General features: G+C 36.4%; 3 protein-coding genes across 3 annotated transcripts; 1 reads left to right on the top strand and 2 right to left on the bottom strand.

Moving 5' to 3' along the window:
* Positions 1–21,567: 21,567 nt before the first annotated feature.
* LOC120073466 lies at positions 21,568–22,558 on the bottom strand. Its single transcript, XM_039026314.1, has 2 exons — positions 22,230–22,558; positions 21,568–21,640 (listed from the first exon to the last, which is right to left on the bottom strand). Exons 1-2 carry the CDS (start codon positions 22,556–22,558, stop codon positions 21,568–21,570), a joined length of 402 nt encoding a protein of 133 aa, XP_038882242.1.
* A 10,256-nt stretch (positions 22,559–32,814) lies between these two features.
* Positions 32,815–35,841, bottom strand: LOC120074360 (WEB family protein At3g51220). The gene is made up of 2 exons (XM_039027456.1): positions 35,593–35,841; positions 32,815–33,528 (listed from the first exon to the last, which is right to left on the bottom strand). The coding sequence occupies exons 1-2, from the start codon at positions 35,740–35,742 to the stop codon at positions 32,989–32,991; spliced, it is 690 nt and encodes a 229-aa protein (XP_038883384.1). The 5' UTR covers positions 35,743–35,841; the 3' UTR covers positions 32,815–32,988.
* A 33,673-nt stretch (positions 35,842–69,514) lies between these two features.
* Positions 69,515–132,884, top strand: LOC120073351 (transformation/transcription domain-associated protein-like). The gene is made up of 35 exons (XM_039026145.1): positions 69,515–69,900; positions 70,223–70,941; positions 71,627–71,752; positions 71,853–71,938; positions 72,028–72,136; positions 73,027–73,122; positions 73,216–73,278; positions 73,374–73,433; positions 73,550–73,618; positions 76,587–76,668; positions 76,993–77,045; positions 77,127–77,225; positions 77,318–78,550; positions 91,590–92,585; positions 92,654–92,989; positions 93,967–94,225; positions 94,797–95,019; positions 95,140–95,527; positions 96,198–96,347; positions 96,425–96,646; positions 96,716–96,937; positions 122,087–122,740; positions 123,095–123,355; positions 123,441–123,788; positions 124,817–125,229; positions 125,306–125,735; positions 125,929–127,227; positions 127,639–127,899; positions 127,979–128,269; positions 128,349–128,822; positions 129,638–130,069; positions 130,953–131,231; positions 131,364–131,915; positions 132,004–132,210; positions 132,537–132,884. Exons 1-35 carry the CDS (start codon positions 69,843–69,845, stop codon positions 132,654–132,656), a joined length of 11,670 nt encoding a protein of 3,889 aa, XP_038882073.1. The 5' UTR covers positions 69,515–69,842; the 3' UTR covers positions 132,657–132,884.
* The last annotated feature ends 11,295 nt before the right edge of the window (positions 132,885–144,179 follow it).

Raw genomic sequence — 144,179 nt, 5'->3', positions numbered from 1 at the left:
CAAATCCTAAGTTAAAACCCTCCGAGGGGATAGCCATCGTTAAATGACTAGCGAGGCCGACATAAAGACGACAAGCAAGCGCAACATAGGAATCTCACGGTCCAAACCAACAGAAGAGATCGTAGGATATGTTGACACATATCCTTCACCCACTCACTATGAACTACTTCCCCCATTCACTTTGATTTTGACCTCATGACAAACACTTTTTGAAAGAAGCAGTCGAGGTATAGTTGACACGAAGTTTTGCACGGATCTCACGGTGGGAATTTTCTAGGGACGTAAGAATTGAAATCAATATATTGTATATTTTATTTTCCATTGAACAACTTCTCCTCATTCAGCTTGATATTGATTCACGAAACACTTTTCAAATAGAGCAGTCGAGGTATAATCGACATGAAGTACCATATGAACCTCACGATGTGAACATCTTGAGAAGTGAAAATTAAAATCAAAACATCATATTTGATTTTATGGTGAACCACTTCCCCTATTCACCAAAATCTTGATTCATGTAAACACCTTCCGAATGGAGCAGCCGAGGTATAATCGATACAAAGTGAAATATGAATTTCAATCATGAACTCTTAGGGACGTGAGAGCTAAAAATAATCATATCATATATGTTTATTAATCTCCCACTGAAGCGTTCTAGCATATCATATACGTTATTTATTTTCACTGAAGTGTTCTAATAGCATATCATATATGTTATTAAACTCCCACTGAAGTATTCTAAATTTTAAACGAGGTATACATTTCCTTAGGCTTGTTCCGGCTAATTAAACAACCTAAGTCTAGGTATTTATCCAAGTATAACATTTATATTTGGATTTAACTTAAAATGTCTAGGTGATAAACCAGTTTTAAAACCTCAGATCGCTCACGTATTGCTCATAAAATAAGTAAACAACGCTCAATAATTCGACCATAATCCCCAGATAGGAGGTGTTTCGTAAACGGTCAACTTAAATCCCCCCAGCCTTAGACAAGATTATATATGGTTGAGTTTGTAACCCTAGTTTTACAAGTTTAACGACCTATTTTAACTATTAAAACAAGCGGTTAACCTACGTGAGCATGCAGTTGTTCTTTGTTTTGGATTTTAAATGTCTAACCCAATTTTATAACAACTTACAAAATTTTAGATATGCTAAACATCCACAACATACATCAAAGGCATTTAATATTTAATATAACACTTATATTAAATAAAACTAACCCTAAACGTGCATACTATATATTATAACACTTTATAACATACTTTCAATGCATGTAACATATTTCCTATGGTGGGATTTTAAATCTACATGGCATACTTTATGCACATATAAGATTTATTCAATTATAACATACATCAAATGTATAAACAATTAAATTCATACTAATATGGTTTTAGTTTTGACATTTTCAAGCAAACAAAGGCCTAATTACTACAAAATTCAACAAGAATTGGCTCCAAAATGCTTTTGGACTGCTCAAACTGCCCCAAACCGAACCCAAACAGCTTGGACCGAACTAGTATTTATTGAACCAGACCAGCCAAAAACCATTTGAGGCTGAACTGGACAATAACTGAAGAAAACCGGTCGAACCGGCTCAAACTCACTCGCTCGTTCGTCAAACCGAATCAAAACTCGCTGCTCGACAGTTGGCTGGTTCAAACTCGCTGCTCAGTCGATTCAACTCGCTGCTCGATTACTTCAACTTGCTACTCGACGCTCGTTGAAACTTGATCCTCAATGGAATATGAGCAGCATTGCAACGCTCGCTGCCTAGACAGAAGCTCAGCTTCAGTTTTCTGCAACTCGGCCTTCTTCACTTCTTTATTCAATTTCAACTATAATGACTCCAAATAAATTACAAACTCTTGAGTACACATATAAGCTCATCAATCAAGAGCCAATTACAAATTTAACAAAAAAATCAAGGAGAATATAAATGCCAAATCTCAGAAAACCATATCAGTGCATCATTTTCATATATCTCATGAAAAAACACCCACAAGCCAAAATTAAACCAAATTGAATGCTTAAATGATGCTCTGATACCAATTGTTAGAGTTAGAAAACACATAGCGGAAGTAAAACAGATCATTAAATATTCTAATTCATTAATTTTGGCTTTTAAATTAAGCATGCTCATACACTAATAAGAGGGTTTCATAACAACCTTTCAAGAAACATTTGAATCTCGATTCTAGCTGCAAATCTCCTCCAAATCTGCTTGTGAACCACCTCAAGGCCTTCTTTACTATCCTCTCGATGCCTTAGATTGAGTTGTAAAACTCAAAATAAGCTTAGATTAAGGGAATTTGGAGAAGAAGTCACTGCATCACCATGGTAGAAGACCTTTTTCAATTTCAAGTTTTTCCGCAAAAACTTATCAGTTGCATGCCCGAATTCCACTTCAATCTTCTCTATTTATTGCAAGACTATCATGCAAAAAGGATTACTGCATGAATTGTAACTCATGCTTTGGAAATTTTGACTCAAAATAATGGTGGAGAATGTGTGAGCTACTAAGTTGAAAGTGGAGAAATCCCACTTTTGAGATTTTCCATTTTCCATTTTTTCAGTTTTGTTTGATTTTCTCAATTGATTTCCAAAACACTCCCAATTTTTGAGAAAAAAATTCGTAGAATTCTTATTAATTTTACCAAAATTAATTATTCAATAAATATTAAGGAATCTTTTAATTTTCTAATAAAATTAAATTAATAATTAATTAATTAAACAATTTAATTAATTCTAATTAATTCAATATCAAATATTAAATTAATTTAACACTAATTCCACTATCATGAATCCCTATTCATGAATTTAATATTTAAATCATAATTAAACATTAATTGATTCTCCAATTTCATTTAATTCCAAAATTAAACGTGTAATTATATCACATATAATTACTAATTCCCTTAATTCTAATTTGAACGTTTCAAATTAATGTATCACGTTACTCTAAGGCTAATCCATTTGTGAGCTAGTAGGGGGACCTTGTGGACCTACAGATCATGGGCTCCAACAATCCGAGATTAATTGGCTAAACTCTTTACACCAAATTAACCCCCATTCGTTAACTACTAGGTCACTCCACTAAAGCCCAGACTTGCACTCCTCTCACTATAGACATATTTTGTCCAGTCAATATAACCATTATTAGAAAGTTAACCCTTTATAGGTTGTTTGTAATAACGGCTGGGTCAAATAGTTGTTTTACCCCCAAGATTACCTCTTGTTCGTTAAGTCCCATTGATCCTCTAATGAACAATTGGTTTGTGATTCGATCAACAAACCGAGTCCCTCTCGGGCCAATGAGAGGGTGGGACCCCTTGTTCAAGACCCAAAGTCAACACCTAAGGGAATAACCTCTCTACTATCTCTAAAGTGGGTAGGAGTGAATTCCATCTTACATCCTATGTCCCCAGCTATCTACCTGATCTTACCCCTGAAATGGAGGTTTATTGAGTTAGCGTTGTTGAGTCAATCCTTATCTATGCAAATCTAAGGATAATCCTGAATAAACAGAAGTTCATAGTTAGTTAAGGATTAAGGTTAAGTTACCTAGGTCATCGCTTTGAAATAGTCAGTCTTAAACAGTAAACAACGTTATAAAGTAAGAGTGACTTATTTCGTAGTCCGATCTTGTACAAACTCATTGCACAGGAATCCCCCACTCCTCATGTCATGATATATACGAATCAGGATCACTTTGTATGTAGCACTTTACAATTCCTTGTAACAACTACAGAGAGGGCCACATTCAATAGTGTTACCAGAATAAGGCACCTAACCTTATTCATATACTATAGATCATTTTGACTATTTATTTGAACCTGATCCACTTTTACATCTCCACATAAAGTTCAAGTACTCATGTAATAGTCATGGATCTTTTAGTTTATTAGATTTATTTCTAAAATGAAATAAGTCATTCATATATTCTATAACAACTTATTGAATTTTCAGAATAAGTTTTATTGTTTAAAAACCACGAGTTTTACGACATAAAACCCAACATGTAAAACATTTAAGATAATTTCAGTCTTAGAAGGAGCCGAAGTCATTGCTATAGAGAAGGGATTCTCGGTCTTAGAGGGAGTCTAAGACTTCATTCTCAATAAGGATTTCTCCATCTTAGGGAGGACCTAAGATTCGTTAGTGAAGGGAGTTCACTGAGTCACAAGGAAGATAATCAAGCCAAGAGGAGTCTTACATATTATCGGAAGCTGAAGTATTCTACACTAATATTAACACACTTAGGGGGAGCCTAAGTACAATTGAGAGATAGTCTCATATCTAGAGGGAACCTAGGTGACTTGTGAGTTGGGCTCTATGTGAGCCACTATAGTATTTGTTGAATTAAAAATAAGTACTACGTTGTAATTGCTTGACTCTTTAATATTAGTGGATTATCTTTCCTGGGCACTCTGCCCCCGAGACATAGGTGGTTTATCGCCAAACTGGGTTACCAACTTTTGTGTGTCTTTACTTTTTTTCTTGTTGTTAATATTTGGTTGTTACAATGTTTGCAGTGATTTCTGTTTAACATTCGTATTTTGAGTTACAAGTGATCGTGTCGATTTTTCAATTTGTATCAGAGAGGGACACCTTTATCTCAAGTACTTCGACCATGGACGGAATTAAAGAAAGTGGCTCTACACCACTCGTCCCTCTGTTATAGATGGAACAAACTATTCATACTGAAAAGCTCAAATAACTGCCTTTCTGAACGCAATTGATAGCAAAATTTGGAAGGCTACAGTTACTAGTTGGTCTCATCCAACCACCAAACCTAATCATGGAAAGGAAATCTTGAAACCTGAATTGTAGTGGTCTGGAGCTGAAGATGAAGCATCATTAGGGAGTTTTTTAGCATTAAATACCATATTTACTGGTGTTGATCGCAACATAGTCAGATTGACAATATGTGCGTCTCTGCAAAGAAGGTTTAGGATATCTTATCCGTTGCACATGAAGGAACTTCAGAAGTTAAAATGTCTAGGCTACAGTCGTTGAATTTCAAGTTCGAGAATCTTAAAATGCACGATGATGAGTCAAGTACTGAATTTAATGTTTGGTTACTGGACATTACAAATGAGTCGTTTGCTCTGTGAGAGAAAATTTAAAAAGAAAGACTAGTTCGGAAGGTGCTTGCGTCTTTACCTAAAACAAATTGATATGAAAATTACTACTATTGAGGAATCTCAAGACATAACATCTTTGAAAGTGGATGAACTATTTGACTCCTTGCTCACTTTTGAGATGTCTTTAAATGGTAAACCTGAGAAGAAGAACAAGGGAATTACATTGCAAACTTCAGTTGAAGAAGATCATGATGATCATGATAGAAAGTCTGAAGATTCCCTTGTTGAATCTATTTCATTGCTTTTGAAGTGATTCAATCGTGTTCTTCAATGATTTGCAAAGAGGTCTGAGAATTTTAATCCTCAAAGTAATAAACATGGCAGCTCTCTTCCTTCCAAACAATCCAGGAGTCAAGGCAGCAAGAAAAAAGCAGATAAGTAAAATTCTTGTAATATTAAAAAAGAAAATTCCTTCAAATGTAAAGAGTGTGAAGGCTATGATCATTTTCAAACTGAATGTCCTAACTTCCTGAAGAAGCAAAGTAAAAGTTATGTTTTAACCCTATTTGATGATGTGTATGAAGATAGTAGTGACTCAAAAGAGGATGTCAAAGCACTTGTCAGTAACATCTCATCTGACACCTCATCATGTAAGATTTTTGAATATGATGTGTATTTAGAAAATACTAACGACACTGCCAAACAAGTTTCTTTTGATCCTTCTTTTGAAGCTCCCTTTAACAAATGACAAGATGATCTAAAAGTTCTTGTTGCGCAAAAAGAAAGAATTGAGACCTTGATGGCTGACAATGACAAATTTATGTCTATTATTGCAGCTTTGAAGTAAGAACTTACTCAAGTTAGAGCTGAAAAGGATTCGGTTTGTAAAAATTTCAGAATGTTGAACAATGGTACTAAGTCTCTATAGAAAATATTGACAAAGGAAAGATAGATGGTGATAATTCTGGGCTAGGTTTTTTAGAAAGTGAAAGTCAGCGTACTGAACAGTCTCATTTAAAGGGAAGCAAATGAATGAGTTTGTCAGAGTTCATAATCCATAGTCTTATGACTTTATAGGTACATCCTCCAACAATTCAACGTGAGAAGTTAATCGAACTTACAGACCAAGATGGATTTGTCACTTTTGTAGAAGATTGAGCCACAAACGTCCATTTTCCTATTCATTACTGAAAGTATTTCACAAGTCCATAAGCTCAGTCAAGGATCCTCACTTGTCTCGAAATCGATATCAAAGAGAGCCAAAATTAAAAATAGGTTTGGAGAGTGAAGACTGTTAAGAATCAATGCAATGTTGTACTGACATCCCTTAGATCTTCTACAAAAGAAGATTGGTATTTTGATAGTAGAAGTTCTAGACACATGATTAGGGAAAAGTACTACTTGTCTGACCTCAAATCTGTCAGCTCCGAAAGGTCATGTTTGGAGATGGGGCTTCTGGTAGATCATTGGGAAAGGAAAACTTAACTACCCAGGTCTTCCATCTGTGAATGATGTAATGCTTGTTGAAGGGCTCACTACCATCATATTAGCATCAGTCAGCTATGTGATTAAGGTCTGAACGTGAGTTTTACAAAAGACTAGTGTGTTATCAAAGACAATGTTAAAGCTCTTGTTATGATAGTTACGCATTTATCTAATAATTTCTATCTGCAGAATCCTAACAATGCTTCGCAGATTTGTCATCTCTCATGACAAGATGAAGCAAGCATATGGCATAAACCCCTAGGCCACATGAGCATAAAGATGATTCAAAAGGCATTAGCCAAAAATGCTATATCTAGTTTTCCATCTTTACTTTCTTCAACTGGAATTATTTGGTGATTGTCAATTAGGTAAAGAAACTCATATTCCACATAAACAGATATCTCACTCTAGTTCAACACGTATCCTGGAACTTCTCCACCTAGACCTTATGGGTTCTATGCAACCACAAAGTCTAGGAGGTAAATGATATATTTTAGTTGTTGATGACTTCTTCAAATACACTTAGGTACGCTTTCTCCAGGAAAAGTTAGATGCATTTACTGTTTTTCAAGCTATTTGCCTTCAAATACAACATGAGAAATATCTAAATGTGATACGAATTAGGAGTAAACATGGTAGGGAGTTTGAAAATTCTTAATTTGTTGTCTTTTGTAATTCAACTAAGATTTGTCATAAATTTTCTACACCAATCACTCCCTAGCAAAATGGGATTGTGGAAAGGAAAAATCGGACTCTTCAAAAGATGGCTCGAGCAATGTTGCATGCTAAACATTTTCCATTTAACTTTTGGGCAGAAACTCTAAACACAGCATGTCATATTCACAATAGAGTTGTTTTACGGCCAGCTAACTCGAGCACAATTTATGAAATATAAAAAGGGAGAAAACCATGTTGGGGTTGATGTCCTAATGTCTCGTGTCCTGTAGTTTGTAAACAGTTTGTACGAACGCTTGTATTATTAATATATGATATTTACTTCATATCTTGTATTTTTGCTCGGTTGCTTGTTTTATTTGCTTTACCACAAACCAATAAACATAAAATCCCTGGTTATCTGTATGTGACTCAAGCATGTATGTGGTGACATACAAGTGGATCATATCTTGCGTGATAACCAAAATGCTCTGTATATATGGATATTGGAGGGAAAACCTATCCTGGTAACGCTACGAATGCGGCCCGCTTTGTGGAATGGTCACAAGTGTTGTGACTTATCACAGATAGTTTGATCCTGATCATTCGTGTTGGGGACATACGAGCGAAGGCGTCCTATACAAAGAGTTGTATAAGACATGACCACGAAGTGTTAACGTCTCATTATATAACACCGTTCATGGTAGAGACTTCACTTCACTAGGATGACCATAGGTAACATGACCTCAATCCTGAGTGAGTTGGGAACTCCTACCATTGAAGGCGGTCCTTTGATTTGTATGGGTGCAAGTGGCCAGGTCGCCGATTCAAATTTACCATTTTGGGGTTTCATCTGATTTAGAAGCTGGGAACTCAGCTACACAAGATGGAATTCACTCCTTCCCCAAGGCAGGGGTAAGTAGATAGATAGCTCCCTTAAGGGCTGATTCCGGGGCTTGAACGATGTGGCGCCACACACCTTTTCTTGGCCCGAGAGGTGTTCATATATAGTTGGACTATGTTATATTGTTCATTAGAGGAATCAGTGGTACTTAAGGAGTGAGATGTAACTATATGGGCATAACGATAATTTGGCTCAACTGTACTTACGAGTATCTATGAAGGGTCATCGTACTCATGATTGGTTATATCCGATGAACACATAAATATATCTGTGGTAAGAAGAGTTCAACTGTTGATCTTTAGTGGAATGCCTGACAGTTAACGGATGGTGGATCTCGTGGCTAAAGAGTTTAGTCAGCTATTCACATACCTTTGAAGCTTCAAGCCACAGGTCCATTAGGTTCCCTAGGTACCTTGGATAAAGTCGAGAACCAAAATTTGGATTAATTTGAAATATTCAAATTGACAAGAGGAAGTTCTATTATATATGATATAATTAGACTGGTTAATTATATATGATATAATTAGATAAATGTATGAGATACATTATTTTGGAGGAAATTAGATATAAATATGATTTATATCAAGTAGAGGAGAAAATACTTTAGTAGATATGTGATATCAGACTATAGGTTAAAAATATAATATGATAATATTTATTATTAATTAATTAGTTAATTATATGATAATTAAGCCAATTTTCACGTTTGGGCTTGGGTTAGTGGGCAACGTCGGTTATTGTAACCGATGAGTTAAAATGAAAATGGTTTTCATTTTGATCAGTCGTCCAAAGAATTCTTAAGAGCGCATGCTGGAGAATAGAGAACGATCGCTTAAGAAAAACGAAAGCATATACGATAGTCGCCTCTCCGCCTAAACGATCGTCTACCGTGCGCCTAAACGATCGCACATTATTTCCTACACGATCGGATAGCTTCTCTAAACGATCAAATAGTGTGCCAATTTTACTAAACGATCGTGTACCTTTTCCTAAACAATCGTTCAGTAAATCCTATACGATCATGTAGCTCCTCCTAAATGATAAGTATTTTTTCTATACGATAGCGACTTTTTCCCTCCCACTTGCTTATCACCTACACGATTTGTGTTTCCTCTTTCTTCTACCAAATTCACCAAAGCCCACCCTTTGTGTTTTCACTCCGAGAATACCCGAGGCTCTTTAGTGGTGATGTCGTCCCCGCGGCGATCGTGTTCATGCATTTGTTCATGTTGCTTTTGTTGATGTTGCTGCTGGCCGTTGGTAGATCGTGTGGAGGTTTCCGCTGCGTTGGAGTTCCAAAGTGTGTAGACCATCTTCAACTGGTATGGAACTCTTTCCCTTGATATTTTCTTGTTCTTAGCATGCCGATAATTAAGTTTGTTTGCATAACTGTATGTGTTGAATGTATAATATGTATTTCGGTCACTATGAGATCGGAGCGATCCGAACGTGCTCATGTAACTCTTAGATATTAGATCCTTCAAACCAAATGTTAAATATTTCCATATCTTCAGCAGTACGTGCTACATCTAGGTTGATAGAGAAGCCAGACAAAAATGGGATTGCAAATCAGATGAAGGCATATTTATTGGATATTCCACAAATAGTCGAGCATATCGTGACTACAATAAATGAACTCGTTGTGTGATGGAATCTATTATTGTTGTGATTGATGATATTGCAGATCCATCAAGTTCCTCAACTGTGGAATAAGAAGATTCCAATGTAGTCTCACTTGTCAACATAGATGTCCCTAATATCGCTTCTGACATGTCATTTGACATAAATTCTGAAATCCCCATTGATGATAACGAATCAACTTCTGAAAAGGTTGAAATAAGTAACAAGTAACAAGCATCCATCCAATAGAATTCGTAAAAATCATCCCCCTAGCAACATCATTGGTAATCTTGCAGAAGGCGTGACTATAGGAAGAAAGATAAAAATTGATTATCTAAAGATGATCGTTAATATTTGCTTCACCTCTCCTGTTGAACCAAGAAATGTCAAAAAAGCTCGTGAGAATGAATGTTGGGTTAGTGCTATACAAGAAAAGCTTAAACAATTTGTGAGAAATAATGTCTGGACTCTTGTCCCTCGGCTAGAATCAGTTAATTTTTAACCTATAGTATTTATGAATCTCATTCAAATAAATAATATTTGAATCTTATCCAAATATTTATCTCACATATGTTATATAATTTTAATTATAAATTATATTTATAATTGACTATATATACTATATGTATCTGTTGGGGTTGATGCCCCAAATCTCGTGAGTCCTATAGTTTGTAATTGTAATATACAAACAATTTATTTATTTAATAAAATATGAGATGTTTTATTCGATATTTAATAGCATTAACCTATAGACCAATAAACTAACATCCAAGGTTATCATCTGTAGCTTAAACATGTATGTAGAGACATACAAATAGATCAAGTTTGAGTGATAACCTAAATGGTCTGTAGTAGATGGATAAGGTTGGGTATCTTATCTCATTACGAGTATGGCCCACTTTGTAGATATTTCAATTGTTGCAAAGTGTTACAAATGATCTGATCTTGATCATTCATGTAGAGACATGTAAGTAGGGTATTCTATACAAAGGAGTTTGTATAAGACCGACCACGAAATGACTAGTCTCATTATATAACGCCGTTCATAATAGAGACTTACATTTCGCCAGGATGACCATAAGTGATATTACCTGAATCCTAAGTTAGTTGTAAACTCCTGCCTATGTCAACATAGGCAGGATGACCATAGGTGACATGACCTGAATCCTAAGTTAGTTGTGACATGATCATGTTTGAGTGATAACCCAAATGGTCTGTAGTAGATGGATAAGGTTGAGTACCCTATCTTACTACAAATATCGCCTCCTTTGTAGATGTTACAATTGTTAAAAAGTGCCACAAATGATCTGATCTTGATCATTCATGTAGAGACATGTAAGCGGGGGTATTCAATACAAAGGAGTTTTTATAAGACCGGACCACAAAATCACTAGTCTCATTATATAACGTCGTTCATAATAGAGACTTACATTTCGCCAAGATCACCATAGGTGACATGACCCGAATCCTAAGTTAGTTGTGAACTCCTGCCTATGAAGGCGATCATTTGATTTGTATGGGTGAGAGTGGCCAGATCGCCGACTCAATAAGCCTACCATTTTGGGGATTTGTCTGATTAGGAGTTGGGAACATTATAATATGTGATATAATTAAATTATTTATATATGTGATATAATTAATATAATATATTTAATATATTATAATATAAAGTTTATTTGAGAGGAAATAAATATTTGAATATGATTCAAATATTAATTATATAGATTGGATTCATATAATTAAATTTAGTATAAATGTGATTTACATTAAATACCACAAATGATTGAGAGAATTAAAAAACTATAGCCTATATTATATTTGATACAATATAAAATTATAGGTTATGTGTTATATTTTGATATATCATATAGTTACATACATATAATAAGTTAGTTATTATTATTATTATTATTATTATTATTATTATATATATAATTTAAATTTATTTTAAATTCAAATTCCAAATTAAAGGGAGTAACTCCCCTTAATTCTCTCAATCAACGAAATGGGAGGGGGATTTTGTTTTTTCACGTAGAAGTTTTTCTTTTTCGGTTGTGCCATCTTCTTTTTTACATAGAAGAAAAAACTAAAGAAAGAGAGAAGGCTTCTGTAACTTTTTCTCCCAGAAAAATATTCCGCTCGTTCACAAATTCTCTCCCTCTTCCAAAATTGCAAAGCCCTCTTGCTATTCTCACCTTATCCCAAAGGAGAATACAGAGAATTACCTCTTGGTGGTGGTCATTCTAATTTTTTTGATCGTGATCAATTTGGAGAAGGGAATTTTGTGAAGTTTGTGATCTTCAAAGATATGATTTTTTTCTCCCTCTTTCCTTTTCAATGCATGCGGTAAATTTTAGTATTAATGCATAATTTTTCTGTATGATTTTTGTAAAATTTGTATTTTGTGGAAAATTTGAGAATTTGGTTGATCCCTACTTCCACTACGGAACTTCACAGTTCCTTCAGTATCAATATACATTATATTTTATATTAAGCATATTAATATAATTAATACCTTTAGTTTCCTTGAATAATTTGAACAATTCAAATTATTCCAAAAATAATTATTCCTTATTTTATCTTTAGTGAGCTAGTAAGGGAACCTTATGAACCTATAGATTAGAAACTTCAATGATACAAAATTAATAAATTAAACTATTTAATTAAATTAGTCAATATTCATTAACTGCAAATCACTCCACTAAAGACCCACAATTCCATTCTTCACACTGTAGATATATTTCTATATCCATGAATATAACCAATCGACAGTAAGTCAACCCTTCACAAATTGCTCGTAACTATAGCTGGGTCTAATTACTATTTTACTCTTAGTTACATCTAACTCTTTAAATATCACTGATCCCTCTAATGAACAAACAGTTTATAGTCCAACCATAAACTAATCCCTCTCGGGCTAGTGAGAGGATGAGACCTCACTGTTCAAGACCAGAATCAGCTATTAAGGGAAAAATTCATCTACTTACCCTCAAGACGAGAATAAGTGAATTCTATCATGTGTAGTTATAATCCCAACTCCCTATTCGGACAAATCCCCAAAATGATAGGCTTATTGAGTCGGCAAATCTGGCCATTCTCACCCATACAGATCAAAGGATTGCCCTCATAGGCAAGAGTTCATGACTTACTCAAGATTAAGGTCGAGTTATTTATGGTTATCCTAGTGAAATGTTCGGGGCTATTTTGGGCACTGAGTTAAGATATAATGTCTGGAGTTCATATGTTAGTGTTTGGGGTGCAAAGTTATTTGGTTTGAACTCAGATGTCTGTATTTGAGGTGCCGAGTTGAGTTAATATGTTTAGAGTATCTGGTGCAATTTTTTAAACTCTATATAATCTGCTTTTATGATAACTATTTTTGTCTTAAAACTTTTTTAATCAATAATTCTACCAATCTTTGTGTTGAATAAAATATGGATTGCAATTTTTGTTCTTTTAATTTATAAAGTTTTTCTTTCTTTCTTTTCTTTTCTTTTTTTTTCTTTTTTTTTTTTTTTGTTTGGTAGTGAACAACAATTGCCCCACTATATTTCTTGCAGGAATGTAGGTAAATAAAATGAGAAACCAAAGAGAAATCAAAACTTTTGATTCTTAATTTTTATCTAATAATTTCGTCATTATCTTCTTCTTTTTCTTCTTCTTCCTATTGTAGCTCTGTATTTTTACTTTGTTATAATTTTTTTTTATTTAATCTCCCTCATCATCTTAGCAATTAATGGAGTGCCACTACATTTCTTCAATAATTTCACTTTCAGTTCCTCCAAATTTGGAGAATCATCAGATAACAATTTCCAATTTGCCAGAAAATGTTCTAGGAAAAAGTCTACATTTTATGGCTTATTTTTTTTTTGTTATTTGTTGCATATTATTTAACTACATACATAATTTTTCAAATATTATCAATACTCATTTAATATGTGAATTCAATTAAATAAAAATATATTTTAGAAATTTATGTGTATAAATATTATACTTAATATAGACAAAATATTATTGTTTATATAATCAACAACCCTACAACATACTTTAACAGTCATTGGTCTTATAGTAGTCGAAAGTAGTTGTCGAAGTTGATTATTAAAGATGATTTTTGTTGGAGCTTGTAGTTGGAGGTTGTTGTCGAAACCTCAAGTTGGTCACATGAAGGTGCTATTAGAGCTGGTAACCGGAGTTTGTCGTCAGAGGTAGTCTTTGGTGCCCAAAGTTGGTCGTCAAAGTTGGTTGCGTGAAGGTGGTCTTCGAAGTTGATCAACGAAGATGATTTTTGCCGGAGTTTGTAGTCGGAGGTGGTTGTTGAAGCTCAAAGTTGGTCGCATGAAGGTGGTATTGGAACTAGTTGTTGGAGTTTGTAGTCAAAGGTGGTTGTCGGAGCCTATGAAGGTGGTTGTAAGAGTTTGTTGTTGGAGGTGGTTGTTGTAGCCCAAAATTGGTCGTTGTAGTTGGTTGCGTGAAGGTGGTCGTCGGAGTTAGGTCACCGAAGTTGTCATTGGAGGTGGTTGCTGAAGCCCTAAATTGGTCGTCGAAGTTGTCATTAGAGATGCTTATCAGAGCGTGGAGTTGGTTGCTAAAGTGTGGCAGTGATAGTCGTTGACAGTGACCGATGTGTAGAGCCATTGAAAACATTGGGAGAAGAGAGAGTTGGGATGAGCTGGTAAAATATACCAACTTAACACCACTAATATTTAAAGTTGGTGGGCCAAACATTGAGTTCGTATATTATACCAACTCAACTCAACTCATGTTGGTGAGCTAAACATCCCCTTGATCTCTTCAAGTGAAGGCGTTATAAAGAGAGGATAACCATTTTGCGGTCCAATCTTATACATACTCTTTACATAGGATACCTCCACTCACATGTCTCCACATGGACGATTAGGATCACATTGTTTGTTATACTTTAAGAATATTGTAACAATTACAAAGTGGTTCGCATCCGTATTGTCACCAGAATAAGGTACTCAACTTTATCCATATTCAACAGACCATTTAGATAATTACAAAAGCATGACCCATTTGTACATCAACAACATACATGTTTAAGTGACATAAAATAATCTTGGATCTTAGTTTATTGATTTAGGTTAATTCAATCTAAATGTCGAATAAAATAACATCTTATTTTATTAAATAAATAATTTGTGTACAAATAATTTACGAACTACGAAACCCACGAGATTTAGGGCATCAACCCCAACACAAGGAAGTTTAATTGTGTTTTAATTTCAAATTTCCATTTGAATTTGAATTATTAGCAATTGCTTTGTGACATATTTTCTCAAAAAACCGTGGGTTCTTGTCTTGCTCAACCGTCCCTCTTCAAGATTAGTGAGATTTCTTATTATGGGAAGTTCATTCTAATGGTGAGCACCAGACAAGCAACACATACCTCGGACAATAAGATGGTGAGGATAAAATAAAAGGTTAAAAGAAAATTGCATGTTAAGAAGGATGATCCCCCATCAATCACAAACAAATATGGAGTTCAATTTCGAGGATTTCTAGCTTCGCATAAAGAATTTGGGGATCCTCCATCTCTGGCTAAACGAAGTTGTTCTAGTGTCAAACTTACTATTTAGGTGAAAGGGAAGGAAAAGGTTAGTTCCTCAACTCTAACAATGACTGATCTTGTAAGATCCAGGGTAGAAATTTATCCCAATAAAGAAAAATACATTTTGACTTACTCTTCAAGACCCATCCATTAATACATTGTCTTGCCTATAAATCCTAAAGATATTGTCGAATCATCTACTAATGTTCAAACAGAAGTTAGGGTTCCTGAGAGCAGGGTAGTTGCTAATGATAATCCAGCTTCTGTTTCTAGTAATGTTGAGTCAAATTTATTTGAATCCGGTGTGATTGTGGAAGAAAATATCGGTTTTCCTGAATCTACTTTGATAGAAAAAGAAGGTAGTCTTATGGTGGATGAAAACGCCTTAAATGAATTTGTTGATAAAGTAGTCTCTGAAACTATTGTTTCTATATCCACACTTTATATGACTAGTGTTTCTAAAAATGTTGTTGATGATATGAATGTTGAATGATGTGTTCTTAATGAATCTATGCAACCTAGTGCAAAGGGTGTTTATGCTTCTCTTGGGACAATCATTATGACTGAACCAAGAATTCTGAATGATGATCCTGTTGGTGGTACGATGGCTACTAGAAATGACGATAATTTGAATGATGTGGTCTTGTTTGATATTGAACCTGAAACTAGTTAACAGAAATATGAGAAAGCCCCTAACTCTGCAAATGTTTCTGATGAAGATATTGTTGATAATACTCACCTAGCTAAGCTTCACTCAAAGAGAACTGAAGATGTTGAAGGTGATGTTGATGCTTCTCCTGGGACATCATAAAATGTTTCTAAAAAGTCTCCTTCTGAGGAGGATTCCAACTGGGGCTTATGAAACAGCTCTGATAATGAAGACACTGGAAATGTGTTGGAAAACAGAAACAAGCAGCAGAAGAAAATAGGATCATTAAGCATTCTAATTCCATAATTTTGACATTAAAATAAGCATGTTCATAGGGTAATAAGATGGTTTCAAGAAACATATACCTTTAAAGAATTCCTCTTCGATCTAAGCTGCTCCTCACGTATTCTCAGCTCCAAATCTTTAGTAAACCACCAAGAGATCTTCTCTACTATTCTCAGCCTTGAATTTGAGTGGTGGAACTCATAATTGAGCTGAAGTTGTGAAGGAATTGGAGTGGGTTTTTAGGTGAAGAAGAATCCCTGCTGCAGAAACCATTTTCCCGTACATTCCCTTCCATCTTCCTGATTCAGAGAGTTTTATCCTTCCACTTCATACAAGCACTGAAGTGCAGTCCCATTGACACTTCAATAGCATGAGAATAATGGGTTAGGCGCGTTCCTTAAAGAGAAACACCTCCTTACTTCACCTAAATTATGGAAAAATCCACTACTTAAGTTCAAAATTCCAATTTCCATTTTCAATATTTAATTTGAACTAATTCAAAATTAATTAAAATCAAAACTAATATTTCAATTTCTGAAATTGAACTAAAAATGAAAATAATTTTTATTTTTATTAATTAAACAAATTTAATTGATTAAATAGTAATTTGATATAATATATTAAATTAAACACACACCTAATTTTAAATATTATAAACTCTCCAATTTCGTTTAATTTCGATAAATTAAACATTAACTAATTATATCAAATATAATTATACAAATCCTAATTTGAATTTGAACTATGCAAAATCAAACCCTAAATTCAATTGACCATTTCAAATTGAAATTCAATTTAAACACTTCAAATTGATATCATTCCAAATTCATTCAATTTACTAATTCAAGGTGTTCATGATTTATGAGCTTGTAGAGGGACCTTATGGACCTACAGATCATGAGCTCCAACAATTTGAGATTAATTGGCTAAAACATTTTAGACCGAATTAATCAATATTCATTAACTACCGAGTCACACAACTATAGCTCGATAGTTGCACTCTCCTGATTGTAGATATATTTGTGTCCACATGATTTAACCATAATTAGTAAGTCGACCATTCATAGGTTGTTCGTAATAATGGTTGGGTCAAATGTTGTTTTACCCTCAAAATTACATCTTGCTCCTTAAGTTCTACTGATCCTCTAATAAACAATTGGTTTGTGATCCAATCACTAAACTGGATCCCTCTCAAGCCAATGAGAGGGTGCCTTGTAAAAGACCTGAATTCAGCACTTAAGAGAACAACCTTTCTCCTATGCCTCAATTGGGTAGGTGTAAATTCCGTCTTGCACCCTATGTCCTTAGCTATCTACCCGGTCTAACCCCTAAAATGGGAGACTTGTTGAGTCGGCGCTGTGAGCCAACCCTCACCTATGAAAATCTAAGGATAATCCCAAATAAACAGGAGTTCATAGTTAGCTCAGGATTAAGATCGAGTTACCTGGGTCATCTAAGCGAAATAGTCAGTCTTAAATAGTAACAACGTTATAAAGTAAGAGTGACTTATTTCTTGGTCCGGTCTTTCGCAAACTCATTGCATAGGATGCCCCCACTCCTCATGTCAATACATGAACGAATCAGGATCACTTCGTTTGTAACACCTTACAACAAATTGTAACAACTACAGAACAGGCCGCATCCGATAGTATTACCAAAATAAGGCACCCAACCTTATTCATATATTATAGATCATTTAGACTATTTACTCGAACCTGATCCACTCTTATGTCTCCACATAAAGTTCGAGTACTGTCATGGATCTTTTAGTTTATTGGATTTATTTTTAAAACGAAATAAGCAAATCATATATTCAATACAACTTTATTGAATCAAACTTCAATAACAACTTTATTGATTTACGGAATGAGTTTATTGTTTGCAAACCTCGAGTTTTAGGACATAAAACCCAACAAACTTCCACTTGGACTACAACTCCAGTGATAACATGTATATAAATACATTGAGTTTTTTAGTTTTAAAGATAAATACAAAAAACTAGGGCATCACATACCCATGGTTTGCCTTTAGGTATCACACATCCAGAAGGAAATCAGACATGAGGATTTCCATGAGCAACTAAAGGATCGTTCCAAATTTCATTCGATATTGAATATACACAATTACAATACAAGAAATGGAAACTTACAGGTTATGCAACAACTAGAAATTACAGCATGCTGACAGATAATCAAGGGATAGAGTGTCATACCTTTAAACTCTTTCGATCACGAACGCTCGATTAGTCTTCAAGACAAAAATACACGAACGCTTGAACACAACAACTGATACAACACGAGCACAACGAACACGAACTCAATGAACGGCCTCCAAAACTCGAACTCAATCGAGTTGAGTGAGGACACCACCACAATGGTTACCTTGATATTCTCGGTGTGAGAATCCATGAGTTGTGGGCTCTGTATGAACTTGGTTAGAGGAAGAGACTGAAGGGACAACATTGAGCGAGTGGGAGATGAGAAGTGTCTATCGTATAGACAAATACTCAATCGTGTAGAAGATGCAACCTATCATATAGACAATTCCCTACGATCGTTTAACTACGACTAGCAGAGTGAACTATCATATAGTAACACTCCACGATCGTTTAGTCTCTCTATCAGCTATCGTAGTGAAACAATTTCACTTGATAGTCTTTCCGTGAGTTTCTTTCCGAATCAAGTAACTCTAAAAAAAAGGAAAACATGTTTCCTTTTATCTCACGGTTACCATAACCACCAATAACCTTCCACCTATAGTTTTAATATTTCATCACATGAAACATATAAACCATAGTTCTTTTTCTATTTTATGGTACTTAATATAAATCACATTTACATTAATCCTCCACTTGATATATCTCATACATCACACCAATTATATCATATATAATTGAATATCCTCTTGTCAATTTGAACATTTCAAATCAACCCCAAAAACTTATTCTCAACTTGAATCCATTGAGCTACCAAGGGGACCTTATGGACCTGTAGCTTGAAGTTCCAATGGTATGTGAATAAATGACTAAACTCTTTAGTCACGGGATGCACCATCTGTTAGCTGTCAGACACTCCCCTAAAGATCGACAGTTGTACCCTTCTTACTACATATATATTTTGTGTCCATATCAACCAATCAACAGTGCGATAACCCTTCACAAATCGCTCGTAAGTACAGCTGGGCCAATTTACCGTTATGCCCCTATAGTTACATCTAACTCCTTAAGTACCACTGATTCCTCTAATGAAAATAAGTCATAGTTCTACTATGACTGACTCCTCTCTTCCAAAGAGAAGCTGTGACCACTAAGTTTAAGACTCGGAATCAGCCCTTAAATGAGCAATCTATATACTTACCCTTGCTTCAGAAAATGAGTGAATTTCATCTTGTGTAATTGAGTTCCCAGCTCCCAAATCAGACAAATCTTCAAAGGTAGGCTTGTTGAGATGGCAATCTGGCCACTCTCACCCATACTAATCAAAGGACCACCCTCAAAGGCAGGAGTTCCCAAAACACTCAGGATTAAGGTCATGTCACCTATGGTCGTTTAGGTGAGAAGTAAGTCTCAAGTATCAACGGCGTTATATAAAGAGACTAGTCATCTCATGGTCTGGTCTTATACAAACTCTTTGTATAGGACACCCTCACTCGTATGTCTCCACATGAATGGTCAGGATCAACCATCTGTAGTAGTTCACAACACTTGTAAACCTCTACAAAGCAGGCTGTATCCATACTGTCACCAGGATCAGGTATCCCTCCTTAATCCTTGTACTACTGACCTTTTTAGGTTATCATTTAAGGCATAATCCACTTGCATATCTCATATACATGCTTAAGTTTTCATACAATAACCATGGAGCTTTGTTTATTGGATAGGAGTAAATGCAAAATAAAATAACTCTTATTTTATTCATAACAATGTGTACAGTTTACAAACTACAAGACTTTGGGAGAATTCGGACACCAATCCCAACATACCCATCCTTAGGTATCACATACCCATGGGTTTTTCTCCCACTTGCCCTAGGTTCTACAACCCGTAGTCCTAGTCTCACTAGGTGATTCTCAAACACTTTAGTTGAGAAGATCTCTGTAAACATATTAGTATACAGCAGACTTCGATTCAAAATAATATAGGGAATGCATCTTACTTCCACAACTTCTTGTTTCTTGATACTGTCACCAAGACTTGATGACTTAAGTTTCCACTAAACGAAAATGATGGCTAGACTATCATACATTCCTCCTATTACATCGAGGTACCCTCAATGCTTTGAGTAAGATGCATCTGACCTGTCCAAACAACTTTTGTTACAGTGTCAGCTTTAATCAATAACTCTTTATTGATATACACTTTGCTTTTTATGTAAACTAAATAATACATGGTGATCTCCTAAACTTTTCTAAAAAAAAATTAGCATTTTTCAACACAAACATTTGATTTTCTTTTACATGAAAAGTGTACTACTTTTGGATTGCCTACAAATAGACATACCATCTGAATGACATTCCAATAATTAAGGGTTCAACACTAACACATGTGTCGATCTATTGCAAATTTTTGAACTATGTAAACATTTTTTTACATATCATAAACAACTTTTATGAGTTCTCCATATCTCATATGGAGTTTCAGAAACACCTTAAAATGGAATAATGTTTAAAACGATTAAGGAAACTAGGTATAGAGAATTGTCACTAGATTTCATGTTCTATCAAAATAGCCTTGGAAATCTCTAATTCTCTGTTCTCTCTACTTTGATCTAATCAAAGTGGTTTGCTTATTTTACCTAACAAGTTTTAATCATCTTGAACCTTTCAAATGTTCTAAACTTACAACTTAGGTAAATATAATTGTACTTTATAATAACTACTGAAATATTCAAACCCTTTCTTATGCTTTAACATTCACCAGACTATAAAGATTTGAATGTATAAGTTTTTAAGGGTTCTTTGGTTCTTTTAATCATCTTCTCTTCAAGATAAGACACACATAGAGTTAAAGGATTTGCCTTCTAACTTATTTAGATGACTACTTTTAATCGTCTTAATCTCATTAAGACACTATGTGACAATAATCTTAGTTACCAAAGATAAGTACTAAAATACATCTTTTGCCTTATTATTTTTCAGCCGTTTTAAATATCTAAATATTTGAAATGGCCTTGAACTTCGGTTGGTTTTAACATAAGTTTCTTTATAGTTGAATAAATATAAAATATAACTTTTGCTAATGAACATTTCATTTATAACAAAAGATTATATACAGCATGTCCTTTACAAAAGATAAAAAAATGTTTATTACATTAATAAACGTAACCGGATTCATCTTTTGTCAACAACTCCAAAATCTCCCACTGGTCTTTCTGAGATTTTCTCCTATGTTCACAACCTGGAGCATTATCTCATTACAAGCAATCCTCAAGAACTAGTTTCCTTGTTTTGCTTTTTCCGCTTTTTCTCTGCAAGGTATTATGGGCAGCTTCTCTTCCAGTATCTGTCCTCGTTGCAGTAGAAATATTTTTCTTTGTCTGCAGTTTTGGTCTTGCCTTTACGGCTAGTAGAAGTTTTCTTTTTCCCTTTCCTCTTATTCTTCTTCAAAGGAATACTCTTATTCTTAGAAGAAGAAACAACATCAGGCTTTTAAGAGGACGATTCTCTTTTCTCAGCAGCGGCAACATTTACCTCCGCTTCTTGTTCTTTTGTTCTTAAAATGGGTTGAAAAGCCTATAGCTCATTGAGAAGTGTGGTCAAGTTATATTCTATCTTGTTCATTAATGCATTAATGCGAAATTGCAAGAAACTCTTTGGAAGAGACTCTAAAATAAAATTGACATGACTCCTCTCATCTACGAAAGCTCTATTTACCTCTGCCACATTGAAATAGACCATCATGTCTAAGACATATTTTCTAACAGAGGTCCCTTCTTTCATACAACAGTTGTAAACGTATTTGATAGTATCATACCTCAGGGAGAAGGACGGTTGTCCAAACATCCCACGCAGAGACTCCATAATCTCTTTGGAAGTACTCATGCTTTCATGTTTCTTAGCCAAGACATCAGATATGTTGGCAAGAATGTAGACACGGGCTTTCTCATTCACCTTTGTCCATCTATCATATGCATCCCGAACAATTCGATTTGCATTTGAGGTTGGGATGAGAGGACATTCCTTTGTCAAAACGAACTTTAAATCGTCTATCACTAGTATTGTATTCAAACTTGATTTCCATGTAGCATAATTGTCCCCAGTTAATGAATTTGAAGCCAATAATTGTACTAATAAACTAGTCATTCTGAAAATATAAATAAATTATTTGTTAGTGAATTAGTTTTAAATCCATTCATGTTTCAGCAAAGTAATAATGTACCCAAATTTTCATTATTTTTGCAACGATATTATAGTGAGTCAGAATAAGTGCTACTGAGGGGCAGTCAAATACTCATTCACTAATGCAAGACATTCTTGACTAAATACTATCTCCATAATAATTCATATTCTAATAGTCATTTAACTACCATTTTTTTGTCAGAACTTACTAATACTTTAGTAATTCTGTAAGTGTAACCCTCCATTTTCAGACCTCAGAGGTCGGCCCCAATGATGCTACCGAATTGGAAAGTCAAGGTTAGAAAACAACCTAAGAAATCCTATCCATTTCTGGAGTTTGAGTTGTTCTGAATCCTATGTTACAACCCTCGGAGGGGATAGCCGTCGTTAAACAACTAGCAAGGCCAACATAAAGATGACAAGCAGGCACAACATAGGAATCTCATGGTCCAAACAAATGAAAGAGACCACAGGACACGTTGACATATATCCTTCACCCACTTACTATGAACTATTTTCCTCATTCACCTTGATCTTGACCCATACAAACACTTTTCGAATGGAGCAGTCGAGGTATAACTGACACGAAGCATTGTATGGATCTCACGGTATGAACTTTCCAGGGACGTGAGAGTTGAAATCAATATATCATATATTTGATTTTACATTGAACAACTTCTCTTCATGCACCTTGATCTTTATCCCATGCACACACTTTCCGAATGGAGCAGTCGAGGTATAATTGACACGAAGTATTGCACAGATCTCATGGTGTGAACATCTTAGGACATGAGATTTAAAATCAAAACATCACTTTGGATTTTACTATGAACAAATTTTCCTATTCACCTAAACCTTGATTCATGCCAACACTTTCCGAATAGAGCAGTTGAGATATAATCGACACGAAGCGAAACATGAATCTCGATTGTGAACTCTTAGGGATGTGAGAGCTAAAAATAGCATATAGTATATGTTATTAATCTCTCACTGAAGCATTCGAAAAATTCCTACTAAAGTATTCTAATAACATATCATATATGCTATTAAACTCCCACTGAAGTGTCCTAACATTTGTTTGGGTATATCTTTACTTAGGTTTGTTCTGACTAATTAAATAACCTAAGTCTAGGTGTTTATCCAATTATAACGTTTATATTTGGATTATCCTATGATGTTTAGGTGATAAACCAGTTTTAAAACCTCACACCACTCACATATTGCTCATAAATCTGGTTAACAACACTCAATTATTCGACCATAATCCCCAGGTAAGAGGTGTTTCGTAGACCGTCAACTTAAATACCTTCAGCCTAGATAGGATTATATACTGGTTGAGTTTATAACCCAAGTTTTATAAAATAACAACATATTTTAACTATTAAAACAAGTGGTTAACCTACGTGAGTATGCGGCTTATCTTTGTTATGGATTTTAAATGTCTAACCCAATTTTATAACAACTTGTAAAACTTTAGACATGCTAGGTGATAACGGGCAGAAATACACGTTATCATAGTGCTAAGTTATTAAACAATGTTGGATTGCGTTGATGAAAAATGATAAATTGCATCCATTAAGCATAAAATCTATAATATTACAGTCGCGTGCATCAGCGCATTAGAATTATTGATTTTTGTATTTTTTTTTTTTGTTTAGAATATGCGATTAACACATTGTACAGATTGCGATCATAGGAATTCATCGGTCGAGTGCAACTTTACCTCAAGACTTTGCGTTGATCGCGCTCACAAATATTCACCCAAGAAGAATCATCGTAACATGGTGGACGCATCCGAACGAAAGGACAATTAAGATCGATGGGATAGAAAGCTGACAGCAGTCGGGTCCAAATTAAGTTGACAGCCGATAATGGTCAAAAAGTACATCCAGCTTTATCGGTGACAATTATCCGGCGCATCAGTCAGGAATTAAAGTTGTCCCATATGTACAACCAAGAAAGAGAAGCTGCCTTTTACCTTTTGATGCCCTATAAATACCAAGTGCATTCTTCAGAGAATGGGTTAAGCAGTTGATTAGTTCACCATTTTTAGTTCACGCCTCTGTCCATAGTTTTCTTTCACCTTTTTAAGGCGGACGCGAGGAAGAAATTGTGCCGGTAGATCATTCCGGCAAGCTTAGGAGAGCACCGGAAGCTACTAAGACGGAGAGAGGGCCGACTCCTGCGGAAGTGTGAATATCTTTAGTTCAGAATTGAGATTCCAATGTAAAAAGCCTCGGTCAGCAAGGAATTGCTACCAGGCTCTCTACTTAACTTTCCATAGCATTTTTGTACTTAACTATAATATATAAGAATGGAATTTCTTTCTCTATACTATTTCCACCTCTGTGATTCAAGCATAGTAGCACAAAATTAGTTGAATGGGTTGAGAAAACATTTAGCTAGCACAACGAGGGAATCTTCATTCTTTGTGATTATCTTGTTTAGTATCTTCATTCGTCTATTAGAGATACTCGGGAGGTAGTCTAAGGATAGGATCTAGACTTGGAAGGTCAGGTTAAATCTAGGTTGGAAGAATCAGAATTAGAACACATAATGGAGAGATAGTGCTTGGCATGAACATTATTTATTATCAATGCATTTCATGCATCTTAGCAATAAGATATGATTGTATGCGGTCACCTTGCTTTCATGCATTTTGCATCAACGCATAGGACAAGAGTAGAGACTTAGGAATAAGCTCTATGGACATTTTGCATGCAACACTTGCGTCCTAGATTTAGGAGCATCGCATTTACATTGAAAAATGACTTGCTGTGCATGGTAGTAATATGGTCGCATAGTCTGACGCATTACTTAATAAAGCTAGCTAAAGATCTTCTCAACCCGTTCATCGCATACTCATTGCATCTATCAATGCAACTTTATTTTTCAGATCTACCGCATTTATTTTATTTCTTTTTATCAACACAACAACAAACCAACCACCTTATTTATTTATCTTGTGATTGACCCTGGACTTACCAGGAAACTCAGGGGAATTTACACTTGAATTCCATTGGGGAAACTTGAGTGCACGACGTAACCCATCAACGCATTTCATCCATATTTCCATTCAATAAAATAACGCATCACTAGGCATCCATAACATACATCAAATATCTCATAATATAACACTTATATTAAACATTTGAAACCCTAAACATTCATACTATATATTATAACACGTTATAACATACTTTCAATGCATGTAACATGCTTCCTATGGTGGGATTTTAAATCTACATGGCATACTTTATGCACATACAAGATTTATTTAATTATAACATACATCACATGCATAAATAATTAAATACATACTGATATGGTTTTAGTTTTGGCATTTTCAAGCAAACAAAAGCCTAATTATTATAAAATTCGGCAAAAAACGGCTCCAAAACACTTCTAGATTGCTTAAACCGCCTTGAACTGGACCCAAACCTCTCAAACTGAATCTCCAATGCTCAAAATTGGACTGAACTGGGCAAAAAACCATCGAGTACCATCAAGCATCGAGTATGAGCAAGTATGCCAATGAGCATCGAGTATGTCTTTGAGCATCGAGTATGCCATCGAGCATCGAGTATGAGCATGAAGTATGTCATCGTGCATTGAGCATAACATCGAGCATCAAGTATGCCATCTAGCATCGAGTGTTTTACAAAATACCATCAAGTACCATCAAATATGACATCGAGCACAATCAAGAGCCAATTACAAGAATTACAACATAATTGAAGAAAAAACAATGCCACAACTCAGAAAAACCATATCAGTTCATCATTTTCATACAACTTATAAAAAAACACCCACCAAACCAAAATTAAACCGAATTGAATGCTTAAATGATGCTCTGATACCAATTTTTGGAAAACAAAAACAAGCTGAAGAAGAAAACAGGATCATTAAGCATTCTAATTCCTTAATTTTGACATTAAAATAAGTATGTTCATAGGGTAATAAGATGGTTTCAAGAAACACATACCTTTGAAGAATTCCCCTCCGATACAAGCTGATCCTCACGTATTCTCAGCTCCAAATCTTCAGTGAACCACTAAGAGATCTTCTCTACTATTCTCAGCCTTGAATTTGAGTGGTGGAACTCACAATTGAGTTGAATTTGTGAAGGAATTGGAGTGGGTTTTTAGGTGAAGAAGAATCCCTGCTGCAGAAACCATTTTCCTACAGCATTCCCTTCCATCTTCCTGATTCAGAGAGTTTTATCCTTCCACTTCATCCAAGCACTGAAGTGCAGTCATATTGATACTTCAATTGCATGAAAATAAGGGGCTAGGACCTTAAGGAGAAACACCTCCTTACTCCACCTATATTGTGGAAAAATCCACTTCTTAAGTTCAAAATTCCAATTTCCATTTTCAATGTTTAATTTTAATTAATTCAAAATTAATTAAAATCTAAACTAATATTTCAATTTCTGAGATTGAAATAAAAATGAAAATTAATTTTGATATTTATTAAGTAAACAAATTTAATTAATTAAATAGTAATTTAATATCAAATATTAAATTAATCACACACCTAATTTTAAACATGAATCCTATTCATGTAATTAATATTTAAATCAATATTTAAAAATTATAAACTCTCCAATTTCATTTAATTTTGATAAATTAAACGTTAATTAATTATATAAATATAATTATACAATCCCTAATTTGAATTTGAACTATTCAAATTCAAACCCTAAATTCAATTTGAACACTTCAAATTGATATCATTCCAAATTCATTCAATTTACTAATTCAAGGTATTCATGTTTCATGAGCTAGTAGAGGGACCTTAAGGACCTACAGATCATGAGCTCCAACGATTTGAGAATAATTAACTAAAATTCTTTAGACCGAATTAATAAATATTTGTTAACTACCGAGTCATACCACTATAGCTCGATAGTTGCACTCTCCTCACTGTAGATATATTTGTCTCCACTTGTTTTAACCATAATTAGTAAGTCAACCCTTCATAGGTTGTTCGTAATAACGATTGGGTCAAATGTTGTTCTACCCCCAAAATTACGTCTTGCTCCTTAAGTTCCACTGATCCTCTAATGAACAATTAGTTTGTGATCCAATTACTAAACCGAATCCCTCTCGGGCCAATGAGAAGGTGGGACTCCTTGTTCAAGACCCGGATTCAGCACTTAAGAGAACAACCTTTCTTCTATCCCTTAATTGGGTAGGTGTAAATTCCGTCTTGCACTCTATATCCCCAGCTATCTACCCGGTCTTACCCCTAAAATGGGAGACTTATTGAGTTGGCGTTGTTGAGCCAACCCTCACCTATGCAAATCTAAGGATAATCTCGAATAAACAAGATTTCATAGTTATCTTAGGATTATGATCGAGTTACCTAGGTCATCTAAGCGAAATAGTCAGTCTTAAACAGTAAACAGCGTTATAAAGTAAGAGTGACTTATTTCTTGGTCCGATCTTACTCAAACTCATTGCATAGAACGCCCTCACTCCTCATGTTAATGCATGAACAAATCAGGATCACTTCGTTTGTAGCACTTTACAACAAATTGTAACAACTACAGAGCGGGTCGCATTCGATAGTGTTACAGGAATAAGGCACCCAATCTTATTCATATACTATAGATCATTTAGACTATTTACTCGAACCTGATCCACACTTATGTCTCCACATAAAGTTTAAGTACTCATGTAATAGTCATGGATTTTTTAGTTTATTGGATATATTTCTAAAACGAAATAAGTAATTCATATATTCAATACAACTTTATTGAATTAAACTTCAATAACAACTTTATTGATTTACAGAATGAGTTTATTGTTTGCAAACCACGATTTTTAAGACATAAAATCCAACAAAATGTTCATGTCACTCATGCTACAATAATAAGCAAAGGAAAACAAACTACCAGTTCAAAATGTTTCCCCTGTACCCTTGGATGGAGTTTTTTTCCATATTGAAAAGGTACTGTTTTGTGGAAGTATGTGGTGAAGAGAAACATTATGGATGTAAAGGAGTTGTTGAAGCACACTCAGGAATGTCTTGATCTCATGGAGTTGCTTGTTGTGCAGGTTTAAAAAGGTTTGTGTTGAATTTAGGGCCTTATTATCCCCAACTTATTCGAGAACTTATTTTGAATTTGACCTCAGAATTTGTTGATTCTGCCAGTCCAGATTTCTAGAATGTTCATAATAGATGAGATCTGTTTGTCATATCTTCTGCCTTAATCAACCAGTTACTAAATAGAAATATGCCTGAAAACATGACAGAACAACGTCCATCCTTGAGGAACTTAATTGAGTTAACGGATGGTACCTATTCTTCATGACTTAGAAAGAGACAGTTGCTTACTATCGTGCTAAGAGTGAAGTATGTTATTCTCCATAAGATTGGAATCTCAAACTAGTGTCACTCATCTCATAATTCAAGTCTTTCTATATCTCTTGCTACTTTGATTTACCAAAAGAGGGACTCAAGCTCAATTTAACTATGGAGTGTTTGTTTTGAATTACATAAAGTGCCATATTAGGTTAAAACCCTTTCGTTTACCCATATGTTACCCTCGATTAATCTATGGCCTTTTATTATCTCAGGAAACTGACTTGATTACCTCTACTGAACCTATTTGTTCTCCTTCTAGTCTTTTCTCTATTCATCCCAAGCTCCTGCAAAGTCATCAAATGCCTGACGTTGACACCACAACCATAACTCTACATCTCGATGGCCCCAGCCAAACCTCAATTGAATCTTTGTTTGGCCGTCATATTCTTTACCTGCCATCAAATGAGTCTCGTGACATTGATACCATTATGCAGAAACATCAGGAACATAAGACTAAAATTGATGAAGTGTTGCAAGTGATGCGAGTAGTTTTATCCATAACTAGTGGGGGTTATTCCTCTTAAAGGCAAAATTGATTTTTTTTTTTTTTTTTTTAAGCCAGAAAGAAGGAGACAATGGAGGGAGCTGGAGACATAGACCTGGAGGTGTTTGGCTCTAGGTTTGGTAGTCTGGTTGATTGATTATGATTAGGTTGTGTTTGGCTGGTTGAGTGGCTTTGTTTGTTTGTTTTCTGTTATAAAGACTTTTGCACTTTCGATTCTTATTGTTTGATTAGACTTTATTTTTTACAACTCGTTTTGCTGATTGGTCGTTGCATGATTATTCTGCCTTAAAAAATCTCAACCAAAGAGGGAGCTTGTTGGAGATTTTTTTTTATTGGTTCTATATTTTTTTCTAAGGTAGCTTGTGATGATTCTTATTGTTGTCTCAAATGAAGTCTTAACATCTGTCTCAGACAATACTATTTCCTACAGAATATTTTTCTTTTCTAATTTGGAAATTATAGGCGAAATATTTCTCTTTCCTACTTTGGAAGATCTCGGCATATGTTTATTGTTCGATATTTTCCTTATTTATGGCGCAGCTTATTTTGACTAAAGGAATAAAAAATTTTGGAATTTCTTTTCTTAATTGACCACGGTGTTTAAAATGAGAATAATAGCTTTCATTTAGGGCTGCCACATTTAATCATCGTGAGTGAGTGTTTTTATTCTTAGTGGTCGAAGTATGCAACATTGTGTTTTAATCGTTCCTCACTATATTCCGCTATGCAAGTTCATTAACTGATAAGTGTAAAATATTGAAGATCATTTCAGTCTTAGGGGGAGCCTAAGACATTGCTATAGAGAAGGGATTCTCGACCTTAAAGGGAGCCTAAGACTTCATTCTCGAGAAGGATTTCTCCATCTTAGAGAGGACCTAAGATTCGTTAGTGAAGGAGTTAACTGAATCACAAGGAAGACAATCAAGTGGAGAGGAGCCTCACACATTGTCAGAAGTCGAAGTGTTTAATATTAATATTAACACACTTAGAGGGAGCCTAAATACAATTGAAAGGGAATCTCACATCTAGAGCAAGTCTAAGGGACTTGTGAGTTGGGCTCTATGTGAGTCACTGTAGTAGTCGTTCAATTACAGATGAGTATTATGTTGTAATTATTTGACTCTTTAATATTAGTGGATTATCTTTCCTGGGTATTCTGCCCCCTAAACGTAGGTGGTTTATCACTAAAATGGGTTACTAACTCCTATGTGCCTTTACTTGTTTTCCTGTTGTTAGTATTTTGTTGCTACAGTGCTTGTAAGTGCTTTCCATTTAATATTCGTATTTTGAGTGACGAGTCATCCGATCGGTTTTTCAATTGAAGATTGACAATCTTGCCTTAATAGGCAATTGACCTTGTATCCATATATACAACAATTAATTAATGAAATAATCATCTTCTCTGCCTATCTTCCGATTGTTAGTTTTTGTAGTTTACTTATATATATAAACTCTACTATATGTGAGGTTGGGATCAGTCTCAAACTTCAAAATTGATAGTAAAAATTCATGCTAGTTGAGTTATATGTTTGCTTACTAATTGATATCATTTCACCCAATATAAGTTAACAAATAACATCTATCCACATAAAAAGAAACTTGATGTCAATAACATATTATTAAACAAGTCGTAAGCTAAGTCTGAGTTATTGATTGGATGTAATAATAATTTGTCATTTGTCTGAGTATAGTTCAATGGATAAAACATTAACTATCATCTTAAAAAATAATTGTAATTATCCACCTCATAGTTGTTAACCCAAAAGAAGTGGGGGGAATGTTAATAAATATATTATATTTTCATCAATATAATATTTGCCTTTTTTCCTTTAAAAAATGGTTGTTTAAATATTGTACATCTATAAAAATTCATTTTGTCATCATCGACATTATCATCAATATATTTTCACATTTTCATGAATTCAAAAAACAGCACGAGAGTTGAGTCAACTTTTTCAGTATATCGTAAAAAAATCGATGAAACACGAAAAAAAAAAAGTAATAAAATGTCATAATATGAATAATAAACATTATAACTTGTGTTCAAATAACAATCATAGAATATTACTTATTTACTGATTTAAATATTTTTTTTATTTTATGCTTTTATAATTTTGTGTCATCATGACAGAAATCATATCTGGTTGCGAATCCCTTTTCGGCTTGCTAGAGGCGGAAGTAGAGTTATCAAACAAGGGGTTCTCCTTGATGACAACCCCGCCTTGTGGGGACTCCGTCATTTTTCTCAGGATGTTATGCGCGATGAGGGAGCTTTGCTCTTGCTCTTGCATAACTTCCCTTGAGCGACTGTGGGTGACAGGTCCTGTGTAAGAGTTGTTTGTGAAGGAAGCTCTGAATGCAATCTTCTTTGGTGCCATTTGTCTTGTTTAGATGTTGAGATAGAGATGCGAGGTAGAGAGGTCCCATTGGGCGTGCCAATTTGTTTGCACGAGGTTTCCTAAGAAACGTATTTCGTGGAGTTGAACTTAAGTTGGTGTTGGTGTTGGTATTGATTTGATGCTATGTGGTTCGATATCTAGTACTTAATCCTCTGATTCTCTCTCGATTGAATGAATGTGCTTGACTTGAAGAAGAAAAACACCGAACGTTCTTGAAGTAGAAGTTTTGAAAGAGTCTATGTCTTCAAGGATTTTCTGTCTTCTAGTCTTGGGTATCTTTGAATGTAGAATTGCTTACCTCTGCAAATGAGAAGAGCTACTCTATTTATAGGGTTCTCAGGTGGGCTTCATGCATTTGGGTTTAGTTGACCCATGGGTCTGGCTCTTGGGCCCAATTAGTTAGATTTGGGTTTGGTTGATCCATGAGTATGACTCTTGGGCCCAATTAGTTGGATTTTGTTTGATTTGACATCTGGGTCAAATTCAACCTATTTTTGGGTTTAGAGACTTTAATCCAAATAATAATAATATATTAAACTGGACCAAGTTACTTTTATCCAATTCAACGGTCATGATGAAACCGACATCATCGAAATTTGTCTTCAACTTCAATTTGAGACACATGTCAACTCCTAATTGGTCACAAATTTAATATTTTAGAATTTCATCATTAATTTAGTAAACAACGTGACAATTTGTGGTTGGTCCAAAATTTCTCCTTCAACAATGTCATAATATGAATAATAAACATTTTAACTTGTTCAAATAACAATCATAGAATATTACTTATTTACTGATTTAAATATTTTTTTTTTCGATTTGCTTTTATAACTTTTTTAGAAAATATCTATCGTCATTGACATTTTCTTTATATTTTCGTAAAATCGAGGCATCATGATTTTATACCTTTGATGGGATGGGTGATGTAAAGGCATCAAACCTAATCGAGAAAGTTCAAAGTTTTTTATTCAATAAGCGAAAACTTACACACAATACACAAGTGCAAAATCTTAAGCATGCAAAATCCAAGATTAAAAATACATGCAAAAACCAGTTTGAATTTGCACGCAGATTAATCATCTAATTGCCGAAATCAAAATTACTCTTACACAAAATCACACTTCTTGATAATTTCCCTTCTTTTTAGCGAAAAGCCATCCAACCAAAGGAACCAAACTCTTTTTCTTCGACCTTTTAACTGAAGAAGCCGGAGGCGATAACGATGGTTTTTGGGCCAATAATACTTCCTCCTTCTTACTAACGATGATTCGGTCCAATTCAGTAGCAAATTTCACGCTTCTTTTATTCTCCAATATTATACCATTATTATTATTATTATTTGTTTCTTCCCCATTATTATTTTTGCTGCTTTCTTTTTCATTCTCTACGAATTTGAGATCTTCGTCAACCTCGGGATGGATTGTCATGGCTAGTGAAAGCTGATGATGATCGTCGCGGCAGTGCGGTTTTTGGTGTTCTATTGACTTCAGTTTTTCGAGCTCTTGTTTGGTCCGCTCGAGCTCGTCCGTGAGAGATTGAAGGCAGAAGGCTAATACCCCGTTCTCTTCTTTCGCTTTCTCTAGGCTTTCCTTTGTTCCTTCTAGCTCCGCAGTTAAGACACCTACTCTAGTTTGTGATTGTCCTCTTTCTGACATCTGATAAAATAACTAAATTTTACTCTTTTTTTTTAAGAAAGAAATAACTAAATTTTACTAAATCATATGATATGACTGGATTAAATATATAATGTTTAGTGTATGGTATTTTTGTGTTGACGGTTTTTTCGCTCCTAAATTTTCACCTATTTATTAAGAAGTATGTGAATTCTAAGTTATGTACAAGGGTTGATATTGGTTTTCTTTTTTCTTTTTTAATAAGGGGTTCAATTGAAAAACAACAAATTATTAAGGACTAAAGCATATATTTAGCTAATATAACCTTCACAATTTGGATTGTTTCTAATTATAATGAATATATTGATGTCATGCTCGTACACTTGCAAAACTTTATCTCATAAATTTAAGGTTTTTTTCCTTAAATTTTTATGAGAATTAACAATTGATCAACTTTGATTTGTAACGGCTTAGTTTTTTTTTATAATTGGATAATAAACCATATTTTATAATTACATATTGTGTGTGCAGTGTAGTTTTATGTGTCGGCAACTTATCCCCTCATTTTGATGCTAATTTTTATCTTTTTACTTTAGGAACTATTTAATTTTTAAACATTGAGCTTATAAACATATTTTCATCTATAAATTTATTTATTTATTGTGTAATATTTTGAACCACAAAACAAAAATTTTAAAATCAAAATACATAGTATATATATATATATATATATATTAGAATCTGATTAAAAAATCAAATGTTTATATTTAAAAAAAAAAAAAAAAATCTTAGGGTAATGAAATTTAAGAGAAGACAAAGCCTGAATTTAAAAGGAGAAATTAAAATAAAGTTGTTAAGTTATATATTGGTCGGGTATAATTGTATGAATGATGAGTGGGGGAAGAAAGACGAGTTTGAAGTAATAAAAAAGATATATATTACAGAATTCAACTAATTATAATGAATCCAAGTTATACCTTCCTAGTAAAAGTGTAGGAGCTAATTGAGAGCTCTTTTGAAAAACAAGACTAGAGTTGTATATCAATCACTAACAAAGAAAAATGAATCCAAATTATACCACTCTCTTAACTTATTTTTACTCAATTTCAAAGAAAGAAAGAGAACTTACTTTTACCCATAAAAATGACTAACATCAATTATCATCCTTCCTTCCAAAAAATGAAATGAAACTCAACATTTCCATATTGTATATAATTAAAGTACAAAAAAAAAAAAATAATAATAAAAAAATAAAATAAAAAAACTTTCAAGTTTCATTATGATACCAAACAAAATTTTCAAGTTTCATTGTGACATCAAACAAATTTCAGCAATCTAAACTATAACTTATATGGATTGAAATATCATAAAAGTTCAAATTCCCCACCTCCAAAAAATCAGATTAAACAATTAAAAAAAAAAACATAAACACTATTTTTTCTTTTGACAATATGTGGATGAGAGGATTGGACCTTTGTATTCAAAATTAATAATACAAATATTATGTCAATCGAATTATATTCAATTATTTAATTTTCTTAAAAACTAATTCAATGTTTTAATAATAGAATATCGGATGGTCATATAATTTAATTAGTTACCTAACAAAACTAATCTATGAAATATATAGGGAGGTGCAGTCTTTCTCCCCATTTCTCTACCCACAAAAAAAATAATAATAAAAAAATATAAAAAAATAACATTTTCTTAAATATTAAAAAAAAAATTGTTCCATTGCAATTTTTTCATTTATGTTGCAAGGCTGCATAATAATATATAGGTGTGGCCACCCAAATTTTTTCCGTAATAATAAGAGTAGTAGTAAAAAAGAAAAATTATTTCAAATAATAAAACTTTTAAAAATATTTAAAAGATATAACAAACTTTTAAAACTATAATGATAGACGCTCTATCAATGTCTATAAATATCATTGATTGACACTAATAGAACGACTATCATTGATAGTTTTAAAATTTTATGTCATTGATAAACATGAATAAAATCTAGTATCTATCTTGATAATTATAAAATTTTATTATATTTTATAAATATTTTGATTCATTTTTCTATTTTTAAAAATAACCCGAACTATATAATATACATACTTCCTTAATTTTGTTGGCATAAATTTCTCCAACTAGAACTCTCTCTCCAAACAACATGACTGCCTCCTTGACGGACTTGAACGGCGCTCTAGTGTCAATCTCCGCTCTACCCCTCACAATCAGCCGCCCGCCGCCGTCTTCTCCATCCATGCTCGCTGCAAGCGCCGCCACTGAAGGCAAACCTCTCCGGGAGGGAAAAATTATCTTAATTATATTATCCGGGTTGGAGAGAATTTGTAAAAAAAATGAGTGTGAAAAGATGGATGGGATAAGTGGGGGTTTTTAAAGGGGTTGGATTGAAGTTTGGAGTACTGGTGGGCTGAAAATGGAGGAGGTTAATGAAATTGATTAGTGAGATGTTCGTTTTGTTTACTTCGCGTCCACTTCACTAGAATTTTGTTGGATTGAAGTTGACAACGGGGTGGTTAACCCATCTTAATTCCGTTAGTTCTAGCGGGTTGTGTCTTAAGATTATGACTGGCCTCCACGCCCACCTTTTCTCGGCCCCACCCACCACGTAATTTTTCTTTTTTTTGTTTTAATTTTCGAAAAAAATACACCTTCATCCTGAATTTTAAGTTTAGTCTTGTATTTAATCTTAATATTTTAAAATGTTAATTATATTTTTAGAATTTTGAGTTTTGAATTTAATTTTTGTTTAGTTGATAAGTTTCAAAATATATTCTATATTTTTATTCTTAAGTTTTAATAATTATTTCTGTATTTAATTTTAATTTTCAATTAACTAATTTAAAATGATTATGATGCGAACAATTTAATAGGGATGAAAATTAATGACTAATTTAATTATTTTAAATTAGTAAATAAACTTTAAAATTAATTATAGAATATGAGTATTCAATGAAATATCATAGTTGAAAGAGTAAATCTTGAAGTCCTATAGTCCAAATTGAAACGGAGTAAAAATGTAATGATTTGAAACAAGTACCAAATATAAATTAAATTCAGGATTCAATAAAAAAAAAATAACATTTTGAAACCGAATGAATGAAAATTAAACCCAATTTTTTAGGTCAATAATTAAATGTATCACAACATTTTTATAGAATTGCAAATTTAACGAAATCTATCAGTGATAGATTTGCTATTAGTGATCGGCTCTAGATACTGGATTTAAACATTGCTAGATTTGTAAATTTTTTGTATTGTGCTATATATGCCAATACTTTGTACATATATTCGCAATTGACCCTATATTAAAAGGGCTAAGAGGAAAAAAATTGATTTACTTTTTTGCGCGTTTTATTCGAGTTATATAAATCCACCCATGTTCAAGCTTCTAATTCTCATAAATTTCATTAAATTTAAAATAAGAGGATAATCAAATTGAAAAAAAAAATTAACGTTTCTTATTACAAAACTAAAAATATAAAAAATATTTTTACATAATTTTTTTAATCAAAAACCTCATTTTATTCAACCACTTGGACAACAAAAAGAGTTTACATCCAATACTATAGAGCAAAACCAAGAAAAATATTAGGAAAATGTTCCTCCCAAACACCCCTATGATCTATTCTTTATTGATTTGGCTACAATAACAGCTAGATTATTACACCTTTGAGGAGCAAAGAGGAATTTAATATACTCAAAATCCCTAATGAACATCAAAATTTTATCAATACAATTGTTGATTTCTCCATCCGCTTCCAGTTTTCCATGATCAAATCAATGATTTGAAGATAATCAGATTTAAATATGATTTGAGGAATACAAAAAGACAAAATCCATCTTAGTCCTTCTCTTATCCCAGTTAGGGGGTGTTTGGCATTAGGGGGTTTGGCATTTGAAGCCAAACCCATGTGTTGCTTGGAATAAAATTCTCGGGAATAAGAGATAAAACTCATGGGTTTGGAATATATTTTTAATGAATGTTGTAGGTCTAGAAAAAATTTTCCTTCAACTTCTACACTTAAAGATTCACAAATAGCGAAATTCAAGGATAATTTCTCTTGATTTATTGTATATTCACATAGAGGTAGGGATGCCACTTTTACACACTAACCCTCATTTAGAGCAAAAGAATAAAGAAGAATAAATGAAAAGAAAAATACAGATGGCACAATCCTAACGGGAGAAAGGGAATAAAATTAAAACAAATTCATAACCGATTATGGTTTTGGCCTAGCTCTCTGGTGAATATTTTTATATCCCTTGTGGCACACTTGATGTGGATTCTTTGTGAGCTGGCAGCATTTGACTCTTTTGACGTGCTCCAGGTTGGCATTGTTTATCTCCCTAATATCCCCCCTCAAACTAGAGGGCAGTTCAAGAACTCCAAGTTTGGATTGAAGGCAGTAGAATTGAGTGTGATTCAACAATTTTGTTAGACACTCCACTATTTGATTGCCCGTGGGAACATATCGTACTTCTGCTACTCCTTTAATAACTTGATCTCGAACGAAGTGGACATTAATTTCAATATGTTTCGTTCAGACATGAAAAACTAGATTGGCAGCAAGTGCCCCGACACTTATGTTATCACACTAGATGATGAGTCTCACGGCAGATTTCTGTTGGGTTTTAGCAAAATATTAGAAATTCAGTTTGTCCCACATCGGTTAAATTGAAGAATGGGGATGAGCTCCAAGCCTATAAAAAGAGCCTATGCATTTAGTTTCAAGTCGTCCCAATTAGAAACACTTTAAGCTTGGGTGTGCTTGCTCTAGTTAAATTCTCTTTATGTATTCTCTAGTTTGAGAGTGGGAAAAGGGTGTGAGTAGTATAAAAGCTTTGAGAGAGTGCTCTTGTAATTGGGATCGGGAGAGAGAATTGTTTTGTGTGATTGTAATAAATTTTCACATAGTGGATTTCTTTCTGATGGGTCGTGGTTTTTCTCCAAATTGGGAGTTCTCCTCATAAATTCTTGTGTTTCCAATTTTATTGCTTTCTTTTAATTTCTTTGTTATTTTTCTGCTTATTCATGCAGTGAAAGTGGGGGGGTTTTCCCAACAAGTGGTATCAGAGCGTCAGATTCGTAGTTTCTTGAATGTCTTAGTATGCTCTATGGTTGCAGCTTTATCTGACCTTCCACATTATAAAATAATTCTTGAAACAGGCTGAGGTGTTTGTGAATAGTGTAAGTTGTTCATTATTTATTGTTTTGCTAGGAAAAGAAGCAGATATGTCAAAATTTATGAGTTTAGTAAAGATTGATGTGAAGAAATTTGATGGAATGATCAACTTCGGCTTGTGGAAAGTGCAAGTCAATGATGTGCTGATAGAAGCTGGGTTACATAAGGCCTTGGACGGAAGACCAAGCTCTGGAGCTTCTAAAGAGTTAAGCAGTGATGGTGGTCAAGGAGAGTCCAACGGTGATTCCAGTAAAGGTTCTAAGACATCCAGCATGAGCGATGAAGATTGGGAGGAGATGGATTTGAGAGCTTCAAGTGCAATCAGGCTAAAAATATTCTTACAAATGTGCATGGAATTACAAAAGCCAAAGAGCTTTGGGAGAAGCTAGAAGTAACGTATCAAGCAAAAAACATCTCAAATCGTTTGTGCCTGAAGGATCAGTTTCACACCTTGCGAATGGTGGAAGGTACAAAAATATCAGATCACCTGGCTATTCTCAATGGCATTGTTTCTGAGATGGAGGCGATGAGAGTGAAGATAGAAAATTAAGATAAGGCACCCCAACTCCTCTGGTCACTTCCTCCTTCTCATGAATACATGAAACCAATTTTAATGTACGAGAAGAAAACTTTAGTTAGCGTTTGTTGAGTTTGCTAGTAAACTTTTGTTTGAGGAAAGAAGACTGAATAGTGAAAGGCGTACTTCACAAGAGGATTCAGTACTAGTAGCCAACAAGTGGATGAAGAAGAAATAGTTCATGCATAAAAAGGATTGTAGGGAATGTGAACAGTCTGGACACATGAAAAAGGATTGTCCTAACAGAGCAAGTTCATCAAAAAGCTCTGAGTCAGATACTAATGTTGTCTCCATCATCACGGAAGATGACAATCTCTTCCATTGAAGCAAGGCAATATTTATCCTCGTGCTGTATCTGTTTTACCATGATAGAGGATGTGATGTTAGCGGTTCCAAAAGTTTTCACATGAGCATTGACTTGGCGGATATGCAAGGTGTGTGGTGGAAGTTATATTGATGTTTGAAGGATTTTCAGGTATTCCATGTGATCTACTTTTTATGGTGGAGTAGGTTATAATTCCATGATATGAGAATTATGGTTGTCAGTGAAAACAATGGATGTTCCATAAGCTGTAGATTCTTCAAATATCTTACTAAGGTGGAATTTGTTTGGTTTTGGAAAAATATTAGAAGTGTAGTTTGTCCCATATCGGTAAAATTGAAGAATGAGGATGGGCTTCAAGCCTATAAATGGAGCCTATACCTCTAGTTTCAAGTCATCCCAGTTAGAAACACTTTAAGCTTAGGTGTGTTAACTCTAGTTAAATTCTCTTTATGTATTTTCTAGTTTGATAATGGGAAAGGGGTGTAAGTAGTATAAAAGTTTTGAGAGAGTGCTCTTGTAATTGGGATCGGGAGAGAGAATTGTTTTGTGCGATTGTAACAATTTTTCACATAGTGGATTTCTTTTTTATGGGTCGTGGTTTTTCTTCAAGTTGGGAGTTCTCCATGTAAATTCTTATGTTTCCAGTTTTATTGCTTTCTTTGAATTTCTCAGTTATTTTTCTACTTATTCGTGGGCGGTTTTTCTCAATACGTGGTATCAGAGTGTTAGGTTCATAGTTTCTTGAATGCCTTAGTATGCTCTGTGGTTGCAACTTTTTCTGACCTTCCACATTAGAAAATAATTCTTGAAACAGGCTGAAGTGTTTATGAATAGTGTGAGTTGTTCACTATATGTTGTTTTGCTAGGAAAAGAAGTAGATCTGTCAAACTTCATGAGTTCGATAATGTTTAATGTGGAGAAATTTGATGGAAGGATCAACTTCGACTTGTGGCAAGTGCAAGTCAAAGATGTGCTAATAAAAACTGGGTTACACAAGACCTTGAAGGGAAGACCAAGCTTTGGTGCTTCTAAAGAGTTAAATGGTGATGGTGGTCCAGGAGAGTCCAGCGGTGGTTCTAGTAAAGTTTCTAAGACATTCAGCATGAGCGATGAAGATTGGGAGGAGATGGATTTGAGAGCTGCAAGTGCAATCAGGCTAAACTTGGCTAAGAATGTTCTTGCAAATGTGCATGGAATTACAACAGCTAAAGAGCTTTGGGAGAAGCTTGAAGCAATGTATCAAGTAAAAAGCATTTCAAATCGGTTGTGCCTGAAAGAGAAGTTTCACACCTTGCGAATGGTGGAAGGTACAAAAATATCAGATCATCTGGCTGTTCTTAATGGCATTGTTTTTTAGCTGGAGGTGATGAGAATGAAGATCGATGATGAAGATAAATCAGTCCAACTCATCTGGTCACTTTCTCTTTCTTATGAATACATGAAACCAATCTTTATATATGTGAAGGAAACTTTAGTGTTTGCTGAGGTTGCTAGTAAACTTATGTCTAAGGAAAGAAGACTGAATAGTGACAGACATACTTCACAAGAGGATTCAGTACTGGTAGCCAACAAGTGGATGAAGAAGAAAAAGTTCATGCATAAAAATGTTTGTTGGGAATGTGGACAGTTTGGACACATGAAAAAGGTTTGTCATAACAGAGCAGTTTCCTAAAAAAAACTCTGAGTCGGATGCTAATGTTGTCTTTGTCATCACGGAAGATGACAATCTCTTCCATTGAAGCAAAGTAATATTCATCCTTGTGGTATATCTGCTTTACCATTATAGAGAATGTGATGTTATCAGTTCCACAAGTTTGCACGCGGGCATTGACTTAGCGGATATGCAAGGTGTGTAGTGGAAGTTATGTCGATGTTTGAAGGACTTCCAGGTGAACAAAGTAGGTGGAAGTTGCATCATAAATATCAGTAAGGTTTATCGACATGTAACGGATAAGGAAAATCTTGGGATGTGGTATTCCATGTGATCTACTTTTTATGGTAGAGTAGGTTATAATTCCATGATATGAGAATTATGGTTGTCAGTGAAGATATTGGATGTTTCAGAAGCTGCAGATTTTTCAATTATCTCGCGAAGGTGGAATTTGTTGGGTTTTGGCAAAATATTAAAAGTGCAGTTTATCCCACATCGGTTAAATTGGAGAATGGGGATGGGCTCCAAGCCATAAAAGGAGCCTATGCCTCTAGTTTCAAGTCGTCCCAGTTAGAAATACTTTAAGCTTGCCTCTGCTAACTCTAGTTAAATTCTTTTTTTGTATTTTCTAGTTTGATAGTGGGAAAAGAGTGTGAGTAGTATAAAAGCTTTGAGAGAGTGCTCTTTTTGTTGGGATCCGGAGAGAGAATTGTTCTGTGTGATTGTAACAAATTTTCACATAGTGGATTTCTTTATGATAGGCCATGGTTTTTCTCCAAGGTTGGGGTTCTCCACGTAAATTCTTGTGTTTCCCGTTTTATTGCTCTACGGTAAAAGTGGGAGGTTTTTCCCAACAATTTCAACCCATTTCACCAAGTAACTATTGAATCCACATGATTTCTGAGGTAGCATGGGCAAGAGCTCTATATTCTGACTCTGTACTGGCTTTTTGTTTCTTGGAGGACCACGATACTAAGTTATTACCCCCAAATGCACAATAGGAAGAAACCGATTTCTTGTCGTCGATGTTGGAGGCCCAATCTACATCTGAATAGACAGAGACATGTAAGTCTGAACTGGGTTGAAATAGACTTCTAAAATTGTTAGTGTCACTTACATAGCGAAGAACATGTTTCGTAGCTTGCCAATGAATGTCAGTCGGGTGTTGTAGAAACCGACTGAATTGATTGATGACATAGGCAATATCAAGGCATATGTGGTTAAGATCCTGCAATTCCCCAATTATACTTTGATAGATGAATGGATCATTGAGTGGTTCACCTTCTGATTTTGAGAATCGTCTGCCTTGAACACAGGAAGAGGTTGTGGGTTTCGCATCAATCCTATTCACTTTGAATAGAAGGTCATACACATATTTAGACTGATTAACCAGAAACCCAGAGGCAAGGTAATGCACTTGGAAGCCTAAGAAGTAGTGAAGCCTTCCTAAATCCTTTAGAGTAAAGTGGTTGTCGAGAGCTATGACTAACCGATTGATTAAGTTGAGACCAATGTTCGTTATTATGACATCATACACATATACAAGTAGGAAGGTTACCAACGTGCTGAAGCGAAATATGAAGAGGGATGTACCTGACCTGGAATGAGTGAAACCCCGATTTATTAAAGCCATTCGTAAAGTGTTGTTCCAAGCCCGTGGAGCTTGTTTTAGTCTGTAGATTGTGATAATGGGCAGAAATGCACAATATTACAGTGCAAAGTTATAAAACAATGCAGGATTGCGATGATAAAAATATACAACATTGCGTCCAAAAGCATTAAGTTCACAACATTGCGATCGCATGCATCCATGGCATTAAAACAGTTAACTTATGTATTTTTGTGCAGAAAATGCGTTGATGCAAGGCGGAAATGCGATCCAAAGAAATTAACGTCCAAGCGCATTAAGAGATTGCGTTAACGCAAGGTTATGCGATCATTTGCGCTCGCAAATATCTGCTCAAGAAGGTTGCCGCATAGAGCCGGCGCATCATGGTGGGCGCATTTAAGTGAAAAGCGTAATAAGTCATGATGGGACAGAAAACTGAAGACGGTCGATTTCGAATTAATTTGACCAGACGTTAACGACCTACTGTAGTAAGTACATTCAACTTTTTGGTGACAAATATTCGGCGCATCAGACTGAGAATTAATGTCATCCCATTAGTGCAATCATAAGAGAGAAGAAGCCTTTCACCCCGAAGCTCTATATATACTGAAAGCCACCTTCAATGAAGGAGTTCGTTCAGTTCGATAATTTTCTCCATAGATTGAAGTAGACTTATTCATAGTTTTATTATACTTAGAAGGCGGAACGAAAGAAGGGAAGAGACGCCAGAAGATCGCTCTAATCAGCTCAAGAGAGAACTCAGGAGGCGTGGAAAAATAGAGAGAGGGCCGACTCTTGCGAGAGCAAGATTATCTTTTTAGCGGAGTAGAGAAGAACGGTGTAAAAGCCTTGGGGAGCAAGAAATTGCTACCAGGCTCTTTATTCTTATTTCACATTATCATTCTGTATTTCGATTATATATCTATAAAATGGAACTTGCTTATCTAAATTTGTTCACTCTCTTTAAAGCACGCATGAGTAGCTAAATCTATCGAATGGGTTGAGAAGTACTTAGCTAACATGACCTAGGATCTTCATTGCATGCGATCATCTTGTCATATGTTGTGCCCAACACCCTTTAGAGCTACTCGAGAGATAGTCTAAGGAAAGAACCTAAGACTTGAGAGAGCTAGGCTAGAATCTAGACTCGAGAGAGCAAGATTTGATCTGCATAAGCAAGAGATAGAGAATTAGAGATAAGCTTTGTTTGTCAACATGCATCGCATTCACCCTAGAGATAGGTTATGGTATTATGCAGTCGCCTTGTATGTGTGTGTGTCCATCATCATCACATAGACAAGAATAGAGACTTATGTGTAAGTCCTATAGACATCATCGCATATATCACATGCGTTCTAAAACTAGAAGCCGTAGCATTTGCGTTGAGAGATGATTTGCTATTGTATGCGTGTAGCATGATCGCAATACGAGGAAGTGTTAGCTAAACCCCTTCTCAACCCGTTCCCTTGCATATTCATCGCATCTTCCATATTATTAACTCTTTTCTCAACTCCGCCGCATACATTTTATACTGTACACAACAAACCAACCAACTCTTTGATTTATTGTTACTGCAAAGTGTTCTAAAAATTACTACCGCATATTGTTTTCCTTAGTCCTTGAGTTTGACCCTGGGCTTACCAAACAACTCAGTAGGGTTTATACTTGGATCTTACTGAGAAAATTTTCATGCTTAATGCATTTTCCACCAACACATTACACTCCATTATTTCCGCATAAAATAACGCATCAAGTTTTTGGCGTCGTTGTCGGGGACTTCAGCAAGACATTATGCTAACGGTAATTTTCTGATTTTCTTTGTAGCTTTCAATCTCTGGCGAATTACGACCCTGAGATTGAAATAACATTCTGACAAAGATTGAGAGATAGCCGCCAACAACAACAATAAGAGAAAGATAACATGGCGGAACAACTTGAAAATGGAACACCAAATGAAAATAATGTCATGGCGAATCCCATCCTATTGGCGACCGAGCGCAATAGGCCCATTCGGGACTATGCGTCGCCCAACCTCTACGATTTCTCCCCAAGAATCATGAGGCTGGCTCTTGACGGATCGAGATTCAAAATGAAGCCGATGATGCTGCAGATGATCCAAACTGTCGGACAGTTTGGTGGAAGGCGTGGCGAGGANCGATGATGCTGCAGATGATCCAAACTGTCGGACAGTTTGGTGGAAGGCGTGGCGAGGACCCGCATGCCCACCTCCAGAGTTTCATAGAGATCTGCAACACTTTTGTGTTCCCTAATATCTCCACCGAGGAAGTTCAACTAACTTTATTTCCATTTTCGTTGTGTGACCAGGCACAAAAATGGGCTTATTCTCTCGAACTGGGTGAGATTACCTCATAGGAACAATAGTAGAGAAGTTTATGAAGAAATACTTCCCTTCAATAGAGAATGCCAGAAGAAGGAAGTTGGTAACCAATTTCGAATAGGATATTGAAGAATCGCTCAGCAATGCTTGGGCGAGGTTTAAGAGGCTGGTAAGAGATTGCCTGCATAATGGTTACCAGACTGCTTATAGATGGAGATTTTTTATCATGGATTAAACCCTGTTTTGCAGACCGCTGCCAATGCAGCAGCAGCTAGAGGTCTGCTGGATAAAACTTATGATGAGGCCAAGAATATCCTTGATTGCATTTCTAAAAACCATGAAGATTGGAGAGAAAGTGATCAAAGATTAAGAATCAAGGACAGTGACGCGAACAATGGTGCTATCGCATCCCTTCAGAGTCAAATGACTGCAATGATGAACTTGATACAAGGAATCACAATCAATAGCCCAACAACGCATAGTGGGCAAGTGAACGCAATCAACCAGACGACTACAAGGTGTGCTACTTGCGGTGAAGGACACGCAATGGAGGAATGCCCGCAAAACCCATAGTCAATTTATTTTGTGAAGAATAATCCGTTTTCCAGCACGTATAACCCTGGGTGGAGAAACCATCCAAATTTCGCTTGGAAAAATCAACAGCAAAATTTTCAATCAGTGGTGCAAAAAGAAGGGCCACCCGGATTTTTCCCGCGAACCAACGGTCAACCGAATAATCAAGCCAGCAGTTCGCAGGTGCCGAAATCTTCCACTTTGGAAAGTTTGTTGAAGCAATATATTGAAAAGAACGAAACAGTGCTTCAAAACCAAGCGACGTCTATCCGTAACCTGGAAATACATATAGGCCAGATTGCGGGCGAACACAAGAACAGATGCAAAAAGCCCTGTCGAGTTCAACGGAACTCCCACGCAACCTAGTGGGTACGGGTAAAGAGCAATGTTAAGTTGTGACGTTACGTAGTGGAAAGACTGTGGCGGGGGAGAAGAAGAAGCCTAGTCGGACTGCTCCAATTGCGCTGGAACCAGAGATTGCGTTGACTCGAGAAGAGACTGAAGAAAAAGAGGTGATAGAACCTGAGATTGCATCCACCTCGGAGCCAAAGGAATAGGGGACCGTAAGAATACAGCTGCCACCATTCCCACAGAGACTCAGAAAGAAGAAAAATGATGAGGTACAGTATCAACGCTTCATGAATATGTTAAAACAATTGCATGTTAATATTCCATTCACTGAAGCAATTAAGGAGATGCCCGCATATGCAAAGTTTCTAAAGGATATGGTGACAAAGAAGAGAGGCACTGGTAAGTTCGCCACAGTGGCTTTGACGCAGAGTTCAAAATCTATAATCCCACCAAAAATGCGCGATCCTGGGAGTTTCACTATACCTTGCTCCATTGGAGGATTATACATCGGGCAAGCGCTGTGCAATCTCGAGGCCAGCATTAATTTGATGCCCCTGTCAATTTTCAAGCAGCTGAATATGGGACAACTTGCGCCCACGACGGTGACTCTCCAATTAGCGGATAGATCTCTTGTATATCCAGAAGGAAGGTGAAAGATGTGCTGGTTATAATCGACAAATTTATATTTCCCGTAGACTTCATCATCCTAGACTACGAAGCCGACAAGGATGTGCCCGTCATCCTGAGGCGACCATTTTTATCAACCAGTCGTGCCCAGATTGATGTGCATAAAGAAGAGATCACCTTGAACGTGAATGGACAGAAGCTCAGGTTTGACATTATCCGAGCCATGAAATATCCTAATGAAGAAGACCTTAATGAATTCGATAATGAACAAAGTATGAATGACGAAGAGAAGCCTGATGATGAAAATAAAAATGAGGATGCGAGCACATTCATTGTAGCATGCAATGCGATCACAGAAAAAACAACCAAAGAAGATGAGGTGATCGCATCCCAAGAAGTTAAGCCGGCAGTGAATGAAGAAAGAAAAACAACAAAACCGTCCTTAAAATAACCACCAACAATAGAGCTGAAGACCCTTCCTAACCACCTGAAGTATGCATTTCTAGGGCAGAATGAAAAGCTACCGGTAATCATTTCCCCTGCGCTTAATGAAGACCAAGAAAATGCGTTGTTGAGCATTTTGAGAAAATATGTAAAAGCAATTGGCTGGACGCTCGCAAACATTAGAGGAATCAGCCCCGCATACCAAGAAAATGCACGTTATTACAGCGCAAAGTTATAAAACAATGCAGGATTGCGATGATAAAAATATACAACATTGTGTCCAAAAGTATTAAGTTCACAACATTGCGATCGCATGTGTCCATCGCATTAAAACAGCTAACTTATGTATTTTTGTGCAGAAAATGCGTTGACGCAAGGAGGAAATGTGATCCAAAGAAATTAACGTCCGAGCACATTAAGAGATTGCGTTAACGCAAGGCTATGCGATCATTTATGCTCGCGAATATCTGCTCAAGAAGGTTACCGCATAGACCCGACGCATCATGGTGGGCGCATCTGGGTGAAAAGCATAATAAATCACGATGGGACAGAAAGCTGATGTTGTTCAATTCGAATTAAGTTGACAAGTCGTTAACGACCTACTGTAGCAAGTACACTCAACTTTTCGGTGACAAATATTTGGCGCATCAGACAGAGAATTAATGCCATCCCATCAGTGCAATCATAAGAGAGAAGAAGCCTTTGACCCTGAAGCTCTATAAATACCAAGGCCACCTTTAGTGAAGGAGTTTGTTCAATTTGATAATTTTCTCCATAGATTGAAGTAGCCTTGTTCATAGTTTTCTTATACTTAGAAGGCGGAGCGAGAGAAGAGAATAGACGTCGGAAGATCGCCCTGCTCAGCTCGAGAGAGAACCCAGGAGGCGTGGAAAAAAAGAGAAAGGGCCAACTCTTGCGAGAGCAAGATTATCTTTTGAGCATAGTAGAGAAGTGATGGAACACGAGACATACGCAGCGAAAAAAGGATCTAATTACACTCTAATTACTTTTAATTTAAAGGAAAAAAAACCTGCAATTGAAGGAAAAAACAGTAAATTAAAAATTACCTTTGAAGCTCCCAAAAACCGTTTTTTCTCACTGAATCTCGATCCGAACTCTTCCGGACCACGACTTGAGTTGGCCTACTATCCTCTGGACTCAGAATCGGGTTGTGGGACCCAATGAATGAAGAACCCGAGAGAGAGAAAGAGATGGAAAAGAAGATGGAATTTTGGGTTGGGTTTGGGTTGAAAATTTTTCTCCAAAATTGTGATTTTTCCAGCCCAAATTTTAAAACTAAAATTGGAAAAATGGCCAAAAGTTTTTAATCTAAATTTAAAGCCCATATTTATAGAAAAAAAGCCATGCAAAAATTGCAAGAAACCAATTCATAAAAACCCAACATCTAGAATCCACTATCTAAGTGGGCTTAATGTCTCCACTATAAGCCAACACCTAGCCTACTATTTTGTTAGTGGAATTATCCAACAAAAGTTTGGATTTGCCTACTAACTTTAGTCAAAGGGCAAAATAGTCATTTTGTCAAAGTCAAACTATGACCAAAAAGTCAACATTTTGACTTTTTATGATTTTTTCCGTGTTGACTAATTTTAACCTCCCGAGCATGAATCTGCATTCATTTTCTCAAAATTCAAATCACATTTGAATATAAGGTCGATCAAAGTTTGACTTTTCAAAGTCAAAAGTCAACTCGTTGACTTTTTACATCTTTGACCATTTTCATTATTTTCGAGCTTTCGAATATGAACGTATTGATATTCTTGTATTTAAATCATATTTAAATATTAAAGTTGTATCTCTAAACTGAAAAACCGACCACTATATCACATATACCTGTCAGTTTCTCTGTCTTCACCTAATTCGAACAATTCCATATGAGCTAGTAGGGGAACCTAATGAACCTATAGATCATGGGCTCCAATGATCCAAGATTAGCTGGCTAAACATTTTAGACGGAGCTAATCAACATTCGTTAACTAACGGGTCATTCCACTATAGTCCCGTAGTTGCATTCCTCTCACTATAGATATATTTGTGTCCATTTGATATAACCATGATTAGTAAACTAATCCTTCAGCAGTTTGTTCGTAATCTCGGCTGGGTCATAAAAATCGTTTTACCCGCAAGACTACATTTTGTTCCTTAAGTTCCACCGATCCTCTAATGAACAATTGGTTTAAGGTCCAACCTATAAACTGAACCCCTCTCAAGTCAAGGAGAGGGTGGGCCCCTTGTTGAAGACCTGGATTCAATACTAAAGGGAACAACCTATCTACTATCCTTATAACGGGTAGGAGTGAATTCTGTCTTGAACCCTATGTTTCTAGCTATCCACCTGATCTTACCCCTAAATGGAAGCTTATTGGGCCAGCAATAATGAGTTGCCCTCACCTATGCAAATCTAAGGATAATTCCGAGTGAACAGGAGTTCATAGTTAGCTCAGGATTAAGATTAAGTTACCTAGGTCATCAATTAACGAAATAGTCAGCTTTATACATAAAACAACATTTAAAAACGTAAAAAGTGACTTTTCATGGTTCAGTCTTAAGTAAACTCTTTATATAGGATGCTCCCACTTTCATGTCTTCACATGAACGATTTAGGATCACATCGTTTGTACTAACTACAAAATGGGCCGCATCCAGAATAAGGCACCCAACCTTATTCATATACTATAGACCCTTTTGGCTACATATTTGAATTTGATCCACATTTATGTCACTACATAAAGTTCAAATTACATTAAATAGCCTTAGGACCTTAGTTTATTGGATTCAAGATTACAATTTCAATAACAATTTAATCGAAAATCAAAATAGAATATGTTTATTAATTTACAAACTACAAGTTTTAGGTTATAAAATCCAACAAGAAGAACAGTGTAAAAGCCTTGGGAAGCAAGAAATTGCTACCAGGCTCTTTATTCTTATTCCGCATTATCATTTTGTATTTCGATATATATCTATAAAAATGGAACTTGCTTATCTACATTTGTTCACTCTCTAAAGCACGCATGAGTAGCTAAATCTATCGAATGGGTTGAGAAGTACTTAGCTAACATGACCTAGGATCTTCATTGCATGCGATCATCTTGTCATATGTTGTGCCCAACACCCTTTAGAGCTACTCGAGAGAGAGTCTAAGGAAAGAACCTAAGACTTGAGAGAGCTAGGCTAGAATCTAGACTCGAGAGAGCAAGATTTGATCTGCATAAGCAAGAGATAGAGACTTAGAAATAAGCTTTGTTTGTCAACATGCATCGCATGCACCCTAGAGATAGGTTATGGTATTATGCAGTCGCCTTATATGTGTGTGTGTCCATCATCATCGCATAGACAAGAATAGAGACTTATGTGTAAGTCCTATAGACATCATCGCATATATCACATGCGTTCTAAAACTAGAAGCCGTAGCATTTGCGTCGAGAGATGATTTGTTATTGTATGCATGTAGCATGATCGCATAATGCAATCCGAGGAAGTGTTAGCTAAACCCCTTCTCAACCCGTTCCCTTGCATATTCATCGCATCTTCCATATTATTAACTCTTTTCTCAACTCTGCCACATACATTTTATACTGTACACAACAAACCAACCAACTCTTTGATTTATTGTCGCAAAGTGATCTAAAAATTACTACCGCATATTGTTTTCCTTAGTCCCTGAGTTCGACCCTGGGATTAACAGGCAACTCAGTAGGGTTTATACTTGGATCTTACTGAGAAAACTTGCATGCTCGACGCATTTTCCACCAACGCATTCCACTCCATTATTTCATCGCATAAAATAACGCATCAGATTGCCTTCTCCAATTTGCAAACATAGTCTGGATGCTTGTGATCAACATACCCTAGAGGTTGATTCATGTAAACTTCCTCCATAAGTTTGCCATTCAAGAACGCATTTGCAACACTAAGAATGACCGGAATCGTGGATGGCTTGGCCATGGGACTAAATGTGTCAAAGAAATCCACCCCTAGGTGTTAATGAAATCCTTTTGCTACAAGTAGGGCTTTGTATCTCAGTATCGATCCATCCACATTACGCTTAAGATGAAATATCCATTTATTCCCAACAATATTGAAGGGGGGAAAGAGAGGCACCAAACTCCATGTTCGGTTGGACATCGAGGTAGAGTATTCTGAATTCATAGCTTCCTTCCACTGTGGTGTCGCAAGGGCATCTTGGACTCTTGTAGGTTCTGTTAGGGATCAATAGGTCTTTACTTGAGAAATCCGGGCTTTGGGCTTAAACTATACTGGTTTTGCATCTGGTGATCATGGGGTGAGATGGTAAGATTGGTGGAGGCGATGATGTGGAAAGAGTGGTTGTAAACATCGAAGAGAAGGACAATATGTTGTCTTGAGAATTCCCAAAAGAAGGTGGCCTTTCTGTTGGATGTGGGCTAAGATTAAATTGATTTTCCATATTGTGTTCACACATGGTAGGGTCGAGGTGAATATGGGTAATCATAGGGTTCTGGGCTGGGCTATGTAGTGGATTTTGTGTTCAATATGGTGTTGGACTGGGGATTGAGGTTTGGGTTGATCTACGAGTGGAAGTTCGTGTTGGACTATCAGTTGGATCATAGGTCACAGTTAGAGTTTAGATGGAGGGTTCGTTTGGGTTAAGTGGTGGATTTGGGTAAGGAATGTTGTTAATGACGTTTGGAAGTTTAGATTGTTTTTGTCTATTAAGTTGGTGCCTGGGGTTTCAATGGTTTAACTGAATAAACCAGATGCAAAGGGAAATTCATTCTCATTGAATTTGACATGTCGATTTGTGTAAATTTGTCTAGAGGGGCTTAGGCACCAATATCCTTTGTGAAGGGAGTTAGGTCTAATATATACACATTTTTCTGAATGAAATTGGAAATTTTGACTTTGATACGGTCGAAGATACGAAAAACATGACACCCAAACACCCTGAGATTTATAAAATCAAGTTTAGTGCTAAACATTAGCTGAATAGGTGATTTACCTCGTAAAACCAATGTAGGTAGTCCGTTAAATAAGTATGCGGCCACTGAAAATGCATCCCACCAAAAGGATAACAGCATAGAGGCTTGGGCCAAGAGAGTGAGCCCAATCTTAACTAAGTGTGTATGTTTTCGTTCAACCCGTCTGTTTTGTGCAGAAGTGTAGGGACATGATTTTCTAGATATTATTCCCATTGATTCACATATCCGATGAACCTTGTCGTATTCTTCTCCATTATCAGATTGAAGGGCTTTAACCATTGCATTGAACTTTGTTTTAACTAGTGATTAAAGGTAGAAAATGTATCACTTTTCTGTTTGAGAGGATATATCCATAGGCAATGACTATAATCATCCAAGAATGATATATAATATCTATAACCGTTTGTTGAAGTTATCGGAGCTGAACTCCATACATCGGTATCAACTAACTAAAATTTTCTAATTGCACGTGAATTAGAGTGAAGAAATGGTAGGGCATGTGTCTTGCCTAACTAACACGAACCACAAAAATCATATTCTTCATTAGATTTGGAAGGCAATTTACAATATTTAATAATGTATTCTAACGTATTTGACGACAGATAACCTAATCGTCTATAAGATGATTCGACTATGTTAATCCTGATTCCTAATAGAAAAAATGCAGTAGAGTGGTTATTTTTGTATAGGGCCAAACCATCATCTCGAACACCATTCTTCAGTACTTCAACTCCCTTCAATCAATAGAGGCCCTTGTCAAGTTCCCTTCTCAGCAATGTGTTGCTCATAGCCTTGTCTTTTATAAAATAGTAATCATTATGAAACTCAATAAAAATAGCATTATCTTGAGCTAATTTAGACATGATAAGTAAATTTTTTGCTATAGCAGACACAAATAGAACATCATTAAGCACAAATTCATTCTTTCCATCATATAAATAGGCTTTTCCAGTGTGAGTATATGTAATTTTTCACAATTGCCAACAACAACTAATTTTGTACCTCCATACTCAGTTGGGTTGTTGATATTCTTGTAATCAGCCATGAAATGATTAGTAGCCCCATTGTCTGCATACCAGTTAGGATCTCTTATAGTTTCAGGAATGGCCAATAAGGGGTTAGAAGCTTGTGAGCCAGTGAACACAGTAGGATTGTTGTTGTTATTGGACCCAAAAGAGTTGTTGTTGCCTCTGCCTTACCCTGTGTTCTGAGAAAATTCTTTATCAAATCGATGATAGAAAATCAAAGTTGCATGACCATACTTCCCACAGACTTAACAGATTGGTCTATTGTTACTGCCACGTCCCCTTCCACGTCCTTGACCACCACCTTGTCCATTATTGTTGAAGAAGTTGTTGTTGTAACCATTCCTTCTCTGGCCACTTCCCTATTGTCGACTTGTATTAGAACCGGTCTATGGTTTTCCTCCATTGGAGTTTCGACTAAACACTGCATTAACTAAAGGATTTTGTGCAAAATTTTGGTGTACTTTAATAGAGTTCTAATGCTCTAGATGTTTCTCTTAGGAAAGAAGCTCAGACTACATATCAAGCCAAGAAATATTTGATTTACCCAGTATCCCTACCACAACAGGGTCGTATTCTTCATCAAGTTCAAGCAATACTTGAGAGATTAGCGTTCTAGTTGTCACAGAACTCCCAGCCTATGCCAAATTATCATAATGTAACTTCATTAGTTTTAGATACTCACTCATCTTGGAATTACCTTTCCGTGTTTGCTGGAAAACTTGTTGAAGATAATCTTCTTTAGCTTTTGATTGAACACCAAATAACTCTTGAATAGCTTCCCATAATTCCTTTGTACTCTTGAATCCCGTTACTTGGACCACAACATCGAGTGCCACAAAATTTTATAACAAGCTCAACAGAAACTGATTTATTACATTCCACGCTTCATATTGGGGATTCAAACTTCTTTCGACCAACGGGCTTACACTGTCATTACTAACCACTTGAGAGCTAGACGTTCCCCCAGGGGTATCACTTACCAGTTTCGATTTATCAATAGTAGACTTAAGGAACGTGGGAGGACACAACTTCTTTCCAGAGAGGTGACCTTCGAGTCTATAACTTCGAAGGATGGGTAGGGCTAACGTCTTCCATATCATAAAATTGCCTCGCTTGAGCTTTGTGATGGTGAGTTGATTTAGTAGTTGATTCAGCGATGGGGTACTGAACTTTGTTACCTCTGTGGTAGATTAAATTCCGGCGAATGTGGCGTTAGCCATAAGAAGCTATGATACCAACTTAAAGATTCACAGAGAGTGAAACACAGAGATAATTTCTCTTGATTTCTTGTATATTCATAAAGAGGCAGGGATGCCCATTTATACACACTAGCCCTCTTTTAGGGCAAAAGAATAAAGGAGAATAAATGAAAAGAAACATACAGATGGCACAATCCTAAAGAGGGAAATGGAACAAAATCAAAACAATTCATAACCGATTATGGTTTTGGCTCAGCTTTGTGGTGGATATTTTCCTATCTCTTGTGGCACACTTGATGTGGACTCTTTGTGAGTTGGCAGCATTTGACTCTTTGACGTGCTTCAGCTTGGCATTGTCTATCTCCTTAATATCTACCTCTTAGCAATGGTCATCGATGACCATTGGCAATAAACGTTGGCCGACTTCATGATTAACCATCTACAATTGATCGTCTTGACTGTCGACGACCGATCACATTGATCGTCATCGTCAACGAATGAGCATTTAATAGTCAACAATTGATCGTTGTGATCGTTAACAACTTACTGTAGTGACGATCATTGACCAAATGCCATATTTGGCGAATGATTGTCATGATGCTAGTGACCAACCAATCATCTTAATCGTCAGTGACTGTTGATCGCCTTTATCGTTAGTGGGCGATTCCACCGGCACTTGACCATTGTGATCATAGCAACCGATTGTCGTGACTATTAATGACTGATCGTAATAATGGTCAACAACCAAACATCATGATCCTCGATGATCAACCGACTGACTTGACCGTCAATAATCGACCGATCATCATGCCATTGTTAAATGATAGTAGTGATGGTCACTAGGGTTTTGTTTTTGTGTTTTCTCCTCTTTCTTTTTCTTCCTCTCTCTCCCTTTTTTACTCATTTTCACGACTCGAGAACAAGAAATTGATTTTTTCATCTAGGGGCTCTAAATACTAAAGTGTTGCATCGATGGTGATGCTCATGAGTCATCAAATTCTCTTCACCAACCATTGCATATGTACCATCCTAAGTGATGGTCATCGATAATTTTTTTTATTCCTTCTTTCACCACTTTTTCCTTCAGTTTCTAATTTTCTTCTCCTTCTACAATTTTCTGGAAAAAAAAAGCTGACTGATGGATAAAGAATATTATTACATGCAAACCTCAAATGTGAAATTCATTTCATGACTACACGAAAAAAAAGAAGAAGATAATTTAAGAATTTCAAGTAAAACTATCTTTGTTATAAACGAGTTATGATACTAAATTTCAAAATTTATCAAAAGATAAATTTGTTAAAAGCAGATAAATTAGAAATTTAAAATCAAACTGAACTTGCTATAAAACTTAATTTCAAAACCTCATTGCTTTTTTATACTCAAAACTATTTTTTATATAAAAATAACTAAATCATTGTCATTCATGTATTCTTGTCATAGAAATTAATAAACCCAAATTAACTCATTTAAGATTACAAAAGATAAACTAATATAAATTTCATTTTAAAATGAACAAATTATAATTTTCTTTCAAAATTATCACAAAAATTGATGCAAAATACACTAAATGTTATACAGTTCACAAAACAACCATTAAAAAATAAGAGAAAAAATCAAATTAATTACCCAAATCTATGTTTGCACCCCAAACATAGGCCTTTGTAATTCCTATGCTTCAAAACCCCCTCAAATAAGTCCCCATATATTTGATTCCCATGCTTTTAATTCTTAACCTATGTCCCAAATGTCTCTTAAAGTTTTAGCCACAAAAAGAAAATAATTGAATTATCCCAATTAAAAAAAAAATTCCTCGTGAAAAACATAAATAAATAATACACACGACCACTTTAATCGAAAAACATAAATTGAAGGAAATGACAAAATCGATGGGTGCCTTTTTATTTTTTGTAAAAAAAACATAAATAATAAATTTTTTAGTAAAAGTGTGTCGCGCATATGACATATATTTTTAATCCCCAAATTGACCCTGGTATGTTGATTAACAACTTTTTTTTAGTATTGTGTAATTGTTATACCGTGGATAATTCTCGATAAAAATACAGTGTAAATGAGATCGTTGGTTATGAGATTTCAACCTAACAGATTAAAGAGATAAATATGTCGGATTTTTCTCACATTTTTTTAAATTTGAATTGGCGGTTACATATATGTTTTGATTTTGATTTAACCACTTTTCGAAAATATTCAGAATTAATTAATCTTTAATTGTTTATCATCATTTTTATTTTATTTTATAATATATCTTTAGATTTACATTTTTTAATTTTTTATTATTTTAAATTCATATTAAACGGTATTTATCATGATTATGATTTTACTTCATATTTTATACATATTATCATATAACAAACTATATAATTCATTTAAAGTTTTATCATTTTTTGTATTTTTTTAATCATCTTTTATTAATTATCATCTTATTATATTATTTTAATATTATGTATATACTCTCCATTTTATCAATATCCGAAGAGAAGTCTATATTTTATACAAACAAGTAACTATCCATTGTTTCAATCTTTTTATTTTTGCTATGACTTTACGACGAGTAAGGATTATTTTTTACGATAAATGGAATGAAAGTTCACAATATCACGATTATCGTGTTATTGAGACATATTCCATTAGATCATTCATTTCAACAATTTGTTGATTGCATCCAAGGTAAGCTTTTTTCGTCTTCCAATCTATCAGTGTCTCGTTTGACAATTTAATGGTATGGTTCCAACAATTCAAATCTTCTTCAAATTGTTGAAGATAAGGATGTTTTACGGCTTATGTTAGTCTTAATGAATTTCCCCATAATGATTTATGTGTAGTTGTTGACACCGTATTGTCTGATACTTCTGGAAATACAGTGTATTTGAATGGCGAGTTAGTAGGAATAGAGCATTCCGTCCAACAGTTAGATCGGAATACTAAAATAATTGATTTTGCAGCTTTTGAATCCTATCAATCTGAAATTTCCATTAAAGAAGGTTTACTTTTTAGGAGCAAATATGTATTGAAAAAAGTTATTTATTTGCTTGCTCTTAATAATAGTTTTGAACTTATTATGTTTAGATCAAACGTACGTCATTTGATATTTGATGTAAGGATTTGCTTGTGGTCAGTATCTACGTGCATCTGTGTATGAGAAAAGTGGGGTGTGGATGGTCCATAAATTAAAAAATATGCACCAATGTGTTGTCGACATTGTTAAAGATGATCATAGGCAAGCAACATCTTAGATTGTTGTTGAGTGTAGAAAGTCTTTTTTTTAGAATGAAAGACAAGGTTTCATGTCGTCTATGTGATGTTATTAGCTATAAGAAAAGGCATCACGATGTGAATGTAAGTTACGACAAGACTTGGAGAGGTTGTGAAGTTGCTTCAACTTTTATTAGGGGGCATTTGGCATGTAATAAAAGCATTAAGTTGAGTTGAGTTGAGTTGGTAATTATTGTCTGTGTTTGTGGTGCAGGGTTGAATTGAAATTATAATTGTTGCCTGTATTAGGGGTGCTGAGGTGAGTTGAGTTGAGTCATAAATTATGTGTATAGGGTATAGAGTTGAGTTGAATTGAGTTAAGGTATCTGATGCAGTTTTTCGAAATTGATTTTGTCTGGGTTTTTTTTTTCTTATTGTTGATTTTAATTTTCAACTTCTCTATAAAGTATTCATATACTAAACTTATTTTTCATAATTTTTCTAAGACAAAAACATAACAAATTCCTACAAAGTAAACATATATCGAATACAAATCTTGAATTCAATTTTTTAACACTTAATTATCATAAATATTTTTCTCTTACTCTTTACCTTCAATTTTTAACCTTCTAAAAAAAATCATTTTCCAAATTCATTTTTATATGCATTTTCTAAAATATCATCAATATTTTAAATTTTCATATCCAACAACTCGTCCACAATCCATCTTTTTCCTCCTCACACCTCCCACAGTTATCCATGTCTCTCTTCAACCACTGAATAAATCCTCCAAATCGAATCCATTTTCTTCATCCTCGATCACTGTTCTTCATTTTCTCTATAATCACCACTGATTGGATTCATGTTCTTATTCTCTTGCCCCTTTGAACTAACTCTTCCTTTGGTTAGCCATTGATTCATTGCCATGGATTGTATGCATCTAACAAAACAATATACATAAGGAACAACGAAGTTCCGTAGAACAACCAAAGAATTTGAAACTTTCTATTAGAAAACTGGGATCAAAGATTAGTTATACAGTAGGAAAAACAAAAGTATACAGGATTTAATTTTAAGTCAGGGAAAGATTAGTTACACAAACTTCAGAAAAAAAATGCAAAACACCGATTATATTCTAATAGAGAAAAATCCAAACCTATTAAACTTCTATAATCTAAAGCTTCAAAAAGTCTTATATATATAGTAGAAAAAAAAGTTTATCATAGAAAAAGAAGAAAAAATAGCTTATAAATCAAAGCCCTCACCAAAACCAGCATCATAGGCCGCCACATCACCGGTATTCAAAATCACATCGTCAATCAACAAACCACCGAGGAGTCTAACTCTAGATCCCTTTGTCGTCTTTTAGCTACCAGAGTCTTCTTCTTCAACTTCTTGCAAGGATTTCTAGAGATCGAAACGACGATATATACATGCATTGTCAATAAGAGATTAACGTTCTTTATGCCCTTGACCCTCTTGATATTCGTATCTAAAGTTCTCCAGTCCATGGATGAAGAATCAGAAGAATAAAAATTCGAATTGATTCAAAGGAAATCAAAAACAAACAAAAGTTGAAGAGAACCATGAGTTTTGAAAATGAAGGATTCGCTGGAGAAATGGGATGAAGGAGGAAACGAAGAAAAGAGAAGGTGAGAGAAACATACACAAGAGGAGTAAATGAAGCGAATAATTAGGAAAATTGACACAAATAACTGAAGAATCTCATACCGAGAGTTCCATGAGCGGGTTTAGATCGCTCCGATTTTACAATGATCAGAACATAAACGATATACATTCCATATTAACAGTTACGCATATTAAACTCATCAACAACATACTCAAAATACGATAAAACATAGGGAAAAGAGGTTCATACCAAAGGAAGACGGTCTTCGTATATGTGAATCCACAGCAGCAGAAAACTTCCCACCGATCTACCAGCACCCAGCGAGTCTATCGACTGTTACTGCACGATCCGAACGTACACGAACAAGGCCTTAGGGACACCACTACAAGAGAAACCTGGGTATCCTCGACGTCAAAAACCCAAAAAGTGGGATCTGGTGAGTTTGGTAGAGGACGAAGGAAAAGACTTCGTGTAGACCATAAGCACGCGCGAGAAGAACTCTGCTATCGTATAGCGGAGACGCTTATCGTATAGTAGAACTACACGATCGTTTAGGAAAAACAGAACGATCATTTAGGAAAGAGGTATACGATCGTTTAGAGAACACGTGAACTAGACGATCGTTTAGACGAATGAGCTTCTATCGTATAGGCTCTCGCGATCGCTATTTCACGGATTCTTTTTAGGGCGCGGGCGATCAAATGCATGAATGAATTATATCTTCAAAATGAAAACAATTTTCAAACTTTAACCCGCCGGTTACCTTAACCTTCGCGACCCCATCTTCCTACGTTCAAACATAAATTAATTGGTTAATTATTAAATAATTAATCAATTGATTTAATTAATAAATATAATCATATTATATTTATATCCTATATTTTGATATCATATATGTACTATAGTATTTTTCCTCTACTTGATATAAATCATATTTATATCTAATTTCCTCCAAAATAATGTATCTCATTAATTTAGCCAATTATATAATATATAATTAACCAGTCCAATTATATCATATATAATTGAACTTCCTCTTCCAATTTTGAACATTTCAAATTAATCTTAACACTGGTTCTCAACTTTATCAAAGCTACCTAGGTGACTAATGGATTTGTGGCTCGAAGCTCCAACGGTATGTGAATAGCTGACTAAACTCTTTAGCCACGAGATTCATCATCCGTTAATTGTCAGTGATTCCACTAAAGACCAACAGCTGAACTCTTCTTACCACAGATATATTTCTGTGTCCATTGGATATAACCAATCATGAGTACGATGACCCTTCACAGATGCTCGTAAGTACAATTGGGCCAATTTACCGTTTTGCCCTTGTAGTTACATCTCACTCCTTAAGTACCACTGATTCCTCTAATGAATAATACAACATAGTCCAATTATGTGTGAATACCTCTCGGGCCAAGAAAAGGTGTGTGGCACCACATCGTTCAAGCCCCGGATCAGCCCTTAAGGGAGTCATCTATCTACTTACCCATGCCTCGGGGAAGGAGTGAATTCCATCTTGTGTAGTTGAGTTCCCAGCTCCCAAATTAGACGAATCCCCAAAATGGTAGTTTGAATCGGCGACTTGGCCACTCGAACCCATACAAATCAAAGGATCGCCCTCAATAGCAAGAGTTCCCAACTCACTCAGAGTGAGGTCATGTTACCTATGGTCATCATAGTGAAGTGAAGTCTTTTTCATGAACGATGTTATATAACGAGACATTAACACTTCATGGTCAGGTCTTATACAAACACTTTGTATAGGATGCCCCCCTCGCATGTCCCCAACACGAATGATCAGGATCAGACCATCTGTGGCAAGTCACAACACTTGTGACCATTCCACAAAGCGAACCGCGTTCGTAGCATTACCAGGATAAGTTTTCCCTCCTATATCCATATACTACAGACCATTTTGGTTATCACTCAAGACATGATCCACTTGTATATCACCATATATATGCTTGAGTCACATACAGATACCAGAGATTTTACATTTATTGGTTTGTTGGTAAAGCAAAGAAAATAAATAACCAAGCAAAACAACAAGATATGAAGTAAATATCATATATTAACAATCACAGGTGTTTAGTATATACTGTTTACAAACTACAGGACACGAGGACTTTAGGGCATCACCCCAACAATAACGAGGTGGAAAAATGGGTGGGTTTAATAACCACCGTTTTTAATTAATGGTAAACCAAACGTTGGGTGGATTTTTTTTTACCCACACAACCCAACCCAACTTGGGGGCCAAACACCCCCTTAGGGGTACTCCAATGTCCTCCTGTGCTATTTTGTCAGCATTCTCAAGTGCATTTATTGAAGAAAAAAAATCCAGGTACTTGGGGTTTTTTTTTTATTTTAAATATAGTGCAATTTATTTGATCTACGTTTTAAGTTGCCAAGATATTCACTTTTAACTTTATTCTTTCTAGGAACATATACAGGAAAAAAATGATGATCAAGGTAGTTTTAAGTACTTTTTTTATGGCTCTCATTGCTTCTTTAGATGTATGGAATTACTATTTACCTATAATGTTAGTCAATGGCGCGTCTATGAAGAGCAAACACTTCGTTACGTTATTGTGTGCTCGCCCTCTTGATGTAATTCTCAAATTGTCCCTTTTTCATCTGTCGTTATTGATTAAGAGAACGATCGATCATGGTCTTGATTTTTCTGTAATCTTAAAGTTGCGTTTGGAGAACCTAATGACCTTGTTATCGTGTCTGATGCTCATGAGAATATAACCATTGGCTTTAGTTTTGTGTATAATTCAGCTAAGCACGACTTATATGCATTCCATTTGTATAAGAATCTAAAAAAGAACCACGAGTCAAGTCTGATTGAGGATTCTTTCCATAGTTGTGCCATAGCATATACACCTTTAGACTTTGAGCATTACATGAGAAAGCTGGATGATCTTTCTCCATCTATTTGGCATGAGTTAGAGGAGGTTGGCAAATCGAAGTGGGCGGTATTTTTTTTTTTCGAAGAAAAAGATATTCATTGATGACAACCAACACATCTGAAAGCATGAATTCATGGTTGAAAGAAGCACAAGAATACCTGTTATTGGTTTTTTAGAATCGATTCGTAGTTTGATTCAAAAATGGTTTTATGAGCATTGTACTCATTGGAGTTTCCAACGTATAGAACTTTCTACATATGCTGAGAATATGATTCGAGTAGCATTGAAAGAGAGTCGTAAAATGAATGTAAGTTTTGTTTTCTTTTTGAAAAAGTATATTTATCATTATTAAGTGTCTAATTTGTAACTTTCATTCATTGTTATATGTTGCTAGAAACAACACATTAATCAGCATGAATTTGGAGTTCATTACGGGAAGGAATAATTTATTGTCAATCTTCTAAACCATACTTGTTCGTGTCAACGATGGGACCTAGATTTAATCCTGTGCTCCCATGCATGCATTGCATTGTCTACTAGGAAGCTTCATCTGTATATGTACACTCATGCTTTCTACCATATTTCAAATTTGGTTATCTTATATAGCAAGATAACATGTCATTGGTAATGTCAAACAATTTACAGATATGCACCAAGTTGGCGATGATCCACTTCTTCCTCCTGAGGTCAAACGTCCTACTGGGAGGCCTAAGAAAAAGAGAATTACTTCTTATTTAGAAAAGAAAGTTAGAGTTTGTCGTAGTAGGTGTGGTGGGAGAGGTCATAATTGTAGGGTTTGCAAGGAACCTTTACGACGTTGAGTCCCACATTAGTAGTTCTTATATAGCTTAATTTTGTTTTTGACTATTTTTTTTAATATTAGTGAAAGTGTTCTTCATTTTTTTTTTTTTGTCGTCTATCATAATGTTCTTTTTATATATATATATCTATACTCAATTCAATTATTTTTACATAATTTCATTGTTTATCATGTTGGACTGCATGTGCTACATTATAGAATTACATTGTATTACATTATATATGTACATATTGGAAAATATATGCAATTATTAATTTTAGTACATGACAAATTTTTAAAATTTTTAATACTGTGTCAAATTATAACTATAATCAATACATATATTTCTTAGTGAGTTCCATGTTTATAAGGTTGAACTGCATGTGTTTTTGTATAGAATTACTCTGTATTTGTTGATATTGGACAATATATGGAATTATTCATTTTGGAATATCATAAACCGTTTAAATGTTCAAAATGTTATTTTTTGAATATTCATATACCTCTCATGCAATTCATAGACATATATGTCTAATTTATGGTATAGGTTTAATATATAGAGGATGTGAGATTTATGTATTTCAATTTTCTCAGATTAAAATTTAGGTGACATTGATGTTAGTATACCGTATAACAACAATGAGTGTACATCGACCTAAAAGTCAAATACGTTGTATATTAAATATTCAGTTGTCACACGTTAGAAGTACAATGTGTTTGATCTTAATATACCTTATAACGGGGATCTTCTTGAAGAAAATTAGACATGAAGATTTCCATGAGCAATGGAATGATTGTTCCAAATTCCATTTGAAATTGAACATAAACAATTACAATCAATAAATAGAAACTAACAGGTCATGCAACAACTAGAAATTACAACATGCTTACACAGAGAGTCAAGGGATAGAGTATGCATACCTTTGAAGACTCATTCTTTAAAATCCCTCTATCACTCCAATGCGTCCAAGAACAACACCTCAGCCCTCGAACACAACGACCGGAACAACGACACAATCAACAGCAACCACACGAACAATGCAAACACACAACAACCACGAACCCAACGAATGGCCTCCAGAACCACGATATCAATCAAGTTGAGTGAGAACACCACCACAATGGTTACCTTGGTATTCTCGATGTGAGAATCCAGGAGTTGTGGGCTCTGTATGATTGTTAGAGGAAGAGACTGAAAGAACAACAATCGTGTAGACGATTGAGCAAGTGGAGGATGACACAGTCTATCGTTATACATGAATGCTCAATCGTGTAGAAGATGGCAGCGCTATCGTATAGACAATGCCCACACGATCGTTTAGTTATGACTAGCTGAAAGAACTATCGTATAGTTTTAGTCCACGATCGTTTAGTCTCTCTACTAACTATTGCTCAGTGAAACAATTTCACTTGATAGCTTTCACCGTGAGTTTCTTTCTGAATCAAGTAACTTTCCAAAATGAGGAAAAATGTTTTTCCTTTTATCTCACGGTTACCATAAACACCAATAACCTCCCACTTAATTGATTATTAGATAAAAAGAGGACAATTATCTAATAATTAATATTATATTATAAATATATATGATAACCAATTTACTATATATTATATTTATTACATATAGTTTTAATATTTATCTTATGAAACATATAAACCATAGTTCTTTTTCTATTTTATAGTACTTAATGTAAATCATATTTACATTAATCCTCCACTTGATGTATCTCATATATTATACCAATTATATCATATATAATTGAATTTCCTCTTGTCAATTTGAACATTTCAAATCAACCCCAAGAATTGATTCTCAACTTGAATCCATTGAGCTATCAAAGGGACCTTATGGACCTGTAGCTTGAAGCTCCAACGGTACATGAATAACTGACTAAACTCTTTAGTCATGGGATTCACCATCCATTAACTATCGGGCACTCCACTAAAGACCGACAATTGCACTCTCCTTACTATACAGATATATTTTGTGTCAATATCAACTAATCAACAGTGTGATAACCCTTCACGTATCGCTCTTAAGTATAGTTGGGCCAAGTTACCATTTTGCCCTTGTAGTTATATCTAACTTTTTAAGTACTATTGGTTCCTCTAATGAACATAAGTCATAGTCCTACTATCACTGAGTCCTCTCTTCCAAAGAGAAGTTGTGGCCACTATGTTCAAGACCCGGAATCAGCCCTTAAGGGAGCAATCTATCTACTTACCTCTGCTTCGGGGAATAAGTGAATTTCATCTTGTGTAACTGAGTTTCCAGCTCCCCAATCAGACAAATCCTCAAAAAGATAGGCTTGTTGAGTTGGCAATCAACTACTCTTACCCATACTAATCAAAGGACCGCCCTCAAAAGTAAGAGTTCCCAAAACACTCGGGATTAAGGTCATGTCACCTATGGTCGTTTAGGTGAGATGTAAGTCTTGAGTATCAACTATTGGGATTGGTGTTCTAATTCTCCCGGAGTCTCGTTGTTTTGTAAAGATACACATTGTTCAATGAATAAAATAAGTGTTATTTAATTCTGGCATTTACTCATATCCAATAAACAAAGCTCCTTGATTATCTTATGTGAACTTAAGCATGTATATGTGATATACAAGTGGATCATGCCTTAAGTGATAACCTAAATCGGTCTGTAGTACAAGGATTAAGGTGGGATACCTGATCCTGGTGACACTACGGATACGGCCCGCTTTGTAGAGGTTTGCAAGTGTTGTAAACTACTACAAATGGTAGATCTTGACCATTCATGTGGTGACGTAGTGTGGGGGTGTCCTATACAAATAGTTTGTATAAGACTTGGACCACGAGATGACTAGACTCTATATATAACGTCATTGATACTAGAGACTTGCATCTCACTTAAACGACCATAGGTGACACGACCTCAATCCTGAGTGTTTTGGGAACTCCTGCTTTTGAGGGCAGTCCTTTGATTAGTATGAGTGAGAGTCGCCAAATTGCCAACTCAACATGCCTACCTTTAGGGGACTTGTCTGATCTGGGAGCAGGGAACTCAATCCACAAGATGGAATTCACTCTTTTCTCGAAGCAGGGATAAGTAGAGAGATTGCTCCCTTAAGGGCTGATTCCGGGGCTTGAACATAATGGCCAAGGTTCTCTTTGGAAGAGAAGACTCAGTCATAGTAGGACTATGACTTATATTCATTAGAGGAATCAGTGGTACTTAAGGGGACAAATGTAACTACAGGGGCATAAAGGTTATTAGCCTAGCTGAACTTACGAGCAATCTGTGAAGGGTTGTCGCACTGTTGTTTGGTTAAGATGGACACATAATATATCTGTGGTAAGAAGAGTTCAGCTATCGGTCTTAGTGGAGTGCCTGGCAGTTAACGGATGATGGATCCCATGACTAAAGAGTTTAGTCAGTTATTCACGTACCGTTGGAGCTTCGAGCTACAGGTCCATGAGGTCTCCTTGGTAGCTCAATGGATTCAATCGAGGATCAGTTCTTGGTGTTGATTTGAAATGTTCAAATTGACAAGAGGTATTTTTATTATATATGATATAGTCGGTTTGATGTATGAGATACATCTAGTGGATGATTGATGTAAATGAGATTTACATTAAGTGCCATGGAATAGAAAAAGAACTATGGTTTATATGTTTCATGAGATGAAATATTAAAACTATAGGTTATAAATATAGTATGATAAGTTGGTTATCATTTATGTTTATAATAATATTAATTATTGATAATTAATTATTTGTCTTTTAAATAACCAAAGTAGTGAGTGGTTATTGGATCATGGTAACCGTGAGTTTAAAAGGAAAATGGTTTTCCTATTTTGAACAAGAAGTTTTTACAAACATTGGAAAAAAAGTTTTGAGTTTTCTCTCCGCGAAAAAGAAACTCACGAAATCGTCAAGTAAATTCAGATTTACTAAACAATGGCTGGGCGAGCTAAACGATCGTGCAAAGTAGAGCTAAACGATCGTGCAATAGTTACTAAACGATGGTATAGTTTTACTAGACGATCGTTGGCCCAAGGTAAATGATCGTGTAATGTTTGTAGGCGACAGACCAAGCTAAACGATAGACTAAACGATCACATAGCTTTTGCTAGACGATCGTATAGCTTTATCTAAACGATTGGGCATCGACCTATACGATAGGTCTCCGACATCTCCCACTTGCCCAGTCGTGTACGCGATCATTGTTTCTTCCTTCGCCTGCCTCATATCAAGTCCGAACAGAGCCCACCCTCTGGATTCTCACACCGAGAATACCAAGGTCGACTTGTTGGTGGTGTCAAACTAAACTCAACACCGTCGAGGTTTTCTAGAGGCCGTTCGTTGTTGCGGAGGAGTTCGTGGCCGAGGAAATCGTTGAGGACGAGCGCGAAGTGTTCATGCTGTGTTGCGGTCGTGTAGATCGAGCGCTCGTGGTTGTTGTTGTTCGATCAGAGTCGCGCAATGAAGCGTGGAGACGCATCCTCATATGTGTGTAGAGTTTGATCTCTGTTCATTTGAGTTTATTCATGTTGTAATTTCTCTATATGAATTGTATAACCGTTTGTATTGAAGTCGACTGTGAACATTGTTCATTCATGATTGTAATTTGGAATAGTCTTGTTCCGCTGCTCATGGAAATCTTAGATCTGATTTCCTTCATCAACGATGTTATATAAAGAGACTATTCATCTCGTGATTTGGTCTTATACAAACTCTTTGTATAAGACACCTCCGCTCGCATGTCTCCATACGAATGGTCAAGATCAACCATCTGTAGTAGTTCACAACACTTGTAAACCTCTACAAAGCCGGTCGTATCCGTAGTGTCACCAAGATAAGGTATCTCTCCATTAATCTTTATACTACAGTCTTTTTAGGTTATCACTTAAGGCATGATTCACTTGTATATCTCATATACATGCTTAAGTTTACATACAACAACCATGGAGTTTTGTTTATTGGATATGAGTAAATGCAAAATAAAATAACTCTTATTTTATTCATAATAATGTGTATAATGTTTACAGACTACGAAACTCCGGGAGAATTGGGACACCAATCCCAACACCCATCAAATTTAAACATTCAATATTTCCAAAACATTAAAAAAACATTCACACTTCAGGTCAGGAATAAACCCAAAATAGAAATATCAACCACTCCTCCAACTATTATATCGACTATTACTTTTTGGACTTCCACGTTTGACAATTGCTCTTCCAGCCATTGTATCATTTGTGCCTTGTTGTATATATGGTTTCAGTTTATTAGTTTGCATAATTATTCCGGTTAGAGATTAGAAACATACCTTGTCCTCACTGTTGACGACTATTGGTTATTTGTTTGCTTGTTTTTTTTTCCAGTAATTTCAACAGCCTTCATTCACTCACTGACTCTCATTCTTACTTTAGTTTTTTTCTCATAACTTTTATCCTTCTTCAAATACATTTAAATGGTTGATTATTTTTAAACTTATTATTTAAATAACATTGATAAACAAGTAAAATTGTGTTTCTATTTTTTAATCCTAAAATTATAGGTAAATACACGTAAAACAATTTTATTCGATTTTCCTAAATATTATTTTAAAACACATTATTTTATTTAAGAAAATAATCACATAAATATTGGATTATTTGAAGATCGATCTATGCTCAACGCTTACCTCTTACTTTGAATGTGAGAAATATTGTATAAGATAAGATTACGGTGCATAAAGGGAAAGGAAGACTGTGAAAGGGTTTAGGCTTCTTTAGCTCTGAGAAAGGCTGTGAGAGTGTCAATTTTGTGGAAGTGTTTATATATATGTGAAGCTCGTAAGATCGAAGTCTGTCGTTGACAAGACCGCCGGACGAACGCAAGGCAACGTGAATTGTACGCTTACGCTGTGCGAACTGAAGCTAACGAACCCAAGGTAATGTGAACTGCTATACTTGAACGCAAGACTAAACGCAAGTATGCCAGAACGAGAGGCTACAACTACAACAAATATACGATTGAAGTTTATCTTGTCGTTTTCTCTACTCAAGTGAGGCTTGTAAAAACCCCATTTTCATTTAAAAGATCTGTTTTATTTTATGATTATTTTCTTTTAATTCATTCCTTGTTTAGTGTGATGATAATTAATTGTAAGTGGGATAAGATATTTGTCAATGTATTATGCAACGTGAAATTTATTTGATTAGGGTGTATATGTTGTTTTTGAAATGATTTTGAATCCATCTAAATTTCTATTTTTAAACGTTATTGATATGAGGTTAATTGGGGAGAATTTTGAATTTATACTTATTATTTTCAATTATTTAATTTTTTTTTGCTATTTTAATAATTTTAAAAATTATTTACCATTTTTACAAATTAAATTTTAGATTTTGCTACCTATCTTGTCAACCCGAGTTAATTTAGGGTTTAGCAAAATTTTAGTCTGACAGCATGAACATGAGCACCACCACCTGCTCTACGGATGGGCCAATTTTAGCTAATGGGCCGAGTAGCCCAGTCGGGTCCAGCCCAATCACAAGACTACGAGGAGCGGGTCTCTCTTCCACGTGAAAATTCATTCAGCCATTCGGGAGCGGGAGGGATCGAAGTCTAGTCTACCCGGGAAACAGAAATTCGACTGAAAATTGTAGCCAATTTTGCAGAACAAGATCACTGAACCCTAAGCACCGGAGCGGGAATTGAATTCACTACACAATTCTCGCACTGAAGTCGCTTGATTCCCTCATTTTTTGTTCTACTAGACTATACTAGTCAATGAAGGCGTTTCAAAGCCTGGTACGAGTATGAAGAAGAAGAAGAAGCTGCCGGAACTGCCTAACGCTCTGAATATATAGTCGTTTAACTTTCTACAATCACCTAGCTCTTTCTCTTTGCATTCAGCGTTACTTCAAGGACGCCATGAGTCCCATTCAGAACTTCGAGCAACATTCTCGCCACCTCGTCGAGCCTGAACTTTGTACTCTCTCTTTCTCTCTATCTCTCTGTTCGTGCCCGAACATTTATGCTTTTGCTGCGTCAAGTTCTGAGAAACTAGGTTATTTGAGTTGAAAGTTGTAGTTATTCATCTACTTTATTATGATCTTCCATTTCGAAGTTCGCTTAAATTAAGCTATGGTGTATGCAATGTTCTTAATTTGTACTTCCCCCCCTTTCACTCCTAAGATCGCAGTTTCTGTATTATTGTCACGTTTTCCTTTTGTTTCTCAACGATCAGATTGAGCTATACTTAGTTTCACCTCTACGTTACTTTTTTATTCTGAATTATGTGCCGCGAGCAGGTATTCAGACGAGGCTTCAGATGGCAACAGAGGTTCGAGATAGCTTGGAGATTGCTCACACTCCTGAGTACTTAAATTTTCTGAAATGCTACTTTCGCGCGTTCTCTGTAATCCTACTTAAAATTACAAAGCCTCAATTCACTGACAGTCATGAGCATAAGCTTCGGAACATCGTGGTGGAGATCCTTAATCGGCTTCCACACAGTGAAGTTTTAAGGCCCTTCGTGCAGGACCTGTTGAAGGTTGCCATGCAAGTGCTTACCACAGATAACGAGGAGAACGGCTTAATTTGTATCCGCATAATCTTCGACCTGCTCAGAAATTTTAGACCGACCCTAGAAAATGAAGTGCAGCCATTCCTGGACTTCGTGTGCAAAATTTACCAGAACTTTAAGTTGACTGTAAGCCATTTTTTTGAAAATACGGCTGCTGTTGTTGAAGATACCAAGCCCATGGATGTATCCACCTCATCGGACCAGTCACTGACTTCCGGATGCACGGGGACTGTGCAGCTCAATCCCAGTACCCGCTCATTTAAGATAGTAACGGAGAGTCCACTGGTCGTCATGTTTCTTTTCCAGCTGTATAGTCGGCTTGTCCAAACAAATATCCCTCTCTTGTTGCCTTTGATGGTTTCTGCTATTTCTGTTCCAGGACCTGAAAAGGTTCCTCCCTCTTTGAAGACTCATTTCATTGAACTGAAGGGTGCGCAGGTTAAGGTATGCTGTATGTGGATACTCGTTGTATATATATAATTTTATAGGTTTAAATTTTGGTGAGGAAGGGCGAGACATGATTCCTCCTTGAATGCCTGTAACAACTTTTCTCTTTATTCTCATAGGCTTTACACCCAACCGTCCTTAAATTAGTTGCAATCATAGGACACAACTAAATTTTAGTATGATCCTCTTGTATGTTCGTTACGATTGATTTAGAGAGTCTTCTTTTCTTTCAGTTTTTCCGTTATATTATTCACACAGTTGAATGATATTTCTCTGCTTTGCATGCATATTTGTGTATGCCATGTTAGTAACATCCTCAGGCACTCTTTATGGGTCTGAGGGGGGGAGTATCTCCTCGTTGGCTTTTTTGAGCCCGAGTCGAAATCATCAGGGCCTTTCGTCCTTATGAAGCTTGACAACAATGGATATTACATGTTTTTGATGACTAGATAAAGCGATAAGCATGCTACTGTTAGGGATTCACTCTGTATTGATATTGCATAAAATAATTTTCATTGAGTTGTCTGTCTGTCTTTTACTATGAGCTAAGCTATGAATGCAATTAGTCAATCAGGCAGAATAGAGACCTCTAACCACAGTAGAATCAGGCTGTACATTAACCACAGCAGTCAATCAGGAAGTAAAGTAAGAATGTACTTATTTTATGCCTTTGTGATTGCAGACGGTTTCTTTTTTAACATATCTATTGAGGAGTTCTGCTGATTATATCAGGCCACATGAAGAAAGTATTTGTAAGAGTATTGTGAATTTGCTGGTCACATGTTCAGATTCTGTGTCAATACGGAAGGCGAGAACTTTTGTCCTTTAGTATCCTGGGTTACTTTGCGAACTTAGTCAGTTGGTTGAAAGGAAAATCAGAGAACTAAGCTTAATGTTGATCAATGCAGGAATTATTGGTAGCCCTGAAACATGTTCTTGGAACAGAGTATAAGAGAGGCTTATTTCCACTGATTGATACACTGTTGGAAGAGAAGTAATGTATTTGACCTATGTACATCCCACTGCCGAGCTTTGCTGTTATTTATACTGATACTTTGTTGTCTTATCATTCCACTTTTTCAGGGTACTAGTTGGAACTGGTCGGGCATGCTATGAGACATTAAGACCATTAGCTTATAGTTTACTAGCAGAAATTGTGCATCATGTCAGAGGGGATCTTTCCCTGTCTCAGGTATTTCCATTTGTGCAACTTTTAGTCCTAATGGATGAATGTCTTAAGTTGTCCTACTTGTTTATTTAGTGCTCCTAAAATTTTCTGGCGTTCCTGGAAGTCTACATTAGGATGACAATGCCTATGCACAAGAATTTTCTTGACAGTCTTGACAGTCTTGTCCTGAACCGAAGTTTGAAAACAAGGACATTTATCTTTCTGTTATTTATATTCTTTCCCACTGTATTTTTTTTTTAACAAGAGATAAAACCTTTCATTGATGAAATCAAAAGAGGGACTAATGTTCAATAGATTTAAAACTCGCAAAGGAGAGAGAAATGTAAACAAAGGACAAATCATCAAGTAAAACATAATTGTAGCATAATTTTCTTTTTGGAAGACTTGCAGTTTTCTGTGCCACTCGTTTAAAGGTTGGAATTGGAAAACATAGCTCTTCCCATGGAAGTTTAGAAGTTGCTAAGTTTTTAGTTTAATTTTCTACAGAGCAAAGGATAGATATAGGTCACATTTGTTAAAGCTTCTTTGAGGATTGGCCAGAAGGAGTTGCTTTGGGTTTTCAAAGTCCAATGGGCTTCTGGGAGAAAAATTTGTTCATTTGTTTTCGAGGCTGCTTTTCAACGTTTTCAACTAATATTTGTTTCCATCTATCTTGTTCCCTTCTTGGATTTTCGGGGCCGTCAAATTCTCTTCTGAAGTGAGGTTATAATATGTGTTTAGCATTACTTTTCACATTTTAAATCGAATATTTTGTATCTTTATAATTTACAATGTAAATTGTTCTCTCTCTCTCTCTCTCTCTCTCTTTATGATCTTGTTGTCCCATGTCAACTCAGTTTCTGCAGCACATTGTTATGTTCTATCATCTGATAAATGCTGTGTGATGGCTGCAGCTATCACGGATTATCTACTTGTTCTCAAGCAACATGCATGATGCCTCACTATCACTTAGCATTCATACTACTTGTGCACGGTTGATGCTGAACTTGGTACCTTTACCAACTGTTTTACTTCCAATGTTATGAACCTCTTCCTATTTTCCATTCTTTGGCATGCTTGAATGAAATGAATTTTGGATATAGGTGGAGCCAATCTTTGAGAAGGGTGTTGACCAAACGTCTATGGATGAATCACGAATTCTCTTGGTCTGACATAATCATATGTTTGTTGATTGCATTCTCAATTAGCAAAACTCAATCAGTAAATTCTATGTTTAACATGACAATCGTTGCTTCTATAGGGGCGTATTTTGGACGCTTTTGTTGGGAAATTTAGTACATTCAAGCACACCATTCCTCAGGTACCACATTTGCCTTATATACATACTTCCCCCAACCTGAAAAGCTAAGAATATTTGTTACTCTGCAATTTTTGTTTGAAATATTCTTATTGAGTTTTCCCCCCTCATCTTTACAGTTGTTGGAGGAAGGTGAGGAAGGAAAAGATCGTGCAAACTTGAGGTCCAAGCTTGAGCTCCCTGTGCAGGTTGGTTCTACGCACTAACTTTTTTTCTGTATTTTCTTTTCTTGAATATTCATGGTCATGCTTGTTTTGAGCTCATCTCTATTTTGTAGTATTATTACTGGAGAATGCTCATATTTTTTTATTTTTCCCTTGAGAAAGTAGGGACTTAGTCCTACATAAAATGAAAGTCAATACATACGTATCCTTTTAATAGACTGGTCGATGGAATAGAAGCAGGAGCTGAAAAAGGATATATCTTGATCACTTCTTATGAATCACAATTTAAGCTTATTTTCATGAATCCATTCATTTCTTTCTCTTGAAGTTCCTAAATAATTGTCATATTGGCTCAACTCAAAGGTCCTTGTGTTTCTTTGTAGGGCCTGTTGCATTTACACATTTTTTTTTTGGGTAAGAAACGGAGCTTTCATTGAGAAAAATGAAAAAAAAAAAAATGTACAAGGGCATACAAAAAATAAGTAAAAAAGGCCCATCCATTACCTACAACTAAGGATTCCAATTCAAAAGTATCAAACCAATATCATAATTACAAAAAGGCAAGGTAATAGTTGCCCTTATGGATGCATTAAACCTAACAGCCTCCAGGCCTCCTCCCATGATCTCTCCTCCTCTTTATACATTCTGGGATAAACTAAAAATATTGCAGCTCTAAGATATTAATAAGACTAAATCTTAGTAAATTATTGATTTATGTCCATTATGCAAATAATTAATTAATGCAAATCATAGTCAATGGACTAGATCTTAGCAAATTATTGATTTATTAAAAAAAAAAACCATTAGTAAATCAGTGATTTATGTTTAAAAATGCCATTAAGTGATTGCGTGCATGCTCCTTTGTTATTAGGTTTATTATTGATATACCATATCAATCACAGTGATATTTCACTTTGCTTTCTGTCCATGTTTGTTTGCTTGATATTTTCTTTTAGGTCTATTCCTGATATACCATACCAACGGATTAAAAATTGTATATTAGTGGTATTTTAACTTCAGTTTTCTATCCGTGATTGAGAAGAAGACTGTGTAAAACAGGAATAATGAAAAAGTGAATAAACTACTTTAAAATTTGCTTTATTTGCAAAATCATTAGTGTATCCTATATAAGCAAATATGACATTAATTTGCCTAACCCTTCTTTTTAGGCCTATCAGTTCCTTAATAAACAAATACGTTAAGTGCACCATTGAAGCTTTTTTTTTTTTTTTTTTTGAAATGGAAACAAAACTTTTCATTTATATAATGGAAAACGTCTAATACTCAAAGTACAAGTAACAGAAGAACAAATATACAACGAACCAAAGATTTCTAGGATCAGCAGGTGCACCCGGTTATCTCAACTAGGTTGACACAACCTTAGCACCCTCATCATATCCTTATACAAAAGAATTCCACTTGATAAAACCAAAGAGTAGATGATAAAACAAAAGAGTACATGATTACATAGAAGAGACAAAAGTGTTCCAATTAAGACAAATGTCTTGAATAGAGTAATCCGAATAAAACTTTGATGGGGAACTCCAAGAAGAAGCTAGTAAGCGAGTAGATCCAAGATGATCTGTCCAATCCAAAGTTTTATCATGAAATACTCTCAAATTACGTTCAAACCAAATTTCTAAAATTAGGGCTTTAACTGCATTAGACCAAAGAATTTGAGCTTTAGAAGAGAGGGCCAACTAAAATTTGATGCATGTTTTCCTTAGTAGACTTCCCAAAAACCCAAGATAAATTGAATAAGGAAAGTTTTTTCCACCAGCATTTGGTTGTATATGAACATTCAAACAAAATATGCTGTAAGTTTTCTTCATTTGCTAGACAGCAAATGAAGCTGAAAAGCAGTATTTTTGTTTTAACAATCAATCAAATCATTGTTATGGGGATTGTGGCTAGAACAATCGAACATGTGGACCAGTGGAATGATGGAAGAGAATAATGAAATGAAATAAGGAGCGTGAGAGATAAATGAATGAAAATGACATGGAAGAACTCAGATTCCATATTATCATAATGTGATTGAGTTGAACCAAGTACTACTGTTGGTTTTGGGTAGGGTCTGACTGGTTGTTTTGTGAGAATAGTTGAGGTGTGTACAAGCTGGCTTGAATACTCACCATTACTAAAAACCAAGTAGTAGAATCACATTCAAACAAACTAGAGAGTGGGAGAGACAAGGGTAGTAACTAAATTTCTAGAATTTTCTGGGTGTATTCTTGCCAAGAAGATCTCTAATTACTAATCCCTCCCTCCCTCCCTCCCTCCTCTTTCCCCTCTTGATAGAAATAGAAAACCTTTCATTCCAAAAGATCATGAAGAACAGCATAATGGGCCAATAGGCAAGAAGGTCCCTTCTACAAAATTCCCCAGAAAAAGACAAACTTCCAATCTAAATTAACAAGAAAGGAGAAATGGAGTAATCACAAAAGATCTTGTAAGCCTTGCTCAAATGTATCTTAGCCCATCTTATTACTCTTCATACAATTTAATAGTAAGATTTTGCATCTTAACCACCCTTCATCAAAGAGAGGGAGGAGGGAAGGAGGGGGGGGGTGGGGGTAGAGAGGAATTTCATTCAACAGCTTTCTGTGACTTCTTGAAGATTTAAGGAGTTCATGGTTTGGTTTTCAGCCTAAGAGGTCATGTTTGTTATCTTCTTGTTTGTAGTGAAAAATGTTTCAATACATCTTCCCAAAAAATGTAAATTGTATTACGGTTATTAGTGTTAAGTTCATTGGTTAGAAGTGCAGAGAGAAAGTTGTATTCTAATACCCTAATAAATGTCAATTATCTATATAAATGGTTTTGGTTAGATTACTGAGTTAACTTTTATTGTCTACAAACTTTTGGAAATATTATTAGGTTTTAGGATTTACACAGTGCAACATGTTCTTGATTGATATTCCAATATGTCCTTATCTATCCAGTATTCTGCTGTATATTATTGGACCCATTATCTACCATATTCTTGCAGGCAGTTTTAAATTTGCAGGTCCCTGTGGAACATTCTAAGGAAGTCAATGACTGTAAGCATTTGATTAAGACGTTAATCATGGGTAATAATTTCTCTTTTGCAATCATTTTGTTTGAATTAGTATTTGGAATCAGTATGCTGAGAGCTTCTGATTTCTGTGTTCCAAACGTAGCACATTTCCAAAGGATTCTCTTTCTTTTCAAGTGCTGTTATTGGTTGTATTTGCTATTTTTTTATTTCTTCGTTTCTTTGTAATTTGAACATGAATCTCTTTTTATTTTATCAATGAAAAGCCTTATTTCCTTTTCGAAAAATGGTAGCATAGGTAGCATATTTTCTTCACCTGTCATGTTATGCATATTCTCTTATTTGGACCAATTTTTTTGTTGGGCTTTGTTTCTGTTAGGAATGAAGACTATCATTTGGAGTATCACTCATGCACATTTACCCCGATCTCAGGTGTTTCATTAATACTAAATATGATGGTTTCAGTTTGGCTATGTTTTGGTTATGTAATTAATCTGTTGATTTATGGTTAAGGTTTCTCCATCTCAAAATGGAACACATCCACAGATGCTTGTTAACCCATCATCGAATTTGGCAACACCTCAAGCATTCAAAGGGATGAGAGAGGACGAGGTATTATACAATTGATGATTGTTAATGTGTGTGTCTGTGGGTGTTATTTTGTTGGTGTGATTAAAATCTAATCGTAACTTTGGTCTGCATAGGTGTGTAAAGCCTCTGGTGTTCTGAAAAGTGGTGTTCATTGCTTAACACTTTTCAAGGAAAAGGATGAAGAAGTAGAAATGCTTCATCTGTTCTCCCAGATACTTACTGTTATGGAACCTCGAGATCTGATGGATATGTTTTCGTTGTGTATGCCCGAACTTTTCGACTGTATGATCTCCAACGCGCAGCTGGTCCATCTGTTTTCAACATTTTTGCAAACACCTAAAGTATATAGGCCTTTTGCGGATGTTTTGGTTAATTTTCTTGTCAGCAGTAAACTTGATGTTTTGAAGCACCCAGATTCACCAGGAGCAAAATTGGTCTTGCATCTCTTTCGTTTTGTATTTGGTGCTGTTTCTAAAGCACCCTCAGATTTCGAGCGTATTTTACAGCCTCATGTGACTGTCATAATGGAAGTTTGCGTAAAAAGTGCTACTGAAGTTGAAAGACCTCTTGGGTACATGCAGCTTCTTCGTGTGATGTTTCGGGCATTAGCTGGGTGTAAATTTGAGCTTTTACTACGTGATCTGATTTCTTTGCTACAACCTTGCCTTAATATGTTACTGACCATGCTTGATGGTCCAACTGGGGAAGATATGAGGGATCTGTTATTGGAATTATGCCTCACATTGCCTGCACGCTTAAGCTCATTATTGCCTCACCTTCCCCGTTTAATGAAGCCTCTAGTTTTATGTCTTAAAGGAAGTGATGAGTTAGTTGGTCTGGGTTTACGAACCCTTGAGTTCTGGGTTGATAGTTTAAACCCTGATTTCCTAGAACCTAGTATGGCTAACGTGATGTCTGAAGTGATTTTAGCCTTATGGTCTCATTTGAGGCCACCGCCTTATCCTTGGGGTGCAAAAGCATTACAAGTTCTTGGAAAGTTAGGTGGTCGTAATAGACGCTTTCTCAAGGAGCCACTTGCACTAGAATGCAAGGAGAATCCAGAACATGGGCTTCGTTTGATTCTTACCTTTGAGCCCTCTACTCCCTTTTTGGTGCCACTGGATAGATGCATAAATCTTGCTGTATCTGCTGTAATGAATAAAACTGGTGGTGTTGATTCTTTCTACAGAAAACAAGCTTTGAAATTTCTTCGCGTCTGCTTGTCTTCTCAGCTTAATTTGCCTGGAATTGTGGCTGATGATGGCTATACACCCAGACAATTATCAACTTTGCTCATCTCTTCTGTTGATTCCTCTTGGCGGAGATCTGAGACTCCTGAGGCAAAGGTTAGCTTCCATTACACTGTTGCTTCTATACTGTCTAACATGGTGTTCTTTTGTCTTTTGACGCAAAGCATTTTTGTATCTGAGAACTATATCTTAAATATATAAATACGTTATCAATGTGGCAAAGAACCAATACTCTGTGCTAATTTGCATTGACATTTTTGTCTCATTGTATTTTGAGCATTAGTGATGTAAGAAGAGCGGGGTTAATTGGGTAATGTTGTAGACTAATTCCCTTTTTACCCCACTTGTAAAAAAACTCGATAGGAGTCCTCCCCCTTGTATTAAACAATTATTATCACTTCAATAAAAAATGCACAAGATTGATTCTTGGAAGATTATTCTTTGAGACTCTTTAGGCTATATCAATTTGGTATTAGAGCCACTGCCTGGGCCAAAGTTGACTGCCGCTGGTGAAAGATTGGAAACTCTTGGCGACAACATTCACAAGAGGGAGCTTTGAGTATTGTGCTCGTTGCTAAACAATCCACATATATTTGGGGGGACCTTTTAAAATTCAAGTCAAGAAAGAAGAAAATTAAAGAATCATTAAGAATGAATTTTTCCAACCCAAGAAGAACGTTCAAGACTTGAAATTATTCATTTGGTTGTGAAACACGACCAAGAATGGTCGATTCCTATTCGAGAAAATCAAAGAATCGGTTCTATAACTATTATGAGATGGACACATACTTAAGAACCCAACAAAAATGACTATTTCGATCCTATAGCATTGGAAAATGCAAAGAGCAAACTCCAATATTCGTGGATACTCCTCTTTCCCTTCCCTGACCATATCTCCGATGACCATTTCTCCTTTCTCCTTTCCCCTCTTCACCTATCCTGTCTATAGTTTTGGCGAACCTCTCTCTTCTCCGTCCTACTTTCCTTCCCCGACTGTTGCTCCAGTGATAATCTCTCATCTCCGATCAGCAATCACCCACCTTGCTATTTTCATCATCTTTTCACCCATACATTCGGAACTACAAAGTCATGGAAACACCTTTTGAAATCAAAAGCTACAGCATAATCAACAGACACTTCTACATGTGGTCTGTACATTCAAGCTATTCAATTGTAGACTTGGAAAGAGGTCAGATAGTAATGGTATCTTCCCAGACAATGGAATGGCTTGTGGAAAGCCTAAATATGATGCTCAAAGAACCGTTGAAAGATTTTTATTCAGAAAAACAGAACTGACTGTGGTATATCTCGACTTGCTAAATTCTGAGCTAAAGGGGACTGGTTTGTTGAATATGCCTTCTGGCCTTCCTCAGGTGGTAGAAGAAACATTCATATTCCAGCCGGGAGAAACAAACAAGGCTGGTACTCCTTTTCAACACTCAAGAAAACTATGATGCTCTATACTCTAAATCCTCAACTTAACAAAGAAGACCTTGATGAAATTCCAAGAAACAGAGTTCCTACAAGCTCATTTGCAGATGCAGTACGATCAGATAAACCAATAAAGTTGAAGGAAATCAAGGTACATTCCAATTCCTCATCCATTTGGGTCAAAAAGGAGAAAGAAATGTTGAACATGGATTTTAATTCCCTGCTCGTGGTAACAAAATGAATGGAATTTTACTCATGGAGGAAAGTTAAATCCACCCTTGAAGATTATTTTCAAGCATCTGTTTCAATTAATCCCTATTTAGCAGACAACGCATTGATTAAGGTCAACAAGGAAATTGATTCCGATTTTTTAAATGGGAAGTGGTTTGAATATGGTAAATTTCATCTCAAATTAGAACACTGGTCCAGAATGGACCACAACCTGCCAGAAGTTATTTAATGTTATGGGGGGTGGATTTACATCAAGAACTTACCCTTGCCGTTTTGGAAAAAATTAGTCTTTGAAGCTATTGGTCATCAATTGGGTGGTTTAATGGAAATTTCTTAACAAACATTAAATTTTTTGGACTGCACCTCAGCTCTAATTAAAATTCAAAACAATTTATGTGGTTTCATCTCAGCAACCCTATCTATTGAAGATTCAAACTTGGGGAAATTCTTAGTCCATTTTGAAGGCAAGGATTCTCTGGTTGATCAGAGCAAACTTCTTCCCAATAAAAGTATCTTTCTGGAAAGTGACTTTTCAAATACCCTAGATATTTTTCGAATTAAAGCCACCATGGTAGATGAAGGATTCTCGGTGGAAATGTTTGACAGCAAAGCATCAGATGCAATTGAAGCTGAAGAGTTGCATATAGTCATAAACAAGTCTTTTTTCTAGCGAAATTTCATTGGAAAAAGGAATTGGCGGCTTGGTTTCAGAAAAAAACAATACATATCTCGGATATTGGAAAGGTTGCTATAATTAAAGCATTTATTCCCCCATCCACCCTCTCTCTCCTGAGTTTATGAGGAAAGAAGGACAGACATCACTAGACAAAGGAAAAGAGTCTATTCACTCACCCTCTTCTTTTACCAAGGAATGCAATTTTCAAGAAGGAAGTTCAAGGGACATACTTATTCGGCAAACAATTGAAGCAGACTCGGAAATTGAACAGTCACATCCTCATTCAAGTCTGACTCAAGCTCCTTCCTCAAAATCACAAGTACCAAGCTTTTATATGGAAGTGGAAGAACCAGATATCATTCATTCACCCTTAAAACCCGGTTATTAGAAGAGTAAATCCTCAGTTGATTCATTGCTAAATCACTCAACAAATCTGGAATTTTTGGAAGATATTTGTGTTCAATCTTTGGTTCCTCTAAGCGCCCCCCCCCCCAAAAAAAAAAAGACATTCTTCACCAATAATTACTAGCTCAAATTTCAACATTCCAGGATCAGAAGTCTACTTTGTCCATGGAACATTCTCCCAAGCTTACAAGAAGCAAACAACCCATGTTTCAGCCCAAGATTCAGATGATGAATCAATCAATGAGACAAATATCAGTGTAAGTAGTGAAAAACTCGATCAAGATTCCTTAGAAACAACAGTTGAAGAAGAAGGCTCACCTGATCATTTGTGGGAAGCTTATAGAGCTCTCTTCCTTCAACAACATTCCCCATTAAGAGCTACACAAGTTTCTCCTTCTTGAATTCCCTCTCACTTTTCCTCTTTAGTCATTGCGGGTGGCCTTCATGTGTAGGAAATTGCGCCCCCAAGGGAGGTGCCTCAAGCATGAAGATTATATCCTGGAACACCAGGGGTCTCAATGACAAATCCAAACAGATAGCCTTGAAGCACTTCTTCAAAATCAACATCTAAACTTAGTAATGATTCAAGAAACCAAATGTCTGGAGATTGATCAACAGTTAATAAAAGCGATTTGGAGCTCAAATGGAATAGGATGGATCTTGGTGGGAGCTTTTGGCAAATTTGGTGGGTTGCTACTCATGTGGGATGAAAGTAAAATCACTCCTTTGGAATTCCTCAAAGGAGGCTATTCACTTTTAATTAAATTCACAACTATTTGCAAGAATATTTGTTGGGTGACCAATGTCTATGGAGCTGCAGATTACAGAGAGAGAAGATTCCTTTGGCCAGAACTCACTTCCCTATCTTACTATTGTGTTGAACCATGGTGTTTAGGAGGAGACTTCAACATCACTAGATGGGTTCAAGAGGTTTCCTATTGGAAGAGTTACAAGAGGAATGAAGAAATTTGACAAGTTTATAGAAGGGACAGGGCTGCTAGAAATTCTCCTTTCCAATGGCAAATTCACTTGGTCACTAGGTGGAAACTCCAATTCCCATTCTCTTATTGGTAGATTTTGAATTACTAAGGAATGGGATGAACTATTTGATAATTCCAGAGTTAGCAGGAAAGAAAGAATCTTCTTGGACTATTTTCCTCTAATGCTAGAAGCCAGAACTTTCAATTGGGGTTCCTCTCCCTTTCGTTTTGCAACAACTAGGTTGTCCATTGTAGATTGTTCGGAGGCCATTACACATTCCTTAGAAGCTGACCAATCTAGTGGCTGGGTTGGATTCAAAATAAGTTTAAAGTCGTGAAATTTGAAAGAGGTTCTTAAGGCTTGGTTTGCTAATTTTGAAAAGGAAAGGAAGCGTAAGGAGAAAGATTTGCTTTCTGAGTTAGATTTTTTTGACTCGAAGGTTGAAAGAGAAGCTTTGCACCATTTGAGCTAGATATACGTCTTGCTATCAAAGGGGTTCTGATGAATTTGTATTTTCTTGAAGAAAGAAACCTAATTCAAAAAAGTAAATTGGATTGGCTGAAGCTGGGAGATGAGAATACCAACTTTTTTCACAGATTTTTTTCAGCAAAGAGAAGAAGGAACCTGATTACAAAAATTTTATCAAACAGCGGGGAAGTCATACATTCCTTTCGAGATATAGAGTCAGAAATTTTGAGTTTTTTCTCTTCCTTATACCCTAGAATATTTGGCCGTTTTTCCTTCAAAAATCAGATTGAAGCAAGCTTCAGCAGCCCAGAATGCAATTTTAATTGCTCCTTTTAATGATGAGGAAATTAAACATGCCTTAACCGTCCTTGGAAAAAACAAGGCCCCCGGTCCTGATGGATATACAGTTGAATTTTTCCTTAAATATTGGTCTAGTTTTTAGAATGACTTCCGGAAAATGTTTGAGGAATTTCACAAAAATGGGAAGATAAATGCTTGCAACAAGGAAAATTTTATTTACCTCATCCCAAAGAAGGAAGAATCACTTTATGTTAAAGATTTTAGGCCAATAAGCCTAACCACATCCTCTGACAAAATTCTAACCAAAGTCTTTGCTGAGAGAATGAAAAAGGTAATGCTCAGCATTATATCAAACACATAGAGTGCTTTCATTGGGAGAAGACAAATACTATACCCGGTCCTCATTGCCAACGAAGCTGTAGAGGAACATCGAGCAAAGAAGAAGAAGGGTGGGATCCTAAAGCTAGATTTAGAGAAGGCATTTGATCGTGGGATTGGTCATTTCTTGAAAAAATCCATGCTCTAATGGGATTTCATGCAAAATGGGTTGCATAAATAACCCAAAGTTCTCAGTCTCTATTAATGGAAGACCAAGAGGCCCCATTCTTGATACAAGGGGAATTCGCCAAGGGGACCCCTTTATCACCCTTTCTTATTCATCATAGTAAGTGAAGTTCTTAATGCTCTTATTGATAGAACACATGATAGTGGTTTGTTTGAAGGCTTTTTGGTAGGAAAAGACAAGGTTCACTTGTCAATTTTGCAATTTGCGGATGACCCACTATTATTTTGCAAATATGATGAAAACATGCTGGACAAACTTATTCAAACAATTGGTTTCTTTGAATGGTGTTCGGGGCAAAAGGTAAACTAAGATAAATCTGCTTCGTATGGAGTCAACATTGATGAAGATACACTGATTTCAACCTCCACAAGACTCAATTGCAAAGCTGGAAACTACCTTTTACTTACTTAGGATTACCCCTTGGTGGATATTTGAAACAAAAGTCTCTTTGGCAGCCAATTGTGGACAAGATCCACATGAAGCTTGATCGTTGGAAGAGGTACAACCTATCTAGAGGGGGAGGATTAACCTTATGTAATGCTGTCTTGGCAAATTTTCCAACCTATTACATATCCATTTTCCAAATGCCTTGCTCCATAATTTCTGAAATTGAGAGGATAATGAACAATTTTTTCTGGGAAGGTCAGAAGGGTAGCAAAATAAATCATTTGGTTAAATGGGAGAAAGTCTCTAAAGCCTTGGATGATGGTGGCCTCGGAATTGGTAACCTACAGAATAGGAACTTAGCATTATTGTTGAAATGGAATTGGCGCTTTCTAAAAGAACACAACTCATTATGGAGCAAAGTTGTAAAAAGCATTCATGGAGTGGACCCTCATTTTTGGCACAGCTTGGGGAAACATGGCTCGAGTCTAAGGAGCCCTTGGATTAGCATATCCAAGACATGGATCAAGTTTGATTTGTTTGCAACTTTCAAATCGGGAAATGGAACCGACATTTACTTTTGGCTTGACCCATGGTGCCCCAACATTGCTTTCAAAGAAAGCTTCCCTCATTTCTACCGTGTTGCTACAATGCCTAAAGGTAACATTAGTGAACATTGGGACCCGGAAATTTGCTTTTGGAATCTGTTAATTCGTAGTCCTCTAAAGGATGATGAATTCTCAGAATTCCAGCAATTAATGGGCTGTCTGGAAGGCAAAAAATCAACCCAAAGGGTTGATACAAGGGTGTGGTCATTGAATTCGTCGGGGGGATTTTAAGTAAAATCCTTATCAAAGCACTTGAACTCATCTTCCCCTTTGGAAAAAGAGCTTTTTCAGGCCCTCTGGAAGTCTAAAAGCCCAAGAAAAATCAACATTCTGGTTTGGGCTTTAATTTTTGGATCTCTTAATTGCTCTGAAGTGTTGCAACACAAACTTCAATCTCATTATCTTTCACCCACCATCTGACATTTATGCCTAGCAAGTAGGGAAGACTTACAACATGTGTTTTTTTTTTTTTATTGTCCTTATTCAAGAAAATGCTGGAGGAATCTCTTTTCATATTTCAATCTACATTGGGTATTTGGACCGAACATTCACAGTAATGTTTCCCATATTTTGACTGGACTGATCTTGTCTTCTAAGATACAAATTCTTTGGTCAAATGTGGTTAAAGCTTTAGTTTCAGAATTATGGTTTGTACGAAACTAAAGAGTATTCCGCAACAAGGCTACCAAATGGTCAGACGGATTTGGATCAGCCCGCCTATTAGCTTCCTTTTGGTGCTCTCAATCTAAGTTTTTTTTGCTGATTATTCTATCCAAGACATTTGCTTCAACTGGAATGCTTTTATATCTTCTTTGTAAATATTAATAGTCCCTGATTTTGTTTGATAGTTTCATCTTGTAAATGGATATGATGATGGTGCTATGGGGGTGTCAACCTACATGAGATGTCCTGGTGCACTTACTGATCCATTGAGCTCCTAATTATTATTATTTCGAGCTTTGTATTTTGAGCAATAGTTTCTTTTCGTTATATCAATGAAAAGTTTATTTCTGTTTAAAAAAAATATATTCATGGAAAATTGCCCAAACTAACCCAAAACCCAAAAAATTCTATGTAATTGATCTCTTTTTTAGAAACATGTCTTTTGACCTATTGAACCCACTTTACCCTTAGGTTTAAATGAATCACTTCTCACTTCTTTTTGGGTTTCTTCTCATCTTACCAAAACATCATATGATGTAAGAAGAATAGGGGTTAATTGGGTAATTAGACAATATTCTATGTTAATTTCCCTTTTTACTCCCACTTGTAATAAAACTCTATAAATAGGAGCCTTCCCCTCTTGTATGAAACACTTTATCATTCTAATAAAAGATCCACAATCTTGATTATTGGGTAGAATTCTCCTTTTATCTCCTTTAGGAAACACGATCAAGAAAGGTTGATTCAAGAACATCAATGGATGAGTCCTATACCCACGACGAGATTGAAACATGTCCAAAAATCCAACAAAATGACTACTTTGATCTCGTAGCATTGGAGGAAATAAAGAAAACAACAAAAGAAATTCAACGTTCATTGGGGAAAATGACTCAACATATTGGTCGACTATCAATTCATTTGCAAGAGTTCAATAACGGATTGATTTTATATACCGAAGAAAAAACAAAGGAATCACAGTTGGAAAATTTTCAAATAGAAAATTTTGAAGATAAAATCGAAGAAAAACAAGAATTTGAAGATGTTGATTTGGAAATAGTTGTAAGTGAAGAAGAAAAATCCAACGAAGAAGATGGAAAAGAAGTATCGAACACCGAGCAAGAATTGAACAAGAACAGCGGAAATGGATCATCAAACTGTCGAAGAACTTGATCCAAATGATAAAGAAGACACGATTCTTGTACGAGTCTCTTTGGAAGGTGGTTTTTTAGTGATTGGTCATTTGAGTATGGTTTTCAATGATCTTGAAGGAAACTTTTTTTTTTTTTTTTTTTTGGGGTTTATGGCCGATGGAGAAATTCATCTGTTGATGGCAATATTGGATTTTTTGTCTCGAATTTATTACTCTGATCATAAAATTTTTGTTCAAAATGTAGGTTGGTTTGGTCATACTCCGTTGAATAAGTTTATTTCATCCCTTGTTTGCCTCATAATTTTTTTCTTTTTAAAACTCGAGGACGAGTTTTCTTTTTGGAGGGGTAGAATGATGTAAGAAGAATAGGGGTTAATTGGGTAATTAGGTAATATTCTATGTTAATTTCTCCTTTTACTCCACTTGTAATAGAACTCTATAAATAGGAGCCTTCCTCTTTTGTATGAAACACAATATCATTCTAATAAAAGATCCACAATCTTGATTTTTGGAGGATTACTCCCCGAGGCTACTTAGGCTACATCGTCACATACCAAAAATGATCCAAGTTTAAACTTTGTAAAGCCATTTAAAACTAAAGATGCTTTAACATTTTGCTCAATTTGTAAGCATGATTAGAAAGAACGAAAAAAAAAATGTATGAAAATGAGTGGTCATTTAGCTAAAACGGAGTTGTATCAACGAAGATATGACCAACACAAAATTATCGTTTGCACAGGGAAGGTGCGATCGCTGACCTTGGGTGTACAATTTCTAAGTTCTCACTTTACAATTTTGTTTAGGTCATATATTCGTCGATACAACTTCGTTTTAGCTAAATGATCGCTCGTTTCATACGTTTTTTTGTGTTCTTTACATCCATTATTGTAAAAATTGCAAAATCTAACAAAATATTGAATATAAATGACCTTACAACATTTAAACTTAGATAAATTGCAAGGAGAGAACTCAGCCATCACGAACTCGAGGTCAGTGATCGTGCAAATGAGAATTTAACATGATTGGTTGCCGTTTTGGTAATTTCAACCAGAGATAAGGTTAGTAGAAGGCCAAAAGGGTTTTTTTTTCCCTTCTTTTCATTATTACAGGGAGATTTGATAAGACTACTATACAAAGAGTAAATCTACCACCACGAGATCCAAGTAAAACACTTTCGTTTATCCTTTTATTTTTTGAAAAGGAAACAAACCTCTTCATTGAATTAATGTAATGAGACTAATAAAGAGTAAGTCTACCACCACAAGAAGGCCAAAAGAATTGCGTTTTTAAAATCTAGGTCAGATTTCATTTGCACCCCCTATTTTGGGCTATCAATACAAAAATCCTCAAGAAAAACTCATCCTGCTCCAGGCTTAATTTCTAAAGATGTGTTTTTTGAACAAGAAACTAAGCTTTTCTTTTCTTTTTTTTTGGAAACTGAAACGAACTTTTCCCTCATATAATAAAAAGAGCAATAGCTCAAAGTACAAAGAAACATACAATGAGACATCTATATCAAAACGGATCAGTAGGCACACTGGGCCATTTTAACTAGGTTGACACAACCTTTAGTACCTTCAACATATCCACACCAATTAACATCCTAATCAAATAATAGATTTCTTTGACTAATACATCATAAGATTTAATGCGTTCAGATGCTAGTAAACTGGAGATAAAAACATTCCAATTTAAGTGCATGTATTGGATGGAGTAATCTTTGAAGTGTTTGGATTATGAGCACCATGAGGAAGCAAGAAGCCGTGCTGGCCGAAATCTGTTATCCAATCTAAGGCTTTGTTTTAGAAGACTCTTTGGTTGCGTTCGAACCAAAGTTCTGATAGCATAGCTTTAATTGCATTTGACTAGTATTTGAGTTTGGATGATAATGAGGGGTCTCTCAACACTAGGGAAACATTATCACAAAATGAATGGCCAAAGACCCATACCACATTAAAGTACGGAAAAAATTTCTACTAGCAATTTCTAGAGAAGGGACAGTAAAAAACAAGTGTTGAAGATCTTGACTGCTTGCTAAACAAAAGGGACAGCTTGTTGGGGATAAGTAGTGGTCCTGGAACTTTTGCTGGAGAATAGCCCAGCAGTTGAGGGATTTCCATAGAGCTTTGAACAGATTCTTTCCCAGTGGAGCTAAAGTGTTCAGGTATTTTGATAGAGATTTAACAATGTACCCAGATGAGACTAATGAACAGAGCCTATGATCTAAACTTTTCATTGAATAAATAAAAAGAGACTAATGTCCAAAGATGCAAACTCCATTACGGAGGGAAAAAGAACCAAAGGGAACAAAAGAACAACCATTATAGAGACCCGCTAAAGAACAAAAAGTAGTAGAGAAACTCATACAATGAATAAACATTGAAAGAAGAAAACAAAGAAAATTGCACAACACAAAAAGGAGGATCTTAGAAAATTGAGCCAAAGACAACCCCAAAGAATAAAAAAACTCCTGAACAAAGGTGAAAAGAAATAACTGGGGAAACACTGAAAGAACACCAAGGAGAAATGCAGAACCGAGCCCAAAATCATCAAGAGAGAACCTTTGAACCCAAACCTCAAGAAAACCGACAAGAGGAATTGCACGCATCTCAAGATCACAAGTTTCAATAAGAGATGGCAATTTGCCATGCACTGATGCTCTCTTTTTAAGCTCTTTGGGATTTTTCCATCCAAGATATTTATCTGAACTGGGGGCGTTTGTTTTTTCAGCTTAGCTTATTTTTATGTCTTATGTCTTAGAATGTTGTTCTTGATAATATGTTTGTCTCATGTTTTACTTTGGAGCATTATTTTCTTTTCATTAATTCAATGAAAAGTTAGGTTTCCTTTTAAAAATAAAATTTTCAATGCACTGATGAATGGGGAGGTTGAGGGATCACATTTTCACTTTCTTGAAATAATGACACTAATGATACCTGAGTTTTCCATTGAAGCATGCAAAAAATTTGGTGATTTGATGAATAAATCATCAATAGGCAATGAACAACTATGTTGAGACGACTTTCTAATACAAAGAATGTCGAACGGATTTGAAAGGTCTTTTAGATCCATATCCATAGTACTCTTATAGAACATTAAGATAAAGGATAATCAATGAAAGCAATATCCCCAAATCAAATGAAAGAATCTCCCTTTTAGGATCAACGATTTCAATTGGAGTAGTGGTGAAACCACAAAGGTTCTTATGAATTTCAATATAAACGGGAAAAGAGTTATGGATCCTCTTAACCATTGCATTTTTGCTGTGTAGATTGGTGATGGTACGCAAGTGCATGCATCAAGTGATAGTATGGTTAAACGGTCTTGAGGGACTGAGTATCGTCCTCAGGATCAAACATTATAAATTTGTTTAGCTATTTTAGAATCGTGTCAATTTTATCTAAGGAATGGAAATTAAGTGATTGATTTGAATTTTTAAATTAAAAGTAAAGTAAGAAAACAAAGGTTGAACTTCAATGGATAAAAGCTTTCTAGGGTGTCGATTTCATTAATTACTTCATTAAATCATTCATTAAATCATGCAAAGGTTCTACAAAATCTTGTGATATTGAGATTTTTAAATCTAGAATCTTAGCTCCAGTTTATTATTTTTCAACAATAAACATCTTCTACAAATTTACTTGATTACTAATTTTTTGAAACCAAAATAAGAAGCATGACATTAAGCAAAGTCATGAGCAACTTTTATTATCAACCTAACTAATTTCATGAGAGATTCATAATGATTCAATACTATAAGTTCAATTAAACATGCGATCTATCTAATTGAATATTCAACCTAACATGCATCGATGGCCAATCAACACAATATTGATAAACATTCAATTGCAAAATTTCCGTAAAATAACTATGCATCAATTTTAAATCCATAAGAAAATCCATCAACACCCTAGAACTAAAGAGTTTAGTCGCTGATGGTTGATAAATACATACTTCCATACAATTTGACAAGCTAAAAATATAAAGAGAATGAAAGGAATGAAGAACTACTATCGAAGTGTTATGTCGTCGTTGGAATCCTTTAAACACACCTTGGTTTTCACCTCGGGATCTCGAACAACCTCTAAAATAATTTCTCACACTCTCTATTCTCTTTTGTAGCACAAACTCACTTTTAGGGCCCTGAATTTCGTGATTGGAGGTTGCTGAAAAGCCCTAATATTTATAGAGAATTTTCCAAAACTGTTAAAATTTTCCAAAAATAACTCTAGCACTGCGGCGCTCCCTGTGCGTGGCCCTCAGCAGACTTCCTTTAGTTGCACTACCGTGTGGCACTTCTCCTAGTGCTGTAGCGCTCTTGGACAGCCCTGCAGCACTGTGCGCGACGCTGCGCAGACCTCGATTATATGACCTTTTGTGAATCGCGTCGTGCCATGGTGCTTCCCCTTTTTTCATTCTATGAATGTTGCTGAGGTGCACGCCGTAGAGCGTTGCAGCGTTGCCATGTTTTTGGATAACTTGTCATTTTCTCTCTTTCTCTTGGGGGTTTGGTTCTTTTGACTCCCGAATCACGTTTTCTTGCTAAATTCCTGAAAAACACTAGCAAACAACTTCAAATCTAACAAAAAGGCCTCTAAATAAGAGGGAAAGAAAGCACTTTTCAAGTGCTTTTCAATTGGGGAGTGCTTTGTAGTACTTCAAAGTTTTTACGGGACTTTAGGAGTAGTTTTCCTTGTGACAATATGATCTTAGCTGAAGCATTAGTCTCAAGCTTAGAAGTTGTTGTCTATTTTGGTTATATAGCTGTTTTCAAGGGAGATCTGGATAGAAAGAAATAGCAAAGTTTTTTTTTTATGGAGAAGAGAGAGACAGTCAAGTGAAATTTGAGATTGGTTGTGGTTTTATGTCTGCAATTGGCTGTCGCTAAAGAACTTTGTGACTTTCTTTTCTATCTTGGTCAGTAGGAGAGTTTTTCTTATTCCCCTAGTCTTCTTATTGTTGAGGTCTCTGATGGTCATACATTCTCCCTTCTTTAGTACAGATGTGTGTTTTAATTGCATGCTTATGGACATCTACTGATCCTACCCGTTATCACATTTGAAATACAAATGGTGTATGGTTTTAATTTTTGTATATTTCTGGTTATTTATATGTTCATTATGATTGTTAATATTGATGTTGTTTTTCTTCGCCATTCATATTTTTTTTCTTTCGTTTTGTCACGTTAATTGTTCTACCTAGACGGGAATGTATTCCTATAGCCCATTACGCTAATGTCTGCCACTTCTCTAATTAGAAGGATTTTTTTGCAGGCTGATTTGGGCGTGAAGACAAAAACCCAACTTATGGCTGAAAAATCTGTTTTCAAGCTTTTATTGATGACCATTATTGCTGCTGGTTCAGAGGAGGATCTCCATGAACCGAAGGATGATTTTGTGCTTAATGTATGTCGCCATTTTGCTATACTATTCCATATTGATTCTTCTCTAAATAATCCTCCAGTTGCATCTGCGTCACTTGGGAGTACTTTGCTTCCCTCAAATGTTAATGCCAATTCCAGATTAAAAAGCAGTGCCTGTTGTAACCTCAAAGAGTTAGATCCTCTCATTTTTTTGGATGCATTGGTTGAGGTGCTGGCAGATGAAAACAGGCTCCATGCAAAAGCTGCTTTGAATGCTCTAAATTTGTTCTCTGAAATGCTTCTTTTCCTTTGTCGTGGAAAACAAACTGATGTAATGATGACAAGAGGGCCCGGCACACCAATGAGTGTTTCCAGTCCCATGAGCCCTGTATATTCGCCACCTCCAAGTGTCCGTATTCCAGTTTTTGAGCAATTTTTGCCACGGCTTTTGCATTGTTGTTATGGCTGTACTTGGCAAGCCCAAATGGGTGGTGTTATGGGACTTGGTGCTTTAGTTGGGAAGGTTACTGTTGAAACTCTTTGCCATTTTCAAGTAAAAATTGTACGAGGTCTGGTATATGTTCTGAAAAGGCTACCTGTTTATGCTAGTAAGGAGCAAGAGGAGACTAGCCAAGTACTTAATCATGTTCTTCGTGTTGTGAATAATGTTGATGAAGCAAACAGTGAGCCACGCAGACAAAGCTTTCAAGGGGTAGTAGATGTCCTTGCTTCTGAGTTGTTTAATCCCAATTCATCAACTATTGTGAGAAAGAATGTACAGTCGTGCTTAGCTCTTTTGGCCAGTAGGACTGGTAGTGAGGTGTCTGAGTTGCTTGAACCGCTGTATCAACCTTTGCTCCAGCCTCTCTTATTGCGACCACTTCGGTTGAAGACTATCGATCAACAGGTCTTGAATTGCTGCTTGTTATTTAAGTAGTTTACTTTGTTTCTATGTTAACTTGCTCTGATCTACAGGTTGGAACTGTTACAGCCTTGAATTTCTGCTTGGCACTAAGGCCGCCTCTTTTGAAGTTGACTCAGGAGTTGGTTAACTTTCTGCAAGAAGCTTTGCAAATAGCTGAGGCAGATGAAACTGTATGGGTTGTAAAGTTTATGAACCCAAAAATAGCCACATCATTGAACAAGCTCCGAACAGCTTGCATTGAGTTATTATGTACCACCATGGCATGGGCAGATTTTAAAACTCCCAATCATTCTGAATTGCGTGCAAAGATTATCTCAATGTTTTTCAAGTCATTGACATGTCGGACTCCAGAAGTAGTTGCTGTTGCGAAGGAGGGGTTAAGACAGGTTGCCTTTCACTTGTTTTATTGTCAATATGTTCTGTTTTCTGTTATCATTAGAACGTCTAAGTACGTTCGTTAAATACAAGTGAAGTCTAATCTCAATGCTTAAGCAAGAATCCACTTATTCATATCTAGCCTAATGGTGATATGCACAGGGTGAAATAATTTTTTATTTATTTTGCTGAATATGATCAGAAGCAACTGTGGTTATTTGTTTTTGGTTAAATTATACAACATATTTCTGAACTTTGGGGGTAGGTTTCACTTATAATATATTCCTAGAATGTTTCATTTTAACTTTTAAACTTTGAAATTATTTCAAAAAGTACCATTGGGAATTTTTCCTCAATGACTCATTGCAAAAATTGAGGTTTAAATAGCATCATTTACTACTCAATTTCAACTTAGTTTGAAGATTAGATTTTTGTTGCCATTCATTTTAACTCAAAAGATAATGTTGACATGATTTATTACATCATTCCGAAAGTTAATTTTTCACACATGAGCTATCACTTCAATTTACATGAATGATATTGTAGATGATGTTATATATGTGTTCCAATTTTTACACATCAGCTGGCTTGCCAATTTTCATTCATCATCTCAATAAAAGAAATTTTCTGGGTATTTCTTGGAACACTTTGATAGTTGAAGGGTTAAAAGGGAATTTCTAAAAGTTCAAGGGTATTTTATTTAATTTAACCATTATTTTTTTGAAAATTATTTTAATTTATTATAAATTTAAATTTTAATGCATTGTTGGGTTAAATTGCAATCTTAGGAGCTTAATTGCAGTATATACAAGTTGGTGGCATAGACGGTCATTGATATTAAAAAAAAAAAAAAAATGAATAGGTGAAGGGAAGTTAGGAATACAATAGAGTTTTTAGTTAGACCTTATGAAGTGTTATATTTTATGGGCTGTTTTGGAGAGTGTCTGTATATGTATCGTTTTAGGATTTACTCCTTGTTTCTGTATAGGTGATTAATCAGCAAAGGATGCCCAAAGATCTGCTACAAGGTAGTCTTAGACCTATTCTGGTGAACCTGGCACACACCAAAAATCTTAGCATGCCTCTTCTTCAAGGTCTTGCTCGCCTTCTTGAACTTTTGGCCAGTTGGTTTAACGTTACGTTGGGAGGCAAACTGTTAGAACATCTCAAGAAATGGTTGGAGCCTGAAAAACTTGCACAAAGTCAGAAAGCATGGAAGGCAGGTGAAGAACCAAAAATTGCAGCAGGTAAACTTTTTAGGAAAGATGCCTTATACATATTGAATAGATGGTAAAATTGATACCTCAATATTTTGAAAGGGAAAATAGAAGTCCAGGAACCAACCAATAAATTGCACAAGAATCAACCAACAAAATAAAAATGCTCAAATCCATCTAGAATAGTACCCAAACTCAGACGCAAAATCAAACCGATAAAAGGTACCCAAACTTTATATCAAAATGTTCAACCTCACCTAAGAAGCATCTAATGGAATTAAAAAATTAAGATCTATGGAAATTCCCTCGTCTAGCCTCGAGAGGGGCCAAAAGTTAGGTACAAATCTTCAAAAGAAAAGAGAAGAAAATCTTGGAAAACATGAAAATTCAACTAATGGAAGGATTTATTTTACCACTCATATAGTTCACAATTTGATTCGATAAAATTAGAACTTTATGGTCAAAATTGAACTAAGGCAAGTTCAAGGGCAAAACCTGAATTTCCCCATAGTTCTTTCTTGTGTCTTATGGAGTTACTTAAATACTTACTCCCCCTAGCGTAGGTCGCTGATTAACTAATGTTAGTGTTTTCTCCTTCCAGCTATCATTGAACTTTTTCATCTGCTTCCCATGGCTGCATCCAAGTTTCTTGACGAACTAGTAACATTGACTATTGATTTGGAAGGAGCTCTTCCCCCAGGACAAGTGTATAGTGAAGTCAACAGTCCTTACCGTGTTCCACTAATTAAATTTTTGAACCGATATGCACCGCTTGCTGTTGATTACTTCCTTGATCGACTTAGTGAACCAAAATACTTCAGACGGTAAGTTTGTGGATGTTGGGTTGTGTGTGGAGTTCCTCTCAAATGACAATCATAGAAAGCCTTACTCAAAACACAATATTGTTTCACCATTGTTTGTTCTGATTTTAGTTATGCTCGCAGGTTTATGTATATTATCCGATCAGATGCTGGCCAGCCTCTGAGAGAAGAACTTGCAAAATCACCACAAAAGATACTTGCTAGTGCCTTTCCAGAATTTGTACCTAAATCTGAAGCTGCTTTAACTCCAGGTTCATCAACCCCACCTGCTCCTTTATCAGGTGATGAAGGCCTTGTAACTCCTTCTGATGTCTCCGATCCACCATCTGCACCTTCAAGTGTGGTTTCCGATGCTTATTTTCGTGGTCTTGCACTTGTTAAAACTTTGGTCAAATTGATGCCTGGTTGGCTACAGAGCAATCGTGTAGTTTTTGATACTCTGGTACTTGTTTGGAAGTCACCTGCTAGAATAGCTCGATTGCGCAATGAGCAAGAGCTAAACCTAGTGCAAGTAAGATTATTAACTCTAAATGGCTGATGAATGTCTGAATTTATGGAAGAAATTAATGCCTACCTGTTTTCATTATTTTTACTTTTCTGAAATGTAACTTTTAGGCTGTGGATACATATCTTAATTGTTGGCTTAGAATGATTTATTACACTTCCATGTGGGATTGTTTGCTACTAACCTTATTTTCTTTCATTTACATCTTAAAGATCTCTCCGACTGTTAAGATATTGATTGCGTGTAGCCCATGTGTCACTATTTGTTTTAAAAATACACTGTAAACATTTTAACTCTTTTGGTCCATGGAATGCACAAAGTTCACGCATTAGTCGAGTTGTAAGTAGTGTCATTAGCAATATTTTTCCCAGTGTTTAGATGGACATACTTCAGAAATATAGACTGTTCAATTTGATATTTTATTTTTCTGTTCTGGAACCTTTATTCTTGATTAAGTCTCCAAAGAGTAGTCTCTATTTCTTCATGTTCCTCTTCCATTTCTTCTTCTATTTAGAATTTGTTCCATCAATGTCTAATGTATGATTTTTTTCTACTTTTTTCCTGCTTGAGTCGGTTGATAGGAAGATGCTTCATCAATTATTAAATGAGACCCACAATTTATATTTGATGTTTCTCTACAGCTGATTTTCTTAAATGTTGGAACATTATAATGTAGGTGAAAGAAAGCAAGTGGCTAGTAAAATGCTTCCTCAATTATCTGCGACATGAAAAAGCCGAAGTGAATGTGCTCTTTGACATACTTTCCATCTTTTTGTTTCACACTCGAATTGATTATACTTTTCTGAAGGAGTTTTATATCATCGAGGTAATATACTTCTCATTCTCTTTGTGAAGATTACTATTCTGTCTCCCACTGCATGCAATGATTGTTCTATCTCTTAGGTTGCTGAAGGATATCCACCGAACATGAAGAAAGCCCTCCTCTTACATTTTCTAAACCTGTTTCAATCCAAACAACTTGGTCATGATCATTTGGTGGTTGTAATGCAAATGCTAATTCTTCCTATGCTTGCTCATGCCTTCCAAAATGGGCAAAGTTGGGAGGTTGTAGATCAAGCCATAATTAAAACAATTGTCGACAAACTTCTTGATCCTCCAGAAGAGGTAATTTTACAATATATTGTTGTTTTATTTTCCCTTTAGTTTTCCCACTCATCTTAACTTCCTTTCTAGGTGACTGCTGAGTACGATGAGCCCTTGAGAATAGAACTTTTACAGCTGGCAACCTTACTTCTCAAGTATCTTCAGAGTGACCTGGTTCATCACAGGAAAGAACTAATCAAGTTTGGTTGGAACCATCTAAAAAGGGAAGATAGTGCCAGTAAGCAGTGGGCATTTGTGAATGTCTGCCATTTCTTGGAGGCCTATCAAGCACCTGAAAAAATTATCCTCCAGGTATTGCATTATAGATTGTAGAGATGGTTTTTGATACATCTTTTGCACAAATTATACCACTGTTATATGTAGGAAACTTCCTTTAAAGTTATCAGGGAAATCTCAAATAAACAAGGAAAGATAACAGTTTTTATATGAAGGAAAACGTATTGAGAAAAACTACCTTGTTTATCCTTCTGTTTCAGAAGTTACAATTTAGCTCTTCTGAGTTTAGGAAATAGTTCAACTGGGGCCGCTGTCTCACTAGCTACAGTATTGGGAGTTAAATTTTGCAATTTTTTATGCGGAACTGGTGAAGAGTTTATTCTAAATTACATATTATGGCTGATGTGGCATTTGGAAAGAATAGCTATTCTTCCCTCCCCTTCTCTTTCTTTCCTCTCAGACTCTGCAATCAAGTGTATTTCATCGTCCCCTTGAGCTGCGTACATGTTGAGGAAGTAAGCTTGAACTTTAGTTCTTCGTACTTGGTTAAGAAGAGCCTTAGTTGGAAGAGACTATTTGAAAGCTGGGCAGTGTAAATCAGAGTGGCGATCCTGGAATGCTATTAGAATATTATTAGAGTATTAAAGATATTTTAGTAATTAGCTGGCGATGTTATGGGTTATAAATAGAAGAACGAGGAAAGGTATTTGGTTAGAGGTTATAAATAGAAGAACGAGAAAAGGTAGCAGTTATAGAATTGTTCAGATGGTTTTAAGCTTGAGTTAGTATACTCAAGAAAGAGGAGATTCTAAGTACCTTGGATACTTGGGTTACTTGTAACTCTCATCTTTTATATTGTACTTCATTGTGGTTCTGTTTTGTATTCTATCAGAACCCCTCCTCAACCTTGTCTTTAATGATATCTTGGTCTAATGCAACATTTTCTATACTATTAAATAACCCTTTGCTGTATTGGTAATTGCCTGATTATTATATCATATTCCAGTCAGTCATTGATATTTTAAATTAGTATTTTACCCAACCACAGGCAAACACCAATTCCATGTGTACGCAAAACTTAAGGCCATGTAGTGGCAGCCTTGGACTTCAGTGACACATCACAAGTAGCTTTCAACGCACAATTCAAAGTCAGGAGCGGATAGTCATAAAAAACCTTTCAATAACCTCTCCCATAACCTTTGAGTATGGTAACTGTGATTGCACCAATGACAAATAGCAGGAGTGCAACAAAAAACCAAAAAATCAATAAATGAAACCGATCCAAACTGATCCACTGGTTTGGTTTGGTTTGGTTTTTTTTTTTTTTTGTATAAAACTAGACATCTTGGTTTGTATGTGGAGAAAACCAATCAAAACCGACCCAAATCGAGGGTATATATAATCTTAAAAATAAACTCTAATGTTAGGTATCTTTTAGTATTTTAATTGATTAGAAAAGTGCCGAGGAAAAAATGTCCAACTTCAATATATGAAAAATGAAAGACCCAATTTTAATTTAAAAAAAAGCAAAATGGACCAATTCAAAAAAAGTGGAAAAAAATAAAAATTTGGAAGAAAAAAGAAAAATGCCAAAAACCAAATGATAATAAACCGAACCAAATAAAAACCAATCCGTTGGTTGTGTTCTTTATTGGACATCAGTTTGGATGTTTTATAAAATGGATTGGTTTAGTTTGGTTCTTTGGTGGCCCAAAAATCAACAAAACCAAGCTGACGACTACTAACAAATAGAATAAGATTCCTCTAATAAGAGTGGTTACAAAAACCATGACTTTTATGGGTGTCATAGTCTTGAATATCCAAATCTCTACTTTGCTAAGGAGTCATTTGGAACATTGCTTTATGGATGGAAAGATTTGATTGAAACCTCCTTAAGTGAACTGCTCCTAACCATTACGCAGAATGTTATCAACTAATGCAATAAGATTGACTCATTATTCAGTTTCTATGTCATTTAAGGCCCTTTCTACATATTTTTGAAAAATCATGTGACATATAATTTATAACCACTAATTGATGGAAAAACTATACAATAAGATTGATGACATGTTTTACATAACCAAAACTAAGGCTGACAAATGTAGCCAAAAGGTATTGCTTTGCTATCCGTTGGGTCTTGGCTTGAGAGGAATAACAAATTGTTCAAGGATGTGGAGAGGATTTGGGAGGAGGATTGGTTGGTTGCCTAGTTTAGTGCCTCTGATTGGGCATTGGTCTCTATAGAGTTTTATAATTTTGTTCGGTTTTATAATTCTTTTTTTCTAATAAGAAGCGGAACTTTTCATTAATGAAATGAAAAGAGACTCATGTTTAAAAGATACAAACTCTCCCATGGAGAGAAGAAACCATGGAAGAATATAAGCAAAACCAAATGAGGCATAGTAAGATTTGATAGAGCATGCCAAGAAGAGGCCAATGATTTGATACGCAAGTGCACACGCCAAATTATAATATAGTTAAAACGGTCTTAGCCGAGTATCGTTCTCAGAGATACTCATAGATCGTTGCAATTTTATTTAGGGGACCGACTTGTGATGAAAATAAAGTAAACTAAACTTAGAAAGCAATAAAGTGATCTAGTATGGAGATTTTCAAAACAAAATAAAATAAAATAAAACCCTCTTGTTAAAGCAAGATTTTAAACCATTTTTTTTTATGAGAAATATATAATCATAATTTCATTGATAATATGAAATTACAAAAGGGCAAAAGTGCTGGGTAGGATTACATAATGCTATTACATTGTGGATCCAATGATGAAGAAGACTCTGGTACAGGGCATGGAACTGGAGGAGGTTGTCGTCGAGTATAGACCTTAACGATGGGAGGAAAAGTAGATGTAGCCACAGGTAGAGATGAATCAGGAAGAGGATCGGAAGGAGAAATAATTGTGTAGACAAGGAAATCATTCTCTAATTCCTTATGCTCTCCCTGACTCTTATTCAAAGAGAGACGGTGATGGAAAAAAATGGGGTATGTTCAAAAAACGTGATATCAGGAGAGACTAAATATTTATTTAGACTAGGACAATAACACCGATACCCCTTTTATAACCAAGGAAAATACATTTTAAGGACTTTGGATCTAGCTTGGTATGCCGAGGCCGAACATCCCGAACAAAGCAGGTACAACTAAATATTTTGGGTGGAGTGGGAAACAAATGTTGCTTGGGGCATAAAGTACGGAAAGGTATCTCAACTTTAAGAATGGAAGAGGGCATGCGATTTATTAAGAAACAAGTTGTGGAAACAGCATCAGCCCAAAAGGATTTTGGAACATGCATCTGAAACATTAAAGCTCTGGCTGTCTCAAGGAGATGACGATTCTTTCGTTCTGCAACCCCATTTTGAGATGGAGTATCAACACAAGAAGATTGATGAAGAATGCCATGGGCATCTAAATAAGACTTGAGTGTATGAGAGAAATATTCTTTAGCATCATCACTCCGTAGGATTTTAAGAGTACCACTAAACTGAGTTTGAATTTCAGCATGGAAGTTACGAAAATGAGAAAGTAACTCAAAACAACTTTTCATTAAATATAACAACGTAACACGTGAATAGTCATCGACAAATGTAACAAAATACCTAAACCCTCCTTTGGACTCAACAGGACATGGACCCCAAACATCAGAATGAACTAATTCATAAGGAGCACTAGCTCGTTTATTGACTCGAGGATACGAACTCAAACGATGAAATTTAGCAAACTGACATGACTCACAATCTAAAGAAGACAAATGTTGAAGTTGTGGACGAAGACTCTTCAACACAGAGATAGACGGATGACCCAAAACGATAATGCTCTTCAAAGGGAGACGACACGTTAGAGCATGTGATGGCCGTAGGTGTTTGTGGTTCAAAGATGTAAAGACTTCCAAATTCCCGCCCTTTACCAATAGTTTGTTTCGTTGTAAGATCCTGAAATAAGCAATAACCAGGAAAAAAGGAGACACAACAATGAAGATCACGATTGAGTTTACTGACTTAAATCAAATTAAACGAGAAATTTGGTAAATTTAAAACTGATGACAAAGAAATTGATTCAGTGAGATGGACAGTTCCTGATCCTAAAACAAGAGTGGAGGTTCCATCAGCTATAGTGACATTAGGTGAAGAGGTAGATGTACAAAGGTTAGAGAATAAACTAGGGTTACCTGTCATATGGTCTGTAGCACCAGAGTCAATGACCTATTTTGACGTGGAGGAAAGAAGGCATTTAGAAATGTTACCTGTCCCTGCGATGGTCGTAATGGGAGTAGAAGATGATGCCCTCAATGACTCTTGATACTGTTGAAATTTAGCAAACTCTGCAAAAATCGTAATTGACTTGTCAAGATTATCAGGAGTAGAGGCGACATGTGCAGAGGGTGATGGCATCCTCTGACCCTTATTCAACAATCTTCTGCATTCACATTTCGTATGGCCAAGTTTATGACAATAATAGCAAACACCACCTCCTGGATTTGATCTCCATGAATAGTAGTTGGATCCATTCAACTTGTGTTCAGTTACTTTTGACACAATAGGAACAATCTCAGACATTACTGGTTTCTTATCAGCCATTACCTCAAAAAATAGACACCGGACAGCAGAGAATCAAACCCTAATTTACCGAAGAGATGTCTTTACAAGTAGTGAGTATATCTATATATCCCAAACAAACACACCACCAAGAAGAACCAACAACATTGAGGAAACCCACAGAAGACGGACGAAAAACGACGGCGCACGCGCCTACACGTGCCGGCGCGTGGACGGACGACAAGATGGAATAGTCGGCGCGTGAGCCTCACGCGCTGGTCAGATGGAAACCGGACTTTAGGGTTTTGTAGATCGGCGGCTGGGCTCCTCGTTGTACTGGGTGGTATTGAAAAAAAACAGCTTTTTTTTTTTTCTTTTCCGGCTGCGGCGGCTAAAGACGACGAACGAATCGAAGACGGCGACTGTGAGCAAAAGTGTAAACTCACCTCTCCACAAAACCCTAGACGTATCACAAACGGGTTCTAAATTCTCAAACCCTAAGGTTCACAAAACCCTAAGTTTGTTTAGAGAGCTCTGATACCATGTAAAACTCTTAGGTTTGAGAAAGAGTCAGAATGCTCTATTCATTCACCAAAGATATGAATATATACAAGTGTACAACGCATGGAAAAGGAAAATAGCACAAAATATTTACAAGAATGGAAAACCCTAACTATAGAATTATAACACTTAGTAAGTTGCAAATTTGGTATCGTCGAAGTACTACATGGTTTGACTCCTAGTTCACCTGTCTCAGACAACAAATCAAATACGTATTTCTGTTGGGACAGGTAAATACCTTTCTTGTTTCTCATTACTTCAATACCCAAGAAATACTTCAATGGTCCCAAATCTTTGGTATGAAATTGACCTCGGAGAAAAGTTTTGAGAGAAGATGTTCCTGATACATCATTTCCAATGATAACGATATCATCAACATATAGAACAAGCAAAGTAATACCATTGTCAGATCGTCGATGGAATACAGAATGATCGGACGTACTTTTCTCATACCAAATCATTTGAGTGCTTGATTAAACTTACCAAACCATGCACGAGGATTTTGTTTCAGTGCATACAAAGATTTTCGAAAGCAACACACCTTATCATTCTCCCCTTGAGCAACAAACCCAGATGGTTGCTCCATATAGACTTTCTCTTGAAGATCACCGTTAAAAGATAGAAAATAGTGAATACTAAGTTTACGTGGAAAACCCTAGAACAGGGAGAAAAAACCACGATATAGAGTCTCTTTTTATTATTTTAACATAAAATAAAAGTTACAAGAGAAGCTATATTTATAGTCTCTAGCAAGCCCTAATACAAAAAAAAGGAAATAAACCTAGGGTAAAGTAAAATACTAAAATACCCTTGGTGCTATAAACTATCAACAAAATCCCTTGTTTCTAACACTCCCGCTCAAGTTGGGGCATAGATGTCAATCAGACCCAACTTGCTAACACATGATTTAAAACTTTGCCTGAGTAACCCTTTAGTGATGACATCAGCAATTTGTTGAATAGATGGAATATACGAAATACAAATACTGCCATTGTCTAGTTTCTCTTTTATAACGTATCTATCAATCTCCACATGTTTCATTCTATCATGTTGTATAGGATTATTACCTATGCTTATAGCCGCTTTATTATCACAATAGAGCTTCATAGATAAAACACTATCTTGGTGAAGATCAGATAGAACTTTCGACTAGATTTCTTCACTCCCAAACTCACAGCTCCGTATTCATCTTCAACACTGCTTCTAGCAACAACACTTTGCTTCTTACTTCTCCAAGTAACTAGGTTAGCCCACACAAAAGTACAGTATCCAGAGATAGATTTTTTTGTCAATAATTGATCCTGCCCAATCAGAGTAGGTATAAGCCTCAATGCATGTCCTTTCAGTTTTCCTGAACATCATACCTTTACCTGAAGAGCTTTTCAAATATCTCACTATCCGATTCACAGCTTCCATATGTTCTTTGTAGGGTGCCTACATAAACTGACAACATAGGAAATATTTGGTCTAGTGTGAGATAAGTAAATCAACTTTCCCACTAGACGCTGATACCTCTCTTTATCAACAGGAACTTTGTCAACAGAATCTCCTAGTTTTGCATTGAATTCAATAGGAGTGTCAGCAGGTCTACATCCAGTCATATCTGTTTCTTTTAACAGGTCAAGTATGGATTTCTATTGTTAGACAGAGATCCCTTCCCTTGATCTTGCCATCTCCATTTCAAGGAAATACTTTAGATTTCCTAGATCTTTAATCTCAAACTCATCAGCCATTTTCTTTTTTAGCTTGGTGATCTTAGCAGTATCATCTCCTGACAAGACAATATCATCTGCGTACACAATTAGAACATCAATTTTCCCAGATACTGACCTTTTTGTAAACATGTGATCAGAGTGTCCCTGAGTGGAACCTTGGGACTTAACAAAGGTAGTAAACCTGTCGAACCATGCTCCCGGAGATTGTTTCAAACCATACAAAGACTTCTTGAGTTTACAAACCTGGTGATCAAATTGAGCTTCAAAACCTGGGGAGGGCTCATATAAACCTCTTCTTCTAATTCACCATTCAAACGCATTTTTTACATCAAGTTGATGGAGAGGCCAATCTTTATTAACTGCAACAAAAAAAAGGACCCGACCCATGTTTAACTTCACTACAGGGGAGAAAGTCTCTGAATAATCTATTCCATAAGTTTGAATAAACCCTTTTGGTACAAGTCTGGCCTTGTACCTATCTAGAGTTCCATCTGATTTATACTTTATAGTGAACATCCACTTGCACCCAATTGTTTTATGCCCTTTAGGAAGAGCTACAAGGTCTCATGTATTATTCTTTTCAAGAACTCTCTTTCTTCCATGACGACAGTCTTCCACTCAGGAATTTTCATAGTCGTATGCATATTTTTCGGTATTGTTGCTGTATCAAGACTGGCAGTGAACGCCCTGAATCCAGAAGACAGATTACTGTAAGACAGAAAGCTATGCATGGGGTACTTGGTGCCTTTTCTCAGTGCAATGGGCATGTCAAAAGAGATATCATAATCCCTTGGTTTATCTGAATTCTCATATGTAATGAGATTTTGATTACATTTTTCAGCCTGAGGAAGAGTTTCACCCTCTTGTTTATTCTCTGGAACTAACATATTAGTCCTGTCATTCTCAGCTAAATCAACAATATCATCCTCAATACACAGATTAGTATTATTAGGGCCAAGAGTACCTTGAGCTTGTATTGGTTCAGATTCATGGACCGGATCCGGCGGAGTAGTAGGGGATACCATTTCCTTTTTGAGATTCTTCCTGTAGTAAGTTATCCAAGGGACTTGTTTAGTGGATAGAACGGTATCATGGCCACTCAGAATGGGTTCAGGAAGGTCAGTAGGGAATGAAGATGGGGTTGAAGATGTGGACCAGTTAGTCTTTTCACTAGTACACTCTCCCCTTGAAGATGACTAACGGGGAAGAAAGGTTTATCCTCAAGGAACGTTACATCCATGGAGATGAAGTATTTTTGGAAAGAAGGGTGGAAGCATTTATAACCTCGCTGGTGAAGGGGATACCCAACAAAGACACATTTTTTAGCATGAGGGGTAAACTTAGTTTGGTTAGAGTTATGACTATGGACAAGCAGTACACCTAAAAACCCGGAGAAGGACATCATGAATAAGCCGCGTGGTAGGGTATGACTCCTTGAGGCATTCAAGAGAGGTTTGGAGTTGGAGGACACGAGAAGACATTTGATTAATAAGATGAGCTGCAGTTAGAACTGCATCCCCCCATAAATAAGATGAAAGTGAAGTAGACAGCATGAGAGACCGTGCAACCTCGAGGAGGTGACAAATTTTCCTTTTAGCCACTCCATTCTGTTGAGGGGTATTGACACACGAGCTTTGAAGGACAATTCCTTTAGAGGGTAGAAAATCACGAAGGGTATGATTAAGGAACTCACGACCATTATCACTACGAAGAATAACAATTTTGTTGTTGAATTGAGTCTTAACAGTAGTGTAAAATTGTTGAAATATCGATGAAACCTCAGATTTATCAGTGAAGAGAAAAACCCATGTAAGACAGGTGTGATCTTCAATAAAGGTCACAAACCAACGTTTCCTCGACGAGGTGGTAATACTCGAGGGATCCCAAACATCACTATGGATAAGGATGAAGGGTTGAGAAAGTTTGTAAGGTTGAGATGGAAATGTGACCCTATGCTGTTTTGCACGAATGCACACATCACAAGGTAGAGTAGAGACATCGACTTTATTGAATAAATGAGGAAATAAATATTTCATATATTGAAAATTTGGGTGTCCAAGGCGAAAATGCCACAACATACAATCTTTCTCTGAAGTTGAAAAAGAAGAAGACAACAAACTAGTTCTATAACAGTTCCTAGAGGAAGCATTATCACAAGGAAATAGAGTTTCCTATTGTGCTGGGTAGTGCCAATCGTCTTTCCCGAGCTCAAGTTCTGAAAGAAACATTATTTGGTGAGAAGGCGACCTGACAATTCAGATCTTTAGTTGTCTTACTAATAGATAGTAAATTGTAAGATATTTTGGGTACATGCAACACATTCTGTAAAGTCAAACCATCAAAAGTAGAAATATGACCCTTGCCCGCAATAGGAGCAAAGGACCCATCTGCAATTCAAATCTTACCATTACCAACACTCAGAAGATATGATTTCTTACCATTTATGCTGATGAGATTTAAGGATTGAGAGATATCTGATTGAGCAATGACCCCAAGGGAAAAGACACTAGGGTCACTTTGGCAATTCACCTGAGGTTGTGATTGGGAAGCACTCGTAGATTCACTCATAAGAGCCCGACCAGGATTGGGCTTGTCATTTGGAGGACGTCTTCTACCATTCGGTGGTCTGCACTGATCTTTCGTATGCCAGGGTTTCTTGCAATGTTCACACACTGGGATTTGTTTCCCATTTTGCTTGTCACTATCAGAATCAGATAATTTTGCAGTGAAAGCAGCAGAATTAGCAGTAGATACAGTCGTGATGTTCATAGCATTGACTTTGTCTTCCTTTAGACGAACCTCAGAGCACACTTCTATAAGAGAAGGTATAGGTCTTTGTTTCAGTATACGTCCGTGCACTACATCGAACTTGGAGTTTAAACCAGCTAGGAAATCATAAACACGATCGACTTCTTCAATCTTGGAATGCTGGACACTCCACAAGGACGATCCAAGATAATTTCACGACAATGGTCCATCTCTTGCCATATTAGGGACAATTTGTTAAAGTATGAAGTGACATCCATCGCTCCTGTTTGCACGTCCCTTTTAGGGGGATCAAGTACCCTCGGCTCGAGACGCGTTCGTTGACAAAACCGTCGTAGGAATGGAGACCTTTCCCTCTCCCTATCGGTCAAGCTGCTTTGTCTCGAGCTTTGCTTTTTCATTTGCTGTGAAATTTCATTCCTTAGACTGATTTGTATGAGAGAACAAATCCAGCAGCGATGCGTTTGAATGAAAGTTTTTTTTTCTTTAGACCCGCTCCTTTTCTTCGTGAGCCTATTTATGCAGAGTGTAAATATGAGATGCATTCTGCCTCTTAGAATATAATTTCTGAATTGCATCCCAGATATCTCGAGCAATTGCAACATACAACGGTTTTCCTATCTGAGGTTCCATACTATTGATCAGCTGTGATCGAAGCAGGGAATCTTCTCCTTTCCAAATGCTCTCCTGAGGATCCCCTGGCCTAGGTCTTGTTATCTCATCAGTTAGATACCCAAACTTGTGATGCCCCCCAAGAGCCATTTTAATGGACTGAGACCAGGAGAAATAATTCTGACCATTCAACTTTTCTTCTGCAATTAACTTTGAGGAATTTCCCATAGATCCAAACAAATAGTTTGTAGTAGTTAAAACATGGAAAAAGGTTATCGGATTCTCTGGATACATGGGTAGATCGGAAGGAATGTTGGAATTCACTATACTGGAATTTAAGTTTGTGGAAGCACCTAGGGGTGCCTCAAGAGCAGCGATTTGTTGCTGAAAACTTACCTAAAGATTAGCCAACTGTTGTCGAACCATTACCAGAGATAAACCAATCGACCCTTGATGTTTATAACTAGGCGACACATGATGAGGAAGGCCCGATGGCTGTAGGTAGGTTGCTTGCGGCTGGAAGGGAAAGGAGCCGGGGATTCCCGATAGCTGTGAGGGGCTTGTTGCCGTGACAGGGGATTTACCTATGTGGTAGGCGGACGATTCACCAATCTCGGCTTCAAGGTGTATGTTTCGGCTTCTGGCAGCAAGGTTGGAGGGATAGATAGAGACGAAACTTGGTAACAAGGGAGGAATGCCGGCGGCATTGTGAAAAAGGGCGGCAACGCTAGGATTTCCATCAAAGGGTTGTGGCGGTGCTAGAGTTGGACGGATATGCAAGGATTGAAGATACCGATCAATGGTGATTTGGACGGTAGTAGCAGCGGCAATGGCGGTAGTAGCGGCGGTGGTCGAAGGCCCCATCGACAGTTGTGGTGGAAGTGGGGCTGGTGCAGAACTAAGGTTATTTTGCACTGGTTGGTTTTCGCTGATGGTGGCTAGGGTTTCGTCATCATGCTCTAATACCATGTTAAAAGATAAAAAATAGAGAACACTAAGTTTACGTGGAAAACCCTAGAATAGGGAGAAAAAATCACGATAAAGAGTCACTTTTTATTATTTTAACATAAAATGAGAGTTACAAGGGAAGCTATATTTATAGGCTCTAGCAAGCCCTAATACAAAAAAAGAAAATAAACCTAGGGTAAAGTAAAATACTAAAATACCCTTGGGGCTATAAACTATCAACAAAGCCCCTTATTTTTAACAATCTCCATGAAAAAAAGCATTCTTAATGTCAAGTTGATGCAAAAGCTAATTGTGAGTAGCAACCATTGATATAAATAGTCGAATGGAAGTTAATTTGGCAATCGGAGAAAATGTATCAGAATAATCAGTCCCATAGATTTGGACATAACCTTTGGCAACAAGACGCGCTTTCAACCGAGCCATTGTTCCATTGGGATTGACCTTTATAGAAAACACTCATTTACACTCAATAGTCTTTTTTCCAGCCGAATGCAAAACGAGATCCCAAGTACTATTATCATCCAAAGTAGCCATCTCCTCAATCATTGTACTATGCCACTCTGGATGAGATAAAGCTTCATGAACAGAGTTAGAGATAGAGATGGAATCAAGAGATGTAATAAAGGAATAAGTGGGAGAAGACAATTGGTTATACGAAACAAACAAAGAAATGGAGTAAGTACAAGTGTGTTTATCGTTTTGAAGGGTAATGTGAAGATCATCACTTGGTCCCGGATCAAATATCGAAGAAGCCAGTGGTGGAGGACATGGGTCTGAAGGTGTTTGTGGAGGATGCTTGGAGTAGACTCGAGTAACCGGAGGGTCAGAAGTAAGAGGCATAGAGGAAGGTGGAGGAGAGGATAATGTAGAAGAGGTAATCTCATAGAGAAAAAGATGATCATCCCCCTCTAACATGGACTCGACGGTGATGGACAATAACAACGATAACCCTTTTGAACATGCGAATAGCCTAAGAAAATGCATTTCAAAGATTTTGGATCTAATTTGGTACGATTTGGTCGAATATCCCGAACAAAACAAACACAACCAAAGATCTTAGGGACAATAGGAAACAAAGATTTCATAGGAAATAGAGTACGATAGGGAATCTTTCCATTGTGGACAGAGAGACATTTTATTAATCAAGAAGCAAACAATGGACATAACATCAACCCAAAATTGCTTTGGAACATGCATCTGAAAGGATAAGGCGCGAGCTGTTTCCAAGAGGTCTGTTATTTCTTTCAACAACTCCATTTTGAGATGGAGTCTCTGCGCAAGAGGATTGATGAATGATGCCATGACCACATAAGTAAGATCTGAGTACATGAGAGAAATATTCACCAACATTATCAGTTTGCAAGGTTTTGATGAGACGTTAAATTGATTTCAAATCTCAACATGAAAAGCACAAAAATGAGACAATAACTCAGAACGATCTTTCATTAAATATAACCAAGTCACATGAGAATAATCATCAACAAAAGTAACAAAGTAACAAAAACCAGTTTAGGACATGACTGGACAAGGACCCCAAATATTAGAATGCTCAAAAGGAACCAGTTTATGAACTCTAGGACTAGAACTAAGACGATGAAATTTTGAAAACTGACACAAATCACAATTCAAAGACGACAAGGAACAAAATTCTGGATAAAGTTTCTTCAACACGAACAACGATGGATGACCCAAACGATAATGAACTTCAAACGGGGATGTAACTCCAGAGCAAGCTACAACTTTCGGTATCTGATGGTAAAAAATGTAAAGGCCCACCGACTCATGTCTTCTATCAATAATCTTCTTCGTCATACAATCTTGAAACAAGCAATAATGAGGAAAAAAAAACGAAATAAAACAGTTAAGGTCACGAGTAAGCTGGCTAATAGAAATTAAATTAAAAGGCAATTGAGGCAAATGTAATACAGAGGACAAAGAAAGTGATGGAGTGAGAGAAATGGTGTCGGATCCAAGAATAGTGGAGGTTGATTCATTTGCCAAAGTGATAGACGGAGATGAGACAGGGGATAGAGGCATAGAAAATAAGTTAGGAGACAGGGGATAGAGGCATAGAAAATAAGTTAGAATTACCTGTCATATGAGCGGTGGCACTAGAGTCTATGACCCATTTGGTAAATGAAGAAAGAAGACATTTCGTATTACCTGTCTCGACAATCGTGGCAATAGGATTTGATGAAGAAGATGCCTGCAAGGTTTCCTAGAATATTTGAAATTTAGCAAAGTCGTCAGTAGAGATGGTAACAGACTTCTTAGCCATATCATTGGTGGAAGCTATCTGAGCATGTTTAGATCGTTGAGTCCTATACAACAACTTTCGACAACGATTTCCTGAGAATTTAATCTTCGATTATCAAAACTAGGCTTCTGAAATTGTTAGTCATCCCTGAAGTACCTTGGGAGTTATTATTATTCTTACTCATAAGAGCATTGTTGGGTTGAGAAACAGGTAAACCGGATTGGGAACTCTCAATACGAAGAATACGAGTGAAGGTTTTTTCTAATGACAAAATTTCAGAATGAGAAAAAATCTGTGTTTTAGCCATTCCAAACTCAGGTAAAATTCCATTAAAAAAATATCATAACAGCTATCTTTTCTCGCTGAGCTTGTTCAGCCTTAACATCGAGGCTAAATAGCAGTAGTAAAGCAAGTTCGACAACTGTCTTTGTAAGTCTCATTAAGTAACTTGTAATAGATTTTGCTTTCTGTTCAGCTCGAAAGAATTGCATACAGATATCAAACATTTGATGAACGTGTTCTTTTCCAGAGTATTGAAATTCTAAGAATTCTAAGAGTTCTTAACGATCTACCAAACCAACAATCTCACTTTCGATAGAATTCTTAATCTGAAGATAAAGTTGCGTGTCATCGTGAAACCAAGCTTTTTTTTTTAATCATCTTTTGGTGGCTCCTCAATCACATGATCATCCATATCTATACTAAGCAAATAAAATTGAATTGTCAGACGCCAATCATAGTAATTCGATCCATTTAACTTATGTTCAATTATCTTCGATGCTAGGGAAATTACATTAGATACTACCATATGCTTTACTTCATCCATTATGAGCTAATAAACAGTGTGTAGATCTCACGAGCGGAAAGAGCAAATCATAATTGAAATAAAAGATGACCCAAAGAACAAAGCAATAACAAATCCTAAGCACAAAAGGGTATTTTTCCAAATAACTCACAACGGAGTAGATTTCAATGGAACCAAATGAACAGAACAATAAAAAAAGATGAGCCAAGAAGAACCCAACTGACGGAATGTGGAGAGGTTGTTCCCGGCACGTGAACCTCACACGTGACCGTTCTTGGCAACTGATGACGGCAAGCTAGAGGGGACAGTGACGACGCTTCTCCTGGATGGGTGGTATAGACAAAGGGTCACTCAAACTTGATGAATCAACTCAAACCCTAACCTTGTGAGAAGCGTAAACCCTAACGTAGCTGTCAAATGAATATTCTAACCCTAGACTGCTCTGATACTACATTCTCAATAGTTTTAGAGAGAAATAGTGATCTTATTATTTAAACAACATATATATATATATATATGTATAGGTGTTGAAATTAGGGTTTTGCGTTCTAGGTGCAATTTTGTCTTTTTCATTGTACCCAGGGTTTCCCTGTTCTCTATTTAAGCTGTTGGTCTACAGTATTCCATTGTATCAGTTTTCTAATAATAATCCCTTTATCTTGTGGTTTTTTCCCTAATTAGGGTTTTCCACGTAAATCCTTGGTGTGCTATTTTCTTTTTCCTACTCTTTTTTCATCATGGTATCTGAGCATTGAGACGAAACCCTGGCCACCATTGAGGAAAATCCAATAGGAGAATACCAAACTAATAACCTAGATATAACCAAATATTATCCAAAAAGCCATTGACAGGTACTTCCAAACCCTACTTCCCCACTTCCGTGAAGACCAGCCGCTGCCGCCCTACCCACTGTCGGCCATCTCCTTCGCAGACCCAACAACCAATCGCTAGACCCAGCAATCGGCGACCAGCGAACCAGTCGCTACCCACCCGATCCAGTCGTGCACAGATGAAGACAACAGCGAACCAGTCGATCCATACCCGGTTCGGATGCACGCAGACGAGGTCGACCAGCGGCCGGCCACTCGAATCTGATCCAACAGATCTTAGACGGTGTCGATCGATGCCTTGGAGCCCATATCTGATATACCCACCGGCGACAGGACCAGATCTGTGATGCCCAGCACCGATTTTCGTTCGTTGGAGCCCCGATTTGCTATCCCCACTGCCGACCGGTCCAGAACCATGATGCCCAGCGCCGATCAGTCAAGTTTCCGTCCGTTGGGTGTGCTGTCGGCCTTCTCCTCTCAGATCGGTGCCTCATCTCAACCTATGTCGCACCAAAGGACAGATGGGAGAACTATGGGTATTTTCCAGCCGGGTATGAGCAACCGAACAGGGCAGTTTTCGCCGATCACGGATGAGTTTGGAGGGGGTGAGTCTTCGTCATACCACCAGGACCAAGGAAATATAAACAAGATCAGGTTACCCAGTTGCAGTTGCAGATCAATCGACAGACCGAGATGTTTCAGAGCTTGCTGCTATTTGAGAAGCCCTGGGATCGACGTCCAAGATCCAACCATACCCTGGGAACTCGGTAACTTTGTTCCCTACTTACCCCTAAAATTTATGTTCTAGAACTATAGGCAATTCTTCTAGAATTATTATAGGAGAAAAGTTGAATGGTGATAATTACTTCTCTTGGTCTCAATCTATTAAAATGGCCCTGGAGGGCCGTCATAAATTTGGATATCTAACAGGTAAAATACCAAAACCAAGGATCGGTGATCCTCAAGAGCGAATGTGGAAAGGAGAGGATTCTTTGTTGAGGTCAATTTTGATTGGAAGTATGGAACCTCAGGTTGGGAAACCTTTATTGTATGCAGCTACAGCCTGTGATATTTGGGAGGTAGCCCAGAAACTCTGCTCCAGGAGACAGAATGCCTCACAGTTATATACTCTACGTAAGTAGGTCCATGAATACAAACAGGGAACGATGGACATTACTGTTTACTTTAACAAGCTATCTCTGTTGTGGCAAGAGATGGATTTGTGCTGTGAGATGATTTGGAACTGTCCGTGTGGAGGAGTGTTACATTATCAGTCTGAAGAAACGGATCGTGTATGACTTTCTTGCAGGACTCAATTCTAAATTTGATACAGTGCGCAGTCGTATATTGGGGACCAGACCTATACCGTCCCTAATGGAAGTCTGTTCTAAAGTTCGCCTGGAGGAAGATAGGTTGAGGGCCATGAACAGGACACTTGTAACACCAACAAATTCCGCTGCTTTCAAAACATCAGGCCCTGTACAAGATAAACAGAACAGTAAGCTGCCCCTAGTGTGCGAACATTGCAAAAAACCTTGGCACACTAAAGATCAGTGCTGGAAACTCCACGGCCGACCGCCTAATGGTAAGAAACAACAGCCAAGTCGGGCTCTCGTAGGTGAATCTGTTACTGAAGATACTCAGAGTCAGAACCAGGAAACTACTCAGAACACTACTACAGTGGGTGTAAGTACAATTGCCCATATAGGTACTTTTCAATCTTTTGGTCTTGTGAGTATAACTGGTAATAAACCGTGGATATTAGACTCAGGAGCCACAAATCACCTCACTGGTTCTTCTGATCAATTTTTATCTTATCAACCTGGTGTTGGAAATGAAAGAATCAGAATAGCAAATGGGTCCTTTGCTCTTGTTGCTGGAAAAGGACGGGTGTCACCCTTTGCCGGCTTAATACTCCAAGATGTGTTGCATGTGCCAAAAGTGTCTTACAATATGTTATCTATTAGTAAACTAACAAGAGATTTGAAGTGTCGTGTTAGTTTCTCACCTGATGATGTTGTTTTTCAAGATCTGACCTCGGGGAGGATGATTGGCACTGCCCGGCATGATAGGGGACTCTATTTCCTTACTGAAGAGGCTTCCTTTAGGCTATGTGATAGGACTAGTTTGTTTTCTTCTCATTTTTCCATTTATGAAACTGATTATATGTTGTGGCATTATCGTCTTGGCCATCCTAATTTCTAGTATATGAACTATTTGTTTTCTCATCTTTTTCGCAATATTAATATTTCTAAATTGAAATGTGACGTGTGTGTCCAGGCAAAACAACCTTGTGTTACTTTCTCTTCTTAGCCCTATAAGCCCTCTAAACCGTTTACTCTATTCCATAGCGATGTCTGGGGTCCTTCACCAGTCACTACCATAACTGGGAAGCGTTGGTTTGTAACCTTTATTGACGATCATACTCGTCTAACTTGGGTTTTCCTTCTGACAGATAAATCAGAAGTCACTTCAGTTTTCCAACAATTTTACAATTCCATAGAAACCCAGTTCAACGCTAGAATCACTATTCTCAGGAGTGATAATGGTCGAGAATACCTTAGTAACACCTTACGAGAATTCCTTATCTCCAAAGGTGTTGTCCATCAGAGTTCCTGTGCGTACACTCCTCAACAAAATGGAGTGGCCGAACGGAAAAACCGTCACTTGGTCGAAGTTGCCCGCTCTCTTATGTTGTCAACCTCTCTTCCCTCTTATTTGTGGGGTGCTATCTTGACAGCAGCCCATCTAATAAACCGCATGCCATCCCGGGTCCTAAAATTCCAAACCCTATCAGATTTCTTCAAAGAGTCTTACCCCAACTCCAAACTTCTTTCTGATGTACCCCTTCGTGTCTTTGGCTCTGTGGTGTTCGTCCATACACATGGACCTAATCGTACCATGTTTACCCCTCAGGCACAGAAATGCGTTTTTGTAGGGTACCCTCTACATCAGCCTTACCTGAACCTGAACCCATCCTTGATGTCAGTGTCAGTACCAACGCACCTATCCTCCCAACTGAACAAGTCCCTTGGATCACATACTATAGAAAGAATCTTAGGAAGGAAATAGCGCCACCTGTTATCTCTCTAACTCCAGTTCATGAGTCTGAACAGAGATCAGTTCCAGGTACTATTAGTCCTATTCCTGATCATGATAATAAATGTGATAACACTGATGCTTGTGTTGAAAATGTTGAGAGCAAAAGCAGGGAAGATAATGCCAGCAGGGATGTGATTGAGGTTGATGATGGTGCAGAGACAGATGAGTGTGTGACTTTTGAGGACATGGTAGAACTTGGAAAAGAAGCTTCTCTTGTTCCCGCTGGAAAAAATGTTGAGAGTGGGAAAATAATAGAACTGGAGGGAGAATGCAGTATGTCAGAAGAAAATAAAGATAGAGATGAATCCCTTGATCTTTCGATTGTCCTAAGGAAAGGTACGAGATCATGTAATAAATATTCGTTGCAAAGTTACTTGTCCTATAGTAATTTATCTCTTGAGTTCAAGGCCCTCACTACAAGCCTAGACACAATGGTGGTACCAAACAGTATACACACAGCATTGGAAAGTCTTGAATGGAGAGCAGCAGTTATGGAAGAAATGAAAGCTCTCGAGAAAAATCATACGTGGGATCAAGTCAATCTTCCAAATGGTCATAAAGCAGTCGGATGTAAATGAGTATTCACAATAAAGTATAAGCCCGATGGAACTGTTGACAGATACAAAGCCAGATTAGTGGCTAGGGGTTTTACTGAGACGTTTGGGGTTGATTATTCAAAGACCTTTTCGCCAGTTGCAAAGCTAAATACTGTTTGGGTCCTCCTTTCTATTGCAATTAATAAGGATTGGCCCCTTCACCAGCTTGATGTGAAGAATGCTTTTCTTAATGGAGAACTGGAGGAAGAAGTCTATATGAGTCTCCCCAGGATTTGAGAAACAGTTTGATCACCGAGTTTGTAGATTGAGAAAGTCCTTATATGGGCTAAAACAGTCACCAAGGACTTGGTTTGGCAGATTTACTATGTTTGTAAAGTCTCAAGGATATAAACAGGGTCATTTTGATCATACTCTGTTTACTAAAAGGTCTGTATCTGGAAAAATCGCAGTTTTGATTGTTTATGTTGATGACATTGTTATTTCAGGTGATGATACCTCAGAGATTGACCGATTGAAGGCAAAGATGGCTGAGGAATTCGAGATCAAGGTCCTTGGAAAACTAAGATACTTCCTCGGAATGGAAGTAGCTCGATCAAGAGAAGGAATTTCAGTTTCCCAACAGAAGTATACTCTGGACCTGCTCAAGGAAACAGGTATGACGGGGTGCAAACCAGTTGATACTCCTATAGAAGCCAATGCAAAGTTATGTAATATGAGTAAAGGTGTTCCAGTGAGCAAAGAAAGATATCAGCGACTTGTTGGGAAATTAATATATCTGTCTCATACTAGACCCAACATCTCTTACGCAGTAAGTATGGTAAGTCAGTTCATGCAGTCACCATACGAAGAACACATGAGGGTAGTAGAGTGCATTTTGAGATATCTGAAAACTTCTCCAGGGAAAGGCTTGATGTTCAGGAAAACTGAAAAACGTTGTATCGAAGCTTACACCGATGCTGATTGGGCAGGATTTGTAGTAGACAGAAAATTAACATCAGGATACTGTACCTTTGTGTGGGGCAATCTTGTTACATGGAGAAGTAAAAAACAAGGTGTTGTTGCCAGAAGCAGTGCTGAGGCAGAATACAGGACCATGAGTTTGGGAATCTGTGAAGAGATTTGGCTTGAAAAGGTCTTGAAAGACCTTGATCAAGAGCATACCAGTCCAATGAAACTCTACTGTGATAATAAAGCAGCCATAAGCATAGCAAACAACCCTGTTCAACATGACAGAACAAAGCATGTGGAGATTGATGACCGACACTTTATCAAGGAAAGACTCGATAGTGGCAACATTTGTGTTCCTTATATTCCCTCCAATCAACAAATTGCAGATGTCCTAACAGAGGGGCTTTCCAGACAGTTGTTTGACGCATGTGTAAGCAAGTTGGGACTTATTGACATCTACGCCCCAACTTGAGGGGGAGTGTTGAAATTAGGGTTTTGCGCTCTAAGGGCAATTTTGTCTTTTTCATTGTATCCTGGGGTTTCCCTGTTCTCTATTTAAGCTGTTGGTCTACTGTATTCCATTGTATCAGTTTTCTAATAATAATCCCTTTATTCCGTGGTTTTTTCCTTAATTAGGGTTTTCCACGTAAATCCTTGGTGTGCTATTTTCTTTTTCCTACTCTTTTTTCATCAATAGGCAACTAAGAAACCCTAATCTAGGAGATATAAAGTTACAATAAAGGATAACTAATCATAATTAAACTACAAATACCTATTATAACATAAAGAATGTAACCTTTTTAGGTAGGGGACCTTTCCAGATGTTTCTGTAAAGTGCTGCATTTTGAAGATCCCGGTAGAAGCAAGATGGTGGGTGAAGGAGCTGGTAGTAAATTTGCCAGACTTGTCAAGGTTCCATTTCCAAGTATAACCAATTGTGGGCCTATCTGCGGACTGCAGTAACGGGATAAAATTGCCCACTCGAGAATCTCAGCTTCATTGAGAATACATCTCACTCTAAGGTTCCAAGACTCACTTTTTCGATTCTAGCATTGAGCTATGGATGCCTTCTTTTGAGAGGTGAGAGCAAAAAGCCTAGGAAAAGCATTTTTAATGGGGGAAGTTCCCACCCAGTTGTCCATCCAAAATGATGTAGATTCACCATTGCCAATGACTTTGACAGTATTCTTTTGTATAATCCTAGCCTGTTTAATAATGTTAGACCAAGGGCCTTTTGATAGTTTGATGGTGCGTTGTTGTGGAAGAAAGGGGGATCCATAATTTGCATCAATAAGGCGTCTCCAGAGGGCCTCCATTATCTCCAAATCCGCTTTGCCAATAGGCTGTGGTTCTTTTGTTTAATGTCTGTCAGACCATTGGCCCCCTCCATGATAGAAAGCTGTACTTTTTGCCATTTTATAGAATGCATACCTTTTTTTCCCTTGTGACCGCTCCACAGAAAGTTTGTATATAGTTTCTCAACGTGGGCAGCAGCCTTGGATGAAACCTTGAAGAGTGAGAGGTAGTATGTGGGAAGATTATTTAATATGGCTTGGATCAATGTGAGACAACCACCCTAGAGATATTGATACCACACCAGTTTTTTCAGTCGCCTCTCAATCTTCTCAATTATGGGATCCCAAAATGAAGTTGTAAATGACTTACCATGGAGGGCAAGCCTGAGGTATGAAGCTGGCCAAGTGCCAGCCTTGCAACCAAAAGCTCCAGCCAAAGATTGGACCATGCTACTGTCTATGTTTATACCGAAGAACTCAGATTTGGAGTGATTAGTGCCCAACCCAAAAGCCGTTTTAAAGGACTGAATGATCTCAAATAATCTATTGAACTTTTCAACGTTTGGTGAAGAGAAGAAGGTTGTGTTGTCTGCAAATTGTAAGTGGTTTATTGTAAGGCTCGAGTTACGGATGCTAGAACCATCAATGATGTTTGTGTTGATCCCCTTAAGGAGCATCCTACCAAGGCAATCCACCAACAAGGTGAATGAAAAAGGAGAAAGTGGGTCCTCTTGCTTTAGACCACGATTGGCTTGAAATTTGCCCTTAGGTCTTCCATTGGAGAAGTTTGTTGTAGAGATACACCCGAGCATCCTACCAAGGCAATCCACCAACAAGGTGAATGAAAAAGGAGAAAGTGGGTCCTCTTGCTTTAGACCACGATTGGCTTGAAATTTGCCCTTAGGTCTTCCATTGGAGAAGTTTGTTGTAGAGATACACCCGAGCATCCTACCAAGGCAATCCACCAACAAGGTGAATGAAAAAGGAGAAAGTGGGTCCTCTTGCTTTAGACCACGATTGGCTCTGTCTCTTATACACATCTAGATGTGTATAAGAGCAATCCACCAACAAGGTGAATGAAAAAGGAGAAAGTGGGTCCTCTTGCTTTAGACCACGATTGGCTTGAAATTTGCCCTTAGGTCTTCCATTTATAATAATGGAGAAGTTTGTTGTAGAGATACACCCCTTTATCCATCTTCTCCATGTGTTGCCTAAACCTTTTGCAGCCAATATGTTATCCATAAATTCTCAGTCCACTACATCAATGCTTTCTCAATATCGAGCTTTATCACAACACCTTTCTTTTTGACACTTGAATAGTAGTCAATCATCTCATTGGCAACTAGGGAAGCACCAATGATCTATTGATCTGCCTCAAATGCAAATTAGTTCATGGAGACAGTATGTGGTAACACTTTCTTATGCTTTTCAGATAGCACTCGAGCAATGACATTGTATAGGCATCTAGTAAGACTGATAGGTCTATAATCTCCAACCGATTGGCATTGATCTTCTTTGGAATCAAACAAATATAAGTCCCATTCAGAGTGGTCAGATTTGTGTTGACAACGCCCTTCTCAAAAAAGTCTTGGAACATCCTTTAATATCGGGTTTCAGGATGTTCTAATGCTTTTTAAAGAATTTAGAGGTGTATCTGCGAAACCATGAAAATGTTCAAATGTTGATCAAGTATTCAAAAGCATTAAGAACAGTCATGCTAGAAAGAATAATGTAAATCGACATTCAAGATCCACAAAAGTGTTTAGTAATAAACCAAAGAATTCATCTCACCCTAGAACAGTGAAAGATCAGCCTAACATGGCTTCCACAGGTAGAACCTAAGAAGCACGGATATGGATACGAGACACAGATACGATACGACACCGACACAACGACACGCCATTTTTAAAAATTTAGGACATGGACACGACAATGACACATTTATTAGAATATATGTTTTCAAAAATATATATCATTTTTAAACCATAAGGAAATTCAAAGTCAGTGAGTTTGTTCATTTCTATGCTTAAAAAATTAGTTTGATGTGTTTTACTCTCATTTTTTCTTATTTTTGTCATACATGTGTTAACTTAGTATATGTAAGAAGTGTTTGATGCATGTCTATCAAATGTTGGTCCTATTTTGAATTTGTACAACTAGTGTCTAACACATGTATTGCAATTACAAGTGTCCGATATGTGTTCAACAAGCGTCGAAGTGTCCAAGTGTCAAGACACATATCGGACACGGACACGCTGGCCAAACTAAAGTGTCCATGCTTCTTAATAGAACAAACATTAGAATGCGAAGTTATAAAGAACAAAGATACAAAAGGGAAAGAAGGCATTATTCGGGTTCCAATCAACTTCGGCACCAAGGACCCTTCGAAATGTGCTCAGAACTCTCTCTCTCTAGGCCCCAAAAACTCCAAAACCCGATACCATGGCCGGCAGGAAGCCCTAGATTAAATAACCAAAATTTTTCTAAAATACAATTTCTTTCCAAAAATAGACGGGTCACGATGCTCTCTTACTGTGCTACAGTGCCGTAGTGGTTTTTCCACTGAGCCTTTGTTCTTCTAATGCGGCGCTGCAATGCCACCCCATAGCCCCACCCAAATCTGTGCTCTCAGGTCGGGGCACCGCGCCTAGCGTCGTGGAGCATTGGGGCACCCTTTTTGGGCTATTTGGCCTTCTTTTCTTCCCTACTTTGGAGTTTTGGCCCCTTCTTAACTTTATTGGGCAGAATTGGTCCCTTTTTACTTTCTTGAACTCCAAATCTTGTTCTTTTGCTCAAACCTTGAAAAATACTACCAAACGACATCAAATCTAACAATATTAAGCATAAACAACTCAAAATAAAAGACAAATAAAAGCACTTTTCAGGTGCTTTTGAGCCAACAAACAAATCGAGCTGAACCAAACTTTGAATGTAATTTAGCCAAAAACCCAAGAACCACAAAAGAAAATTGAAAGGACTGTTGGATTGCCAAAATGCCGAGAGGACGAAGAAGAAGAAGCCAACAACAATGAAAAACTGAGACTAAGATGCATGGATACAATACGACACAGACACGGCTACACATCATTTTTTAAAAACCTACGACATAGTACGACAAAGACACGTTTATTAAAATATACATTTTTGGAATATTAGAAAATATATATCATTGTTATACCAAAAGAAAATTAAAAAATGAATTGGTTGATTCATTTATATGTTTAAAAAATTTAGTTTATTGTATTTCACACTCAATATTATTGTCATATACATATCATTTTCGTCTACTCAACAAGTGTTCTATCGATGTCTTTGCACTAGCAAGTGTCTGATACGTGTTCAACAAGTGTAAAGTGTCCAAGTATCCAACATGTGTTCGACATGGACACACTAGAATAAACAAATAAAAATCCATTTGTTGGGAACAAAAATTTTGCCAACAGCAACAACAAAAACGAGTCAACCACTCCCAAAGTCCATAAAAACATGATAAATGTAGCATCAAGATTAAATCTTAACTTGAGGAGACAAAGGAGGAATTTCTTTCATTTGTAATCCACATACCTTTACTAAAGATGAGAACTTTGGAGGAACTGAGTTGGTCTTTGCAATTGGTGATAAAGATTGATGATCTTTAATTGAATGATCTTGGATGTCAACCGAGGATATATTTTCAAAATCATTTGCAAAAGAATCAGTAGCATGAAGATCTTCAATTTGTGTTTACTCTAAATATGTTTCTGTCTCTACGCTGCCAAATTAATTTCAGATTCACCTTTAAAAGCAATATCATTCACATGAAAAGGGAGGAAAATTTTCTTAGGAGGAGAAGAACTAATAACACCTTTAATTAATTTCAGATTTACCTTCAGAATCATTATGGTTAGGATTTATTGTTATGGATTTATTATTATGGATTGGAGCCTCTTTTGTATAGTTAGTTGGCTTCTTGTGTCGGCTGCTTGTTTTAATCCCTGTGGACCTTTTGTTTTGTGTTGTTTCCATTCTTCTCAATGAATAAACTCTATTAATTTGATGATACTTGTTCTATTTTTGTTTTCATAAAGGCCTTTTGTGCTTTAATTTGAACCCTGTTGGGTAAATGGATGATCAATGGGTGATTGTACTGCTGTTGAAGTCGCCACAATGACGTCCATTTTTGTGCCTGTGACTAGTGGATGTCAGAATACAAAGTCCAGATCTACAATTATATTATGGGATTGTTCTTGTTCGAAGTATCCTAACTCTGATATGGATTTGCAGGTTTTTGTAGCACTTCTTAGAACTTGTCAACCAGAAAATAAAATGTTGGTCAAGCAGGCCCTTGATATACTAATGCCAGCCCTTCCACGAAGATTGCCTCTTGGCGACTCTCGGATGCCAATTTGGATTAGATATACCAAGAAAATACTAGTTGAGGAGGGCCACTCAATTCCTAATTTGATTCATATTTTCCAACTCATTGTGCGACATTCAGATCTCTTCTACAGTTGTAGAGCTCAATTTGTTCCACAGATGGTGAATTCTCTCAGTCGTCTAGGTTTGCCATATAATACTACAGCAGAAAATAGGAGACTTGCAATTGATCTTGCCGGGTTGGTGGTTGGTTGGGAACGACAAAGACAAAATGAAATGAAGCATGTAACTGAAAGTGATGTCCCTAGCCACAGCAATGATGGATTAACTTCATGTCCTCCTGGCGCTGATCCCAAGCGTTTGGTTGATGGTTCTACATTCCCTGAAGATTCAACCAAGCGAGTCAAGGTTGAACCTGGTCTTCAATCTCTCTGTGTCATGTCTCCTGGTGGTGCATCATCAATGCCAAATATAGAGACCCCTGGGTCAACAACACAACCTGATGAAGAATTTAAACCAAACGCTGCAATGGAGGAAATGATTATAAATTTTCTAATAAGGGTAAGCACACATAATTTTGTTCTTTCATGTATCATTAATTCACCAGTGCTGCTTCAATTATTGTCATTGTAACTTTGTAGTTCCCTTGCCTCAGTTCTTCTTTTCATAAAGTAATGTTCAGTTCAGTTAATAGTGGTAGACCCATTTTCATTGTCTGGTCTTCAAGCTATTGGCTATTTAATTCGCTATAATACTTTATGTAGGTAAAAGATGTCAATGAACTGAAACTAGAACAATATCATTTGCCGAGTATTATGGAAATGCCATCTTTGTAGTGCATGATCTTGTTTTGAATTGATCATCTTTGGATATCTTTATTAGGTTTTTTAACAGTTATACCTTTTATGGATAAAGGTTGCATTGGTGATAGAGCCTAAGGACAAGGAGGCAACTGCAATGTATAAGCAAGCATTAGAGCTTCTCTCACAGGCTCTGGAGGTGTGGCCAAATGCTAATGTGAAATTCAATTATCTGGAGAAGTTGCTCAGTAGCATCCAGCCATCTCAGTCCAAGGACCCTTCCACTGCTCTTGCACAGGGCTTGGATGTAATGAACAAAGTCTTAGAGAAGCAGCCACATCTGTTTGTCAGAAATAATATCAATCAGATATCTCAAGTATGTTGCTGAGCCCTTTATTGTCCCAATAACGTAGCATTTACTTTAATTAAATTAAGATCACGTCTCTTATCTTCTTGGACAGATTCTAGAACCATGTTTTAAGCACAAGATGTTAGATGCTGGAAAATCATTATGTTCCCTGTTAAGAATGGTATTTGTGGCTTATCCTTTGGAAGGGGTCACAACACCACCAGATGTGAAGTTGCTGTATCAGAAAGTTGACGAACTAATAAAAAATCACATTAATAATCTAACTGCCCCTCAAACATCTTCTGAGGATAACACTGCTTCTTCCATTAGCTTTGTCCTGCTTGTAATTAAAACTTTGACGGAGGTGCAGAAGAACCTAATTGATCCGTATAACCTAGGTCGTATTCTTCAGCGGCTAGCACGAGATATGGGATCGTCAGCAGGTTCTCATTTGAGACAAGTATGAAAGCATCACTTTTTCATTCTCTATTAAGATACACTACTTGTCCTTTACAGCGTTTTAATCTTTCCACACCAAGAATACCTGATCTTACATTGATTATGTTTTCTTCATGCGTGAGGTTGCCTCATTTGGACCATTAAATTGGGTGTCTATTGGTTTTCCCTTTTTTTGTGCTATTGAAAATTACAAACAATTAATGTTCTGGTACTGAATAGATCTTATCCCGTGCATTTGTCACTTTTTTCACTAATTCAATAAGAGAAAAGAATATTTTTTTTTGCCTGCTGTGTTTTGGTCTTTATACAGTATGCTCTCATTCAAAATATGGTTTATTTTTCTTTGCCATTTTCGAGGTTGCAGAAGCATGGTTGAAGGGTCATTAAATTTTCTTGGGATATTTTCTGTTTATATTATAAATTGAAGTCGTAGGGAGAAATAAAAGATGGCCTACGTAATTTCTTCAGGGGGAATGTTGTCCAGTCTTATATTTACAACTCACTTGACACATTACCTCCTGGACCTCAACCTGAGGTTTATGTAGAAAGACTCTTTTGGATGAAGCGGGTCTATTTACTTTAGGCAATTAAGATAATGGTACAAAATAAATAAAGGTTATACAAAAATAAATCTCTTGCATTAGGGAGAAAAAAGGAGAGAGAGAAAAAGATTCTATCTTGTAGAAGTCAGAATTTTATTGCTATAACCGTCAGGTATCTCTTCATTAACTCACTCACTATTTGTTTGCTGTAAATTTTGTTTTCTACATAACGTATTCCTTTATAATTTATTGGTTGGAGAGCCCTTCTTTTGGCTTGGGTTCTCCTAGTCATTATTCCTATACTTGTAGTTTTTGTGAAATATGGATATTTCTTTTGAAAATTTAAAAATACGTTGAGCTTATGATTTTGATGTTATTTGGTACATCTTGAATTATCTTTCTACCTATAGTGTAAACTACATTTCTATTATATACTCATGATTAACATCAAGCGTTACATTGAAAAGTTTATCTTCATCATCATCAGGGTCAAAGGATGGATCCCGATTCAGCAGTAACTTCTTCTCGTCAAAGTGCTGATGTCGGAACAGTCATCTCCAATTTGAAATCTGTTTTGAAACTCATTAATGAAAGAGTCATGCTTGTTCCTGAGTGCAAGCGTTCTGTAACTCAAATCATGAATTCGCTGTTGTCAGAAAAAGGCACTGATGCCAGTGTGCTGCTCTGCATACTTGATGTGATAAAGGGGTGGATTGAGGATGACTTCAGTAAAATGGGCCCTTCTGTCTCATCCAGTTCTTTTCTTGCTCCTAAGGAAATTGTCTCTTTTCTTCAGAAGCTATCACAAGTGGATAAGCAAAACTTCTCTTCCAGTGCTGCAGAAGAGTGGGATGGAAAATATCTACAGCTCCTTTATGAAATTTGTGCTGATTCAAATAAGTGAGTGCTAAATTTTCTTTTTAAACTTTCCTGCGCTCGGATGAAGTTATAACAATATAATTTTTTTTCTATCTAGATATCCCATGGCTCTGCGTCAAGAAGTATTTCAGAAGGTTGAACGTCAGTTCATGCTGGGTCTGAGGGCAAGAGATCCTGAAATTAGGAAAAAATTCTTCACACTATATCATGAATCTCTTGGGAAAACATTGTTTATAAGGCTCCAATACATCATCCAGGTGCAGGACTGGGAAGCTTTAAGTGATGTATTCTGGCTCAAACAGGGCCTTGATCTCCTTTTGGCAGTGTTAGTTGAGGATAAGCCTATAACCCTTGCCCCGAACTCTGCAAGGTTACCACCTCTTCTTGTATCTGGTCATGTTGCAGATTCCTCTGTGGTGCAGCACCCGGTTATTGATGCTCAAGAGGGTATTGAGGATGCCCCTTTAACATTTGATTCCCTTGTTCTTAAGCATTCACAATTTTTAAATCGGATGAGTAAACTTCAGGTAATTGAATGTCTTGCTCATTGGGAACTAATTATTATTCTATCACTTGTTCTTGTCTCTGGTTATCCATAAAAAATATTACCATTCACTGGTTACTATTGTTGTTTAACTGATACTGCAGTTGTTGGTTTGAAGAATTTTGGTAGACTAGTCTTTTCCAATGTAGAGGAGTTTAACACGTTTTACTCTGTAGGTGGCTGATCTTATTATTCCATTGAGAGAATTGGCCCATACTGATGCAAATGTTGCGTATCATCTATGGGTGTTGGTCTTCCCTATTGTCTGGGTAACATTGCACAAGGAAGAGCAGGTGGCACTGGCCAAACCAATGATTGGCCTCTTGTCAAAGGATTATCACAAGAGACAGCAAGCAAGCAGACCGAATGTTGTGCAGGCACTTCTAGAAGGGCTCCAGCTGAGTCATCCTCAGCCTCGGATGCCTAGTGAGCTCATTAAATATATTGGCAAGACTTACAACGCATGGCATATAGCACTGGCTCTTCTGGAAAGTCATGTTATGTTGTTCATGAATGAGACAAAATGTGCCGAGTCTCTAGCTGAGCTATACCGCTTACTCAATGAGGAAGATATGAGGTGTGGACTGTGGAAGAGGAAGGCAAACACAGCAGAAACTAAAGCTGGACTTTCATTAGTTCAGCATGGTTACTGGCAGCGTGCTCAAAGCCTTTTTTATCAATCAATGGTTAAAGCAACCCAAGGTACATATAATAACACTGTACCGAAGGCTGAGATGTGTCTTTGGGAAGAACAATGGCTTTGCTGTGCTAGTCAACTTAGTCAATGGGACGCTTTGGCGGATTTTGGGAAGAGCATTGAAAATTACGAAATACTGCTTGACAGTCTATGGAAAGTGCCTGATTGGACATACATGAAAGAGCATGTTATACCAAAAGCTCAAGTTGAAGAAACACCAAAACTTCGTTTAATTCAAGCATATTTTTCTCTTCATGATAGGAGCACAAATGGTGTAGCAGATGCTGAAAATATAGTGGGAAAAGGAGTTGATCTTGCTTTAGAACAGTGGTGGCAATTACCTGAAATGTCGGTTCATGCCAGGATTCCACTTTTGCAACAATTCCAGCAACTAGTTGAAGTGCAGGAATCGTCTAGAATTCTTGTTGACATAGCCAATGGAAACAAACATTCAGGAAGTTCTGTTGTTGGTGTACATTCAAATCTCTATGCAGATCTAAAGGATATCCTTGAGACTTGGAGACTGCGAATTCCGAATGAATGGGATAGTATGACTGTTTGGTGTGATTTACTGCAGTGGAGGAACGAAATGTATAATGCTGTAATCGATGCATTTAAGGATTTTGGCAACACAAATTCCCAACTCCATCACCTTGGTTTTCGTGACAAAGCATGGAATGTCAATAAGCTTGCTCATGTTGCTCGTAAGCAAGGACTTTATGACGTTTGTGTAGCAATACTTGATAAGATGTATGGTCATCTAACCATGGAAGTGCAGGTATTTTGAAGTGTTTCCTACTTCGTAAGAGCTTTGAGAAAAATTCGTATTGGTTTACAATCTATGGTTTATTGAATATTTGAGATGTTTATATCATATATCTTAGGACTTCTAAACTGTTCTTGAAGTGTTTGCATAGCACCTTAGTAGTATTAGTGATCATCTGATAAAAAGTACGCATATCACCTACAGATTGGTTTTTTGATTAGTTGTTAGTGTAACCTTACATATCAATTGATCACACACCAAACTAGTTGTTCAAAATCCTAGGTGGCTGTGGATAATATCAATTTTTTAATATGGTGGAAGATGCATTAATTGCGTTTCTTCATCCATATTATTTTATTGCTTGTATGGGGAATGAAACAGTAGGATGTGGAGTCTCATTGGTCCACTGTTGTATGGTTGTAGGAGGCTTTTGTGAAGATAAGAGAACAGGCAAAGGCTTACTTGGAGATGAAGGGAGAACTCACCAGTGGCCTGAATCTGATCAACAGCACTAATTTAGAGTATTTTCCCGTGAAACACAAAGCAGAAATTTTTCGTCTCAAGGGAGATTTCCAGCTGAAGTTAAGTGATTCAGAAGGTGCTAATCAATCATACTCCAATGCAATAACTCTTTTCAAGAATTTGCCCAAGGGATGGATAAGCTGGGGGAACTATTGTGACATGGTATTTTTTTTCTGTCGTCTTCATCTATTTCAGCTTTTAAGATGTAATCTTAACTGAGGTGGGTATAATTCCCTTTCAGGCTTACAAAGAATCCCACGACGAGACTTGGTTGGAATATGCAGTTAGCTGCTTTCTTCAAGGCATTAAATTTGGCATTTCCAACTCAAGAAACCATCTAGCTCGTGTATTATATCTTCTCAGCTTTGACACCCCCAATGAGCCTGTGGGCCGAGCATTTGACAAGTTTTTGGATCAAATACCACATTGGGTTTGGCTGTCATGGATTCCTCAACTCTTACTTTCCTTGCAAAGGACGGAAGCACCTCACTGTAAACTTGTTCTCCTGAAAATTGCGAATGTTTATCCTCAGGTGAATCTTTTATATTTTTTAATAATATTTCCCTCTACACTTATTTTTTATTAACTGAAAATTACCTATAAAATTTCAGGCATTGTATTACTGGCTTCGTACTTATTTGCTTGAAAGGCGGGATGTTGCAAATAAGTCTGAGCTGGGAAGGATGGCAATGGCTCAACAAAGAATGCAGCAAAATGCCACTTCGGCTGGTTCTCTTGGTCTGGCCGATGGAGGTTCTAGAGCAGGTCATGGTGGCAGTACTACCCCTACTGATAACCAAGGTCACCAAGGCAGTCAATCAGGTAGTGGAATTGGATCTCATGATGGTGGTAATGCTCACAGCCAAGAGCCTGAAAGGACCACAGGAGCGGACAGCAGCACACATGCTGGAAATGATCAATCTCTCCCGCAACCTTCTTCAAATGTAAATGAAGGTACTCAAAATGCATTAAGACGCAGTGCTGCCTTGGGCTTAGTGGGTTCTGCTGCTAGTGCATTTGATGCTGCAAAGGATATAATGGAGGCTCTTAGAAGCAAGCACACTAATTTGGCCAGCGAACTTGAGGTAACGGTCATTTCTTTATAATTTCCTTATTAGCGTCCGCCGCTTTCCTCACAGTCAGGGTGATAATTATAGCGAACTTGAGGTAACGGTCATTTCTTTATAATTTCCTTATTAGCGTCCACCGCTTTCCTCACAGTCAGGGTGATAATTATGGTGTTTAACATTTGTTTGTTTAATACTTAAAATAATTGCGCTTCTTTATTCCTCCTGTTGTGATGAATTTATGAATACCGTGGCAAGTAACATCTGTTTCATATTCTTCCATTAAAGAATTCTCACTCTAGGTACCTTTTTAATGCATTTCTATATGTTCTTATCTATGCTTTACTTTTCTTTGAGTGAATGAGAGGACGTGTTCTGAACTCTATTTGGTAAATTACTGTGGATGACACAAGCTTTTATTTTTTTATTATTCTTTTATTAAAAAAAATTGTGAGGGAAGGGGTGATGTGTCAAGTGGATAAGGAATTTTTATCGTGAAGGATAAGGAATACTGGCTTCTCCCTTTATCCAAAGATGTTGCAAAAAGGTTTTCTTTAAAATGGATTTTTTTTTTTTTTTTCATGAGTTCCTCAGACTCTAGTTTGGTCTTTTTTTTCCTTTTATTTTCATGAATTCCTCATATTTTAGACTCTAGTCTGGTTTGTGCTATTCAACAAGTGAACTAGTAGGCTGTAAGTGAGGACGAAAGGATAGCATCAGAGTTCTTATGCTGGAAGTTTGACTTTGTATAGTGTTAAAATTACCTATACCTATATTTATTTTTACTTGGCCCTAGTGGATTATGATTCATAAATGAACATTTCCTTCCGCAGATTCTACTCACAGAAATTGGTTCAAGGTTTGTTACTCTGCCTGAGGAGAGACTTCTCGCCGTGGTGAATGCATTGCTTCATCGTTGCTACAAGTATCCCACTGCCACAACAGCTGAGGTTCCTCAATCACTGAAAAAGGAGCTCTCTGGAGTTTGCAAGGCTTGCTTCTCAGTTGATGCCGTTAATAAGCATGTTGATTTTGTGAGGGAGTACAAGCAAGATTTTGAGCGTGATCTCGATCCAGAGAGCACTTCCACTTTTCCCGCAACTCTGTCAGAATTGACTGAGAGACTGAAACACTGGAAAAATGTTCTTCAGGGAAATGTTGAGGACAGGTTTCCTGCAGTCTTGAAATTAGAAGAAGAAAGCCGGGTGTTGCGTGACTTCCATGTAGTTGATGTGGAGGTACCAGGACAATACTTTACCGATCAGGTATATTGAACAGGCCCTTAAATATTTTAATCAGTGTTAACTCTAAGTTATACTAGAAGGCAGTAGCTGATATGGTTTTATGCGAGAAACACAAATTAAATGCAAGTTATTATTATTATTAGTAGTATTAGTATTAGTATTAGTATTAGTATTATATATATGTGTGTGTGAACTTTTTTTGTGAAGTGCCAGTAGGAAAACATTAATAAATTTCTTATACATAAAAGCCATAAAAACCATACTATTATGAATAGAGAGATAATACTAAAGGTCGTATGTTTGAATCTTTCCGTGAGCTTAATAAGGAAAATATTTGATGTCTCTAGAATCTGGGCTTTGTGGCAGAGCCTAACCTTTTCAAAGAAAAGGAAAAAAAACTGAGAATAGAATTTTGAGGTAGTTTTTAGTCTAGAGTGTTTAAATATCAACGGACTTGGCAATATATGTTCTTTTTTTACAAATTTTGAAATAAAATAACCACATAGGCATGCTTCTTGGACGAGGCACACCTCAAATGTTAAAAAAAGTGAGTCTGCGATGGTGCTAGTTGCTTGGGTCCGTCAATATATCAATTAACGGTTTTCTCCCACGAGAGCAATTCTAGTAAGTGGTATTTTATGGTGTAAGCCGCACCTAGGGGCATCTATCAGAATGAAACGGTTCTTTAACTTATAAAGAAATTCTAGTGAGATGTATTTATGTTGTATGGTTGTGAGTTTTAAATGTTTTGTTTTGTCCTTGGCTATTTATATTTAGTAATAGTTTTTCAGAGAAAAAAAAAAGGTCGATTGAACCATTCTAAGTAGAAGGAAGAATTCTACCATTGTAGCTGCTGGCAACTAATTTCTGTTAGTGCATAACAAGCTTATATAAATATGATCAGGAAATTGCACCTGACCATACCGTTAAGTTAGATAGAGTTGGAGCAGACATTCCAATTGTCCGAAGACATGGCAGTAGTTTCCGACGCTTGACTTTAATTGGTTCAGATGGTTCACAACGTCATTTTATAGTCCAAACGTCCTTGACCCCTAATGCTAGAAGTGACGAGCGCATATTGCAGCTCTTTCGAGTTATGAATCAAATGTTCGATAAGCACAAGGAATCAAGGCGCCGCCACTTGTGTATTCACACTCCAATCATAATTCCTGTTTGGTCTCAGGTTAGAATCCATTTTCTGTGGATTTGATTAACTTAAATGCCATGCATCATCCGACTGAATGGCTGCATTCAAATTTTTAACTTCAGATTTTTAAATTTTTTTTTTTTCTGACCATGGTCGTTGTATGTTTAGGTCCGCATGGTGGAAGATGACTTGATGTATAGCACTTTTCTTGAGGTGTATGAAAATCACTGTGCAAGAAACGACCAAGAGGCAGATCTTCCAATTACATATTTCAAAGAGCAATTGAATCAAGCCATATCTGGCCAAATCTTGCCAGAAGCGGTTGTAGATCTTCGCCTTCAAGCTTTTGGTGATATAACAAGAAACCTTGTAAACGAGGGCATATTTTCACAGTACATGTATAAGACATTACTCAGTGGAAACCACATGTGGGCTTTTAAAAAGCAGTTTGCCATCCAATTAGCCCTTTCAAGTTTTATGTCTTACATGCTACAGATTGGAGGAAGGTCACCAAACAAGATTTATTTTGCCAAGAACACGGGGAAAATTTTCCAAACAGATTTTCATCCTGCATATGATGCAAATGGTATGATCGAGTTCAATGAACCAGTGCCTTTCAGGTTAACCAGGAATATGCAAGCCTTCTTCTCAAATTTTGGAGTGGAAGGGTTAATTGTTTCTGCCATGTGTTCTGCTGCTCAGGCAGTTGTTTCACCAAAGGTAGGTCTTGGAAATTCTTTTCTTATAAGCTCTGCTGTATGATCGTTGGCAACATGTAACTTACAAATCTTGGTTTTCAAAATCTCAGCAAAATCAGCATTTATGGCATCAACTTGCAATGTTCTTCCGTGATGAGTTACTGTCATGGTCCTGGCGAAGACCCCTCGGTATGCCTTTAGCATCCATTGCAGCTGGTGGTATGAACCCTGCTGACTTCAAGCAGAAGGTCACTACCAATGTTGATCTCGTCATTGGCCGGATTAATGGAATAGCACCACAATATTTCTCGGAGGAAGTAAGCCTTCTAACCTCGATCCTGTACTATTGCTGTATGGCTCTTCTTATTTAAGAGTAAAATTAGCGTTCCACTAATCATTTGAATGTGTATAGTCAAAATCACATAGCATTATGCTTTCTTTCCTTTAATTTTAAGTCGGTGGGTTGCCTATATTTACTTCGTTTATATACAGTTCTGTCAGTCTGATATTACTTTTTATCATTTACGAGTAATATGTCTGAGTCTGGGAATTTATAGAAAGTCATCAATATAGTTCATCATAATACATTTTTTGTGTTTTTTACTATCTGCAATTTCTGCTTGACCTTCCATACTTTCACCAGGAGGAGAATGCCATGGACCCGCCTCAGTCGGTACAAAGGGGTGTGTCAGAGCTGGTTGATGCTGCCTTACAGCCGAAGAATCTGTGCATGATGGACCCAACATGGCATCCCTGGTTTTGATTAAGGTACTATCCACAACTAGGAAACAGGAGGGAAAGGATACAAATTTTGTAGATGATTACTATTGTTGATAACATATTATTGTTGTGCATAGCTAATTATGAGTCCTTGACGACTCCTCTCGACCCCTTGATATTGTAGATGATTACTATTGTTGATAGGCAAAATGTATTTACAATTGCCAATCTTGTTTCCCATGTGTATATAAAGGGGTAAGGTTTTTGTATATCTGTGGGTCATATGATGTCTCAATTCTCATCGATCCAACACCAAATATCACTTTGTTCGTAGTCACAGAGAACAGTGCATCACCGACGCCTTAAGGGGCATGGAAATACTAAAAAAATATCAGTTGTTTCCAGTGATAAAAAGATGTATGTTTAACCACAATCAGAATTTTTAGAATTATTAGTTTGTTCTAATTCACACGGCTGACGCTATAGAATTACTGATTTGTCATGCAAAGAGAGTTTAAGTACTTGTTATAATATGGGTATTCCCCCCACCCACCTCCAAAAAAAAAGGTCAAATGAAAGTATTTCAAGTGCTTTTTCCTTTTTAGATTTTTCAAGCCACTCTCAACTCTTAATTATGGAAAAGTTTAAGAACTTATGGAAGATAAGAATCACTTTCTAAAGTTTTAGCTAAACATTACATCTTTTATTTTTCTTCTTAAAAAGAATTTTCAGATATTTATAAGAGACGGGAAAATCTAAATTTCAAATTTTGGTTGAAGTTATTCTAGACATTGATCCTTTCATTTTATGGTTTTGGAAGTTGACTTATTTTATAATAATGTATCTAAGAATGATTATTCCTACCATCATCGTTCCATGTATAATGCTAAATATAGTATAATTGTCATATTAATAGTTGTATTGACCATTGCTCTTCGTGAATGAGTTCTTAGGCATCAGTTTATTATAGCTCTTTTGAATATTTTCTGGGTTCTGCATTTCGTATGAGAACTGATGACAACCTTTTGCTTGTTTTTTAGTAATGTATGGTCGGTTTCTTATTATACTGTCTGTAGCAATAGATCTGGAAAGGATGGAATAATCAGAAAACAGGACAATGGCAAAGCAAATTCTGCAGTTTCTTATACGAGTCTTGTCATATGATTTAAGATGTTTGAAGAATTAAGAATGTAATCAGGATTATTGGGAATCAAATGAGTATTAGCAAGCATGAGTAATCGAAGATGGAATGGATATGAGATTGTGAAGTGTGAAAACAATGAGAAAGAGGATTGGATTAAAAATTATCGGAAGAAATGACTTTGAATTATCTGTGCAATACGACTTTGAATGTTTGTTTTTAAATTTGTGTCAGCACATCAATAACGTTATGCACTTTAACCTCTCTTCCAATCTGTAGCATTAATATTGCACAGATGATCCAATTTTAGGAATGCTGGACAAAGAAAAAAAAGGAACATATAAAGTAATTTGAGAAAATACAAATGGAGTTTATGATCCCACGTATTAAGAGATGATTGGTTGTCTCTTCAATTATTATCTTTTAATTGAAGTCAAAAGAAAAGTGCTAAAGGACACACACTGGGCCACTCTTTTCATTCTGGGCCCAATGTATTTGCAGCCCTACACCCACTGTCAAAGCTCGTGGCTCAACAATTGCATTCTCGTTATTTTTAAAATTTTAAAACTACAAATCTGATTTTTGAAAATCTATTTTTAAGTGTTACAAACTTGACTAAATTTTTTGTTCAAAAGAAAAAAAAATACTTAAAAAAACTATAGATATATTGTGTAATGCTTGATTTATTTATTTGTGAGAACAATAATTTAACAATTCAATTCTTACCTTAAAAACTTTTTGCACGTTTAGTACATTCTTGCGCCAAGTAATATAAAAATTTGGACAAATTTTCTGCCTTACTTTACAATGTGTATCGACGTGGGACAATTTTTCGATTACCTACTCCCTTTTATTCACACTATGATTTTGACTCTGAAAATAATTTTTTAAATTTGAGGGACTTGGATATATTTATTTATTTATTTGTGAATGTCTAGACCAACTTATGCGTAGCTCTACTAACTTTTCGAGACAATTCGTATGATCCTATAACATGAGTGTCAAGAAAACTCATAGAATATTTAATTTTAGGTAAGTGACCACCATCGAACACACCTTCACATCATTTTTTAGAGAAGGTTGATACGATAAATAAAAAATATATAATTTTATAACCTTTTTTTTATCCATGTTGGCCTCACCTTTAATGAACATTTCTAATACTACACGATCTCTCTTTTTATTCACGGTAGGATAATTCTTTCGATGTTGGTAACCTCCACATTATTATTACTTTTTTTAAAATAAAATAAAATAAAAGATGCATACATCACCTGTAATAAGTGAAATGAGTATTATATATGCTATCAGAGAACCTACAATTTTCTTCTCAATGTGTACTAATTTTTGCCGTTTCTGAATTGAATTGTTCGTGACATATGTCAAAAATGTTCGTGATGCATTACCTCTTAAAATTAGTACACATATGTCAAAAATGTGTACTAATTTTTGACATATGCATAATGTCACAACACGCAGAAAAAGGCCTATGCATATGTCATTCTTTTAAGAGGTAATGCATTATGCATATGTCAACCCTAGACATGCATCACGAAATGTTCGTGATGTCCATGACAGGTGGAAAAAGGCCAATGATAAAATCTGAATCTACATTTTGGCAAGCTTTACTGAAGCCTTAGCTAAAAAACAGGAGACCATGGTCACAACACGCGAGATCATGGAGTCATTGCATGAGATGTTCGGGCCATCGTCCACACATTTCAAGCATCACGCTCTTAAGTACATCTTCAACGTCAGGATGAATGAGGGATCATCTGTTAGGGAGCATGTCCTTAATACGATGGTCCACTTCAACGTGCCTATCTTAGACGAGTCCAACCAGGTAAACTTTATTCTGGAGACTCTTCTAAAGAGTTTTCTGTAGTTCTGCAGCAATGCTGTCATGAACAAAATTGAATACAACCTTATCACCCTTCTCAATGAGCTGTAGACTCATGAGTCCTTGATGAAAGTCAAATAACAACATGGGGAGGCAAATGTTGCTAGTTCCTCGAAAAATTTCTACAAGGTTCAACCTCTGGGACTAAATTTGCGCCTTCTTCCTTAGGCTCTAAAAAATGGAAGAAGAAGAAATATGGTAAGGGGAATAAAGCTAGCCCACACGTTGCTACCCAAAAAGAGGAAAAAGGACAAAATTGCAAAGAGAACCTGTTTTCATTGTAGCCAGGATGGGTACCGGAAAAGAAACTACCCAAAGTACTTGGTCAAGAAAGAAAAAAAGGCAAAAGAAGGTAAATATGATTTACTAGTTATAAATACTTGTTTAGTAGAAAATGACAATTATGCTTGAATACTTGATTCAGAGATACTAACCACGTTTGTTCTTCATTATAGGAAACTATTTTCTGGCAGTAGCTACAGGTTGGAGACATAACTCTATAGGTTGGGACAGGGCATGTCGTCACGATGGATGCAGTAGGGAGCTTGAAGTTTTTTTATTCAAAATATATCGTTCGAAAATGTTTATGTTGTTCTAATTTCAAGAGAAATTTGATTTCTTTATCTTGTTTATTTGAACATTCTTATAATATATCTTTTATTTGCGATAAAATGTTTATCTAAAAAATGCTATTAATATTTATTCAGCAATAAATAAAAACAACTTATATGTGTTAAGACCATTAGCATAAAAAAATGCTTCATAATGTTGAAATGTTCAACACTTCAGCTACACAAAATAAACTACTAAAAGTTTCTCCAAAAGAAAATGCTCATCTTTGGCATCTAAGACTAAGTCACATAAACCTCAATAAAATTGAGAGGTTGGTCAAGAATAGACTTTTAAAGAAGTTAAAAGAAAATTCTTTACCTGCATGTGAATCTTGTCTAGAAGGCAAAATGACAAAACGACATTTTATTGGAAAAGGTTATAGAGCCAAAGAATCTTTGGAACTTGTACATTCAGATCTTTGTGGTCCGATGAATGTTAAAGCAAGAGGAGGATATGAATACTTCATCAAATTTATAGATGATTATTCTAGATACGGGTATGTCTACCTAATGCAACATAAGTATGAGACACTTGAAAAGTTCAAGGAATAGAAATCTGAATTGAGAATTTATTAGGTAAACAGATAGAAACACTTCAATCTGTTCGAAGAATCCGTTTCTAGGACTTTCAGGGATTTAAAATAGAAAAATTTTAAACCTAGGTTCATTTTACATAGTTCTTATGAAAAAAAATTTATAAAAAGCTCAAAATTGTGAAAATTACTCCTTTTTTAAGAACAAGCAACCCATTGAGTGTGTCATCAAGTTTTCATTGAAAGGAAACGACAAACAGAGTAAACAAAAATATCAAGCATTCATTATGAATTTTTTTTTTCAGATTTTCAATCAAATTATCAAATCACACAAAGCATGTTTCGCCCACCCCCAACTTAAAAGCTATGCGTTGTCCTCAATGTATAGTCAGGTTTTAACTCATACTAAGGACAAAAAGAAAAAGGGGCAAGAGGAAATAGAAAAACTTCCCTGGATTTTTTGGCACAAGCATGAACATTTGAAATCATTCCTTCAAGAGCCAGAATTGTGATACTCCTAAGAAGAAAAGTAAATGAAGTCAGCCTCTCTTTAATTAAAATGAAAATAAAAGAAACAAAAGAAACGAAAAGAAATTCAAACTCCTGATTGCCTCTAGGTAACGCAACATTTAACGTCTTTTGCTCTACACCTAGTGATACGGGCTCAAATGATAGAAGGTGGAGTCAACATGAATCTTGAACAAACAACGTTGACTTCTCCTTCATTGAAAATTTTAAGGTAGTGCCCCTTCACTTTGAACTCCTTCCTCGTTTTTGGACTCCTAATCTCCAATGCACCATAAGAAAACAAGTTAATAACCTTAAAGGGACCAAGCCATTTAGATTTTAGTTTATCGGGCATAAGTGATAGCCTTGGATTGAAGAGCAACACTTTTTGTCCAACTCGAAATTCCTTCCTTGAGAGACCCTTATCATGTATTAATTTTGACTTTTCCTTGTACATTCTTGAGTTCTCATACGCTTCTAATCTGTAGTTCCTCCAATTCCTATAGTTTCAATAATCTCTCCTCACCAGCTTGAGCTAAGTTCATATTACATTGCTTAACAGCCCAATATGCTCTATGCTCAATTTCGACCGATAGATGACACGCCTTGCCATAGATAAGCTTAAAGGGCATTGTTCTAATAGAAGTTTTAAATGCAGTCCGGTAGGCCCAAAGAGCATCATCAAGGCGTGTGTTCCAATCTTTTCTAGTTGGATTGACAGTCTTTTACAGGATACATTCGACCTCACAATTTGATATTCTAGCTTGTCCATTTGTTTGAAGGTGACACGGAGCGCCAACCGGATGGTGAACTCCATACTTCCTCATAAGTGCCTTGATGGTCCGATTGCAAAAATGAGTATCCTATCACTAATTATAGCTCGAGGTATGACAAACCTAGAAAAGATGTTAGCTCTTAAGAAACCTGAAACCACAGCAGTATTGTTAGTCCAAGTGGGGATTGCCTCAACTTACTTCGAAACATAATCAACTGCCAAAAGAATATATAAGAAGCCATGGAAAGGGGTCGATAAAATCCATACCCCACACATAAAAAAATTCACACACCAAGATAGAATTTAATGGCATCTCATTCCTCCTAGACAAAGTTCCTAATCTCTTAAATCTTTCATAAGACTTACAGAATGCAAAACAGTCAGCGAACAGAGAATTCCAAATCAATCCACTATCCAAAACTTTCCTAGCAGTTCTCCTAGGACTAAAATGCCCATCACAGGCCATCTCATTACAAAATGGAAACACAGACTTAAACTCCTCATCTGGGACACACCTTTTAATGATATGGTCAGAAAAAATCTTCCAAAGGTATGATGGATCACAAACAAAATACTTTGAATCACTCCTTAATTTGGCCTTCCTAGAACTAGGCATGTCGTAAGGGAACTTACCAGTAACCAGGAAATTTACCATGTCAGCATACCATGGAGTGGGTGTGGCAATCTGGAATAAGAACTCATTTGGAAAATCCTCACGTACAAGCACAGGGTCCTCTTCTTATACTATCCTGCTCAAATGGTCAGCTACCAAGTTTCCTGCTCCCTTCCTGTCCTTGATAATCAAATTGAATTTCTGAAGGAGGAGCATCTAACGAAGAAGACAAGGCTTTGACTCCTTCTTGGTCATCAGGTACCTGAGAGTAGATTAATCAATAAAGATAGTAACAGGAAAACCAAGAATGTAAGAATGGAATTTATCTAAAGTATAAACAATAGCCATAAATTCTTTCTCAGTCGTGGTGTAATTAATTTGGGTAGGATTCAGGGTCCTTGATGTAAAACATATAACGTGACTCTTCTTGTCGACCTTTTGTCCTAGTACCGCTCCCACTGCTAAATTGCTAGCATCACACATGATCTCGAACGATATGTCCCATCTTGGAGGTTGCAAAATCAGGGTGGTGGTCAACTTCTCCTTCAAAGTGTCAAAGGCCTCCTGACACTTCCTGTCGAAATCACATGGAACATCCTTCTAAAGCAATGTTGATATCGGTAGTAGCAACTTCAAAAAATACTTGATGAAACGCCTGTAGAAACTTGTGCTACCAAGGAAAGAACGAATCTCCTTAACACATGTAGGATAGGGGAGGTTAGCAATAACATCTATCTTAACGTTGTATACCTCAATTCCCTTTTCAGAAACTAGATGTCCTAAAACAATCCCATGAGAAGCCATAAAATGACACTTTTCATAATTCAATACAAGGTTAGCCTCAATGCATCGTCTCAATATTAAGCTAAGATTATGCAAGAAATCCTCAAAAGACTCCCTGTAAACCGTAAAATCATCCATAAACACCTCAATGCACTTTTCTATAAAATCGAAAAATATACTCATCATACACCTTTGGAACGTACCTGGGGCGTTGTAAAGCCTAAATGGCATCCTCTTGGAGGCATACATATCGTAAGTGCAAGTGAATGTGGTCTTTTCCTAGTCTTCTTGGGCGATGGGGATTTGGTAGAATCCAGAGAAGCCATCAAGAAAATAGAAAAATGGTTTTCCATTGAGTCGTTCCACCATTTGATCCAGAAAAGGTATAAGGAAATGATCTTGCTTGGTTACCTCATTGAGCTTTCGAAAATTTATGTACATCCTCCACCTGTTTTGTACACACATTGGCACCATCTCACCCTTGTTGTTCTCCACAATTGTCATGTCGGTCTTTTTAGGGACAACATGGATAGGACTTACCTATTTGCTGTCAGGGACTGGGTAAATGATTCTGGCCTCATTTAGCTTGATAATTTCCTTGAGAACGACATCTTTCAATTTGGGGTTGAGCTTTCTAAGGGGTTGGACTATGGGCTTGACTCCTTCCTCTAGACTTATCCTATGCATGCATAGTGTAACATCCCGAATTTAAGAAAAATTTAAGTTAATTATCTAAAATTATTGAGTTTAAATTTCCCTTTCATTTGGAAAATTGGGGTTAAATTGAAATAATTGAAAAACTTTTATTGGTTAAATTGAATTTAATTGATTAGATATTCGAATTGATTATCTTGAAAATATTGAATTTTGCTTCTCTTTGATTTTGGATTTTAGGGCCAACTTAAAAAAAAAATTAAAAGAGATAATTAATTTCATGTGGTTTTGAATTGATTTAAATATTTGGAAGAATTTAATTTGTATCAAATTGATGGATCTTATGCCCTTTAATTTTGGTTTTTGAAGCCTAAATTAAGATAATTTGAAAAGTTAATTGATTTCTAAATTTAATAGAATTTTGGAGATTTTGGAGATATTGTGATAAAATATTTTATTTATATTTTCAAATTTTGGAAAAAAATAAAAAATTGAGATTTTTTCGAAATTAAATGAGAGTGAAAAGAGGTAAAAAAAATTGGGGAGAAAGCAATTCGGTTTTTCAGCGACAGCTTCCACAAAATTGTTGATGCCAGAATTTGAACCGTTGGATCGTGCTAAAATTTGGTCAGTCTGTTTGAGACATATAGAGTTTCATTTTGAACGGTTTGATCGTTGTTTGAAGCTCTGGTTTGTTCGTAATCGCTGCTGAATAAAATCTGTAAATTAGAAATTCTCCTTCTCTCCCACTCTCGCAAACCCTCCTCATGCGAGACCCTCACTACCAGTCGCTAGCCTAAACAATTTATGCCGTCCAACAGCAACACACACTGCTTATCTATGGCAGCCACAAGTCGACGCGTCGTCGGTCGCCATTGCCCCGATCTTTGCCGGATTTTGAGGAAAACCTTGGGTAAGACTTATTTTTCCTTATAATGTGGGAGGTGAAGTTCACCCCTTTGATTTTTGGTTAAATTAGTAACCTCTCTTTGGTTTGAAACTTAAATTCAAGGTTTGGAAGTTTTGAGACATTGACCATCAAGCTAGATACCATTTTGTTTTGCAAAAAATTGGTGAAGATCAGTAAGTTTTGTAAGTTGTTGGATGAATTCTTTTGGATTGAGAGTAATAGTAGGAAAAATAAGTTATTGATTTTGGATTTAATTCATGACCAGATTGGCTAATTAAATCGAGTATTGGAATTTATCTTGGACCAAGCCACAACAGGTTGATTCAAGTATGCTAAAGAAGTTTTAAGGAGATTTTGTTTTGCGTTTTTTACCAAGTTGAGGTAAGTAATCTTACTATTGGAACTGCCCTAGTGCCCGACAATGATAATTATAATTTATTAAGGATTATTAGTTAGTATGATATTTATATCTACCTTCATTAACTGATGTTTGAAATGACTAGAGTCAGGAATTGAAAAATATGATTTACTGAGGATATATTGATAGTTTGATGTTTATGTATGTCTTGCTGATATGAGAGTTTAAAAGGCTAGTTGCGCATAGAGATGTTTGAATACTAGTATGATTTGAGTATATTATTTTTATTGGAGATCCTGTTGAATCTGAGGAGGATGAGATGCATACATATGTTATAAAGCTATGATGAAGAAATTTATATGTATATTGTAGAATCATGATGATGAGATGTATATGTATGTTATAGAACCATGTTGAGATTGTGATGTCGAGATTGTGATAGTGATTTTACTGATTAGTTAGAATGCCCACCAGTTTTTGTTTCCTTCGAAATTCACCAGTTTGTGTTTCCTTCAGGATTCAACAGTTTGTGTTTCCTTCAGGATTCACCAGTTTTTGTTTCCTTCGGGATTCACCAGATATTGTGTTTCCTTCGAGATTCACCAGTTTGTGTTTCCTTCGGGACTCACCAGATATTGTGTTTCCTTCGGGATTCACCAGTTTGTGTTTCCTTCGGGATTCACTAGATATTGCGTTTCCTTCGGGATTCATCAGATATTATGTTTCCTTCCGGATTCACTAGATATTGTGTTTCCTTCGGGATTCATCAGATTGTGTTTCCTTCGGGATTCACCAGAGGTAATGGGCATATTTAGCTACAGTAGGATAGAACTCAGTTTTTCATGTATGCATGTGTCCCATGAGGACTAGGACAGTTTATATGTTCCAACAGAGGTAGGCATCTAGAGGACATAGATGTCTAACCTGACCCCAGTAGTGGGGTTACTTACTGAGTATTTTATACTCGTTCTTTCTCATGTTGTTGTTTCAAGTAAGGGTAGAGATGCACCGACGATGGACAAGCGAAATTCGTGATCGAGTCACTGGGACTAGTTTTATGCTTCCGCTCATGAGATTTCTTTTCATGTTTTTCTTAACTTTCAGTTTTGATGTTTGAAACTTACTATTAAGAATCGTTTTCAGACTTATTTATAATCATTTATGATTTATGGGTACCCTATTGTTGTTTTTAATATTTGAATTTAATGAAAGTCTTTTGCACTTACCTTATTTATTTAGCATTTATTTCACCATAAAAGAGTGTCGTTTTAAGTTCCATGCATGCATGTATTTAGTAACGACCTAACTTAAGTCCTAGGGGGTCGGGTCGTTACACAAAGAGAAAGGCTTACTCTCTTAAGATCATCTAGAGTCCACCCAATGGCCTCCTTGTAAGTTTTCAGAGTTTCAACTAGGGATTCCTATTGGGCAGGTGTCAACTCCTTGGAGATTATGACTGGAAGGGTGTTCCCTTCTCCCAGGTACACATATTTCAGATGGCTATAGAGAGCCTTCAGCTCAATCCCTTGTACTTGCAAATCAAGAATATCGAAGTCAGAAGAAGGTTCCTCTAATTTGCTAACATTAACAACAGGAAGAGATAAATCATATGAATCGTACGAATCCAGATCAATGCATGGAGCAACCAACATGTCAAAATTTTCATCATCATGTAACACAATTTCATCTATAACATCATGCGCCTCAATCAAACATAAGGACAGATATTCTTTAGGGAATTTCATGGCATCAAATATGTTAAAAGAAACAACTTCCCATCAAATTCTACAAATAGACAACCCTTATTTACATCTATTTTTGTCTAGGCAGTTTTCATGAAGGGTTTACCTAACAGAATTGTAGAAGATGAAGGCGTAGAAATTTCATCCATTTTTAATATATAGAAATCAACTTGGAAAATCAATTTCTTAACTTGCAACAATACATCCTCAACGATCCCAAAGGGTTGGATATAAGATCTATTAGCTAGTTGGATGTATATAGTAGCTTTTTTGTAAATCACTCAATTTCAAATCCTCATAAACATGGAAGAGCATGACATTAATAGAGGCTTCTAGATCTAACATGACATGACGGATGACTCTATTACTAATAATGCAGGGCAAAGTGAACATACCTGGATCTTGCTAGCCTACTAGGAAATTGAGCGTTAGGAATATAAGGTTTAAAAGAAGTGAAGAAAGAGTACTTACCTTGAGAGTAGATGGTTATGCTTCAGATTTACCCTCATTGTTCTTAACTTCTTTGTTGGGCTTACCAGGTGGAGTTGTCTGATGGAAGCTCCTTACCACTTCTTAGTGTGATGGCACTAACGTTGGCGTGGTCTGGTTGTACAGGCAGCTTCGCTGAATCCTTGTTTTCTATTCGACTCACTGCAACAACTAACTGTGTGATCTGAGTCCCTAGATTAGCCATGCTTACCCTAGTTTCTTATTGATAGGCCTTTATGTCCTGGGATAGCTAGAAAGAGTCTTTTTGCAGCTGTTGAATTTCCTATTGAAATTTAAGGGAATTATCATCCAAAGTTTTGACAATGTCTTCGAAAGACATACCTGAGGAAGATGACGATGGTTGATTGGAATGATTAGAACTGTCATAGCCTTGTCCTTGGCCTCGACCTCCCCATTTGAGATTAGGGTGATCACGTCAGCCTAGATTGATACTGGGCCATGAGGGTCGTACTTCCTCTGGTAACCCCCAACTGCATTGACTTGTGCTTGAGGACATGCTTCAGAGGCATGTCCTGGTATTCCGCAGGCT

The sequence above is a fragment of the Benincasa hispida genome, chromosome 3, assembly GCF_009727055.1.
Source record: "Benincasa hispida cultivar B227 chromosome 3, ASM972705v1, whole genome shotgun sequence".
Lineage (NCBI taxonomy): Eukaryota > Viridiplantae > Streptophyta > Magnoliopsida > Cucurbitales > Cucurbitaceae > Benincasa > Benincasa hispida.
The sequence above is the reverse complement of the archived record's forward strand: the minus strand, read 5'-3'. Positions and strand labels throughout refer to the sequence as shown.

What these genes read in the sequence shown, in the direction of transcription:
- LOC120073466 (XM_039026314.1), bottom strand. Translation starts at nt 22,558, where the DNA reads ATGACTAGTTTATTAGTACAATTATTGGCTTCAAATTCATTAACTGGG. An exon ending in CAACCGTCCTTCTCCCTGAG is followed by an intron (nt 21,641 to 22,229) that starts GTATGATACTAT and finishes TTGTGAACATAG; the next exon opens with GAGAAAATCTCAGAAAGACC.
- LOC120074360 (XM_039027456.1), bottom strand. Translation starts at nt 35,742, where the DNA reads ATGGATGGAGAAGACGGCGGCGGGCGGCTGATTGTGAGGGGTAGAGCG. An exon ending in ATGCCAACAAAATTAAGGAA is followed by an intron (nt 33,529 to 35,592) that starts GTATGTATATTA and finishes TTATTTTATCAG; the next exon opens with ATGTCAGAAAGAGGACAATC.
- LOC120073351 (XM_039026145.1), top strand. Translation starts at nt 69,843, where the DNA reads ATGAGTCCCATTCAGAACTTCGAGCAACATTCTCGCCACCTCGTCGAG. An exon ending in AGCTTGAGCTCCCTGTGCAG is followed by an intron (nt 73,619 to 76,586) that starts GTTGGTTCTACG and finishes ATATTCTTGCAG; the next exon opens with GCAGTTTTAAATTTGCAGGT. An exon ending in AAGAGCTAAACCTAGTGCAA is followed by an intron (nt 95,528 to 96,197) that starts GTAAGATTATTA and finishes ATTATAATGTAG; the next exon opens with GTGAAAGAAAGCAAGTGGCT.